General features: G+C 40.8%; 4 protein-coding genes across 5 annotated transcripts in view; 2 read left to right on the plus strand and 2 right to left on the minus strand.

Annotated features, from left to right (window-relative positions):
• Nucleotides 1-2,396, plus strand: part of LOC134002467 (phosphatidate phosphatase LPIN2-like) — a gene marked incomplete in the record, with an annotated part of 24,807 nt that extends 22,411 nt beyond the window's left edge. The window contains 3 exon segments of the mRNA XM_062441809.1: nucleotides 1,225-1,339; nucleotides 2,019-2,122; nucleotides 2,252-2,396. Coding sequence (XP_062297793.1) covers nucleotides 1,225-1,339; nucleotides 2,019-2,122; nucleotides 2,252-2,396 — 364 coding nt within the window.
• Nucleotides 2,397-5,392: 2,996 nt separating this feature from the next.
• emilin2b (elastin microfibril interfacer 2b) lies at nucleotides 5,393-26,346 on the minus strand. The gene is made up of 9 exons (XM_062441411.1): nucleotides 26,213-26,346; nucleotides 25,962-26,087; nucleotides 24,955-25,139; nucleotides 23,094-24,842; nucleotides 9,470-9,685; nucleotides 7,784-7,837; nucleotides 7,637-7,699; nucleotides 7,431-7,547; nucleotides 5,393-5,733 (listed from the first exon to the last, which is right to left on the minus strand). Exons 1-9 carry the CDS (start codon nucleotides 26,344-26,346, stop codon nucleotides 5,393-5,395), a joined length of 2,985 nt encoding a protein of 994 aa, XP_062297395.1.
• Nucleotides 26,347-26,892: 546 nt separating this feature from the next.
• On the minus strand, nucleotides 26,893-65,202 carry smchd1 (structural maintenance of chromosomes flexible hinge domain containing 1). The gene is made up of 47 exons (XM_062441412.1): nucleotides 65,035-65,202; nucleotides 61,945-62,020; nucleotides 59,739-59,897; nucleotides 59,559-59,641; nucleotides 58,745-58,878; nucleotides 58,502-58,616; nucleotides 56,520-56,639; nucleotides 56,254-56,420; nucleotides 55,421-55,514; nucleotides 54,451-54,667; nucleotides 53,803-53,923; nucleotides 53,233-53,416; nucleotides 51,301-51,498; nucleotides 51,089-51,202; nucleotides 50,072-50,178; nucleotides 48,866-48,948; nucleotides 48,639-48,752; nucleotides 47,519-47,602; nucleotides 47,286-47,414; nucleotides 45,913-46,057; nucleotides 45,164-45,266; nucleotides 44,825-44,897; nucleotides 42,756-42,895; nucleotides 41,437-41,565; nucleotides 41,107-41,331; nucleotides 40,848-40,996; nucleotides 39,231-39,316; nucleotides 39,022-39,140; nucleotides 37,584-37,745; nucleotides 37,121-37,249; nucleotides 36,583-36,662; nucleotides 35,814-35,971; nucleotides 35,588-35,703; nucleotides 34,885-34,946; nucleotides 34,693-34,780; nucleotides 33,113-33,244; nucleotides 32,867-33,022; nucleotides 32,634-32,751; nucleotides 32,022-32,141; nucleotides 31,829-31,911; nucleotides 31,625-31,741; nucleotides 31,042-31,223; nucleotides 29,637-29,746; nucleotides 27,693-27,763; nucleotides 27,445-27,613; nucleotides 27,184-27,342; nucleotides 26,893-27,075 (listed from the first exon to the last, which is right to left on the minus strand). The coding sequence occupies exons 1-47, from the start codon at nucleotides 65,200-65,202 to the stop codon at nucleotides 26,978-26,980; spliced, it is 5,946 nt and encodes a 1,981-aa protein (XP_062297396.1). The 3' UTR covers nucleotides 26,893-26,977.
• Nucleotides 65,203-67,238: 2,036 nt separating this feature from the next.
• On the plus strand, nucleotides 67,239-78,886 carry mettl4 (methyltransferase 4, N6-adenosine). 2 transcript variants are annotated; one of them, XM_062441729.1, is made up of 8 exons: nucleotides 67,239-67,536; nucleotides 69,258-69,323; nucleotides 69,556-69,952; nucleotides 70,141-70,210; nucleotides 71,884-72,058; nucleotides 72,147-72,253; nucleotides 72,435-72,526; nucleotides 78,662-78,886. In XM_062441729.1, the coding sequence occupies exons 1-8, from the start codon at nucleotides 67,306-67,308 to the stop codon at nucleotides 78,862-78,864; spliced, it is 1,341 nt and encodes a 446-aa protein (XP_062297713.1). In that variant the 5' UTR covers nucleotides 67,239-67,305; the 3' UTR covers nucleotides 78,865-78,886. The 2 variants fall into 2 exon arrangements, with proteins under 2 accessions (XP_062297713.1, XP_062297714.1); XM_062441730.1 differs by lacking the exon at nucleotides 69,258-69,323.
• The last annotated feature ends 65,293 nt before the right edge of the window (nucleotides 78,887-144,179 follow it).

Genomic DNA, 144,179 nt, shown 5'->3' on the forward strand with positions numbered 1-144,179 from the left:
AGGAAAGGAGGGAGGAAGGACAGAGGAAGAAGGGAAGGAAGGAAAGGAAGGAGGGAAGGGCGGAGGAAATAAGGAAGGAAGGAAGGTAGGAGGGGAGGGAGGGAGAAAGGAAAAGAGGAAGGAAGGACAGAGGAAAGAACGAAGGGAGGAAGGTACGGGGAGGAAAGAAAGAGAGAAGGAAGGAGGGAGGAAAGAAGGAAGGAAGGAAGGGATGGAGGGAGGAAAGAAGGGAAGGAAGAAGGAAGGAAAGGAGGGAGGAAGGACAGAGGAAGGAAGGGAGGAAAGGAAGGAGGGAAGGACGGAGGAAATAAGGAAGGAAGGTAGGAGGGAGGGAGGGAGGGAGGGAGAAAGGAAAAGAGGAAGGAAGGAAAGAAGGACAGAGGAAAGAACGAAGGGAGGAAGGTAGGGGGGGAGGAATGAAAGAGAGAAGGAAGGGTGGAAGGAAAGGAAGGAAGAAAGGAAGGTAGAAAGGAAGGACAGAAGGAAGGAAAGAAGGAGGGATGAAGGAAGGACAGAAGGAAGGAAGAAAGGGGGATGGAGGAAGGAAAGAAGGATGGGAGGAAAGAGAGAGGAAGGAAAGAAAGAAGAAAAGGAGGGAGGGAGGAAGGACAGAGGAAGAAGGGAAGGAAGGGAGGAAAGGAAAGAAGGAAGGATGGAGGAAAGAAGGAAGGAAGGGAGGAGGGAGGAAGGAAGGACAGAATGAAGGAAGAAAGGGGGATGGAAGAAGGAAGGGAGGAAAGAAAGAGAGAAGGAGGGAGGGAGGAAGGACAGATGGAAGGAAAGAAGGAACAGTCAAAACAGGACGACAGGAGGGTTAAAGCTGCTTTTTTTAACAGTTAGTATCATTATTCAGGTGTTGACGGCTCTTTGGCTCCAGTTGTAACATTTTTAGTTAGTTGAGATGAAGCAGAAACGTCTAAAGGTGATTTATCACAATGCAGATTACTGTAATCCGCCTTTTGCTTGTCTGGCTTGTCACATCATCTGCTGCTAAACACTGAAACCAAACCTTTTTGTTTTTTTGGTAGTTGTAGAGCAGAGTTGAAGCCAGAACACCCTTTTGAGTCACGCTAATAAAAACCCACATCAGAGACCTGCATCAGAGCTCATTTAAAACCAAAACTAACTCATTTAAACCACTCTGAGCTTGTTTTTAAAGGCAGTTCTTAGCAACAGCAGAAGGTCAGAGGTTAAGTCTTTAATCCTTCTTTTTTCTCTTGTTAGAGAGGTCATAGAAAAAAAGCCTGAGAAGTTCAAGATCGAATGCCTCACGGACATTAAGAACCTGTTCCTCCCAAACAAACATCCTTTCTACGCCGCCTTTGGAAACAGAGCAAGTGTAAGTGGGTCAATGTTTTTATGTGGTTTAGTCAAATTTAAAGGGGTTAAAATGTTGAAAATAAACGTATGAATAACTTGCACACATTCTTTTTTTGTGGACCCAGCATCACATTTCTGCTTTTAATCCATTTAGAGAGAATATATTAGAGGATTATGGCAAAAATGTCTAAGTGGTGTAACCATAAAAACTTTGTACCAAATAATTCAACTTGCTTAAAAACAGTAAATTCTAAATAAAACACCATATCAACTAGTTTGGCATGATCTTACATTATAACTTTTATATTAAATAAAGGTAATGGAATACAATTGTTCTAAATATTACATTTAATCTGGGTAACCATGGAGATCAGGAAACATTTACATTATTTAAATGAAGTAATTATTAGTATAAGTCCACTTAAATACACTGTAGGTGGTTAAAATATGTAATATTTATCATTCTTTTGTGGTTACACCATTTGACATTTTCAGGAGCATTCAGTCTTACTTTTGGTTAAAAATGGTGCAAATGTCATTTCAAATGATATAAAACCAACAAAAATACAAAAAGCACATTTTAACAAACCTGATGCTGCTTTTAAAACTATTTTTAAAGATATTTTTTTTATTGCTTTAACGTTTCTGTTACATACTGCAACACATTAAATGCATTTTTCTCTTTCCCGTGTTTTAAGGACGTGTTTGCCTATAAGCAGGTGGGTGTGCCTGTGTGTCGGATATTCACCGTGAACCCAAAGGGCGAGTTAATCCTCGAGCAAGCCAAAGGCAATAAAACATCGTGAGTATTAAACCCGTCAGTTGGAGTCTCTCAGCTGTTTCTGTCCAACAAATGTTTTACTGTCGCTCGGTTTCGGTTTGATTTGGGGCTTTTTTTTAATTCTTTTTTTTCTTTCTCATTTTTCTGCAGATACAGCCGACTGAGCGAGCTGGTGGAGCATGTTTTTCCTTTACGGAGCTCCCAACACAACGCTACCTTCAGCTGCCCGGAGTTCAGCTCCTTCTGTTACTGGAGACAACCGATCCCTGAGGTTTGCTTTGAGGAGCTGCTTTAACACAAGAAAGTACTTGAAATCAACACAATCTTCATAAATGACTATATGCACTGACTTAATACTGATAATAATAATAATAATAATAATTCATTGTTAATTTTGTAAGCTACTGGTGTTCCACTTTAAAGAAATATTTAGCATTATACCGTGCTGCTTATATATATATTAATTGCACATCTTTTTTTTTTTCATTTTGGGTTTATTCCCTTCATGCACTCATAGTATTTTTGCTGTTTTATCTGCACATAACAGGTGTATATGAAGGCCGTCAGAGCACTTTTTTTTTTTTAAAGATGTTTGGTGCATAAACTGACCAATATTTAGTGTGATTAAAAGATATACTGACTTTATCATTATCAAACAGTACAAAGTGATATATAGTGCAGTTATGTAGTTATGTCTCTTTTTAAGGCCTTATTCACTGTATGGTCTTATTTATTGTATGAAAGCGTAAAGATTTTTTTTGCACTATTTGGCTTTGGGAAATAAATGTGAACTGATTTATTTTGCTGAATGCAATGTAAAAAAAAAAAAAAAAGTTTAAAAAATGCACTTTCTGTAGATGCTGCTACTTATACGTGCACCAGACATTAAGTATTTTTTCAACATTTAGTTCGACTTATACTATTTTTGACGTGTTTTTGAATCTTTGCTGATGTTTTTTTTTTTTTTTTTTTGCCAATTGTGAAACTACAGTATCTTTAATCTGTTTTTGCCTCGTTTTAGCTTCTTTCTGCTTAAACTCGTTAACAGCTGCTAGTGGGGGGAAAAAAAAAGAAAATGTATACATTCTTTCTATGAAAGTGATATATACTGTGTGAAGAGATCACACATCCAAATCTAGTGTTGTGCCGTATCTTCCTAGTTTTGCATAGTTTAAATTTCACTTTTCAATGAAGAACCTTTTGCTGCTGATTCACTTGTTTCCTGCAGACTGTAAATACTGTTTTATATATAAACAGTATAAAGCACAAACATGTTCCAGATGTTTGTTAAACTGTGTGAGCAGTGGGCTCAAAAGCACTTATTTATCATTTTATAGTGTTTAAAAAAAATTGTAGATCTACTGTAAATGAACTGTAGTATATTTACAATAAGTATTGTATTAAAATAAACTGTCCAATCAAAACAATGTCTTTTGTTGGATGATGCTTTAATAAAAGCATGAAAGTACAATCAGTTATCGTTCTGTATGTTATTGACACTTTTGGCACCTGTGTGTTTGTGTGTGTGTGTGTGTGTGTGTGTGTGTGTGTGTGTGTGTGTGTGTGTGTGTGTGTGTGCATAGCAAAATATGTAACAAAACTTTACAATAAAAAACATACAATAATTATAATGTAAACAGACTATTAGTACAGATGATAGAAATACTCTCACTTATTGTTTGGAGGCGATGGCTGTGTTCGAAACCGCATACTACACACTACACACTACACACTAAACGACCAGATAGTAAGCAGACCGTTTACACTGTAGTAAACTACACGATAACCCACAATGCATTGCGTCCCTACCCCGAGCTGAAATCAGCTGATTTTCATTTTAGCTCTAACTCTATAAATAAACCACTTTACCGACATTTCTAACATTTTTAGGCGAGAAAGTAAAGTAGCCCTTTAGATCCACAATGTGACGCTAATTTGTCCAAATAACACCTGTTTAAAGTTTTGGAAAGAATGAAGGGAGGAAGGTATGGGGGAGGAAAGAAAGAGAGAAGAAAGGAGGGAGGAAAGAAGGAAGGGAGGGAGAAAGGAAAAGAGGAAGGAAGGAAAGAGGAAATAACGAAGGGAGGAAGGTAGGGGGAGGAAAGAAAGAGAGAAGGAAGGAGGGAGGAAAGAACAAAGGGTCGAAGGAAAAGAGGAAGGAAGGAAAGAAGGACAGAGGAAATAACGAAGGGAGGAAGGTAGGGGGAGGAAAGAAAGAGAAGGAAGAGGGGAGGAAAGAACAAAGGGTGGAAGGAAAAGAGGAAGGAAGGAAAGAAGGACAGAGGAAATAACGAAGGGAGGAAGGTAGGGGGGAGGAAAGAACGAAGGGTGGAAGGAAGGGAAGAAGGATAGAAAGGGTGGAAGGAAGGAAGGAAGGAAGGAAAGAAGGAAGGAAGAAAGGGGGATGGAGGAAGGAAAGAAGGATGGGAGGAAAGAGAGAGGAAGGAAAGAAAGAGAGAAGGAGGGAGGGGGGAAAGAAGGAACAGTCAAAACAGACGGGGTCAATTTGACCCGGGAGGACGACAGGAAGGAAGGAAGGAAGGAAGGAAGGTAGGAGGGAGAGAGGGAGAAAGGAAAAGAGGAAGGAAGGAAAGAAGGACAGAGGAAAGAACGAAGGGAGGAAGGTACGGGGGAGGAAAGAAAGAGAAGAAAGGAGGGAGGAAAGAAGGAAGGGAGGGAGAAAGGAAAAGAGGAAGGAAGGAAAGAAGGACAGAGGAAATAACGAAGGGAAGAAGGTAGGGGGGAGGAAAGAAAGAGAGAAGGAAGGAGGGAGGAAAGAACAAAGGGTCGAAGGAAAAGAGGAAGGAAGGAAAGAAGGACAGAGGAAATAACGAAGGGAGGAAGGTAGGGGGGAGGAAAGAAAGAGAGAAGGAAGGAGGGAGGAAAGAACGAAGGGTGGAAGGAAGGAAGGAAGGAAGGAAGGAAGGAAGGAAGGAAGGAAGGAAGGAAGGAAAGAAAGAAGGAAGAAGGGGATGGAGGAAGGAAAGAAGGATGGGAGGAAAGAAAGAGGAAGGAAAGAAAGAGAGAAGGAGGGAGGGGGGAAGGACAGATGGAAGGAAGGAAGGGAGGAAAGGAAAGAAGGAACAGTCAAAACAGACGGGGTCAATTTGACCAACTCTCGTAGTAGGAAAGTATGCGGTTTGGAACACAGCCATTATGTTTTCTCTCTTTTTTCTTCTTCTCTGATAACATTAAAACAACTTTTGCACCTCAGCAAAGCCCGGCTGAGGCTCACCGTACTTCCTCTTATGGCTTTATATGAGATCTCCGTTGTCTCTGGAAGCAGCCGCGCTACCGTTTGGACGGGCTGGAGTAAAGAAGGACGACGCTGAAAGACGACAGGACCTCAGAGGAGGAGGAGGTGGTGGTGGCGAGCTGTCCGGCGGTCAGAACCAGTCCGGCTCGGTCGCCTCGCTTCAGTGACAGAACCAGACTGAGCGACGTCGAGCTGCTGCAGTTACATTGTTGCTGTGACGTCGCCGCTGCTGCTGCTCCAGACAGGAAGCCGGTGGAGTCCAACCTCTGCACGCTGCGGTTTGACACGGAGAGGATCGCCTCCAGCTTCTCACCTCGCTGCGCTGCCAGCACGGCCGTCACCAGGTAGCGGCCGTCCGTCGGAGCTGTGAAGATACCTGAGAACACAGAGAGAGACACAGACTCACATTTCTGTTCATTCATTCACAGTTATTTCATTATCAGTTGGTTTTTGTGCTACTTGGGTGAAATAAGAGCCTCCATATTGGTGGAAATTCATATTAATACCTTCAGATCGGCCATTTTTGTAGAGATTAGTGAGAGATGTTTGGGTTTCTGTTCCTTTCATTTCATTTAAAAGGAAATTTAACCTTTGTGTCGTCCTCCCGGGTCAAATTGACCCCGTCTGTTTTGACTGTTCCTTCTTTCCTCCCTCCCTCTTTCCTTTCCTTCCCTTCCTCTCTCCCTCCCTCCTTCTTTCCTTCCCTCCTTCCTTCCCTTCCTCCCTCCCTCCCTCCTTCTCTCTTTCTTTCCTCTCCCCTACCTTCCTCCCTTCCTCTTTCCCTTTCTCCCTCCCTCCTTCTTTCTTCCCTCCTTTCCTTCCTCTTTTCCTTCCTCCCTCCCTCCCTCCTTCTTTCTTTCCTCCCTCCTTTCTTCCTTCCTCTCTCCCTCCCTCCTTCCTTCCTTCCTTCCTCCTCCCTCTTTTCCTTCCTTCTTCCTCCCTTCCTTCCTTCCTTCCTCCCTTCCTTCCTTCCCCCTCCCTCTTTTCCTTCCTTCTTCCTCCTTTCCTTCCTTCCTCCCTTCCTCCCTCTTTTCCTTCCTTCTTCCTCCTTTCCTTCCTCCTTCCTCCCTTGATTCCTTCCTTCCTCCCTCTTTTCCTTCCTTCTTCCTCCCTTCCTTCCTTCCTTCCTTCCTTCCTTCCTTCCTTCCTTCCTCCCTCTTTTCCTTCCTTCTTTCTTTCTTTCCTTCTTTCCTTCTTTCCTCTTTTCCTTCCTTCTTCCTTCCTTCCTTCCTCCCTCTTTTCCTTCCTTCCTTCCTTCCTTCCTTCCTCCCTTCCTTCCTTGACTCGAGGACAACAGGAGGGTTAAATCAACAGTCAGAAGCCCAAATGGACACTGAATGTCTACAGGCCTCATTTTGAGCAAAATGTATTTAAAGGTTCATCTAAAGGGCGGCTGTGGCTCAGGAGGTGAAGCGGGTCGTCTGCTAATCACAAGATCAGCGGTTTAATTCCCAGCTCCTCCAGTCTGCATGTCGATGTGTGTTTGGGCAAAATACTGAACCCTTCCTTCCTTCCCCCCTCGCTTCCTTCCTCCTTCCTCCCTTCCATCCTTCTTCCCTCCCTTCCTTCCTCCCTTCCTCTTTTCCTTTCTCCCTGACTCTCTCCTTCCTTCGTTCCCCCCTCGCTTCCTTCCTCCTTCCTCCCTTCCTTCCTTCCTCCCTTCCTCTTTTCCTTTCTCCCTCACTCTCTCCTTCCTTCCTTCTTTCCTCTCCTCCCTTCCTTCCTTCCTTCCCTCCTCCCTTCCCTCCTCCCTCCCTCCTTCCTCCCTTCCTTGACTCGAGGACAACAGGAGGGTTAAAACATGATTCATATTCAAAGTTAACCCTGAGGTGAGTCTAAAGCTGAAAAACTAGCCTGTAGGGATGAGGTTTCCATGGTAACGGTTAGAGTTAGACTTATTTAAACCTACTATATTAAACAAAACCTGAAAATAAACCCAATTTACTGAAATAAAACTGGTTTAACTGGTTATCTGCCTTTATAAAACGCTCCCTAGAGAATGATTGGCCAGTCAGGTTTAAGTATTAAACATTATTTTTATACGGCAGCCACAGATTGTGAGTTTTTAGTTACCTGTGTTGGGATCATAGTGTCCTCCGTCATTTACCAGCAACTTGTTGAATCGAATGATCCCGACCTCTCCGTGAAACGGCGTCAGAGTCAGACCAGCTGAGAATGATACTCTCTCACCTAAACACAGGAAATGCAACAATAAACTCAAACATGACAGATGTGACAGTGACAAACGGAGCAGGCTGGAAAATAAATAAACACCGGACCTGAAGCCGAAGCCGAAGCCGTGTCGGGTTTCTGTGGTGATGGTTTCTGTAGCACGGTCACATCTGCTGAGCAAAAGGAAAATGGTTTTATTTGACTCTTTAAAAAGACTTTGTTGTTATATTTAATTAAAAAAAAGAAGCATTTACCAGGAAGGAGAGGCATCCGGGTTTTCAGAGATTCAGTTGGTTTTATTGGATAAGCTGAAATACAATAAAATAAGATGTTAAAATGTGAAAATAAACGTATGAATAACTTGCACACATTCTTTTTTTGTGGACTCAGCATCAAATTTCTGCTTTTAATCCATTTTGAGAGAATATATTAGAGGATTATGGTAAAAATGTCTAAGTGGTGTAACCATAAAAACTTTGTACCAAATAATTCAACTTGCTTAAAAACAGTAAATTCTCAATAAAACACCATATCAACTAGTTTGGCATGATCTTACATTATAACTTTATATTAAATAAAGGTAATGGAATACAATTGTTCTAAATATTACATTTACTCTGGGGAATCTTTTTTTCTTTCTTTCTTTTACCTCCTACTTCTTGTTCTTTCTTTCTCTTCTTCCTATATCTTTCTTATTCTTTCCTCCTTTATTTCTTTCTTTCTTTCTCCTTTCTTTCTCTCTCCTCTTTCCTCCTTTTTTCTTTCTCCTCTTCCTCCTTAATCTTTCTTTCTCTTCTTCCTCCTTAATCTTTCTTTCTTTCTCTCTCCTCCTCTTTCCTCCTTTATTTCTTTCTCCTCTTCCTCCTTAATCTTTGTTTCTCTTCTTCCTCCTTAATCTTTCTTTCTTTCTCTCTCCTCCTCTTTCCTCCTTTCTTTCTTTCTCCTCTTCCCCCTTAATCTTTCTTTCTTTCTCTCTCCTCCTCTTTCCGCCTTTCTTTCTTTCTCTCTCCTCCTTTTTTTCTTTCTCCTCTTCCTCCTTAATCTTTCTTTCTCTTCTTCCTCCTTAATCTTTCTTTCTTTCTCTCTCCTCCTCTTTCCTCCTTTTTTTCTTTCTCTTCTTCCTCATTAATCTTTCTTTTTCTCGTCTTTCCTCCTTTCTTTCTTTATTTCTCTTCTTCCTCCTTAATCTTTCTTTCTTTCTCTCTCCTCCTCTTCCTCCTTTCTTTCTTTCTCCTCTTCCTCCTTAATCTTTCTTTCTCTTCTTCCTTTCTTTCTTTCTCCTCTTCCTCCTTAATCTTTCTTTCTCTTCTTCCTTTCTTTCTTTCTCTTCTTCCTCATTAATCTTTCTTTCTCTTCTTCCTCCTTAATATTTCTTTCTCCTCTTCCTCCTTTCTTTCTTTCTTTCTTTCTTTCTTTTTTTCTTTCTTTCTTTCTTTCTTTCTAGGTGGATAAAATATGTAATATTTATCATTCTTCTGTGGTTACACCATTTGACATTTTCAGGAGCATTCAATCTTACTTTTGGTTTTAAAAAATGGTGCAAATGTCATTTTAAATTATATATAACCAACAAAAATACTAAATGTACATCTTGCCAACCCTTATTTATCACTGACCCAGCTTCAAAACTCATAAAAACATGATTTATGTAGATATTAAAGGCTCAAAAAAGGCAACAAAAACACACCAATTCTTATTTTCATGTGATTTTACGGTAATTAAAACATACTTATGAATATTATCTTCCATCTCTGCCAAGTTTGTTCCACTCGATGCAACTAAATTCTACAAACTGCACCTTTAAATAGGCATTAATGAGGTTTGTTTACCATAAAAAGCTCCATATTTACATCTACAGTTCAGCTCACCGATGCATTAAAGATAAAAAATTGAAGATATTGTTGAATTGCTCATCTTGCCAACCCTTAGGCGTCTCTCACCTGGAGCTCCAGCAAATCCCAGAACGGGCATTATGCTGCCGTCCATCCCTTTGGGCAACTTGGACGAGGTCATCTTCCCCGGAGGACCCGCCTCGCCGGTCTCCATCACAGGTGGCGGCTGTAGTAGAGAGGTTTCCTCGGGGCCGACCGGCACTACTGCAGGGCCGTTATTTGAACTGTGAGGATGCCTCGTGTCCTCCGCAGCGACCTGAACACCTGAAAAAGGAAGACAGGGGAGTGAGTGATGAGGGTGCGGCTGCAGGTCAGAGAGAGACAGATGCAGCGGGGACAGATGTTCTGGGGTCAGATGTGTTAACAAACCAGCTGGTTACGCAAACTGTTAAACTTGACCCCGATCAATCTGTAAAAATACCTCACACATAAACAAACCTTAAATCTTTAAAGAGGAAAGCCATGATAAGACCAGTTTTCATCAAGATAACGCTCTTTTTCTACTCTAATTATATAGTTATTTCCCCCAATAACAGATGTTTCACAGAGCAGATTAAACATGTTAACACACGTATAAAGTTTATGATTCACAATGACTGCTTTCCATTATTAATGTTATTAGTACCACCTGTGTTTTTACTGCTATGACAAGTGAAAGCGTCAAAAGTCTGTTGAATTATTTTCAACTTATAATAGAAACCTTATATTTTAATTATCCTGAGAAAATGAGGATCTATAAGTCGCTCAAGAGAGAATTTGGAAACTATTTTGATAATTGAGTAATTGTTTCTGTCATTAAAAATACCAAAATAGTGGAAAAAGTCAGAATTAAATCACATTTTCATGCTTTCCAATGTGAAGATTTGCTTATATTATTTTAAACTGAATATATTTGGGTTCTGGACTATTGGTTGGACAAAATAAGACATTTAAAGACCTCATTAACTTATTTTTCCACTATTTTTTGACATTTCACAGATTAAACAATTAAATAACAATCATCAAATGAACCAATAATGAAAACACTTGTTGACTAGCAAACCAGAGAAAGAAAAAAGGGGAGTAAATCTTAAAATAAAACCTCAACGGAAGCAGAAACTGAACTCTAACCATCACAGCAGCAGCATTTATTTATCTTAAAATTAAACTCTAACTCAGCTGCTACTGGTTTTTCTTCCTTCCTTCTTTTATTTCCCATGACGCTGCACCGCACTGTCATTTTTCTTTAACATCCCAAATTGACGTCTTCACTCAGCAAGTTGCACAAAGTCTCAACCCCGACTTGTTTAACGCCACCAAATCCTGACAAACCTCAATTATACTCTACTGTATGCTGCAGTTTCACTTTAAAATGACCAATTAGGAAAACGTGTAATTGAGGTTAACAGCCGAGCAGCGACTGATCCTCTGAGGCTCGTGATTAAAGGACGTAAAAATGAGAAAATGACAGGCTGCTTCCCACTTTCCCATCATAAGCAGACCAGCTCTGAACTACATGTGCACATGAGAGCTGCATTCCTGAGACTAAACTCTGGAGTTTATCAACAAATCAACAACCCTCTCTCCTGGCTGGGGGGCAAATAGCCGGCGTTACTCTCCGGTCTGCACGGAGACAAAAAGGCTCAATCGACTCTGCTGCTGCTCCAAAAAGTTAAAAAAAGGAAAAAGCAGCAACATTTAAAAGGCATACCAGCATACCAAAAGAAAGGGCCACATGTTCAATCACCAGACAGCTTGTCCCCCCCCCCCCGACCCCCCCTTACCCCCCCGGGGGGAAAAGGGGTCATTTACTACTGACAGAGAAAACATGTGGCATTGAGGAGGGAGGGGTGGAGGGTTGGAGACTGGTGTATAACAGTAAAAGAACACAGGGGGGGGTTGAGGGGGGGAGGGGGGGGTATGTCTGCGTATATATCCGCACATGTGCTGATGTTTTACTGGTCTGCGTTTGTTAGTCGTGTCGCTCCTCGTATACAGCGAGGTATTTGGGTTATATGTGAGTCTGATTCAAGACTGAGCTCAGAGCGAGTGCTATGACGATGCATGTATGCATGTATGCACAGTGTTGGAGAGTAACTAGTTACATTATTTATCATTTAATTACAGTTACTTATGAAAATGTTGATGATTATAAAGGAGGTTACATCTGAAGTCAGACCTTTAAGATTTTACTCAGGAGGGTTTTTTTCCTCATTTTTTAATATTTAACATGTTACTGAATACATATATTGCTGTTTTTAATTCTTTGAAATCAATATTTTTTTATATTTAGTAAATAAATCATGATGTGGGCTTATTTGGAGCACCACATGAGCTTAAATGGAGTCACAGTACCATTAAACCCTCTTTATTCATCAGATATCTTTATTTTATATTCCAAAATCTACATGAACTAATGAATACATTTTCAAATGAGAGATAAATGTTGCTTTATAAGAAATGATCTCCCTTATAAATCATGTCAGTATCCATGAAAAACAGCTGGACTTAGATTTTGGTGTTTAATGGGAACATTTACCCTAACAGCTGATCTTAGATGTTAGGGAGGGAAGGAAGGAAGGAAGGAAGGAAGGAAGGAAGGAAGGAAGGAAGGAAGGGATGAAGGAGGGAAGGAAGGAAGGATGGAAGGAAGGGAGGAGAGAGGAAGGAAGGAAGAAAGAAGGAAAGGAGGGAGGAAGAAGGAAAGGAGGAAGGAAGGAAGGAAAGTAGGAAGGTATGGAGGAAGGAAGGAAAGTAGGAAGGAAGGTGGGAAAGACAGAAGGAAGGAAGGTAGGAAAGTAGGAAAGAAGGACAGAAGGAAGGAAGGTGGGAAAGAAGGAAGGAAGGGGGGAAGGAAGGATGGAAGGAAGGTGGAAGGAAGGAAGGTGGGAAGGAAGGAAGGAAGGTGGGAAGGAAGGAAGGAAGGAAGGAAGGAAGGAAGGAAGGAAGGAAGGAAGGAAGGAAGGGAAGGAAGGAAGGAATAAAGGAATGATGGACAGAAGGTAGGAAGGAAGGAAGGAAGGTAGGACAGAAGGAAGGAAGTACAGATGGAGGGAACACTTACCCTAACAGCTGATCTTAGGTCTTAGGAAGGAGGGAAGGAAGGAAGGAAGGAAGGAAGGAAGAAAAAATAAGGGAGGGAGGAATGAAGAAAGGAAGGAAAGAAGAAAGGAAAGAAGGAAGGAAGGAAAGAACTAAGAAAGGAATAAAAATAAGGGAGGAAGGAAAGAAGAAAGGAAGAAAGGAAAGAAGGGAGGAAGGAAGGAAGGACAGAAGGAGGGAACATTTACCCTAACAGCTGATCTTAGATCTTAGGAAGGAAGGAAGGAAAATAGGAAGGAAAGTTGGAAGGACAGATGGAAGGAAGGAATAAAAGGACAGAAGGAAAGAAGGAAGAAAGGAAGGTAGGGAAGGAAGGAAGGAAGGAATAAAGGACAGAAGGAAGAAAGGAAGAAAGGATAGAAGGAAGGAAGGAAGGAAGGAAGGAATAAAAGGACAGAAGGAAAGAAGGAAGAAAGGAAGGTAGGGAAGGAAGGAAGGAATAAAGGACAGAAGGAAGAAAGGAAGAAAGGATAGAAGGAAGGAAGGAAGGACGGAAGGAAGGGCAGATGGAGGGAACATTTACCCTAACAGCTGATCTTAGATCTAAGGAAGGAAGGAAGGAAGGAAGGAAGGAAGGAAGGAAGGAAGGTGGGAAGGTGGGAAGGAGGGAAGGAAGGAAAGATGAAGGGAACATTTACTCTAACAGCTGAAAACATTAGTTAGAAAATTAGAAAAGTCATCAAATGTAATAAGTTACATTACTTTGATGAAGTAATTGAAATAGTTACATTACTTATTACATTTTAAATAGAGTAACTAGTAATCTGTAACCTATTACATCTCCATAGTAACCTTCACAACTCTGTGCATGCATGAGATGAAAAAATGTTGAACTGTAAACAAATGCATCTGGATCTGCTGCCACAAATTTACATTGTTTGAATCAAAGGCATCATGGGAAGCTGCCCCCCCTTCTCTCAACCCCCCCCCCCCCCTTCTCTCAACCCCCCCCCCCCCCCCCCTCCTCATAGTTCCAGGTCACCACACTCCTGTGTCACCAGCACACATTACAAACCACATCATAATGACTGCACAACGATGCGTGTTGACTTTATGAGCCACCGCAGACCCCCCCAAAAAAACCTACTGGGCTCCTTCAGACTGTTGCTGTGTCTCAAATCACACACTTCTGTTAGTACTCCTTTGTGAAGCACATCGTATACTTACTTGTGTAGTGCACAAATTTGGACAGGTTGGTGTTGTCTCAAATCAAACTAATCATTACAGACTGTTAAATTAGCCCAATAAACCTACTGATGGCTTATATATAACAACAGTATAGTGGAGCTTAGTGTTAAAAATACATGTAGAATTTATACTTGTATAACACACCGATGTTCACTGTAGTTACAACGTCCTCAATCGCCATTTCTTGTTTTAAAAGCAGTCCCTCCCCTTCTGCTACAGAGCCAAGATGGCGACCGTTGAGGGTGAGAAATGTCCATAGTTACACACTCAACTCTTTGACTGTTTGGAGTGAAACCATCCAGGTTCTCATAGTGCAATCTGCATTTTTTTCATACTTCTCAGTGAGTGTCAAAATACAGAAGTACGAGACTTGAGACACATCATTTGTTTTTAGGAGTTAATAAATCTCAGCCTCTGAATTTTAGTGCTCATAAGAGAAAATATTGGCTGTGTCCGAAATCCCTCCCTATTTACTGTATAGTGCACTACATTTACCCTACGTCATTTTATTAGAGTGTCCAAATGCTGATGTGTAAATATCTCCACTGTATAACATTAGTGCCTTCAAATATTCCACTATTGAACGAATAAAGTAGTGTCCATGGCATCGACTTCTGCATTTTTTCATACTTCTCAGCGTGTCTCAAAATATTAAGTGTAAGTACAGAAGTGCACGATTTGAGACACAGCATTTAATTTTGGAGTCGATGAATCTATGAATTTCACTGCTCATATAAAGATAGATAAAAAAATATTGATTGCAAACAACGAGAATAACAACATACAGTGCAACACTAATTGATAATATATTTACTAATGTAATCAATATGAAATTAAATGACTCAAGTGACCATTTGCCAGTCATTCAGAGCTGCACAGGGACTAATAAAGATGTTACCACCTACAAAATAACAGGACAAAAGCACAGAAGGAACAATAAACTCTTTTAGAAAGGATCTCATGATGCAAGATTGGAACAAAGTCTATGTCGAAGATGAATGTAAATTAAGCATATGACTCATTTCTGCGGTTCATTTCGACAAAACCTGTCCTCTAGAAAGAGAAGTAGTAAGGGAGAAATCTGCTGAAAAGGCTAACTAAGGGAATGCTTGAATAAATAAATCAACTATCTAACTAACTAATCATGTGACACCTACTCTGTCAAAGGACTACAGGTAATAAAATGTGCAGCCACAGTTGCAGCTTTAGAGAAAAACACCACCGGCTTCGTTCTTCTCGAGGGGCTTTTCTGTCAAGTCCGGTCTTGTTTTTGGTTCACAGGGGTTATCAACGTTTGACCGCTGACCACAAAGTGTCAGTAAGTGGCCCTTTATCTCTCTCTCAGGAGGTCAGCGACCCGCCATTTTAAAAACCACGGAGCAATGTCAGAAGCAGGAAAGCTTTCTTATCTCGCAGCGTTCCCATAATAGAGCGTCTGCGATGCTATTTGAAGTACGCTGAGTAGAGTCAGAGTAGTCGTGTTTCAACCAAACACACGTCTTGATTTCTAAAAGATGTTTCTTATTATTTGCCCGAGGAAACACTTGTTGGTCCTTGTAATGTCTTAAGTACGTTGATACTATCTTGTCGAACAAAGTGATGATGTGCTTAAGGGATTAGGAGGAATACACATTTTACATTTGCACTCTAACAAACTTAAGTAACTTAAAACTGCATTCTATCAAAAGGCCACCAGGGGGCGACCGTTTTGGTGTCAAAAGGACTTCCGTCTCTATACAAGTCAATGGAGAATTCACCAACTTCTCACTTGATTTCTAACCTCAGTAAACGTTTTCAAAATGTGTTTATGGTCTCAATCGCTAGTTTAAAGCCTTCTTCAATGCAGTATGATGTTCATTTGGGACATTTTGGCCTCCCTGATTTTATATGTGACGATAAAGCAGGGTATGCATTAGGGCGTGGCTACGTCGTGATTGACAGGTTGATTGGTTCACAGGTTCAGGAGGGCGCCTCATGCTCCTCCTGATGCCCATATAAGTAGAATCCGTGTTTTTATTTTTCCTGGCATGCATCGGAAATTTTCAAGATGGCGCTGCCCAGATCCGAAACTATTGGCTTCCGAGCAGCAGTCCACAAACCAATGGATGACGTCACGGATGTTACGTCCATTATATATACAGTATATGGATTGCCCCCTAAAATCCGGATTATTTGGCTAGTGTGAGTGCAAGTGTACCGTGCTTGAGTATGGTACACTTCCCTGGTACGGTACGCTTGGAAGAGGTATTAGTGTATGTCTGTTCTGTACTCCCCACCTGGACACCAACAACTGCTTGTAATTATCAGTTAAAGGAGCCATATGGAGTGTTTCTCATAATAAAGCATTGTGTCTATCCCTGAGGTCTAACAAATGTGCTGGATGTGTTTCCTTCCACATAAAAAAAATGAGTAAATCTGATTTTTTTGGGGTATATTTTAGACTGCACATTGTTGTCATCCATGCTTGCTAGCTTGTAGTCTCATTCTTCTTCTTTACTGCCTTTTAGGGAGCATTGTTACATTTGCAGCTGTCAATCAGTGAAGTATCATGAAACCTGCAGCAAGAATTTGTATCACGTCGTTTCTTGGCCTTGCACGTGTGTCCTTATTTTGCACAATACAAGGGTCAATGACGTTATTTTTATTGTGTCCATGTGGTTTTAGTTAAATTTAAAGGGTTAAAATGTGAAAATAAACGTATGAATAACTTGCACACATTCTTTTTTTGTGGACCCAGCATCAAATTTCTGCTTTTAATCCATTTTGAGAGAATATATTAGAGTATTATGGTAAAAAATGTCTAAGTGGTGTAACCATAAAAACTTTGTAACAAATAATTCAACTTGCTTAAAAACAGTAAATTCTCAATAAAACACCATATCAACTAGTTTGGCATGATCTTACATTATAACTTTTATATTAAATAAAGGTAATGGAATACAATTGTTCTAAATATTACATTTCATCTGGTAACCATGGAGATCAGGAAACATTTACATTGTTTTAAATGAAGTAATTATTAGTATAAGTCCACTTAAATACACTGTAGGTGATAAAATATGTAATATGAATCATTCTTTTGTGGTGACACCATTTGACATTTTCAGGAGCATTCAGTCTTACTTTTGGTAAACAATGGTGCAAATGTCATTTCAAATGATATAAAACCAACAAAAATACTAAATGTACATTTTAACAAACCTGATGCTGCTTTTAAAACTATTTTTAAAGATATTTTTGAATTGACCCACCAACAAACTGGGGACCTAATGGGAAAAAACATGGATCCATAGTGATACTAGTGGTCAAAAGTACCTTTAATTTTTTGGGAAATTGCTTCACTTAGACTAAAAACATGTTTTAGCCAAGTTTGACATAAAACATCCAAACATTGAGCTTTCAACAGCACCTCATGGTCATCATCGGCTCAGATTGCTCTGTTTCATGGATGGTTGAAGGTTCGGAGATAAAGCCAGTAAATGGACCTCCTGTTAAGAGTGTCTCGCTGCCAAAGTCAAGAAAATAACTTTCACGCAGCTGTTTCTCAACATTCAACGGTTGAGCACAGCTGTAATGTACATCCACTGAAAATATGCAGCAAAGTACGGATGAAGTAAATAGTTTTAAGGCAAAATGAAGGCGTGGTGTTTGCACTTCCTCCATGACTTGTCAACGAGTTATAATAAATGTGAAAATCATGCCAGAGTGTCATTGTTAGTGTGTTTTAAAAAAAAGCAGTGAATATCCTTTAGTGTATGATAAATCACGGCCCTCTACCGACTCACTCATTTAAGGTTAACAACTGGGATGACATCATGGCAAACACGTTGACAAATGGGCTTTGGGACCCTCGGAGCATTTCACACTGTTTATTTCAACGGGAGAGGAGCTCAGCCGTGGAAGCTCAAACATGTGAGAGAGAATCATGATTTGGTTTTGGAGAGCAGAGGAGTGAAATAGTTAGGGGAGAACGGGGCTGGTTGTCACATCGATTAGATGTCGGCCACTAGAGGGCGCTGTTGGTACTGACAGTTTCGGAATTGTGAAAATGTAAATATCCAGCTCTTCAGTGTTTCTCTTCTAGGCTTTTACCCAATGAGTTTATAATAAAACAACCATTATTATTAAAAACTATGAAGCACGAGCAATAGTTAGGTAGGTGTTTTTCTTAGCTACGCCAAAACATGTGTTTGTTAGCTTTGCTGGTAGCAAAAAATCCTAGTTAGGGATGTTTGTCACAGTCTCTTCAGGGTTGGCTGTCACAAGTTTGATAGTGTTGTATTTAAGACCGCACCAACTGAGACAAAGACATTACCGAGACCAGAGAGTACCGAGGCCGAGACAAAAGAACCAAGACTTTTAGAGGTCGATACCGAGACAAGACCAAGACCATATATATCAAAGGAAAATCATAACAAAACATCAAAATGTGAGCCGGAGCGTGCCAGTCACTCTCACACTGACATCGGGCAGGTAGCAGCTGCAGCTTGGGGGAAATCTTTACACTACCAATGATTTGAAGTTATTAGCTGTTTTTGAGAGGGTCCTTTTTCACTCTTATCAGTAAGGCATGGACAAAAAGCCTATCAGCGGTGGTCTTGACCGGTCTCGTTAAAAAAAAACCAGAGTCTGCGCAGTCCGAGACAAGACCGAGTAAAAATGGTCTCGAGACCAAGACCGATCTCGAGTACTACAACACTACATGTTGGCATTATAAACATATATGGTGTGATATATCTAGTCCTTTCTTTTTCCTTTTAAGAGAGCAAAATGAGCAGGAATTTAGTCAGATAGACAAACAAGAGCCAAACTCCTCTAGATGTGAAGTTCAGAGAAGTCAGAGAGGTGAAAATGCACAATAGTGTTATCCTATATAAGGATTAGAAAATGCACTTATAGTCGTTTTTTTACGTGTTTATGTTTTTCTTGGTTCAGGAGATGTGTTCGGTTGTTTTATTTCAATGAAACTAACCATTTAAAATTCATTTCTAAGATTGTCTACGTTTCAGATGTTTCCTTATTAAAATAACACAGGGACAACCAACCCCAAAGTGTGTGACGGCCAACCTCACGATGGGGATGGTTGTCACAAATGCTCATATTTGATGGTCTACATCAGCTTAAAGAGACAAAGACGACTACCCATTACCTACCTGACACTTTAGGCTAACATTACCAATTAACCCTCCTGTTGTCCTCAGGTCGAGGAAGGACAGGAGGAAGGAAGGAAGGAAGGAAGGAAGGGAGGAAGGAAAGAAGGGAGGAAAGAAGGAAGGAAGGAAGGAAGGAAGGAAGGGAGGAAAGAAGGAATGAGGAAGGACAGGAGTGAGGAGGGAGGGAGGGAGGAAAAGAGGAAGGAAGTAAGGAGAGAAGGAAGGGAGGAAGGAAATGAGGAAGGAAGGTAAGAAGGAAGTGAGGAAAGACGGAAGGAAAGGTGGAAGGAGGGACAGGAGGAAGGAAAGAAGGAAGTAGGGAGGGAGGAAAAGAGGAAGGAAGTAAGGAGAGAAGGAAGGAAGGAAGTGAGGAAGTGAGGAAAGACATATGAAAGGAGGAGGGAGCAAAGAAAGAGGGAAGGAGGGGAAGAACGAAGGAAAAATTAAAGAAAGAGGGAGGAAGGAAAGAAGGAACAGTCAAAAGAGATGGGGTCAATTTGACCCGGGAGGACGACAGGAGGGTTAAAAGGGAATCTATTCAGGATACAGTTAAAGGGGAATTCCAAAGGAAAGTAAAGAAGTGTGACCATCAACCCCGTTCTCCCCTACTACTGCTGCTGCAGAGGGCTGAAAGAGAGAGACGGGAAAACAAAGAGTGATATAAAAATAAACGTTGATCCAGTAGCACCTAATCTGCACTCGCTGGAGGTCTTGGCTCTGAAATGAAAGACGCCCTATGAGTGGTCCCCATGTGATCGTTGATAAGCTGGGTGCAGATCATTTTTTCCGGTCTCTTCAAGATAAGCGTGGATGGAGGGAGACAATCGGATGAGACAAGCTGGCAGCGTGAAAGACGAACACGGAGCCAAGTACGCATCATAAGTGGTCAAACATTGTTCCTAAAAAAAACCCTAAAAAAACATCACTGAGCAAGAGTGGAAATCATGAATAAGTGAACTCCCACTCGTTAAACTTACCAAATGACAGGGTGATGAATTATTTGCCATGGGTGGGATGGGTGGGCACTATTTTTCCAATCGTCGCTGACATACATATTTGGCATAAATGAGACGACCGACACCTCAGAAGTGGACGCATGAATCAACAGAACTTAGAAAAGTGTCCGATGTCACCGTGAAAGCAGCGGAGCGGATCATATTCTGCATCACCTGGTCCTCATAAACCGGTGACTGCAGCCACAAGAGGAAGAGACCCGGCTTGTAAACATCATGGGCGTGCTTCTAAAAGTTCACATTTACAACTTCGAGAGAGTCGGTGAAGTCCAGCTGGGTCTCACAGGCGTCGTTAAAAAGGGCAAAACTGTGCACTGACATGAAATGAATCCGTATACTCCTCAGATATACTTACAAGCAGAAAAGTGAAATCACAGTAACACGCCGAATTAACCCTCCTGTTGTCCTCGAGTCAAGGAAGGAAGGGAGGAAGGAGGGAGGAAAGGAAGGAGGAAGGAAGAAAGGAAAGATGGAAGGAAGGAAGGAAAGAGGGAAGGAAGGAGGGAAGGAAGGAAGGAAGGTAGGAGGGAGGGAGGACAGAAGGAAGGAGGGAGGGAGGGAGAAAGGAAAAGAGGAAGGGAGGAAGGAAGGAAAGAAGGACAGAGGAAAGAAGGAAGGGAGGAAGGAAGGAAGGAAGGAAGGAAGGAAAGGAGGGAGGAAGGGAAGAAAGGAAAAAAGGAAAGGAGGAAGGAAAGGAAAGGAAAGAAGGAAGGAAGGAAGAAAGGAAGGAAGGAAGGAAGAAAGGGGGATGGAGGAAGAAAAGAAGGAAGGGAGGAACGAGAGAGGAAGGAAAGAAAGAGAGAAGGAGGGAGGAAGGACAGACGGAAGGAAGGAAAGAAGGAAGGAAGGGAGGAAAGAAGGAAGGAAAGGAGGAAGGAAAGGAAGGAAGGAAGGAAGAAAGGGGGATGGAGGAAGAAAAGAAGGAAGGGAGGAACGAGAGAGGAAGGAAAGAAAGAGAGAAGGAGGGAGGAAGGACAGAAGGAAGGAAGGAATGAAGGAAGGAAGGAAGGAAGGAAGGAAGGAGGAAAGAAAGAACAGTCAAAACAGACGGAGTCAATTTGACCCGGGAGGACGATACGAAGGTTAATGATAAACCGCAACAGATCCACATGTGTACATCCAAGAAACCCAAAATATACACTTCATGTATTTGGACACTTGGATGCACACACACACACACACACACACACACACACACACACACACACACACACACACACACACACACACACACACACACACACACACACATTAAAAAAAAAACGCCTGATGAGCAATACTCCTTTAAAGCCAAAAAGCATTGCTCATCATAAACGGGGGTCTATAAAATTCTAACATGTGTCTTCAATTACCTTTCCCCTCCTTTAATTGAGTGCATGGTAAAATAAAAGTCCAAAAATCCTCTCATCACTCTGACACTGAAAAACAATCAAATATTGACATATCTCATACACAGCCAGAATTTGAGCAACAAACGGGATCATGTCCAGCTGATGATCTAAATGGGGAATATTTACATGTTATTTCATGGCAACCTCGAGCTTCTAACTGGTGCGGACTATAAATCAAGTTTCTACCTGATATACAGAGCTGTGCAAAAGTCTCAAGCCACCACTTGCTTTTTTGTTTTGGTAACATTTTAATGACCATCCATGTTTATTTAGGAATGTGTACACAAAATCTAAAAAAGAGTCAGTATTTAGTCTCACCTCTCTTGGCGCTAAGCACATCTTGAGCTCTTTTAAGGAGACTATACTGAAGTTTTCTGAAGTAATCTTCGGGTATATTATCGGGTGGGAACGTGCAATATGTGTACTTATGTATTTATTGATGCAACAGGTAGCATTGCATCATTTATTATTGTGCAAATGTGCAACTTTACTTTTACTATCTTTGTTCTTTTTAACTATGGCGGCAGCTGTCTCAGCACTCAGACTCCAAGACAAATTTCCCTTCAGGGACAATAAAGTATCTATCTATCTATCTATCTATCTATCTATCTATCTATCTATCTATCTATCTATCTATCTATCTATCTATCCATCTATCCATCTATCTATCCATCCATCCATCTATCCATCCATCCATCCATCCATCCATCCATCCATCCATCCATCTATCTATCCATCTATCTATCTATCTATCTATCTATCTATCTATCTATCTATCTATCTATCTATCTATCTATCTATCTATCTATACCAGGCTTCTTTCAGCACCTCTCAGAGTTCTTCTTTAGATTTAGGGTGTCTTTTATTTATTTCTCTGTCCAGGTGACGCCATACTGCCTTTATAATATTCAGGTCTGGACTCTGTGGAGGCCATTGTAAGTGTAAGGGGAGGTCACACTATATATACACTTGCCACTTTAGCCAATAGAAGCTGTTTTTTTTAATAATGCATACACATTTCCTGTATTTTCTGGTTGTATTCTAATAAAGACACTCAGAAATGATTATATATGTTCATTATATCATTGCTGAAACATCAAGTCTAATGGTAGACTTTTGCACGGTGCTGTAAATCTGGGGGGAGATGGTTTAACCTTTGTGTCGTCCTCCCGGGTCAAATAGACCCCGTCTGTTTTGACTGTTCCTTCTTTCCTCCCTCCCTCCTTATTTCTTTCTTTCCTTCCTCTCTCTTTCCTCCCTTCCTTCTTTTCTTCCTCCATCCCCCTTTCTTCCTTCCTTCTGTCCTTCCTTACTCCCTCTCTCCTTCTCTCATTCCCTCCTTCCTTCTCTCTTTCTTTCTTCCCCCCTATCTTCCTCCCTTCCTTCTTTCCTTTCCTCCTTCTTCCTGTCCCTCCTTCCTTCCCTCCTTCCTTGCTCCCTCCTTTCCTTCCTTCTTCCTCCCTTCCTTCCTTCCTCCCTCTCTCCTTCTTTCATTCCCTCCTTCCTTCTCTCTTTCTTTCCTCCCCCTATCTTCCTCCCTTCCTTCTTTCCTTTCCTCCTTCCCTCCTCCTTCCTTCTTCCTCCTTTCCTTCCTTCCTCCCTCCCTCCTTTTTCTTCCTTCTTCCTCCCTTCCTTCCTTCCTTCTTCCCTCCTTTCCTTCCTTCTTCCTCCTTTCCTTCCTTCCTCCCTCCCTCCTTTTTCTTCCTTCTTCCTCCCTTCTTTTCATCTTCCTCCCTTCCTTCCTTGACTCGAGGACAACAGGAGGGTTAAATCACTCTATCATGGGATCAAGAACTCATTCACACCTTAAAAAGACATAAAAGGGTCTTTAACTCTCCTACATTACCTTTCTTCCCAGGAGAGCTTTCCGTTAGCACCTCGAGGTCTTTGGTGACGTCAGAAATATGGTTCTGGAGCTTCTGACATGTTCCCTTCAGTCCGCCGATATCTCGCGCATGAGCTCTCACCGTGCCGTTCAGCTGGTTGACGCAAGTCCACAACCCGCTCACGTGTTTGTTCAGACCTTCTTTGATCCTCTGGAGGCTTCCCGAGATGGGATCCAGCTTGCCGCACAAACTTTCGACACTGACAATGCGGCTGTCGATGTGGGCGATCTCCTTCTCCACGTCCTGCGTTTTCTCCCTGCAGTGGTCGGCCTCTCGTTTCACCTCGCGGCCCAGCTCGTCCAGCCGTCGTCTCAGCTCCTCCTGATGAGTCCTGTGAAGCTCCGAAAGGTCCTTGGCCTCCTGCTCGGCTCCTGCGTTGACTTGAGCCTCGGTGGAGTTGAGGCTCTGGTGGAGTACGTCTGATATCGAGTCCTCTAACGTGCCAACACGCCCTTCCAAGAAGCTCAAATCACCATGTACGCTCTCAATGCGGGCGCTATAATTGAGGAGTTGACCCTCCATTGCTCCGAGGTTATCTAACTGGGATTTTAGACCAGTCTCCATAGCGTCTACAGCAGTTTTGCAGCTCTGGAAGTCCTGTTGGAGGTTTTCTACAACAGTCAAATTGGCCTTACACTCCTTTGAGCACAGCTGATCCAGGGCTTTGAATCTATCCTCCAGAGTTTTAAAAGAGTCTTTAACAGATGTCACTTCACTCTGCAGAGTTTGCTGGCTCTCAGATGCAGAGTTGGTGCTTGTATCTACTAGCAAGGTGGTGAATTTGTCTTCGATTAAGGCCAGCTTGTCCTCTAGAGTCTCCTTCAGGTTTTTGATGGCCTCTGCCCGCTCTCTATTCAGCCTTTCCTCCATTGAGAGGCACTGCCCTGCCACTGTCCCCTCAGATAAGTTCATGCGGCTCTCTAAATTCTCCACACGAACCAGAACCGAGGCAAACTTTTCTGTATTAACCAGCTTGGTCTTGAGGTTCTGGATCTCGTTGCGGAGGTCACTTTCTTTAGAGTCCATGAGCTCGGCCAGGCTGAGGTAGTTGGCTTCTTGACCCTCACATTGCTCCCGAACAGACAGGATTTTATAATCACATGAGCTCTTCAGATCTGCCAGTTTGATATCCATACCCTCCATCATCTCTTCCCTCACAGCGCGGATCTGCTGGTCCACGTAGGCGCGTAGGTCCGGATCGCTGGCTGGGGGAAGAGGAGCCTCCGTGGCCATCGGGGTCTGAGCAGCCTCCATTAACAGATGAATTTGTCCATCGTGACTGTTGACACGACCCAGCAGGTCCTTCAGGGTGTTGCCCTTGGCCTCCAGATCGTCTGTGACCTGGCTGATCTTGTTGATGACCTCGTCTATCTGCGTTCTCTCATGATCCAGAGACAGGTCCTGCAGCTGGATGGTTTCAGGCTCTGCGCCCCGAGCACTGACCGGCTGTCTGACGGTATTCAGGAGCGTAACCAGCATTTTACTGGCATCCTCCTGGAAATCTAGTCTCAGATTTGAAGACATGTCTGTCATTCTTGCCTGCATGTCAAGGACCATCTGGGAGAGTCGTTGCACCTCCTCCTCCAGGTGTTGTCCACTTTGAGATCCTCTGTGACCCCCGTGTGGTCTGTGACCTGTGTGACCACCAAATTGCCCTCCTCCTCCTCTCCATGGATGGTGTCTTTGGTTGTCTGTCCGCTCCTCTGGACCTACAGCAAAGAACAGCAGAAACAGGAACCAGGACACCTTTTTCAATTACATTTCCCAGCAGTCAAATAATCGTTAAATCTACATCCACACAGTTTTAATCATCTCTTTCACCTTGTTGGACTGGAATACGTCCAGAAACAGGAAAAGGTGCTTGGGGCAAACGGTCCACTTGGATTATTCTCATGTCTTTCACCTCCATGCAGTTGTAGCCCTGGTAACCCGGGCAACACTTCCACTGCAGCTCTGTCACAGTCTTGTAGGCAATCTTGTATGTCGGCTTAAAGTGTGTGCGGTATCTGGAAACATTCACCACATAAGAACACGAATAAACTCAGATTTGTTATTGTGTTTATTAGATGCTAGATCTAGTTATATTTTTCTCAGGAATACAACACAAACGTGGACTCACAGCTCAATAAAATCTGTTTGTTGACAATTAAAGTCTAGATAAACAAGCACACATTTGCAATTCATTAATTAATCATGCAGTTGGCGGGAAACGGCTCCAGATATTTCCACCGCTTCCATTCATGAGCACACAGTTGGCCCACAGACCCCCCCGCCCCGCCACACAGTGATTAACTGCATGTCACAAGTGTGTTTGTTGCTCAATGCAAACTGAAGCAAAAACAAAGACAAATGCTAATGTCTGTCCATGTTTGCTGTTCATGAAGATTCAACACAGATGTCTGAATAATCCCACCCCAGTGCTCAGAAGTCATGCTTTTAAGTAGTTTCGAGTTTTATTTGTAGTTCCCATTAAGAGCTATTCATCACAACAACATGACAAAGCAAAGTAAATAACAGCATTGAAATATGGCACATTCACTAATGCCACATGTTCATCCTGAAAGTTGTTTTTGTCTTAAGAGAAACCAAATATAGGATCTGTATAATGATAGTAAACTAAGAGCAGAACACAGAACACATCATTATAAAAATATAACAATAAAAACTAAATCATACATGTGACGCAAACCTTCCCCAGGCCAAGAAAAATTACACATCACAACTGTGCCAATGCAAACTGTATGCCAATATTTATTGCTTCACATGGTTAAAAATACTTAAAGAATAGCCGTCCTCCACCCAGTTCCCCGGACTCCTGGGAAACTTACATCACTTGTTGCGCACAGTTTGGCAGCTCCGGTGGACACGGTGAAGACTCCGGCTGCACAAAACTCTCAGTGCCTCCCACGACGGCACAGCTCACGTTCTTGTGCACAACGTAGGCGCACCAGTTCCTGCAGGAAACCACCGGTTAATCACTCCAGATGTGTGCTTACAGTCTATTAAATCATTGCTTACTTTACTCAGAAATTAAACAATTTTACGCACAGGAGATGAGGAGAAATGACAGCTTACTCACTTATTTCTTTGCCGTGTTTCGGGGCCAGAATACGCGTTGCCCTGAAACATGTTATACTGGAAGGGTGACGCACTGATGAGAGGAAAAGTTGTAATAAAAATGAGAAATGATAATCCGCAGTGTACGCTCTCCATGGCTGAAATAATAATAATAATGATGATAATAAAAAATAAGTTTTTAATGAGTAGTCCAGTCCTGTGGTCCAGTGATCAGTGAAGGCACCGCCAGCTCTCTCTCTATCTCTCTCTCTGGTGCGCAGACCTCAACAAGCTCCTTGCAGCGTCCTTGGATGTGACGTTTCGGGACCCCCTCCAATACTGACAGATGCTTTTTTTTTTCTCCCCCTCCCGTTTGCTCAGATGTAACACACACACACAAAGCTTTAATGCACCTCATTTCCAGGCAGCATACCAAAACATAACGTCGTTGTCCTACATAATTTCCGAACGCCTACATTTGGATAATGATTGTTTCGAAAAGGCACCGTAATTATCGCGTGCGTAAAATGCGCGCTCCAGTTCTTGACTATGGTTTTATATTTTCACGTGTATATAGAAATAAAGACACAATCAAACGTAAAAACTTGGCAAAAATGTATTTCATACATGAATATATACATATTTTTTTGTGATGTACCATCCTATTACAAGCGTGTTAAAATAAGTCTGCACATAAAACAATGATTGCAACAACCCGAATATTCCTGAAGTAAAAAAAATAATAATAGTAAAATAAAATTTGAACTTTGTACTCAAACAATCAATTTCATTTATTGTTCATCTGCCTTGTTCTCTTTGGAGTAATGCCAGATGGCTCAGCAGCACTCTCAGCACCCCTCTTCGCTGGTTTCGTGTGCATTGATGCTGGAAGGAGAAAACACACCAGTAAGAAATCAACAATACTACAATAAAAAAATTTAAAAAACAATAAAAAAGTGGGCTCTTTCCTGAGTCTCAGGACAACAAACTTACCAAGTTGTCTCTCAATCTGCTCTAGATGCTTCTCTTTCTCCTTCATTTCTCGTTGCTTGTTCTGCATGTCAGGAGATGTCAGTGCTTTCCTGTGTTCCTCACGGTCCATGTGTGCATCCTCTTTGCTCTTCAGAACCGACTTGTACTTATTGAGCATTTCTGAAAAACAACAACAACAACAACAAAAAAAGAGAGAAATTAACACACAAACTCACTCAGATTACAAAAAAATAACTTTAAAAAAAGTATGAGAGATGTCACCTATTTGTTTATTCAGGTCGTGGTACTCCTGTGGGAGAGGAGCTGCAAACACTTGTAAATCTCGAATTGGTGGAGCTTTGTTCTGTGCGCCTCCGAACATGCCCTGGCCACTGATCATGTCCCCCTGTCTGGTCAGGATGGTGGGACACGGCATTTTGTTCTGTACCACCTGGAAGCACACAGCACATTTAAGCACAATAAAGGACCAGTTAATTCATTGCACGGCTCCGACAGCGAGCATCACTCACCGCCCTTCTGTAGTGGTTTGCAGAGTCCAGGTCATCAATGAGGATGGTATCTCTGAGGATGTTTTTAAACACTGCAAAGAGAACATAACCAGGAAACTTTCAGACTTTTGTAAAACTTTCATATCTAATCTTTTTCTACGTCTAAAATCATGCAAAAGAGATTTAACCCTCCTGTAGTCCTAGAGTCAAGGAAGGAAGGGAGGAAGAAGGAAGGAAAGGAGGGAGGAAGGAAGGGAGGAAGGAAAGGAAGAAGGATGGAAGGAATGGAGGAAGAAGGAAGGAAAGGAGGGAGGAAGGAAGGAGGAAGGGAGGAGGGAAGGAAAGAAGGATCGAGGAAAGAAAGAAGGAAGGGAGGAAGGAAGAAAGAGAGAAGGTGGGAGGGAGGAAAGGAAAGAAGGAAGGGAGGAAGGAAAGGAAGAAGGATGGAGGGAAGGGAGGAAGAAGGAAGGAAAGGAGGGAGGGAGGGAGGAAGGAAGGAGGAAGGAAAGGAAGGAGGAAGGAAGGAGGGAAGGAAGGAAAGGAGGGAGGGAGAAAGGAAAAGAGGAAGGAAGGAGGGAAGGAAAGAAGGATAAAGGAAAGAAAGAAGGAAGGGAGGATGGAAGAAAGGGGGATGGCGGAAGGAAAGGGGGAAAGAGAGAGGAAGGAAAGAAAGAGAGAAGGAAGGAGGAAGGACAGACGGAAGGAAGGAAGGGAGGAAAGAAGGAACAGTCAAAACAGACGGGGTCAATTTGACCCGGGAGGACGACACGAAGGTTAAGAGCTTATTTTTAGGTAACAATTAATGTACTTTATAAATTCATGTTTCACTATGTAAGAGTTGGACAAAGGAAGATTAGCAGCCTAAATCAAAAAATAATATAGAAGGAACCAAGTTTTACCCCATAAAGTTGCAGAAAAGCCACTTTAAATATATTTTCTATTGTTTTCTTATCGTCAACCAACAGTGATTTGATTTACTCACATGTACTGTTTGCATCCAGAGCTTTATGTGTTATATTCCTCTGTGGCGTAGATCGTTTTTGAACTTTTAGACTTCAAAAAACTCTAAAACACTGACTCAACAAAAGCACCAAAGCTGTACCCATGACTAAATCTACATCTTCTATGTTCATCACAGTCAGACTGTCTTGTGGGCATTTTATTTACTCACTTTTCTAAGTTCTAAATACATGTTTATTTTCTTTCTTTCTCTTCTTTTTATTGTGCTTTGCTAAGTTGTCGACCAGCCTGGGAACTACAGATGAAAACGAGCTTCTTGGATAACTCTGACACATTAACATAGTGAATTAAAATGTTGATTGATGTTTACAGTCCCTGCCAAATAAATCTCACATAAAATAAAACTCTGTTGTTATTCAAAAACTGTTAAAAGTACGTCAGTGAGCCACACAGATAAAGACAAGCATGTGCAGTCTTACACAGAACTACTCTCTGGAGACTCAAAATGTGATCAGTTATTGGTCTTTGGAGCCGTTTTTAAACAAACTAACCTACCCAAACGTACCCAAACTCAGTTATAAGATGTATCAGACTTTAGATAAACACAAAACTTGTAAGTTAAGACACATTCTCATTGTTGGTTTGATTCTGCAAGAGTATGTTGACAATAAGAAAAATACAGGAAATCACCAGCCGTGTCTTTAATATGGTGAAAGAGGTCTAATTTCTGCTCCAGTGGCATTGCCTCCGCAGAGGAACCCCCCCTCAAACCCCCTCCTACCCCTGTGAGCCTGGATTCCAGGTGGAACCATTTACCCAAAATCCCGACAGGAGCGGCGGGGGCACGAAATAAAGACCCGAAACAACAGTAAACACAAAGAGCTGGGAAGCCTCCGGGAGGAAAAAAACCACAGACGTTTTTTGGACTTCTCCAATAAATTTGCAATAAACCATCAAATCATCAACGTTACACTGAGAACAGGAAATGAACCGAAGGAAGCTCACCGATTTCACAGCTTTCCTTTTCTTGGGGGTAAATCAGGAGGTCTTTGGCGAACATCGGGTTCCCAGGAGGATTAAAGACCATGCGGCCATTTTTCATGTGTGGCAGCGGCCTGCAAGCAATTCAAATCATAGCAGAGAGACTGTAGAGATGCTGTAAAGTCCTTCTACACCTTTAATGTCAATGACTATATATCAGTGTTTTTGGAAGATTTAGCTAATCTAAAAGTAACATATACTTGACATCTTTTCATGCATTCATTTCTGCACAGTAACCCCTTTGACTCCACCGGGAGCGTGACAGCAGTGGAGCGGAGCATAGTCTGGGAAAGCAATCCGCCTTTTAAATTAAGTTGCACTGTTGATACAGTAATTACAGCAGCCCAATCAAAATCTGAAGGAATGCCTTGAGGCTACCGTAATTGATGTAGTAGCAGCCCGATCTAGTTGACTTGCTTCAATTTAGTTGATCTGGTCATTTTCTCTGTTTTTTATGCTTTTATTGTAGGTCAGTAGTCTACGTAGATATTTGGTGTCTTTGTTTTATTCGTGTTTGTTCCTGAAATACGATCAGGAGTCTGCACAGTTATGGCTAAAAAGGTCTAACCAGGCGGGGAGTTCCGGTCCTCTGCAATGAGGCCAACGCAGAAGTAACTTAAAACTGCATTCTATCAAAAGGCCACCAGGGGGCGACCGTTTTGGTGTCAAAAGGACTTCCGTCTCTATACAAGTCAATGGAGAATTCACCAACTTCTCACTTGATTTCTAACCTCAGTAAACGTTTTCAAAATGTGTTTATGGTCTCAATCGCTAGTTTAAAGCCTTCTTCAATGCAGTATGATGTTCATTTGGGACATTTTGGCCTCCCTGATTTTATATGTGACGATAAAGCAGGGTATGCATTAGGGCGTGGCTACGTCGTGATTGACAGGTTGATTGGTTCACAGGTTCAGGAGGGAGCCTCATGCTCCTCCTGATGCCCATATAAGTAGAATCCATGTTTTTCTTTTACCCAGCATGCACCGGAAATTTTCAAGATGGCGCTGCCCAGATCCGAAACTATTGGCTTCCAAGCAGCAGTCCACAAACCAATGGGTGACGTCACGGATGTTACGTCCATTTTATATACAGTCTATGGGTCTAACACAGAATTGGGTTAATTTATATTTAACCTTAGGTCTGTAGACAGTCAAACGAGACGGGGTTAGTTATACCATCTTGTGTAAGAAGGAGCTGCTCCATGATCTTTAAATCACTGTTGCTGCTTAGTTTTAGAAGGATTTAAACACATAGGAAACTAATCAGGTACCAACAATGAAAGATAAGAACGAGTTATTTGACTTGTTGAATGTAACTACAGCTTTGAACAGTTTTTAACACTTCTCACTGACACAGGAGACGTACGTACCTGTTGCCTGAATTCACAAACACGCTGTCGAGTGGCATGACTTTCTGCCTGCCCTGCGTTTCTCTGTAGATTATCTGCGCTGCTTCTGTCGTTCTGGTAATGACGCAATCAATGTAACCCCTGATGTGCCAGGAAATTACCCGAGCGGCATCGTCATCCTGCACAAAGGCCAGGTGGCCAACCTGCATTAAAAAAAGGTAAAGAGTCAAACACACAGCAGTCTCTTCTGGTTTAAACTGTTTGAGACGCAGTTTGCAAGGATACGTTTGTTCCTTAAACTTCAAATTCAAACTCGACATCTGTTTATTGTCATATTTTAACAGTAGGTTTCTGCAAGGCCTAATGAAAGAATGTTTCTCAGGGATCAAAGTGAAAAAAGAAAGAAAGAAATGGAGCTACTGTTCAGCAGCCTCATAGTTTCCTTTCCCCACTTAAATCTATCACACATTAGCCTGAAACACTGATGACATCACTGATGACATCACTGATGACATCAGCGTGTAGAATGTTCTTTCCTGAAATGACACATCTGCTTTTTAAGGCAATAAACCAACAGAAAAGCCCCACTTATCTAAGACATTACCTTTCCCAGTACATCCTTCCCCTTGAACTGGTTGGGAATGGAGCAGATTCTTCTGTTCGTATGACTCCTTTTCATTTCAGGTGTCTTCTCGTTTATCAGTCTGTCGATACTTTGCATCTGCGAGGAATTATAAATATGCAAATAAGATCCCCCAAATATATAAATATATATATAGACTGGATTGTAATTTCTACTTAAACTTACATTTACAGGCTGTGGTATGTTCATGTTCAGGATCAGCTGATTTCTGAGGTCAGCCTCTTTACTGCTTGCATCCTGGAGTTGAGCTGGACGGGAGGAATAGATTTCCAATCAGAGATCATTTCCAACAATCAAAAAAACAAAACAAAATGATGGCATGCATGTATTGTTTTTTAAAAAGCAGATGAAATCCTACCGGTCAGTTCCTGAAGGAGTTCTCTGTATGTGTTGTAGTATTCTCTCTGGGAAGCCAGTTCTTCAGTGAGTGCATGCTTCTTGATGGACAGCTCAGCCATTATCCGCTGGTTTGATGAGTCTAAAAAGGAAAACGTTTTTTTTTTTTTTAAAGAAAGAAAGAAAAAAAGACAGTTACCAGGCAGAAGTTATGTCACACAAATTGGAAACAAACACATTTTCTGATTTATCTACTCGACCACTGCAAACTGTTTTGATTTTAGTTGCTCAATTTGAGACATTTCAGCCACCAACCCCATAAAATGTCTGTATTTTGTTAAAAGAATGACATAAGAAAATGTAACAGGAATAAAACCAAGACTATCTGCATGGCCGGGAAGCTCTAAGAGTAAGTGAGAATATACTATTTAGTAATTCTGGCAAACGGACTCTTTAAATAGTGATGTAATCAAAGATAAAATATAAAATACTTTCAACTCTTGCACAATGAAAACATCTCAACACTTAGTTAAATACTGTATTATGGAGATTATGTCTCAAATTAATGCACTAACTTTAGCGGAGCAACTGTGTGAATGAAAAAAAAGAAAAGTTATATTTATATATATCCTACCATTGTAAAAATGGAAAGGGAGCTTAAAAGGAGCGAGGGCCGTTGAGACTTCGGGTGTGAAGAGCAGGATGTATAAACTGTTGTCCTCGCCGGGGCTTTCCTGCATGATGGCCAGCCTCTGTGGACGATAAATACACAATCATCACGATACGATGATGTACGATATGAATGGAAACCTTTCAACGCCTAAATAAGGGTGTATGATGTGTGCTGTAGATGTAATGGTGACTCACAGGGATGTTGATCTTTCCTTTCTTCAGGCAGAATTGAACTTTGTTGGTTTTGCCCTCAAACAAAGGGAGACTTTTGTTCCTGTCGTCATCAGGACTCTTTATAAAAATCACCACCTTCCCCTCCAGGTCCTGCCCCGCTGTGTTACCATATGAATCCTGGAATCAAGTCCGTCAGGTTATATATCAGTCCATAAACAGCCACCCTTCACATTTAAAATGAACTTACGGCTGTTTCTGCTCTCTCACCGTTATCCTCAGAGTCATGTTCTCCACTAAGGTTCGGTTGGCTATGTCTTTAGTGTAGGAAACAACCGGGGCTGGAAGCTCGAAGTCAGGTCCCAGTTTGACAGGTTGATTGGCCCCAACATGTATAGTGATCTAAAGTGACAGGAAACGGAGCGGTAGTGGTTAGTGAGTCGGGATTCAGACCCACATGAAAAACTACTTTCTACTAAAACAGAAATAAAGGACAGCCATGTGAAAACCATCTCCATGTATATATATATATATATATTTGTTTTCTTTCAAATTCAAATTCAAATTCAAATTCAAATTCAAAAACACTTTATTTGTCCCCGAGGGGCAATTTAAAGACATGAGGAGCAGCATCATTAAAAAAGGACGAACAACATCAACAACATAAAATCATATAAAGTGCTATAGTCAGTATTTTCAGTGGCCGTCACTTCTTCTTAACATCCATTGGTCAGTGTATCTGCAAACTTCTTTTATGTACAAATGTAATGACTTTTAAGACCTTTGTAATACCTCTTTATGTTAAAAAATAATACAATTGCTGCTGCAAAACAATACAATAAATGTACACAGTTATGATTTCTATTGAAATTGAGAAAGAGGCGAGAAAAATAGGCAATGCAATAACAAATATTAATATTGCTTGTCAAACACATAGTGGAGGAAGTATTTAGAGCAGCACACAGCATAAAAACACTAATGGCACTTCAGTAATAGTATGCATTAACATGTTGTAAGAACTCATGTGCAACAGTCATATATATAATATATAATGAGACATATAATAATGCAAAAGCAGGATTTTACTGCTGTGGTGGACTGAAATGGAGCTAATTTTCAAGTCATTTATATATATATGACTGCAACTAATGATTAGTTTCATTATAGTTCCAACTGTTGGTTATTTTTTACTTTAATTAATAAGTTGATTGTTTGGTTTATATAAAATAATCAGAAAATTTAGCAAAACTGAGCAAATATAATTACGCTCAAATCAAAGTTAATGCCTTAACTCCTACAGTTCAAGACATTTCAACACATTTTTAAAACCTCATAATCTCATAAACTGAATTTAATACATTTTAAGACTTTTTAACCCTTTCATGCATGGAGGTCACTACAGTGTATAGCTGTTTAAAAGTTGGTTTTCTCTATATAAGCCTGCAATTTTGGGCAATGCTGCATATAGTCCACTCTAATGGAAGCTATTGCATCATCCCATACAAAAAATGTTTGTTTTACATCCCTAAGAATGTAAAAAAACACTTGACTGAGTTTATCATAATTCATGCATGAAAGGGTTAAGGATCCGAGGGGAACCTGATTGGTTTTATTTATTTATCCTACTGACTTTGGAGCTCCCTCTACCTTTCCTCTAGCGCCACCATGAGGTTCAAATTTGCAGTTTTGAGTGAAATGTTATTAGATGGATTGCCATGAAGTTTGGCTCGTGCATTCATGATGAGTTGTTCCATTATGTCTTATTCCAATATCACAAAACTAATAGCATGGCTTAAGTCTTAAGTTTAAAAAGTGAAGGTGTCTGGATGTAACTTTATTTTTAAACCAACCTGATCACTGTACAGGACGTTTTCTGTGTCAACAAGCAGAGAGAACTGCATGACGTAGTCTCCAGCTTTCTCTGGGATTTCTTTATCTCTGCAATGTTACACAAAAAACAACAATATTTACAATATTTTATTGCAGCAACTCAGACAGAACAGAATATAAATAGGATGTGAAAGTTTTTTTTTTTTTTTTACCTGAAGTGAAAACGGTCCTTCTTTTCATTCGCTCTCGGTTTACTCGGTTTCAGTTCAGGAACCTAGAAAAGAAAATAGCAGAAAACTAAAAGTAACTAAGAACTTTTTTCAGTTTTTAGACAAACGTTTAACCTTCGTGTCGTCCTCCCGGGTCAAATTGACCCCGTCTGATTTGACTGTTCCTTCTTTCCTCCCTTACTTCCTTCCGTCTGTCCTTCCTCCCTCCCTCCTTCTCTCTTTCTTTCCTTCCTGTCTCTTTCCTCCCTTCCTTCCTCCATCCCCCTTTCTTCCTTCCTTCCTTTCCTTCTTCCCTTCCTTCTTTCCTCCCTCCCTCCAACCTTCTCTCTTTCTTTCCTCCCCCCTACCTTCCTCCCTTCCCCTGTCCTTCTTTCCTTCCTTCCTCCGTTCCTCTTTTCCTTTCTCCCTCCCTCCTTTCCTTCCTTCTTCCTCCTTTCTTTCCTTCTTCCTCCCTTCTTTCCTTCCTTCCTCATTTCTTTCCTTCTTCCTCCATTCCTTCCTTCATCCATCCTTTCCTTCCGTCTTCCTTCCTTCCTCCCTCCTTTCCTTCCTTCTTCCTCCCTTCCTTCCTTCCTCCCTCCTTTCTTTCCTTATTCCTCCCTTCCTTCCTTGACTCGAGGACAACAGGAGGGTTAACAAAAAAACCCCTCATTACTTTCTTTCTGTCTATTATCTCTAAACTCACCGTTATTGGAGGCATTCCTCCTGATGGCGTTCCCATCCACAGGAACATGGAGGCGGCGGCCGGGTTAAAAGTCGTAATCGGGCTTCCTTCATCAGACACCACGGTCACAGAGAACACTGCACAGACACAAAGACACAGATGACACGGAGACAAGAGAGAGAAGAAGAAGAAGAAGAAGAAGAGAAGAACAAAGAATTTAAACAAAAACAAAACAAGATATACAAACCAGGGAAAACGCCTGCAGCAGGAAACGTAGCGTTGGTGTTGTACTCCACTGACAGGCTGACAGGTTTGTTGGGGTTTGGGATGACTGTGAGATTCACTGCAGGACTATTGATGGGCCTCTTGTTGAAGGAAGCTATAAACTCCAGCTGATAGTACCCCCTAGTGGAACAACAAGGTATCAACATTCAAGATTCAAGATTCAAGAACTTTATTAACCATTTGTGCATGCACACATAGGAAGAGTCAAGTTAAAAAGTCACACAAGAAAGACACATAAATCTATAAAACACATGATAAAAAGTGCATAAAACCCTATATAAAAGGGAAAGTGAGAGCAGTGTATATTGCACAGGCCCAGGAGACAATATAATATAAAATAATATGATATGATATGATATGAGGTAGATCAGGACATCAGTTTATTTAGTTTTGGCCAAGAGTCTCACTGTGGCAGGGAATAAGCTGTTCTGTTGGTGGTGATGCTGTCGGCTCGTCTGTATCTGAGGTTGTATGTGCAGTGTTTGTGTTTGAGCAGGGAGTGAGCTGGATTTAATGTGTCTCTGATAATCCTCTCTGCAGTCTTTATGACTCTTTGCAGAGCCTTCCTCAGTGATGTCTGTGGTGAGGATGCTCTCTATCTACACTCCCATTTGACCCGACTCATAAATCATAGATAAACTCACTCATTTGGGATGCAGCTATTCTTGGATTGCAGTATTATGAAATGTATTATTTATTAATGTAAAAAAAAAAGAAAAAGGAACACTCACTTTGGTCCACTCACACTCTCAACAACGAAAGACACTTTTCCCTCTGCGTTCACAGGTTGTGAAGTAACAGATGTCCGCACCTAAAAAACAACAAGATTTACATTATATTTCTCCCACAATTCCAGACTATTAACACGATTAATTGAACTATTAACCTTGATTAAGATTAATGAACGATTATCTCCACCCTTGATGAACGATTATGTATTTTCACAGTTTCTTTTGTTTAGTATTTTCCACTGCTGCGAGTGAAAATAATGATGTTTTAAGGTGTGACACTGTGGTTAATGTCTAGTTTAATTTGATCACTGAAGTTTTCAAATTTCTTAAAGATATGCAACCTTTGCTGTCATGGCAACAGTGAACACCTGATTAATTGACATGAGCAAGATTAGAGTTTCTAAATGTCTGTTTCGATTATTTTTTGATTAATTGCCCAGCCCTATAAAGGCATTTTATCTTTTCCAAGATGAGTAGGTATTTTCAATTCCTGACTATTTCAGACTTTGTGTTTCTGTTCCTTGTATTCCGGTCTTACCTTCAGCGCTGGAGGTGAAGGCCTCAACTCCACCACAACCCTCTGGTCTGGGGAGACGTTTCCCCACTGGTCACACAGCTGGATGACGAACGCTGTGGGGATGCCTTGGTCGTTCAACACCTGCAAAGGCTAAAACATAGAAGAGAATAAACTTTATTGTCATTGCACAAAAGTACAACAAAATGTGCCTGAATATTAAAAAAATAGACAGTAATAAATACACAAACACACACACACGTGCACTATCATCCCAAATCAATATAGGAGGTTGAAAGCAGTATTGCACAAGTTGTCCCATTATTGCACATTGAGTAAAGGTTGTAATAAAAGCTTAATCAGCTAGTCTGACCTTCTTAACATTAAATATATAACAGTTAAAAGCATCTCAAGTGTGCAGGAGAAGAGAAGTGAGAGTAGAAATCATTTGCAACAGAAGTCCAGCACTGTAAAAACACTTTCTCACCATCTCTGGTCCACTGATGAGTTTAAACTGCGTAGGAACTCCGGCCGTCACTTCCACGATGACGCGCTCCACGTAGTTCTTGTAGCTGAAGATCATCTCTCTGGAGCCGGGGGTCCCGGACTGGAACCGGACCCCCGTCAATACGACAGAACTGCTGCTCCCCTGATTACAACACACAGAGTAAGAACGTTTACACCAAATATCAGTGTGTTGTGTTACAGGTGCTCAAAAAGAAAGGAAGAAAGAAAAGAAAGCAGATTATACAGTTTATCAGACAAGCACTATATTAACCTGATTACTGTAAATGTACTTATACATACTGCAGCTCCCTCACCACAGACTTTACTTTGCATTATTATCATTACTTATTTTAACCCTCCTGTTGTCCTCGAGTCAAGGAAAGAAGGGAGGAAGATATTACACTCCTAATGATAATTATATTCATCATTAATGGCTATATACTAGAGATTAAGATGAAGGGGTACGGATGAAGTATGTTTATTCCACACCTGCTGATTTAAAGTGCACTTACTGATTGAGTTTCCTGTATTGTTACCCACAGATGTAAGTGCATGGAGCCGAGTATACATCACTTTTGCAATATTTTTTTTAGAAATGCAGTGAGAGAAAGACAGAAAGCATGATGGTGTATTTTGAAGAGGGAGCTTGTATGAAAAGGGACCAGCATCGAGCTCAGGCACAGATTGGAGGCCTGAATGAGGCTTTGAACTAGAGCCAGGAAAGAAGTGAGCTATTACAAGAGTGAGACAAGGGGAAAAAGTCGAAAAGAGGCAGATAAAACAAGTGTGTCTTGTATGAGAGAAATAAAAAAACAGGATGGACATATCAGGGCAAGTGTGGGTGTTGTTTAAGAAATACTAGTGTCGGAGGAGGTCTTAACACTTTTTAGCAAACATCAGCAAGTTTGTGAATATAAAGGAAGGGTACCAAAGTTTATAGCTGCTCTCTGGCTTGATGCATGCTGTGATTGGCTAAATGCATGCTGTGATTGGCTTAATGCACGCTGTGATTGGCTGAATGCACGCTGTGATTGGCTTGATGCATGCTGTGATTGGCTTAATGCATGCTGTGATTGGCTTGATGCATTCTGTGATTGGCTTGATGCATGCTGTGATTGGCTAAATGCATGCTGTGATTGGCTGAATGCACGCTGTGATTGGCTTAATGCATGCTGTGATTGGCTTGATGCATGCTGTGATTGGCTTGATGCATGCTTTGATTGGCTTAATGCATGCTTTGATTGGCTTGATGCATGCTGTGATTGGCCGAGCGGAGGAGGATAAAGAAGAGGTGAAGTGGAGGAAGTCAGGGTATTATATGCAGTAATGTGCAAGAGAAATGAGACAAACAATGCTTGAGCTATTTAGAAATCACTCTCACTCTCTAAATGTTAAAGTTTGTGTATCTTTGTTCTCACCTGCCATGTGAAGATGAGGGCTGATTTGTCCAGACCTTCAGCCTCCACAGAGAAGAGTTTCACGCAGGCGGAAGTCAGCGTCTTCGTTACATTATCGTACTGATCCACAAGCTCCAAGTCTGAAGATGGAAACATTGAGTTTAATCTTTTACGTGCAATCATTCACCTAAAGAGTAAGATTATTTTGGGAAGATGAGGTTCATACTCACTGATGTTTCCAGGTAGAGTTTCTCCCAGCTTCATCGTGTTTTGGGGCACCGTTGCTTTTAGCCGTGTTGGTTCATCTGGACGAGGCCTGCAGGAAAAACGGGGATACACAAAGGAAACATCTATCTGGCACTTTTGGAAAATCTTGATAGATGTCACTCTCATGTCTGTACCATGAATCCTAAACTACATTTTATCTTTTTACTACTTACACTTATCTTATCTTATCTTAAATCCTGCAGCAGACTGGCCCTCGTCTAGATTAGCATTAAGATTGGAAACTGTTGCTCCTTGCCAAACATTACTCGAATGCTGTTGCTTTCGCTTCCTTGATCTCAAGACGCATCATACTTATGAAATGAAAACAGGAGACTTCTCTCCCCGACATGTTCTGGGTTGGTAAACTAAAATAAGATATATACTAGGTGGCTTTGTAGATGAATTTTATAAGGCATGGCAGCTGTTTCTGACTTACTGTAGATGGAAAACCTAAAAACTTTGGTCTCTCATAACTGAATTCAAATCACAATATAAAGAGTTATGGACAACCATGATTAACATATGATCTACCTTACCATGTATTATATGTTTTAGATGTGTGGGTCTATTAGTCACTGCTTAATCTGTATTGTGTTTTGTTTTTGTTAGTTTTTTTGTTAGTTTGGTTGTTTTTCTTTTTGGTGTTTTTTGTTTAGTTTCTTTCCTTACTTTCTTATTCATTTGCTTATCATATAATATTAAATTTGCACTGTTCATGTGTGACTCTGTGGGTGGGTGAATGGGGGCGTTATATAAATTGACAACATGCAATCTTCTGTATTTTGGTATTTCATACTGACTGTATTACAAAGCAACCATCACCTCTAAAGCTCACCCATTAACATGTTGTGTCTCATTTAATTTGCACAAACGCCACAGTGGAAAAATGCTTGATTGTGTGTTAGTTGTTACCAGGTGGGGAGTTCCGGTCCTCTGAAATGATGCCAACGCGGAAGTAACTTAAAACTGCATTCTATCAAAAGGCCACCAGGGGGCGACCGTTTTGGTGTCAAAAGGACTTCCGTCTCTATACAAGTCAATGGAGAATTCACCAACTTCTCACTTGATTTATAACCTCAGTAAACGTCTTCAAATTGTGTTTATGGTCTCAATCGCTAGTTTAAAGCCTTCTTCAATGCAGTATGATGTTCATTTGGGACATTTTGGCCTCCCTGATTTTATATGTGACGATAAAGCAGGGTATGCATTAGGGCGTGGCTACGTCGTGATTGACAGGTTGATTGGTTCACAGGTTCAGGAGGGCGCCTCATGCCCCTCCTGATGCCCATATAAGTAGAATATGTGTTTTTATTTTTCCCGGCATGCACCGGAAATTTTCAAGATGGCGCTGCTCAGATCCGAAACTATTCGCTTCCAAGCAGCAGTCCACAAACCAATGGGTGACGTCACGGATGTTACGTCCATTTTATATACAGTCTATGGTTGTTACCCTAGTTTTTAAATCTGTGTACTAAACTAATTGAGCATCAATCTAACTGACATCATTTCCAAAACGTTGAACTGTTCCTTTGAGCTTTACGAGCAGTGAATCCCAGCTTTGACTTGGCTTTGAGACTCACGTAATAGTAAAGGAGGCGGACACACTCTGGTCTTTGTAGGACACTTGGTAGAAGCCCGTCTTCTTCAGCTGCACCTGAGAAGGCACCTGTATGTCCGGCAGCTTCCCCTGGATCAGATCTTCAAGATTTACATCAGCTGTCCAGTTGACCTTTAATAAAGTTAAAGAGAACAATAAAAATAGTGCTTTAAAATCTTTCTACATGATTAAACTACAGCTCTCATAGTCACATACGTAATAACGAGGATGCATTAACACACCTTGATCGTAGCGGCTATTTCAGCAGTGAGCGAGACTTCTCTGCCAGCTTCATCATACAGCTTATAGAACAGGTTCTCCAGCACGCCTCCAGCCAACCATTCAATCTTTTCCTTGTTCCTCAGGATCAGATTCTCATCATTCTGGCAGCAGAGCTCCATCCGGGCCACTCTGGTGCTGGGCAGCACGTTCAGCTCTCTCTCCACCGGCGATACATTCTTCCAACCCTTGTAGGAAAATTGAGAAAAAAGACAAAAGCCATTATGACTGAAAGCTTTGAGCGCAGAGGCTTTAATGTAAAGAGGAAGCAGTCGGTCGTTTGTTTTACTTACCAGCAGGTCAAATTTGACTTTGACTTGTTGTGGTTCTCCCTTGATTATTAGGAGGTTCATGGGCTTTGTGACAAGCTGTCCAGCTCCAGTGCTGCTGCAGTCAATGTTCACTGCTGCAAGTGACGGCACCTGCATAAACCAACCAGAACAGTCTGTGTTATTCATTCACAAACATATACTGACAAATCATTACAAAATAAAAACAGAGAGGAGTTTGGAGGTTTGTGCATAAACTTAAATCAGTTTCTAACAATTTTAGTTCAGTAAAACCAAATGTGTTGTTGTGGGTTTCAAATAAACTGACAAAGCTTCAAAACTTTGATTAACAAATCAGATTAACTTTGATTAACAAATCAGATTAACTTTGATTAACAAATCTGTGTCAGTCTGCAGAGTCTTGCTGCTTATCATCTTCTTTAATACACTTCTATATCATCATTCATGATATGTGTACTTTAATTAAAGTCCTTCTTAATGCCACTATAGAGTATGTGGAAGGCAGCAGGTGCATATGAATTAAGTAGTTTTGACACAATTAAACAAACAATCCTAACATGAAAGTGTCAAAGTTCCCCTTTATAATTAAGTTAATACAACACAAAGAATTATAGAGCTGTAAGAGCATTTCTATCATTACTACACACATCAGATTATTTAATATAATATAATATAATATAATATAATATATATAGTCCTAAAAGGGCAGCAGAGAGAGTATTATCGGCTGGAAGGAGACGAATAGAGCAATCTAACAAAGGGTCATTTACCAAATTAAAATCCCCACTGAGCAGCACAGGCTCCTAAGAACCTTTATTTAAAAAAGAGTAAAGTTTGGTAAGAACTCCACATGCACACAGAGTAATTTTTTATGATGAATGCAATTAAGTCTGTGAGCTGAAAAGATATTTTACCTCCCTGGCCGACCCAAATTTCCTCTAATTTTAGCAATTTTAATTCATTTAAGTGGATCTACTGCAGCATGGCACTATCACATGCAAGAGCCTTTAAATGTGAAATCATTTTATATGTTTATATATTTTAAATACCTAATAAATCCCAAAATACTAAAAAGTCTTACTTGCAAAAACAAGGTGCAGCACAGTGTCGATATGATTTTTAAACGGTTCCCACTGTGATAGTTTCATGCTGGTAAACATGTACGATAATCTGTAGCAACTCAAGACGAATGTTCCTCTCATGAGACACTCTCCTGTCAACTAGTCTTGAAATACTGCTGTGAAATCGGACACACGCATTCCTGTGGATAGACGCCATAGATGTGTGTCGGTGTGTGTTAAGAGTTAGAGTTAGAGTCCAACCTGGCAGCGAACAGTCAGTTTAGGGTGAGCGGTGATGTTTCCGGCCTCGTCGTGAATTTCAACGTTGAAAGTGACGGAGTTTCCGTTCTCTACTGTGATTGGCTCGTCTCCCTGGGTTACGTGGATGGAATGTGGCTTACCTGGAAAACAAGCAGTATCACACAGTTGAGATGCTGAGATAAATATTAGTAGCCAACAGATTAACATGTCAACCACAGCTGCGTGACATCTGTTACTATGGAGGAAAATAATCATTTATCATATATTTAGTTATTATCCATAATCTCTCTTGTTGTGAATCATGAGTCAGCTTTGTTCCTTTGCTTTTAACCACACATGAAATCAGTCACTGAGTCTGCCTTCATGACTCCAGGCATCTTAATAGGACGGCCCACTAAAGCCCTGGACAGTTTCCAGTATGTCCAGTATGTCCAGTATGTCCATTTGACCCTGGCAAAACATCACCCCCACCCTACAGCACCCATCTAAACTTCAAGTCCCACATAAATAAGGTGAGGAAAACACAATTCTTCCACCTTAGAAACACAGTGAAAGTACGACCCAGTCATGCTCGGTACTGAGACTTCAGCTCAGCGAGGAGACGGAGCACATTAGTCCAGTTGTAGCTACTCTGCACTGGCTTCCTGTAACATTTTAAATATCCTCTAATATACAAAGCTCCCATTAAGGGTTAGAACCAAGCTACATTACTAATTATCTCGTTACATTTTTTTTGCACTCTTCTTTGCATCTAATGTGCTTCTTTTAAAATGTATTTTACTTGATTTAATGCATTCTATCTATTCTGTTTTTTAATTTTTAATTTTATTATTATTATTAATGTTATTATCATGAAGTGGGTTTCATTTTCCATCTTATGTTAAGATTTTTCACGTCTATTTTTTGTGTAATTTTCAGGTGATTTCTTTGCTGTGAAGCTGCATTATTTGTATGAAAGATGCTATACAAATAAAGTTTATTATTTTATTTTTTTGTGTGTATTTGTGTGTGATATTCTCTTCATTTTATTTAGCTTAAATTGTGTTTATTGTATTATGTGAAGCACTTTGTAATTTCAGTTAGGAAAGGTGCTACATAAGTAAAGTTTATTATTATAACTATTATTATTGTTACTGTTATTATAGCATCTCCTATGGTTCCCCGTCAAGCTTTTCCTCACGTTTCCACATCTTCTCTCTCTCTCTCTCTCTCTCTCTCTCTCTCTCTCTCTCTCTCTCTCTCTCTCTCTGACTTGCTCCTCCTAGATAACGGACTCCTTATCACACGTCTGGAAGGTGTGTGTGGGGGTTGGAGGTTGGGGGAAGAGCCTTCACTGCACTCAGACGCTCTTCCTGTCTCAAACCACAACACTAAATCCAAATTAGGTTTTAACCTCGACTTGAGAACTGTGTGTAAAGTGTCCTTGAGTTACAAGACTAGCGGCTTCAAATTGAATGTATTGTTATTGTAACTGTTATGAAGCAAACTCCCACACTCTGCTCTGTCCTTTCACCCACATCCATCCCTTTAAACCCACAGTAAAGAACCCCCCCCCCTCCTCCCCCCACATGACATAAATCTTGTTAATGCGATGCAGGTTTCCTTTTATCACATCCGTCGTGTGTTTCCTACATATTCTGCTTGAAGCTGTCGTTGGTGAAATCCTCCCCATCGTACTACGTTTTGTTTTACGGAGTCACTTTAAAGAAACAATGGGTGAGGAATAAGCTGAGTTTTAACCAAAATAGCATGTAAAACAAGTATAACTGCTGCTTTTCTTTTAAATTAATCAATTTATCTTTTATTCTATACAATGAAAAATTTGATAATTCAAACAGAATAGTCCCAAATCTGAAGATATTTAATCTACAATGCAAAAAAAACCTTTATATTTGAAAAGCTGCAACCATTAAATGTTTGGAAAAATATGCAAAAACTGCATGAGCAATCAGTATTATTGATTTGTGCAAAAGAAATGTGTGTCTATGAATTTATATTATTTCTATTATAAAAACCAATCACTCACACAGGTTACTGAATATCACATCTCCATTATTGTTGAGTCTTACCGGGCAAAAGGCTGATTTTTATAGTCTGTGAGTCCTTTTTCAGGCCAGGTACGGTCACCTTCAGGTCATATGGCTATGCAAATTAAATATGGAAAACAAAGGAAAAAACAATGCAAATTAGTAACAACGTTCTTCTGCTTGTCCTGAGAAGTGATATTCCTGTTTTGGTAAGAGTAGTGATTGTAGTGCAGAAGTGAAATTTAACATTTTGTGCAAAACAAGCTGCAAAATTCTTCATTTAAACTTTATTTTATTGCTATAATTAACACATTTCCATCACCCTCTCTAGTTAAAAGGTAAACTTATGTCATCTAAGAGGGAGAGGATATTTTCTCTGACCTTTGATTGTTGGTAATTCTGGACTTTTCCTCTTGCTTTGACACCTCTGATGGTGAAAGTCTTCTCAGTGCAGTCCACTGCCTCGTAGCTCAGCTCCAGGCCACTAAAGAATGATAATAACAACAATAACAATAAGGTAATTATCTACATCATCATATCTCTTATCGTATGATACATGGGCATGACCTTTGACCTCAGTATTGCCACACTTCACATTAGCAGCTAAGAGGCTATTCATGTCACATTGGCTAAGTGAGTAGTGTCCTCCGTTCCTCACTGTGTTCGTCCTGAGTGGAGACTGCAGAAGAGTTAAAGGTAAATAACTCTGTCCTCAAACATAATGGCAGTCCGAGTAGCACCCACTCTCCAATCCCCCCCTTTACATTATTATACTATTATATTATCATTATATCAGTGGTTATAAAATGATCTTCAAATGACAATAATATCGTTTATAGTGATTATTTCTGAGACAATATATCATCCAATAAAAGGAGTTATCCTACTTATCATTTAAAATAAAAATAGTTATTCTGCCAAGATAATCAAATTAAAATTATTATCAATGATTTCTGTTGTCGGATTAAAAAAACCCCAAAAAACAACACATCCAACCAGCATTTCAAGCAATGTGAAAAGAAGCTCGTCTTCCACACAACACAATAAAACTGAAGTAACATTAAAGTGAAGTAGTGTTAATTAAATAAGAGTAAACTCTCAACTTCAAACAGAGACCTTAAGTGACCCACCTGCATTTGAGTTCAGGTCTGAGACCCTGAGGAGGCTTTGTTGGGTGATCATAGCCGTCTTTTATCTCCAGAGGAATGTCGAACGGCACTCCTACATTCAGAGTGGTTCTCACTGCTCCCACCGAGAAGCTCTCAGCTTTACCCGCTGAAATAACAGCAGGGAAAGTGTTTTAATTCAGGGTTAGGGTTAAACTCAGTTTCATTCAAGGGCCACATACATTTGATCTAATGTGGGCCCGGACCATTAAGAAGATGGAAGGAAGGTAGGAAGGAAGGAAGGAAGGAAGGAAGGAAGGAAGGAAGGAAGGAAGGAAGGAAAGATGGAAGGAAGGAAGGAAAAGAACACAGGAAGGAGAGATGGAAAAAGGGAGGAAGGAAGGAAGAAAGGGAGGAAGGACAGATGGAAGAAAGGAAAGAAGGAAGGAAAGAACGACAGGCAAATGGAAGGAAGAAAGGAAAAAGGAATAAAGGAAGGAAGGAAGAAAGGGAAGAAGGACAGATGGAAGAAAGGAAAGAAGGAAGGAAGGAAAATAAGACAAGAAGGAAGGAAGGAAGGAAGGGAGGGAGGAAGGAAGGAAGAAGGGAGGAAGGACAGATGGAAGAAAGGAAAGAAGGAAGGAAGGAAGGAAGGATGGAAGGAAGGAACGACAGGCAAATGGAAGGAAAAAAGGAAAATAAGACAAGAAGGAAAGAAAGGAAGGAAGGAAGGAAGGAAGGAAGGACGGATGGAAGAAAGGAAAGAAGGAAGGAAGGAAAGATGGAAGGAAGGAACGACAGGCAAATGGAAGGAAGGAAGGAAAAAAGGAAGGAAGGAAGGAAGGACGGATGGAAGAAAGGAAAGAAGGAAGGAAGGAAAGATGGAAGGAAGGAACGACAGGCAAATGGAAGGAAGGAAGGTAAAAAGGAAGAAAGGAAAATAAAACAAGAAGGTAGGAAGGAAGGAAGGACAGATGGAAGAAAGGAAAGAAGGAAGAAAGGAAAGATGGAAGAAAGGAACACCAGCAAATGAAAGGAAGGAAGGAAAAAAGGAAGGAAGGAAGGAAGGACGGATGGAAGAAAGGAAGGAAAGATGGAAGGAAGGAAAGAGGAAGGAAGGAAAGATGGAAGGAAGGAAGGAAAACTGAAAGAAAGGAAAATAAGACAAGAAGGAAGGAAGGATGGAAAGAAGGAAAGATGGAAGGAAAGAAAGGAAAAGAAGGCAGGAAAGAAAGATGGAAGAAAGGGAGGGAGGAAGCAAGTAACAAAGTGAGGAAGGAAAAGAAGACAGGAAGAAAAGTGGGCCGGATTGTACCCCTCGGCGGGCCTGTTCTGGCCCACGGACCACATGTTTGACATCCCTGGTTTAATTGGATATATTAAGAGCTTCTTCTTACCTGTGATGGTGAAATTGAGTTTGAAGCTTGGGAGCGGTTTCCCTCCAACGACCTTAGCTTTACTCTCTTTACTCTCATTTACCACAGTGTTCAGACACAGGCTGTACTTCCCCAGGATTTTCAGATTATCTGCCAAAGCGGACATATTTAAAAAAAAATGTTAAATTCACTGGATCAAAAATCAAGGCAACCGAACAAATAGCAGATACAGAAATATAAATATATATATGTACCAATTGTTTTAAACCAGAAGTAGTGAGTCTTGTGTGGGTCTGGGGCAAAAAGAGATATCAGTGTCGTCTGACTTCCTTTAGGATCTGCGTATGAAGGATTAACACAGTTTAATACAACAAACATCAGACAAACACCGAGGAATGACGAGTCGAACCTGAAGGGAACAGTTAAATATGTCACTACTACTTTAATAAGAAAACTGTGAGTAAGTAATTATTACATTATTCATCTAATTTCCCTGTTATTCCCCAGTTATCTGATGACTTATCTTGAAACATTAATTTAACCCTCCTGTTGTCCTCGAGTCAAGGAAGGAAGGGAGGAAGAAGGAAGGAAAGGAGGGAGGAAGGAAGGGAGGAAGAAGGAAGGAAATGAGGGAGGGAGGAAAGGAGGGAGGGAGGGAGGGAGGGAGGAAGGAAGGGAGGGAGGGAGGGAGGGAGGGAGGAAGGAAGGAAGGAAAGGAGGGAGGGAGGGAGGGAAGGAGGAAGGAAGGAACAAAGGAAGGAAGAAGGGAGGAAAGGAAAGAAGGAAGGAAGGAGGGAGGGAGGGAGGAAGAAAGGAAGGAGGAAGGAAGGGAGGAAGAAGGAAGGAGGAAGGGAAGAAGAAGGAAGGAAAGGAGGGAGGGAGGGAGGGAGGGAGGGAGGGAGGAAGGAAGGAAATGAGGGAGGGAGGAAAGGAGGGAGGGAGGGAGGGAGGAAAGGAAAGGAAAGAAGGAAGGAGGGAGGGAGGAAAGGAAAGAAGGAAGGAAGGAGGGAGGGAGGGAGGGAGAAAGGAAAAGAGGAAGGGAGGAAGGAAGAAAAAGAAGGAAGGTAATGGGGAGGAAAGAAAGAGAGAAGGAGGGAGGGAGGAAAGGAGGAAGGAAGGAAGGAGGGAAGGAAAGGAGGAGGGAGGGAGGAAGGAAGGACAGAAGGAAGGAAGAAAGGGGGATGGAGGAAGGAAAGAAGGAAGGGTGAGAAGAGAGGAAGGAAAGAAAGAGAGAAGGAGGGAGGAAGGACAAACGGAAGGAAGTAAGGAAGGGAGGAAAGAAGGAAAAGTCAAAACAGACTGGAGGACGACACGGAGGTTAAAAGCATTTCTCTTCTATAAATCAAACCTTTGGGGTTATTTTGTTGTTCTCACCATGTTGGATGAGTCTGAGTTCGATGCCGAGCTTTCTCACCGTCCCCTGAGTCACTGACGGCATCCTGGATAACGACTCCCCGTTCTTGTTCTGGATCTCAACTTTGATCGGTCCTGAAATTTAACACGAAGGAGGAAACACAAAACAAGCAGCGTAACATTTTACACATTCTTTAAAATTATCACATTTTGATGCAAAAAAAAAAAAGAAACTGCAAAAAAACTACCTAACGGAGTCCCAGCTGGACGCACAGCGTTCTGGGGCCAAGGGACACCCTGAGGCCAGTCCACTTTCAGCACCTCTGGGAGTCTGCAGCAAAGAAAAAGAGGAATTTACTTAACCTGGTAAAGTCTCATAGAGCTGAGAGGAGACATATCCTGCTCATTTGCAGCTCTACATTTATATTCTGGGGCTCTACTGGAATATCTTTGCATGATTTCCATTTAAAAACTCCTTATTTATCTTCTACTGGTCCTTTATGCAGCCGCTCAGTTCAGCCTCTGTCTGAAACAGGCTGTTTAAGCTCCTGTCTCTTTAAGGCCGCCCTCTGATGAGAACATTCAAATAGAAATACATCATTCAAGCCCAAATCTGATCCAAGATATGCGAGTGGACAGTGTCATCACAAGGAGGAAGTCCATTGTAAATGAAGCGTTTTGAACGGTGAAGCCCTGGCTTTTGGAAGTTTTGGACCTTTGACCAACTTTAACAAAGACATGCAACATTTAACCTTCGTGTCGTCCACCCGGGTCAAATTGACCCCGTCTGTTTTAACTGTTCCTTCTTTCCTCCCTTCCTTCCTTCCGTCTGTCCTTCCTCCCTCCCTCCTTCTCTCTTTCTTTCCTCCCCCCTACCTTCCTCCCTTCCCGTCCTTCTTTCCTTCCTTCCTCTTTTCCTTTCTCCCTCCCTCCCACCTTCCCTCCTTTCCTTCTTTCCTTTCCTCCCTCCTTTCCTTCCGTCTTCCTTCCTCCCTCCTTTCCTTCCTTCTTCCTTCCCTCATTTCCTTCTGTCTTCCTTCCTCCCTCCTTTCTTTCCTTCTTCCTCCCTTCCTTCTTCCCTCCTTTCCTTCCTTATTCCTCCCTTCCTCATTTCTTTCCTTCTTCCTCCCTCCTTTCCTTCCGTCTTCCTTCCTCCCTTCCTTCCTCCCTCCCTCTTTTCTTTCCTTTTTCCTCCCTTCCTTCCTTGACTCGAGGACAACATTGTACATTCTGGGTCACATTAGGGGAAGATAGTATTTTTACAGCTCTCAGATGTGAAAAAACAAAACATGTCCCCTTTAAACTGACACGATAAGAAGAAAGTAATTGTGGAAAGAAAAAGAAACAACATTATTTCACACAAACTCATAACCAAATGAAATGTAAAGAAGTGGAATATTGGAGATTATTGAAGATATATATAAGAGTCTGACTGATAATAACTTCTCACTCACTTGACCCGATCCTTGTCGATGTTTTCGTTGATGGCCTCAACGGTGGCGTTCCTGTCAATCTTGGATATGGGTATGATCTTGGTTGTGTCGTAAAGCTCTTTGGGTTCCTAAAAGAACATTTGTGTATCAGTATCATGCTACATTCAAGTCCATTAAAAAAAACCCGGAAAAGTCTGCAAAAGTCTTCACTACGTCTCATTTTTTGCAATGTAAAAACCTTTAACTTGTTTTTCCCAGGCGGGGAGTTCCGGTCCTCTGAAATGAGGCTAACACGGAAATAACTTAAAACTGCATTCTATCAAAAGGCCACCAGGGGGCGACCGTTTTATATACAAATCAATGGAGAATTCACCAACTTCTCACTTGATTTCTAACCTCAGTAAACGTTTTCAAAATGTGTTTATGGTCTCAATCGCTAGTTTAAAGCCTTCTTCAATGCAGTATGATGTTCATTTGGGACATTTTGGCCTCCCTGATTTTATATGTGACGATAAAGCAGGGTATGCATTAGGGCGTGGCTACGTCGTGATTGACAGGTTGAGTGATTCACAGGTTCAGGAGCGCTGACAGATAGACTGCAGGAAATAGCCGTGAACTTAGAGTTTCACAACAAAACTCTGGAGTTTTGTGGTTATAGTCGTAACAGCTAACTTGGTTAGCATCACCAGGTTGCCGGTGTAGACTGTGGTAGATCCAACCCTCGCAACCTCCCCTGCTCCGTCCTCTTGCTCCTCCTGATGCCCATATAAGTAGAATCCGTATTTTTATTTTTCCCGGCATGCATCTGAAATTTTCAGATCCGAAACTATTGGCCTCCGAGCAGCAGTCCACAAACCAATGGGTGACGTCACGGATGTTACGTCCATTTCTTATATACAGTCTATGGTTTTTCCTTGATTAAGTTTTTGCCTTTATTATTGATCTAAATTTGGCCTTAACTACAGACACTGATGGGGGGATGGGGGGATGAAAGCACCACAGGCTCCTGAGTCACACTTTCACATCTCATTTCCTTACCAGAGTCACTTCAACGTCTCCTCCTGTGGCAAACACGTCTCTATCGTGATTTCCAAACAGCAGAAACCGAGTCACCGTCCCATTAAAGATGGGCTGAGTTTTCTGAGACTTCACCTGTATGAGAAAAAGTGCAGAATATGTAGTCAAACATATGAAGTCAGGAGAGTTGGGACACTCGCCGATCAGATCAAAGAATAAACAAATAATCTTACAAGTTGGCCTGTTTGGTATTTTTTGCCGCCAAATTGGATGGAGGAGAACGTCGCCCAGGGGAACTGCATTTTCTTAGTAGGAACGTCTGGTCGTGTTATTATTTCCTTGAAGCGCAGGAACTTGGTTTGCTTGTCCAGCTTATCGTGACAGTTTTGGAGCCACTTGTTAAACTCCAACTTAATGTTGACCCTTTGTCTCTGCGGGCATTGAAAAAAAACAAGTTCAGCAACATAAAAGTTTAGCTGTTATACTTTTAAGATATTTTTTTGACCACTAGGAGACAGGAAACCTAAAAAAAAACTGACTAGACTATTGCTGGTTTATCAAATTGTTATGGCAAACTTCAGATAAGTCAATATCTGGCAGCGATCCTTACCTTGTTTAACCATTCGGACTTTCCTGACGCCAAGTCAGTTGATTAAATGCAAGTACTGAAAATATTGCTCAATACAGATTTTATTCATCCATAATTCATCTTTTTTTTTAACATATGCTGATTTTTCTTCTCTTAGCTTGTTTAAGCACCTCATCTGCAGACAGAAGTAGAAGCGGACCTGCTGTCTTTGCCTGATCTTTGCTCCCTGTCACACTCTTCCTCACTGTGGAAGAAGGTCAATGACAAGCTCACTACTCACAGTATGGACTCCAAAAAAAAACACAAACACTTATGGCGCTTTTTCACTATACAGTTCTAGCACTACTCGACTCGACTCGTCACAGTTCCAGGAACGACCTTTTCCATTACAAAAAAGTACTTCCGCAACGTGAGCGGGGTCGTCATAGCACGGCTCCGCCAAACTGCCGTAACTTCGTTTTATACGCGACACAAAACACATAAACAATGGAGGACTTGGAGGCGATGGTGTACTTGCTGCTGTATGAGGCTTTCTGTCTCACACAAAGCAAGAGAAGAGAAACTAATCTCTGTAACTATGGTAACGCTGTTGTTGGTATTTAAAAATGCCGGGTTTGATTCTTGTGTTTCTTTCTTTCTTTCTTTCATTCTTTCGTTCTTTTTTCCAACTTCTTGTTCTTTCGTTCATTCTTTCTTTTTTCCAACTTCTTGTTCTTTCTTTGTTTCCTTCATTCTTTCTTTCTTTCTTCCAACTTCTTCTTTCTTTCTTTCCATTATTCATTCTTTCTTCCAACTTCTTATTCTTTCTTTCTTTCCATTATTCATTCTTTCTTTCTTTCTTCCAACTTCTTGTTCTTTCTTTCTTTCCATTATTCATTCATTCTTTCTTTCTTCCAACTTCTTGTTCTTTCTTTCCTTCGTTTGTTCTTTCTTTCTTTCTTTCCTTCTTTCTTTCTTTCCTGAAAAAGACTAACACTGTTGTTGGTATTTAAAAATGCCGGGTTTGATTCTTGTGTGGGACGGCTCATCACTCTTCCAGTGACTCTCTGACCAATCAGCGGCCGGCAGTCTGTTGACGTCACATTTAGTATCGGCTCGGCTCGCTTGGAACCTCACCAGAGCACGTACTAAAAAAGTACCAGGTACCAGGTATTATCACTATGGAAACGCAAAAAGAACCGAGTCGAGTCGTGCTGAAACTGTGTAGTGGAAAAGCGCCATTACTCAACTTACTCAGCTTTTAATTTCATGTCATTTGAACTTATTTTTACTGAATGTACTGTTGCTTTTTTGTATCTGTTTTATCTGTTAAGCACTTTGAGCTACATGCCTCGTATGAAATGTGCTCTATGAAGTTTATTATTATTATTATTATAACATTCTGTCTCGTGATTTTTGCTATAGTTAGGCACCTTGATCAGAAAGTGAGGGACTTACTGAACTGCTCTTTCCTTGTGAACACTTCCTATAATAAATATGAACGACAGCAGTAAAATAATCATCATCTTCATCTTAAAGCGATTCAAAGATTCCTCTTATAAACATGTACGAGGGGCTGTAATCTGTGTCTGATCACCTGTCCGTTCACAACACGTGTGAAGATGGATTCACTGCTCTTCAGTTTGAGCTCCAGGTCCATGAAGGTGAGCTTGTTGGTGCTGACTTTATACGTGTCGTTGGTGAAAAGCACGCCCGAAAAGCGACTGTAACACTCGGCAGGCACCTTTGCGTTTCCTTTGGGCCAAGCGCACCACTCAAACCTGTGAAAAACAAAACAAACACAACAATAAACTGTGAAAACTGTTCAATGAATTGTGCTAAAAGAATGGTAAACACAGTTAAAACATCATAGCTCATTCATTTAACCTTCTTGTCGTCCTCCCGGGTCAAATTGACCCCGTCTGTTTTGACTGTTCCTTCTTTCCTCCCTTCCTTTCTCCCTCCTCCCCTCCCTCCTTCTATCTTTCCTCCCTTCCTCTCTCTTTCCTCCCTTCCTTCTTTCCTTCCTTCCTTCTTTCCTTCCTTCCTCCTTTCCTTCTTTCTTCCTCCCTTCCATCCTCCTTTCCTTCCTTCTTCCTTCTTTCCTCCCTCCTTTTAAGGGTTTAAGAGGTAAAATAGATGCATAATAATGAGTTAAAAGTATTACTCTGGAACTGTGGTGTAAGGTATAAGTCGTCCGTTCCAGAAACATTCAAACACAGGCCTCTTCCCTCTCGCTTGCTGCAGGTCTCCGGACTCGTTATCGTCACTCTCGTCATCAACGGGCGCTGATGAAAATACGAGAACAGTTATCACAGATATCACACAACATTGTGTGTGTGTGTAGGAAAGGAGGAAGGAAGAAGGAAGGAAAGGAGGATGGAAGGGAGGAGTAAGGAAGGGAGGAAGAAGGAAGTAAAGGAGGGAGGAAGGAAGGAAGGGAGGAAGAAGGAAGGAAGGAAGGAAAGAAGGATGGAAAGGAGGAAGGAAGGGAGGAAGAAGGAAGGAAAGGAGGAAGGAAGAAGGAAGGAAAGGAGGATGGAAGGGAGGAGGAAGGAAGGGAGGAGGAAGGAAGGGAGGAAGAAGGAAGGGAGGAAGAAGGAAGGAAAGGAGGGAGGAAGGAAGAAGGAAGGAAAGGAGGATGGAAGGGAGGAAGAAGTAAGGAAAGAAATAAGGGAGGAAAGAGAGGAAGGAAAGAAAGATAGAAGGAAGGAAGGGAGGAAGGAAGGAAGGGAGGATGAAGGAAGGAAAGGAGGATGAAAGGGAGGAAGAAAGAAGGAAAGGAGGAAGGAAGGAAAGAAGGAAGTTACAATACCAAGCATAGTGTCTGGCTCTTCAGGGTAAGTCTCCCTGTCGTAGAGGAAAGGGTGATACCGAATGAGTCCCTCCACTCTGCCACTGCCGACTGCGGACGAGACGTGAAACTCGAACGTGTCCGCGGTGGCGTTGATGTACAGAGTCTGCATGTCGTCCTCGACTTCCCTCAGATTCAACACACGAGGCAACTTGTTGGGCTTCTCCCGCAGAGTCACCTGACGACAGAGATTACAAACAGCTGTTAAATGGTTTTGTTATTAACAGATTTAAACTCGAAGCTTTATTACTGCTTCAATTCGATTGTAACATACACATAACTGGGAGATAATTTAAATAGTCTGCAGCCTTTTTTACTTCAAATTTTAATCTTTCATTTGCACTGTTTTGCTTTGTTCTTTTAATCATTTTAAAGCAAATCATTATTTTATGCTGCACTCTCATATTTTAAGCTCTATTTTCTTTTCTTTCCCTCTTTTTATTTGTCTGTTTTTATTATAATTAGGTTTTTTAAATTGTATTATTATTGTATGTTTTTATGCTTCCAACTCTTACTGTTAAATGTTTTTTTTTATGTAAAGTGTTTTATGTAATTTGACCCAGTTTTACATTTGAGAGAAGAAAAAAAAACACCTTAAAAACTTTTCTTTTAGCCTTAAATTTGACGACTTATCTTCCACTATTCAAAAATACTGTTTATATTTAATATAATTAAGTGAAATCATTATGTCCTCCTGTGGTATGTAACATTGGACTGATATATATAAAGTGTGATGGCAAATGATTTTTTCATCCGTCAACAAAAAGCATAAAAACTGAAGAAACGTCTCATTCTGCTCTCTGAAAGCTTCATTAAGGATTAATCACCAATTAATTAATGACTGATGAGGTTATTCATGAATGATTTGTGGGAATATTCTGAAATACCAGAATATGAACAGTATGTAAGGGGTTAAGACCAGCAGCCTCACCTGAATGTCAATTTTAGAGGATTGATCCGAGTTCGTGGAGCTTCTTCTCGGGTCATTTCCATTGACTCCATGAATGTAATAGTGATAAATGTGACTGAAATACAGACAGAACAGAGCTTTTAATTTAGGACCTGTTAACCCTCCTGTTGTCCTCGAGTCAAGGATGGAAGGGAGGAAGGAAGAAGGGAAGGTAGGGAGGAAGGAAGGATGGAAGGAGGAAGGAAGGGAGGGAGGAAGGAAGGATGGAAGGGAGGAAGGAAGGAAAGGAGGAAGGATGGAGGAAAGGAGGGAGGAAAGAAGGAAGGAAGGAAAGGAGGGAGTAAAAAAAGGAGGGAAGGGAGGGAGGAAGGAAGGAAAGGAGGAAGGATGGAGGAAAGGAGGAAGGAAGGAAAGGAGGGAGGGAGGAAGGAAAGAAAGGAGGGAGGGAGGAAGGAAGGAAAGGAGGAAGGAAGAAGGAAAGGAGGGAGGAAGGGAGGCAAGAAAAGAAGGAAGGAAAGGAGGGAGGAAGTAAGGAAGGAAAGGAGGAAGGATGGAGGAAAGGAGGGAGGAAAGAAGGAAGGAAGGAAAGGAGGGAGGAAAAAAGGAGGGAAGGGAGGGAGGGAGGAAGGAAGGAGGGAAGGAAAGGAGGAAGAAGGAAGGAAAGGAGGAAGGAAGGAAGAAGGAAAGGAGGGAGGAAGGAAGGGAGGAGAAAAAAGAAGGAAGGAAGGGAGGAAGTAAAGGAAGGAAGGAAGGAAGGAAGGAAGGAAGGAAGGAAGGAAGGAAGGAAGGAAGGAAGGACAAAGGAAAGAAGGAAGGTAGGAAGGTAGGGGGGAGGAAAGAAAGAGTGAACTCACGTGAGCTCTCGGGTCCAAACGCTAAAGTCCTCTTTGAGGAAAGCGATGTGATCGGGCAGAACTCCTGTCATGACGACGGCGGTGAAGCTGTCCTTCCCAGATTCCTCAGCTATAAGATCACGTAGGAAACTCTCCCCATTTTTTTTCACATGTGAAGAATCACCGGGCTGCAGTAACACGACGACGGCACAGGTGTTAAATCACAATCAGCTCGTTTTGAAGTTACTAAAAGTTGCATTTAGTCTTTTTAGAAATGAAGCGTTTACCTTTCTGTTCTTTATCGTCCCTTTGTAGATATCCTCGTTGTTCCTCTCTTTTTCCTCAAAGTCCGCTTTTGACATCACCATCTCATGAACATCTGGGGAGCCTACTGGCTTGGTGATCATCTAAATAAAAAACACACATATGGATATATTTAGGGTGACAGCTAATGAGTCATTTTGTCAATAAAATGACTAAAATAAATATGCCTGTTTTATTTTCTTGACCCCTGAAGTGATGTCTCCAAATGTCTTTTTAGTTTAGCATAATTTACTATAATACATGACCCAGAAAAGCGTCAAATCTTCACATTTTAGAGACACCAACCAGTGAATATCTGATAGTTTTGGTTAAAATGACTATTAAGTTCTGCCCATCGACAGCTGCACTTATCTTTTTACCTTGTATGTTTTTTTTTGCATGCTGTAAAACCACATCCACACAGACTTAGATTGTATGTTAATGCTTCCAATTATTCCTGTTAAATGATTGTTTTCATGTAAAGCACAGTGAGTTGGCCCTGTGAATGAAATGTGCTTTAAATAAATAACGCTGCCTTGCCCTCGCCTTACAGCAAAAAAGCTGAAACTGGCTTCCTTATATCATGTTTTTTAAATCAAAACAATAAGAAACACAACAGATAAAAGACAGTGTAGAACAGACAATACAGAGTAAGGTGAGGTAGTTCATGTTAAGTGGGGTATGCAAGTCTGAATAGGTGAGTTTTAAAGATTTAAAGAGAGGGAGAGAGTCCGGGTTGGAAGTGGCAGAGAGATTGATGGAGGAAGCAGAAGTGAGGGAACAGGAAGAGGTGGCGATGTGGAGGAGCTCAGACAGATAAGTAGGGAAAAGGTTGTGGACCGGAAGCCATGGAGTAATATCAGCAATCAGCATTTAATCAGAATTAAGTCCAATATTCACTCTCCCTTTAGCTCTTTTTTAACACCAACTCCTGAGCTGCTGAATCCTCCACTGTGTTCACCAACTATAGTCTTTGAATTTAAATCCAGGTTAAAAACACTTCTCTTCTCCTGTGCTTACGATTGAGCTCTTATTTTAAAGCACTTTAAATTTGAATCTTTCATTTGCACTGTATGTCCCTTTTAATGATTTTAAAGCAAATCATTATTTTATGCTGCAACCTTATATTTAATGCTCTATTCTAGTATTGTATTTCTCTCTCTTTCTATTTTTTTATTTATTTATTTATTTTTTAAATTATTATTAGTGGGGTGGGGGGTTTAATTGCATGTCTTAAAGTTTGGGTTTTATTTTTATTTTCTATTTATTTTTCTATTTATTTTTATTTTTATTTATCTATTTTTATTATTATTAGTGGGGTGTGGGGGTTTAATTGTATGTCTTAAAGTTTGGGTTTTATTTTTATTTTTTATTTATTTTTATTTTTATTTATCTATTTTTATTATTATTAGTGGGGTGTGGGGGTTTAATTGTATGTCTTAATGTTTGGGTTGCATTTTTATTTTCTATTTATTTTTATTTAATTTTAATTTTAATTTTAATTTTAATTTTATTTTTATTTTATTTTTATTTTTATTTTTATTTTTATTTTTATTTTTATTTTTATTTTATTTTTATTTTTATTTTATTTTTATTTTATTTTTATTTTATTTATTTATTTGTAATATGATTAGTGGGGGGGGGGGGGTTAATTGTATGTCTTAATATTTTTATTTTTTTAAATGTATCTTTATTATTATTAGTGGGGTGGGAGTGTAGGGGGTTTAATTGTTTTTTTATTATTATTGGGTTTTATTTTTATTTTCTCAAATTAGATGTTTTTATGTTTTTTTGTTTCCAATTCTTACTGTTAAATGTTTGTTGTATGTTAAGCACATTGAGTTGAACAAGCTGAAAGCTGCTATGAAGCTCCACACAGCTGAGGAGAAACTGCAGCGTCTGTTAGTTTCTGTCAGTACGAGCGACACCTTTTCCAAAAAGCAGTCATGTGAATCTGAAGACTTACCCTGACTGAGTTTCCGATGTAGAAAATCGCCTGTTTTCCTCCAACTCCAAAGTAGGATATGTCACTGTTGAGACTACGAGGGACATGATCAGGCCGTACGTACTTCTCATCCTTGCTGCAGTAAGAAGAGAGAAAAAAAAAAAACAACCCAAAAGAGATAACAGATAACATAACACTGCTTATAACACACCTCAGATAAAAACACATGTGATCTGACGCTGCTTCGACGTAAAGCACACCAACCTTGCAGATTTGCTGTCATCCCTGAGAAATTTAGAGAGTCTGTAAACTGCCCAGTTATTGAGCTGCTTAGATGTCATCCCGCACCCGTTATCTAACACGATCACTGCAGGTTTCCCAAGAGTTTCATCGAACAGCTGAGCAGCAAACAAGAGAGAATGAGAAGAGAAATAATATAAGTTACTATTACAGAGACTAAAACTAATTCACAGACATCACTAACGACACTGAAGTTAAATCATTGTGTAAAAGTCGGGCGGGGAGTTCCGGTCCTCTGAAATGAGGCCAACGCAGAAGTAACTTAAAACAGCATTCTATCAAAAGGCCACCAGGGGGCGACCATTTTGGTGTCAAAAGGACTTCCGTCTCTATACAAGTCAATGGAGAATTCACCAACTTCTCACTTGATTTCTAACCTCAGTAAACGTTTTCAAAATGTGTTTATGGTCTCAATCGCTAGTTTAAAGCCTTCTTCAATGCAGTATGATGTTCATTTGTGAAATGTTGGCCTCCCTGATTTTATATGTGACGATAAAGCAGGGTATGCATTAGGGCGTGGCTACGTCGTGATTGACAGGTTGATTGGTTCACAGGTTCAGGAGGGCGCCTCATGCTCCTCCTGATGCCCATATAAGTAGAATCCGTGTTTTTATTTTTCCCAGCATGCACCTGAAATTTTCAAGATGGCGCTGCTCAGATCCGATACAATTGGCTTCCGAGCAGCAGTCCACAAACCAATGGGTGACGTTACGGATGTTACGTCCATTTCTTATATACAGTCTATGGTTAAAGTACAAAAAGAAGCTACAGGACTTACCATTCGGATCTCTATTGTCCTCACACCCGGGTTTTTAGCTGTGGCTGAAAGGGAATTGTCAATCAACTCAGCAAGTGCATAGGCTGGAGAAGAAAAAAAAACACATTTCAGAGGTTAATGATTTAATGTACTGCTTTGACTAGTTGTGTTTAAACTTTAGATCTCAGTGTGAGCGCTTACGAAATGAGTTCTTGTCATTGCTAGCGTAGTACTCGTACGTGCCGCTCTGAATCAGCGTATCGTAATGAGGCTGAAACGTGATGGTCTCCTCCCGGGCCGCCGGCAGAGCTTGATCCTCCCGCCGAAACAAGTAGAGGGTGCTGCCATCCTCGAGTGCAGCTGCAACCAGAAGCACGGACACAAACACAGACTCATGATTGTTATGATATGTGACTTATGACTTATGCTATTCAGGGTATTACGGTTGACTTATTGTACAATAACGTAATTATCAGCATCGTCATGTCTATATATGGACTTATCGTTTGATGCATGGACATGACCTTTGACCTCAGTATTGCCACACTTCACATTAGCAGCTAAGAGGCTATTCATGTCACATTGGCTAAGTGAGCAGTGTCCTCCATTCCTCACTGTGTTCGTCCTAAGTGGAGACTGAAGAAGAGTTAAAGGTAAATAATGGCGCTTTTCCACTATACAGCTCTAGCACGACTCGACTCGACTCGGTTTATTTGCGTTTCCATCAGGGATAGTACCTGGTACCTGGTACTTTTCTAGTACCTGCTCTGGTGAGGTTCCAAGCGAGCCGAGCCGATACTAAATGTGATGTCACCAGACTGCCAGCCACTGATTGGTCAGAGAGTCGTCGCTGGAAGAGTCATGAGCCGTCCCACACAAGAATCAAACCAGGCATTTTTAAATACCAACCACAGCGTTACAGTGATTAATTTCTCTTCTCTTGCTTTGTGTGAGACAGAAAGCCTCATACAGCAGCAAGTACACCATCGCCTCCATGTCCTCCATTGTTTATGTGTTTTGTGTCTCATATAAAACGAAGTCACGGCAGTTTCGCGGAGCCGTGCTATGACGACCCCGCTCACGTTCAGTAGGTACTTTTTTGTAATGGAAAAGGTCTGTTCTGGACCCGTACCGAGTCGAGTCAAGCTGAGTCGAACCAAGCAGTGCTAGAACTATATAGTGGAAAAGCACCATAACTCTGTCCCCAACCATAATGGCAGTCTGTGTTTTTATAGAAGAGTAGCGCCTATTCTCCAACCCCCCCCCCCCTTTACATTATTATGCTATTATATTATCATTATATCAGTGGTATGAAATGATCTTCAAATGACAATAATATTGTTTAAATCGCGATTGTTTCTGAGACAATATATCGTCCAATGAAAGTAGTTATAGTGACAGGCCTATCAGCACCCAACCACAGATACTTTGAGTGCAGTTTGACAATCAGCTGGACTGGAAGTTCCACATATACGTTTTAAAGAAGGCTGAAATACTTTAATACCTGCAGGCTCCTACTGTGCACAGTCTATCAGACAGTTGTGCACGGTCTCTGTTCTTTGGTGTGTTGTACTTGTGGGACTATTAGGACTGAATTAAACATGATTCAGCAGTTGGCAGAGAGGTGAATGCATCTCAAAGCTGAAGTGTATCATTAACAATGTGACTCACCCGCTCTCCCGCTCATCATCACCCCGGATGTGGTGCAGCAGAGCACCTACAGTCACAGGCCGATCACACCGAGGTGCAGGACTGAGCGTGCATCCGACGGTTTAATGTGCCAAAGTAATGTCTGTGGTTTTATGCTTTTTTAACCCTTTACATACTGATCATATCCTGACTCATAATTAGTCTCCATACCAATTCACACTCATAAATTCCCCATTAGTCATTAACACATGTTTGATTAATACTTCTGTTTGATTAAATGACATTCACAATCACTATTTTATGGTCCAGGAGAACATTTTAGATTTTTTTTTAAATAAACACAGGTCAAATTTGTACATTTGCATATATAAAAATGTGTATCAGCTGCTCAAGTCAGGTTAAAAGAAATGTGTATACGGTGTTTTTACAGCTCTCAAATGTAAAAAATTGGTCAAATCTGATCCTGAACAGTATGTAAGGGTTAAGCTGTTATATGTTTTAAATAGTTTTTAGATACTACAGGGCACACAGAGTATTTTACTATTCATTAAATATACATATATTTGTTTTATTAGAACAATTTGGGGGTATTTTTGGTAATTACTTTAGTTTTTTTTCTCTCTACTGGATAGTTAGAAAAGTGTTTTTATGTGGATGTAGCTGCAAGAAATTTCCTTTGAAAGATCAATAAAGTATCTATCTATTATTTATTATAGGTAAGTATCATTGCTGCACCGACAAGGATTGATAGGCTCACCAAATGTGTCATAATCCAGGACCGCTCTGTCTGTCGTGGACACCACAAATGTTTCATGTGACTCGATGGAAAATTCCTGTAAAAGAGAAAAAAAATAACCAGAGTGAGTTTTCAGCTCTTTATTAATGATGATGATCAAATGTTAACATACACAGACTTTACTGTGACTTTCAATGAAGTGAGATATTACTTTATAGATGTATCATTAAATATTCAACCATTACTTGCAACTCTTCTTTAAAGGCATTATTATATTTTCCCCCTACAGCATAAACAATCATTTCCAAACAAGATATTCCTGTTAATCTCTTATCAGGTGTGAGGTTTCAGAGATGCATCAACGTGCCATCTTATCGAGGTAAATACTGGTGTTGTGTAACAAGAAGCTGCATATTAATACTCAGTCAATGCACTCGTGCATTGGCACAAAGTAGATATTGGCTGCCGTCATATTTTAAAAATCTGCACTACACTACTACTAATACTTGTACTTTCTATAAGTGTTACTTAAGATGAATTTTGAAGTATTAATCACATTAAAAGGGACAGATATTTATATGTGTTTGTCTGTAAATAACAGTGCCAGATTGAAAATAAAAGGTGTGGTCCACTATGACTCTAATGTGTGATTTGCCCCGAACGGCTTCTTCGATCTTGCGAGTTTTCTTTTCCTCCAGGCAAATATAAGGAAACCTAAATTAAATTGTCTCAGGTAGCAGGAATGAAGATGCACCTTGAGGATGAGTCATCTTATTACAAAAGAACTTCAATTTAATCTGTCAGTGTGAAAGTTATCAGTGTGTATCAGTTTCATTTCACAGGTATCTCAATAAGTATATGTTATTATCTTAAGTGTGTAAAAGAATAAATGACCTGTTTCTGTTTCAGTTCTTTTAGTTTCATTTCACAGATATCTCAACAAGGAAAGTTTAAATATTACGACACCAATTTCAATAAAAACTGGATCATTTTAACTTTAGTGAGGCACATTTTATTGCAGTGATGTCGCAATAATAACGTGACATTTAGGTGTATGTCATTACTTTAGCTAAGGCCTAAGAAGCTGAGTGTTAATGAATAAATGTGTATAGTCTTACAGTCTAAAGACCTAAAGTTAGTCTCGACCACACATGTCAAAACTAAACTTATAATTTATGCAAAATATGTCTTCGATTTCTTTAATGTTACGTTTTTAAACAGGAAACAACCACAAACTGCTGCCTCCCAATGTGGCAATAAGTTGAGTCGACACCAATCGAAAACCCCACAGTTATTTTAGGTGGATTATTTTCTCAATTAATTAGTTGTTTGGTCTTTAAAACATCAGAAAATGGTGAGAAATGTCAATATGATGCCCTCAGATGTCTTGTTTTAAGCCGACAAAGAGCCAAAACTAAGCTTAAGTTGGAAAAATTTGAATTTTGAGCATTTGTTTCTTTAAAAAAATGACTGTAGACGATAAATCAAATATCACACTAGTTAGGAATTACATTTAATAGATGGCAGCTGATTGATTAATGAAGGTTTTTTTTGCTGAATTAATGACACTTTGGCACTGTGCAGCATTGAGACAAAAAAATAAATGAATAAATAAAATTTTAATAAAAGTTGAAACCGCCCTCACCAACACCAACACCTTCCTTTCACTGTCAAAACTTAAAAGCTAAGTTAGAACACTGTGTATTAAATATCAGACAATGGTGAGAAATGTCAATCATTGTCTCCAAAAGCCCAAAAATAAAGTCCTTAAACGTCTTGTTTTATGTCGACTAGCAGCCACAATTAAACTTAAAGTGGAAACAAGTGAAATTTGAGCATTCCTTTCTTTAAAAAAAAAGACTGTAGACGATAATTAAATTAGTACACTAGTTGGGGATTAAATTTAATAGATGGTAACCGATCGATTAATGAACTAATGATACTTGAATTTTCTAAACTTTTCCATAATATTTTACCAAATTTCCGTGACTTAATTTAAGTAGTTTAGCAAAGGTAGGTAGGTGGGGGTCCTTTAACAGAGATGATGTCATTTCCTGTATTCCGGAGCCTTTTAACAGCTGTTTTGACACTTTGATCTCACTAAATGATGGGGCCAACTTCATGCAGCCTGTCTTATATCCGTTATCTTTGATATCAGAGCAGGTCATCCCTAATTCAAAACTTTTCCAAAACATTCATCTCATTCCAAAACATTCCCAGGCCTGGAAAACAGTTTTTCTAATTTCAGAACTTTTCCAGGAATTTCATGACCGTGGGAACCCTGATAATAACTAAAATGTGATTATTTGTAATGTTAAAGGTTGAAACCACCAATCCCACCTTCCTTCATCACCTTCTTTGATTGTTTGATTGGAATGTTTATTAACTGGTAAAATGTATTTCTTGTGCTTTGTGGGTGTGTCATCACCAGTTCAACCAGTAGTTCAACCAGTAGTTAAATTACTAAAAGCACAAAACTAAATGTAGACATAACTTCTCTCTTAATGTTGCTGTCAGAGTGAAACCACAATGATGCATCTGGATCATCCGCCCTAGAGAGTGGCACTGAGACCTCACCACCATATGTGGGAAACACTCCCACCACTCCCACTCCCACCATCACTCCCACCACTCCCATCTTCCTCCAACACCTCCACTCCCATCACCTTCCTCCACCACCACCACCACCTCATCCACTACTTTCCTCCACCACCTTTTTGCACCACTCCCACCACCACCACTACCTTCCTCCACTACTCCCACTCCCACCTTCTTGCACCACTCCCACCACCACCACCACCACTCCCACTCCCACCACCTTCTTGCACCACTCCCACCACTACCTTCCTCCACTACTCCCACTCTCACCACCACCTTCTTGCACCACTCCCACTCCCACCACCACTACCTTCCTCCACTACTCCCACTCCCACCACCACCACTACCTTCCTCCACTACTCCCACTACCACCAATACTCCCACTCCCACTACTCCCACTCCCATCACCTCCACCACTTCCACCACCACCACTACCACCACCACTCCCACCACTAACTTCCTCCATCTCCTCCTTCCTCCTCTTAAACCAAAGTAAACTTAGTGGATACTGACCTTGTGCAGCTCATTGAGAAAGTCATTAAAGTCCGGACCACTTTTGAGCAGTTTCTCTTGAACTCCGGCGTTTTCGTGGCGACAGTCGCAAACTTTGACCGACTTGCAGTGTCCTCCTCTTCCTCCTCTTCCTCCTCCTCGCTTGAGAGATGCGCTATGGTTCAACATCTTCTGGGCTTGGCTGCATGTATTGTCTCTCCGTCCGTCGCAACCTGCAAGTTAAGCAGCATTTCAACCACCCTCCTCCTCCTGTACCACCTTCTTCTCCTCCTTCTTCGCAGCCTTGCGTGGGATGTCTATGCTGCGTTCAATGTACCTCGGAATTTTAAAACACAGAGCTTTGATTCATTCCAGTTAAAAGTCAGGAAAACCAATTCTAGCGATGTTAGTAATTTACAAACAATACCAAGTTGATAAAAGTGCTTTTCGCTGTATTTTTGCTCATAAAACAGTGTAGTAACATATCCACAGATAGAAGTTGTACAATGAGATGTGTGTATAACTGATTTACTGAGACACAAATGAGACAAAACTGCTGATAAACAGGATATTAATACATATTTGACACTTTTGATACAGGGGGGCTAATATATTGGATTTTGAGGCCGGGCCTGGTGGAAAAATCCGACTTCAGAGGGCGTTCCTGTTGAAATTTCCGTCTGGGAAATTGGAATTCCCGATTTTGGAGTAAAACATGAACGCACCATAGCTGTGTTGTTTGGTTTTCCTGTATCTATCATGTCCCTGTTGTCTCGCGAGATTTGTACTGGTTTGTGTGTTTTATACAAAATGATTATGTTTTATGATGTGAAAACGCCGTGATTAAGTACTGTATATGTTAAGGTACAAAAAAAACTGTGGTTTTGGTTAAAGTTATCACTCTCGCGAGATCTTTCGCAGGGTTACCAGGCTGCAGCCCTCGACGGAAGCTCATTACAGACAAACATCAACGCTGAAGTCAGCTTCTGATTCGTAGTTACAGAGAAATAAAAGTGAAACATAAATAGTGATCCATTTATAAGGATATTCTGGCAAAAACCTTTGTGCTTTTATTATTAGAAATATTGGAAGAATGTTTTGTTTTGTTTTCATGGAAAATAACACAGGAAAAGAATCGTATTTGTACATGATACATCTTAATATTATTATAATGGCAAAATTCCATATCCATAAATGTAAATTTACAGGTAAGAAACCATGCTGCTTTATTGCATTTAGCAATGAGCTCGAACAATACATTCATTCAATTCAATCCTCCTTAAAACCAAAAGCAATTAAAACTTTAACAGCTAGTGTTATGTTAAAAATCTTTATATACTGTAGATACTCATCCCCCTAGTGTTAAGTTATAGCTGTAATTTGTAGCTTTTTTTTGCATGTGCATGTGCATTTGCTTTTCTTTGTATTTGTTGTGTGTACCCAGATTGTATGCGGTTTTGTACATTGTGTATACATAAACAGTTTTCCCCTTTTTTGTCAATAAAAAATCACAGTAATAGTGATTTTTAGTAGCTGATGCTTCGTTTTTTCACCACTTACACTTGTGAAAACGTGTTAGACATTGCAGCAAAAGACATCATGCTCTTTAAACACAGATGCAGATGTGCAAAACCTTTGTTTTTTTGTCATTGTTTTGAGTTGTAGCGTCTGGTGCGGAGGATTTGTACCCAAAAATATTAAATAAAATACATTTCAGTAGATAAACTTGTCAAATCTTAATTTCAATCTAGTCCAGATTCAACAAATATAATTATAGTGATTTTTGATATGGTTTTGATTTTTGATATGACAGTCAGAAATAGATAAAAGAGGGAAATTTAAACCTACTTTAACTGAGATTTGTGAAACCTTCATCTACTTATAAAAACTGAGTGGAAAAAGGCTGATAACAGGAAAAAAACCTATTTGTCAAATCTTTACTAGAATATTGCTCTTAAGATTTGACAATTTACATTTATTGATCTGGTTTGGGACATTGACTAATGTGGGACAACTAAGTATTGGATTCATGTGTAAATGGGGTAAACAAATCACAATTGCAAAAATTGTCCCACATTACCTAATCCACCCTAAAATTACTTACCTTTCGCTTTACGTTTCCATGGAAGACGAATCAGAAACTAACTTCAGCGTTGTGTTTTCTTTACTTTCGGTATCGTTTCCCTGCTGTTTGGAAACTTTGGAGCTGTTGGGCGGGACATGGCTGCTTCATTGAAACCAGCATCATTTTAACCCTTGCTATGATAATATAATAGCCTATTACACTATATAATGTCCGTGGTGGCTCAGAGCACGCGGGGATGGGTTTTGGACGCACGCTCTCTCATCGATGAGGGATATTCACCATGCACGCGACGGAAAGGAGAAACAAACACACATCTCACGTGTTGTTTCAAAAAGCAATGTTTCCACATTTCAAAGAGTCATTACAGAGAAACTGTGAGTGCTGCTGCAGAGGGAGGAGACACAGAGCAGCTGCAGAAAGATGACAAACCTACAAAGGTAAACACTGCTGCAGAGGCTCCATGTACTACACAGTCATCTATCTGCTGACCCTTTGGAGGGGCCCCACCCCTAGGTTGGGAACCACTGGACTAAACTAGCTAACTGTATATAAAGTAGTGTAAACTAGCTCCACCTCCAGCAGCTACAACAGTAACATGCTGCTCTAACACTGATGCTTCACTATTAATAATCTAATGATGTCATAATAATAATATATCAGTCAGAGGGACCAAACCACTACTTTTACTGTAATACTGCATACTACATCACTCAAAAACTGCAGTACTTTTACTGTAATACTGCATACTACATCACTCATAATACTGCAGTACTTTTACTGTAATACTGCAAACTACATCGCTCATAATACTGCAGTACTTTTACTGTAATACTGCAAACTACATCGCTCATAATACTGCAGTACTTTTACTGTAATACCGCATACTACATCACTCATAATACTGCAGTACTTTTACTGTAATACCGCATACTACATCGCTCATAATACTGCAGTACTTTTACTGTAATACCGCATACTACATCGCTCATAATACTGCAGTACTTTTACTGTAATACCGCATACTACATCGCTCATAATACTGCAGTACTTTTACTGTAATACCGCATACTACATCGCTCATAATACTGCAGTACTTTTACTGTAATACCGCATACTACATCGCTCATAATACTGCAGTACTTTTACTGTAATACCGCATACTACATCACTCATAATACTGCAGTACTTTTACTGTAATACTGCATACTACATCGCTCATAATACTGCAGTACTTTACTGTAATACTGCATACTACATCACTATAATACTGCAGTACTTTTACTGTAATACAGCATACTACATCACTCATAATACTGCAGTACTTTTACTGTAATACCGCATACTACATCGCTCATAATACTGCAGTACTTTTACTGTAATACCGCATACTACATCACTCATAATACTGCAGTACTTTTACTGTAATACTGCATACTACATCGCTCATAATACTGCAGTACTTTTACTGTAATACTGCATACTACATCACTATAATACTGCAGTACTTTTACTGTAATACTGCATACTACATCACTCATAATACTGCATACTACATCGCTCATAATACTGCAGTACTTTTACTGTAATACTGCATACTACATCACTCATAATACCGCAGTACTTTTACTGTAATACTGCATACTACATCACTATAATACTGCAGTACTTTTACTGTAATACTGCATACTACATCACTCATAATACTGCAGTACTTTTACTGTAATACTGCATACTACATCGCTCATAATACTGCAGTACTTTTAGTTAAATAGGGTTTTACATGCAGGACTTTTACTTATATTGGAGTATTTTTACATTACTGTATTGGTACCTTAACTTCAGTATCTGAATTCTTCCTCTACTACTAACTGGGCAATTGTTTGTGCATGACACACAAACTAACTGACTGACTGGCTAATTTATTTACATTATTTAAATCCATGTTATGTTATATATAAATGCACTATAAGATAAAATAATAAAACATAATATTAAATTCAAGTTGATGGGATACATTTCAGCAACAGTTCAGCTTAATGCAGATACATTTTAATCAGTCAGTAGTACGGCAGCCCTGCAGAACAACCTTTGTTTTGAATAGTTTCTCTTTGTTTGTGCTCACCTCTCAACTATATTCTATATCTATTTGACTTTTTAGAAAAGGAAACGAAAACGCAGCGAGCTCAACCAGGGAGAAATCGACTCACTGGCCTTTCATGAGAAGGTAGGTGAAGAAATCTGCTGTGATATGTGTGATGCTCTTAAATATGAGAGTCATAAAACCCAGTGTTTTTCTATTATTCAATGTGTGACAGACAGCACGGTCAAACTTAACACTTCAATTACAATTTATGGTCTAATTCCACATTTATCACAATCAATTTCCTGTCTTCACGTTTTATATAAAGCTCTGTTTTGACATAATGATATAATCTATGCAACGTGTGTCGATGCAGATCAGATCTGTTGTTCTGGAGGGAACAAAGTCCTTGGTGGATTCTGCCAGATCCCTCGGATATCTGAAGGGAGAAACACTCACAGAGGAGGAGAAGAAAGAGGAGGAGGAGCTACTTCCCTCCCAGGACTGCAGCCTCGCCGCTCTCTGTGAAATGGCTAAAGAGCTTCCTCTAGTGGACGACGAGGAGCAGGAGGACGAGGAGCAGGAGGAGCGTGCTCAGTCACTTGTGGGGGAGGACGGCGGCTGTACGTCACACCTCGACTTGTTCTCTCTGGTGACGGAGAACAGGGCCGACGGGGCCGCGGTGGTCACGCTGATGGGAGAGGAGTACGTCATCCCACCACGCTCCGCCTTCCTGCTGTCTGATTTCACAAGAATACAACCTCTAGTCCACTGTGAGTCAGAGAGGAGCTTCTGCTTGAGGACAAAAGCTGTAAAACTGTCTGAAAATGGTCCCATTATTGCATAAACATGACCGGCTGTAAATCACTGTAGCGTCTCGCCCTATTAACTGAGACTACAGTAGTTGTTTTCCAGGCCTGACATCCCTTTTATAATAAAGCTGCTTGTTTTTCCCCCCCAGATGGAAGGAGGTTTGAGCTAATAGTTATGGACCCGCCGTGGGAAAACAAGTCTGTGAAGAGGAGTCGCAGGTAATTTGTCGCGCAGACCTTTAGGAGGTGTTAAAAACAACGAGACAACGTGAGACTTAATTGTTCTCTGGGGGAAATTCACACGTTATAACATCATAAAAAACAACAGGCTAACGAACGAGGCTTTAAAAAGATCAAAGAACTGAATGAAATGCATATCAGTGGTGGAAAGTAGCTGAGGATATTTAATTAAGTGTAATTTTGAGGCACTTAATTTGACTTCATTACTGAGGGAAACACTTTACTTTTACTCCACTGTATTTATTTAACTGCTGGAAAGGTTAAAACCTCTTAAAGTAAAGTAGCATCTACCTGAGAAACCCTTGATCACAGGTTACAGCCTTTTAATTTGATAATGAAGGACAGAGAGATGTTTGGGTCAGTGATAAATAAAGGTTGGCAAGATGAGCAATTCAAACATATCTTTAAAAAATAGTTTTAAAAGCAGCATCAGGTTTGTTAAAATGTACATTTAGTATTTTTGTTGGTTTTATATCATTTGAAATGACATTTGCACCATTTTTTAACCAAAAGTAAGACTGAATGCTCCTGAAAATGTCAAATGGTGTAACCACAAAAACATGATAAATATTACATATTTTATCCACCTACAGTGTAGGTAAGTGGACTTATACTAATAATTACTTCATGTTTTAAACATCAAATGAAAAGAAATTGTTTGGGGGTATTTATACATTTACATTTTTAAGCATTTTGTCAATATTGAGCAGAACATATCCTAAAAACAATAATTTTTTTCTAAAATCATTTTGACAAATTGAAGAACAAAACAGTGTTGTGTTGCAAAAGTGGATTATATATTTATTCCACATTTTAATTCACATTTATTTTCCTGTCCATCAGATTTTTATGAAAAAATAGCGGTTACACCAATTGACACTGAGTTGCATCACGTCATTGACCCATTTCCATTTCAAATTTAAAGACTTAGAGATGCATATGGAGGTAAAAAGAGAAAAGTTACATTTAGAGAAGTTTGAAAATTTTGGAACAGCATGTTTGTTTCTTATCTTTTAATCACCTGCTGATCCCTCAGATTTATTAACCCTCCTGTTGTCCTCGAGTCAAGGGAGGAAGAAGGAAGGATGGAAGTATGGAAGGGAGGAAGAAAGTATGGAAGGGAGGAAAGGAAGGATGGAAGGGAGAAAGAAGGAAGGAAAGGAGGAAGAAGGAAGGAAAGGAGGAAAGAAGGAAGGAAAGGAGGAAGAAGGAAGGAAAGTAGGGAGGAAGGAAGGAAGGAAGGAAGAAGGGAGGAAAGCAGGGAGGAAGGAAGGAAGGAAGGAAAGGAGGAAGAAGGAAGGAAGGGAGGAAAGAAGGAAGGAAAGGAGGAAGAAGGAAGGAAAGTAGGGAGGAAGGAAGGAAAGGAGGGAGGAAGGAAGGTAGGAGGGAGGAAGGAAGGAAGTAAGGAAAGAAGGACAGAGGAAAGAAGGAAGGGAGGAAGGTAGTGGGGAGGAAAGTAAGAGAGAAGGAGGGAGGGGGAAGGAAGGAAGGGAGGAAAGAAGGAACAGTCAAAACAGAGGGGGTCAATTTGACCCGGGAGGACGACACAAAGGTTAAGAAAACCCTTGGAAACCTCATATCATACACATTAACTTTACAGTCAGTAATATGGTGGTTGCACTTTAACACTTTAATGTATTTTCTCCACACAGATACAGCTCTTTACCTTCATCCCAGCTGAAACGGCTCCCCATTCCCCTCCTGGCATCCCCGAACTGTTTAGTGGTTACCTGGGTTACAAACCGGCCGAGCCATCTGCGTTACATCCGTGACGAGCTGTATCCTCACTGGGGGGTCGAGGTGGTGGCTGAGTGGTTCTGGGTTAAGGTAGGAACACTTTGACCAAGTTGGAAGTCTAACTTATTGGAGTTATTCCAGATGTTTTAAAGGTTTGTGGGTTTTTTTTCTCCTTCAGGTCACCACATCTGGACAGTTTGTGTTTCCACTGGACTCGCAGCACAAGAAGCCGTATGAGGTGCTGGTCATCGGCCGATATCGCTCCTCTACGACTGACTCCTCCAGGTTAAAAACACTCCACTTCTCTATGTTTCGGATTTCATAAAGTTTTATTTTCTGTATATTATATTATAGGCGAAGCATAATTTCGTTTTCTTATGCAAGTTCATAAGAAATGACACATAAAGGAAATCTGAATCTGAATCTGTGTTTTATTTAATTCTCTAACTTTTCATACCACTTCCAGCCTTTCAGAGACGTCCGCGGTCCCTGTGGAGGATCAGCGTTTGATTGTCAGCGTCCCATCAGCTCTGCACTCCCAGAAGCCTTCACTCTCAGGTAAATACTGTCAATAGGGGAGTACTGAATACATATACTGCTGTTTTTAATTCTTTTAAATAAATCATGATGTGAGCTTATTTGGAGCACACATGGGCTTAAATGGAGTCACAGTACCAATTAAACCCACTTTATTCATCAAATATCTTTATTTTATATTCCAACATCTACATGAACTGATGAATACATTTTCAAATGAGAGATAAATGTTGCTTTATAAGAAATGATCTCCCTTATAAATCATGTCAGTATCCATGAAAACCAGCTGGACTTAGATTTTGGTGCTTAATGGGAACATTTACCCTAACAGCTGATCTTAGGTCTTAGGAAGGAAGGAAGGAAGGAAGGAAGGAAGAAATTATGGACAGAAGGAAGGAAGGAATGAAGAAAGGGAGGGAGGAAGGAAAGATGGAGGGAAGGAGGGAAAGAAGGAAGGGAGGAAGGAAGGAAAGAAGGAAAGATGGAGGGAATGAAGGATGGAAGGAAGGGAGGGAGGAAAGATGGGGGGAAGGAAGGAAAGAAGGAAGGATGGAAGGAAGGAAGGACAGATGGAGGGAACATTTACCCTAACAGCTGAAAACATTGGTTAGAAAACTAGAAAAGTCATCAAATGTAATAAGTTACATTACTTTGATGAAGTCATTGAAATAGTTACATTACTTATTACATTTTAAATAGAGTAACTAGTAATCTGTAACCTATTACATCTCCATAGTAACCTTCCCAACGCTGATCGTAAACAACAGCCTGGCAACATGTTTTACTGAACCACCAGAGGGCAGTGCAGGAACATCTATGATTATTATCCTGCTATGCAGCTTCAGCAATATGCTCACACACACACACACACACACACACACACACACACACACACACACACACACACACACACACACACACACACACACACACACAACAGTGAAGATTATAAGTGTGACTCAGTTATGGTTTGCATGGCAAAAATTTAAAATGCATCTTTTTAATGTACTTACATGTCAGAAGCATCATGCAAAATAACATCTAATTAATTGTGAAAAATAAGCACAATTAATTAATAAATGATTGATTTTTTGTGCAGGTTATAAGTAGTAGAATGATGCTCTTGTTTCCACACTGCAGAAAGCTGCTATGTTCTGTTTGAAGGAGGCTATCAGTGGTTGCAGATGGTCATGTTGGAGGAGAGTCAACTGCACAAACATGACTTTTATGGCCTTTATTGTAGTTATAATAAACGGCAGTGCTTGAATCAGCTCGACTCATCACGACACCTCTTGATTTGTCACACAGTGCAAACTTCTGCTGCTCGGGATCCAATCTTTTGTCTTTTGCATCGATTGTTTTGACTTCAACGTGCGCCCTGATACTTAGAATCAATGTGAGACCTTGACAATGAATATGCAGAAGCTATGAATAAGAGAGGCTTGACGTCATTTCCCTCTCTCTCAGGGGGAATGCGATTTATTGTGCAGTATGGAGAGCGAAACACGGCCGGTGTGTTTGCAGGCGAAGAAAAGCTTCCACCTCTCGGATACTGTTAAAATACATTATAGAGCTGTGATACCATAGAGATTAAGTAGATTAGGATACAGACTGGGTGATTCTTTGTTCATGGTAAAGCCTCATTTGTTTGTCTGCTTTGTTTTTAAGTCTTTTTCATAGCTTGTAACACACACAACATCTTTATTTAGATGGCTTGATTCCAGTATTTAATAGAAAAAAAGGAAAGAAATAGAAAAATGGCCCCTTTTCACTTCATTTTAAATCATATTAATGCCATTAAACAGCCAGAGAGAGCAGCGTTCCTAGTTGTGATGCTGTGTTTTCAACCCCAGTTACCTTTGTGCTGTTTTTGCAAGAGGTGAGAAAGCTCTGCTGGCTCAGATGTGGGTGCGGCTCAGATCTGCGAGGGGTGTACTAGTTGTTAAATTACAGTGTGTCATGACATCTAAGAAAGGTTTGACTCAACTCTTGCAGAGAACCGTTTATTTATTTAACAAATTGGAGAATAAAGAGACACTCGAGGAGGAGGCAAAATGTCTCTTTCTTTTGTTCACACCTTTTTGCAACTACTAGAAATCTTCTTTTTTAGGTTTGTAGCAACCCTGAGGCTTTTCTTTTTTTTCTTCTTCTCCTCTCTTCTCATCGCTGTAAGTCTGCAGCACTCACTGCGTTCATGTGGAGCGTGTCAGGTCTACCAGAGCCAGTTGGGCAGCCTCGACGGTGTGAAGCCACAACCCTCGAGCCTGCAGTGTTGAGAAACCCTGACCCATTTCTCCTCCTCCTCCTCCTCCTCCTCCTCCTCCTCCCCCTATCTCAGATGGGGCTCCTGTCACTGACATTCTTGGTTGCCATGGAGAGATAAGGGACACCATTACTCCATTGCGGCTATACAACACATCCTTGCCAGATGGTCAAGCTGCAGAAAAAAGAAAGAAAAAAGAAGTGTTTGCGCTTCTCTGAATACGAATGACAAGACGTGTGGTTTTTTATTAATTAAGGCGACCCCCCCCCCCCCCCCCCCCCCCTTCTCTCTCTCCCCTTCCTCCACATACAACTTTCAGAAATGGTGAATTATAATTAGTGGTTAAGCGGCTGTTTCTAATGCTCTTCTCATTCAGAGGAACACTGCCAATTATGCGGGTTGCATTAGTGATGATCTGTGACAGTGACCTCTGCACCAATATGCTTCTTTGGCAACTTCGAAAGAAAGTCTAGATTTATGGAGCTGTTCATGGTGGTTGTCTCAGCGTCTCTAGATAACCTTCTCCCTTTTACCTCTGGATGTCTCTCGGGGCTGCTTGTAGAGCATTTTGAACTCTCAATCATATCGTTGTTGGGATCGTCTGAGATTAAAAAGGAAGATGTAATTAGTGCTCGTCTCTCATGTGTCCCAAAAGGTATCAATACAATCTCTAAAAAGGAAATTCTGAATGTTGTGAAACAGCTAAACAGTGTAATGGAGCTCTAATTGTAAAACTTGGAGTCACTGCAACAAGCTTTAAACACAACATCAGCATATTACCTTTGCAAACAGTTGGATTTTTTACACATCCAGCAACTTTTACTACAATACTCCCTCTCCTTTTAGCTCTACTTCACCCTCCTTTAAGACATTATTTGTCTCTTTAGCTGCAAACATTCTCCGATACTTTCACCAACTAGTTTCTAACTTTGTCTGCTTTTTGGTGCTGGTTGAAAACAGCTACCTGCTGCAGCTGTTTTTAAGTTGTTAAGCTGTAAGACAAAGAAATGAAAGACACTAAAATGATCCACAGAGCTTGATGGGAACTGCAGAGTAAGGAACGGCTTTCATGTGATTTGATACGTAGTTGTTTCGTCCATTTAAAACATAGAAATATTGATTATAGCAGCTTTAAAGAATAGAAGGAAAGTGTTGCTACTGTTGCCATCTCTTGTTGGTTTCTGCGTAGTCTGCCACACGTCACAATGGACTATTATGCAGAATAGAATAGAATAAAACGCCTTTATTATTGCATGTTAACATACAACTAAATTGTGCTGCCTCTCTTAAAAGGAAAACCGACTCTATTCTCTTACATGTACACACATTAAAAGAAGCTGTCAGCTGAATGAGTAAATAGCTATAAAAAATAGAATAAGATAAAATAAAGCATTACATCACCGTTTAGTGGTAAAACGTTTACTTTAACTTGAGCTGGAGATCAGAAGGGTTTTTTTTATATTAACTACTTCTGTCCAAAGAATAAAAAACTAGGAGAAAAAAGTAACTTTAACACAAGAAAAAACAAGACTAAGCAACTCTCATAATCATCCTGCTGCTGGCTTTATATACAGTAAATATGATGCCTATGTAATTGGGAATATGTATAATGGAGTTTGGTATGCTAGTAAAACATTTAGTGAAGCTTCTTATAAGAAAAGAGAACAATGGTTAATGTAATCTAGTGTTGACAGCATATATATAATAAGTGTATAGCTGTTGCATGATATCTATGAGGTAAAGTGTGGAGATTTAAGTGATGCCTAAAACCAGACCAGGTGGGACTCCAGAATGAAAGTGAGTGAAAGTATTTAAAAGACTGAAATCTTAAAGAAATTAAAACTATCAAAAAGCTAAAAATCAAAGCTTGTTATAATGATTCAGACTATGTTTAATCCAAAATTAATACAGCAAATAAAAAGGTGCATAAATTAGATGAGAAGTCAATCAAGAATCAAAGAAAAACACTGTAAAACTTGGATTATGTATAATTAATGGAGCGGGACTTTTACGGCATAATTAGTTTGCTCTTTACTCGTCTAATCCTGGATGAACCCTACGAGGACACCGAGGCAGCGATATCCCAGACTGAATATGTTACTTGTCGAGGGAATAGTTAAGTAACACCTTCCTTTTGCCTCCGGCTTTCCTCTTCAGAAGTTTCATACGTTGTCCCATTGTCTCGGAGTTAAGAGGACAATTAGACCTTTTATTCTCCGTTCAACTTTGAGAGCTGAGTCACCGGTCGGGGGCTGAATTAGTCGAGAGGTGCATGTTTGGCCTTTTCCACTCTGTGCCTCTGTCTCTCTCTGACGTGCATAGGAAGAGAAAACGGGGAGGCAGGACACCACATTGTGCAGGTTGGATCGGTTTGGGGATCAGGCTTTTGAGCTCATTAACTCTCTGAGTTATGGCCGAGGCGAGTGTCAGGGAGGTTTTTTTGCACAGGGGCAGAGGGAAGTGAAACGTATCTGTCAGGTGTGTCGTTCCTAGAATATCATCACTTATATAGACTCAAGGTCACTGCCAGTCTACACGTAGGAGAAAAAAAAAAAGTGTGCTGTGGTGAGGAGGAGCTGGGCAGCTGCCAACGGCCGTCCTCTCACTGTGACGGAGTAACAACAAAGTGCCCCCCGTCAGAAATGGATGTGGCTCAATAACCTAACAACCTGACTTTAAGCAGCAAAGCAGATTATTTTTTCTTGTGACTAACTTTCACACCGTTCACACATATGACTGATGTGTAAAAGCAAGGTGATAGAATTAAGTTAGGAGATAAAAAATGAGGAGTAGTTGTTAAAAAGGGCAAAAATTAAATTTGTCATCTCAGGGAAACTGCACAAATCCTCTTAATTTGTAGTAAATACAATAATGTGGTAATATCAACTAAAAAACAATATTAACTGGCATGCAGAGTGCTGCTATAAGCTTTAAAATGATGGTTGCAAGTCCTGCTTTCCTTTGTGTGTATCCTCAGAAACTAATTAAACAGCGGACTCTGAGCACAGAGCAAAGGTGGAAAAGTTTAGAGAGAAAAAGAGAAAATAGGGGATTTTTCTGCTGTGATTTTAATATTAAGAAATATATTTAGATTTGCCCCTTATTTCTCCTCATGGACACTTTTTAATCCTGCAAGATATGCACGCAGTTTACAGGCAAGCACATATATCACAAGTCTTAAAACAAGCACATTACATCATCCTGAGGCCTTGTCATGTTTTAAGAAGCTTGGGTCAAAATCTAGTTTTTTGGATGGCACGAAGTTATGAGAGAAAGAGAAAATATGTGTTTCTCTGCTGTGATCTTAATATGAACTATATGGTATGTTTCTCAGTAAAGGTATTTAGATTTACACCTTTTTATTCTCCTTGTGGACACTTTTTAATCATCAATATACACACACAAGTTCACAGGCAAGTTGAATAAGAAATTGTACTTGCAGCTTCTTGGCTACACTTAAGCTTAATATATTTATATCACAAGTCTTAAAAACAAGCCCATTACATCATCCAGAGGCCTCGTCTTGTTTTAGGGGAGCTTGGGTCAAAATCTAGTTTCCTGGAGCTTTAATTTTTAAGTTTATATTATGCTTACATGGTGCATATTCTTCATTAAAAATAGTTTTTGTCTGACCTCCTGTGGTTTAGTCACGCCTTCAGCCAGAGAGGGCAGTAAAACACTGCTTTTTAACTTATTAAGTAACACAAAACTAATAGAAACAGCAGTCTTATATACAGCCAGTACTGATTGTTTACTGGGTAAAATTTAATACTGGTGTGTTTAGTGTGCACGTTTGCAACATAAAGAGGAAGTCAAAAGGAGCCAACAGAACAGATTATAAGTCTTTAATAGGTTAATCTCTCATTCATTCCTCCTTTTCCCCTTTCTCACAGAGGTGTTGAAGCCGTACGTAGGAGCCGAAGCAAACTGCCTGGAGTTATTCGCCAGGAATCTGCAGCCTGGATGGACCAGCTGGGGCAACGAGGTGCTCAAATTCCAACATACAAACTATTTCACTTTGACGCCTGCGGACGACGGAGCAGCCGTTCCTAAAGACGAAGCTGCAGACACACCAACGCCCAGCTCACCTGAGTAACCCCACCGCTGCCCCTCCCCCCTCCTCCACTGACACACCAGCGTCCAGCTCACCTGAGAAACCCCACCGCTGCCCCCCCCCCCCTCCTCCACAGTCACACCAGCGTCCAGCTCACCTGAGAAACCCCCCCGCTGCCCCCCCTCCCTCCTCCACAGTCACACCAGCATCCAGCTCACCTGAGAAACCCCACCGCTGCTGGCCCCCCCCCTCCTCCAAAGACACACCAGCGTCCAGCTCACCTTAGAAACCCCACCGCTGCCCCCCCCCCACTCCTCCACTGACACACCAGCGTCCAGCTCACCTGAGAAACCCCACCGCTGCCCCTCCCCCTCTTCCACTGACACACCAGCATCCAGCTCACCTGAGTAACCCCACCGCTGCCCCCCCCCCTCCACTGACACGCCAGCGTCCAGCTCACCTGAGAAACCCCACCGCTGCCCCCCCTCCTCCTCCACAGACACACCAGCGTCCAGCTCACCTGAGAAACCCCACCGCTGCCCCCCCCCTCCTCCACAGACACACCAGCGTCCAGCTCACCTGAGAAACCCCACCGCTGCCCCCCACCCCTCCACTGCGGACTGACTTAACCCCAACATATTAGTTTTTTTAATGTAGTTTTTTAATAAAGATTCAACATCAATACATTTCTAAAACCCGTCTTTTGATCCATACTTCTGATGCATGTGAGACCTTTGATTACTTATTTTTTTAGGGGGGTTTAGGTGCTTCTTTTTTTTTTTTTTAAGGTAGTGCATCACAGGCCTGATGATGCAGTTGGAGAGATGAAAGTGCATTTCTGTGGAGCTATGACTGCAATCAGATAAACAAGCCTCAAGGTTTTACTTTATTTCATTTTATTTTTGAGTAATCTTTGGCACAATATGTGTCTTGACGATGATCAAAGTGTTGCTATTTTTACTCACTTTATGAGGTTTTGAACTGAGTTTCGAAACATTTCACAAAGAGAAGAGGTTTCATATTGGATGCATACTGGTTTGCTTTTAACAATCCTTTATTAGAAATAGTTTTGCTTAAAGGTTTGTAGTTTGAAGGACACCCAGCTCTATCCTCGGGTAATTTTCCTCGCCTCCATTGAATCTCTTCCCTGTGTCACACCTATAACCATCAGCATAACTCTTAACCTGCTTTTTCCTATTGGCGGGGCCTGTCTTAATGAGTCGGTGGTCTCCAGAGAGGGGGGGAGGTGGGGGGTGTGATGCTGTGTGGCGTTGTGGGATGAGCCCGGCTGTCTTTAGGCAGATGAGGATGAGATACGGACACTGCAGCAGAGCACATACACATCAGAGCTAATGAAGCCAGAGTGTGACTCCAGCAGGATCATTTATACATTACCTTGTCATGCTCTCTTTATCTCACACACACACACACACACACACACACACACACACACACACACACACACACACACAGAGTCATGTTTCCATCACTTCAGAGGACATTACATTGACTTGCATTCATTCCTGGAGACTTTAACATACCTAAACCAAGTCTTCACCCTAAAATTAATGATTTATGTAAAAGGAGCGAGTCCACACAAACAGATTTATATCCACACACACACACACACACACACACACACACACACACACACACACACACACACCAGCCCATCTACCTCTTTATCTGACCTCTCTGAGGTTAGGATGTGAAGCAGATAGGACGAATGTGTCTGCATGATATATATTCAAAGAGATATTTAAGTTAAAAACAGATGTGCAACAAGTAATTCAAACCAAAAAAAGAGACTTTAGGTCATTTAAGCCCTCTCCAAAATCTTGAGGGTCAGTTAAACAGCTTTTTAAAAAATCCTTTATTCTCCTTACATGTCATTTTTTTTAAAGCATTTATTAATATTGAGGTTTCACAAAATAGGATAAAATAGGACACCCATCAAAGCTATATGATATGCAGTTATAAAAAAAACACATCAAATTAATAACTTAACTTAAACTTAACCTAGTTTATGTATACAGCAACATGATAGGCAATTATGCTGCTCTAATTACCCTGTTTATTCTATGCAATGTACATACCTTTTGGATTTTAAGGAACCTTTTCTTTGCATTCAGCGTTTCACACCAAAACCCATTGTGTGTCTTTAAAGTTGCAGTTTGTAGAAGTTATTGTCATCTAGCAGACCAGACTTATTCTGCCTTTTTTCTCTCTTAAAAAAACATTGTTATGAATGTTTTTCACACCTGCAGTTTCTCAACAATTATAATGGCACAATGCAACCTGTTACAGCACGTTACTGCAGTTCAACAGGTGGCAGTAAAGCGTCGTCAGGGTTACCTCTGTTCTCATGGTGTTTATGGTCATCCTTGATCCTTGTGCATGAGCTGAAAAGGCTGTAGTCTACTCTGCAGCACCAGTACAGGTCAAAAACTCCACCTGCTGCCTTTATTGATATGCTGTGAATGAGGTAAAGAAATTAGGTCTTTGAAAAGTGCAATAATGAAGGACTTTACAATCATGTGAAGCCCTTTGAGGTCTTTTCTGATTTCTGATACTAGACTATATACACTGAAAATATATACTTTTTTAATCAATGACGTAGAAAACTTTATACTTGAGTTTGTACTGTTGGCTGTGTCTTACTAAATCTAATCAACTCACCCCTCCATACTGTTGCTGTGCTCTTATATAATGTTATAATAATATTCTAACATACCACTCTTAACCTTTCAAACTTTCAAACAGAACAATGTGCATTAAATACAGTAATCTTACAGGGTTATGATTATGTTTACAGTTATAATAGAAAAGGAGAAGTACTCAACAGTGCTAGTCAGGTCGCCAAGGATTTGTCGTTATTGTCTGTGTTCCCATGGAAACGATAGGCGAAATCATAAGAAACATTCATCACTTATCCTTGAATTTCTCAGAAACCCTCCCTCCCTTTGTGAAATCCGCCATAAATGAATACATTCAGACGTATGACACGTATACAAACACGTGCGCATTATGCATTTTGTTTCCACTGCAGCAAAACTTTTCATTGACGTTTTTTCTCCTTCTGCTCTCTCAAACCTTATTTATTTATTTATTTATTTATTTATGCGTGGAGCTAGTTGATCAAGGCTCACCAGCTTTTGTCTTTGAATGTGTTTCAATGCAGTTTTGTCTTGCTGTCTTAATTGCAACAGTTACAGTATGTCGTGTTAACAGTGTTGGGGAAGCTACTTTGTGAGCGTAGCTTGTAAAACTACATGTAGTTCAGCCTGGAAGTAGTTTGAACAAACTACATTTCTAACCCCTGGAGAAATGTAGTTTGTTAAACTACAGCAAAAAAAGTAGCTTTAGCAACTACTTATACTCATTATACTGATTTAACTCAGCGTTAAATAAATCAACATGTGGTGTATATGAAACTAAATATAATAGCCTTTCCAAAAATTCACATGCCAGCAAAAATATTCCTCAACTCAGTTTTATTTTTTTTTAAGAAAAAAAGCTGGTCAACATACTGTAGGTTCACCATAGACATGTTGGGTAATCTAGACACATGTTGGGTAATCTATAGACAGGTTAGGTAATATAAAGAGAAAATGAAAATCCTACCCCAATACTCACTTGTAAATCAAAAATGTAAATCAGTCAACAAAAAATGTACTAAAAAACCCAAAGAGGCAGACATATTGTAGATCGAATTCTAGAATGTTGGCATGTCATGACATTGATTCATGCCTTTTTTCAAAGAGAGTTCCGGAACACAATAATGGTAAAATAGAATGTATATTTCATGCTATTGGCCAAAATTGTAGTTTGTAAATTGAACTACAAAAAATGACCCAAAAAGTAGTTGAAATACTTGACGCAGCACAAAATATGAAATGTAATTTACTACCAGCAAGTTACAGCAAATTGTAGTTAAGCTATGTAGTTCAACTTTAAGTTTCCCCAACACTGCGTGTTAAAAGTCTGGAACAGCTCTTGTCACGCTGTCTCTCTGTTGGTCATATTTCTTCCTCCTTTTGTTTCCCCCTTCCTTCTTCATCACTGCATTTCTTTTTCTTTTCCTCAGTAATCATCTCTGACCACTCAACCACCCTCTAAAAGCCTACGATGCTCTGCAGAATGATGTCACCGCGGTCATCAAGGCCATTCTTCCAGGCGCCAGCAGATGAAGCGTGTCCTGTCAAACTCAGATGAAGTACCAGAGTGAAGACCCCGATCACCTTTTCCTCTAACAATCTCCCCCCCTATACTTCTACTCTGTTAAAAAAAGGGTGTGTAAGTTGCCTTAGTGTTTAAATCTTAATTAAGCACACAGGTGTTTTGGGGGTCAATTATTTTTTGTGTGTCCGTGTGGTTTAGTCAAATGTGAAAATAAACGTATGAATAACTTGCACACATTCTTTTTTGTGGACCCAGCATCACATTTCTGCTTTTAATCCATTTTGAGAGAATATATTAGAGGATTATGGCAAAAATGTCTAAGTGGTGTAACCATAAAACTTTGGACCAAATAATTCAACTTGCTTAAAAACAGTAAATTCTCAATAAAACACCATATCAACTAGTTTGGCATGATCTTACATTATAACTTTTATATTAAATAAAGGTAATGGAATACAATTGTTCTAAATGTTACATTTCATCTGGTAACCATGGAGATCAGGAAACATTTACATTGTTTTAAATGAAGTAATTATTAGTATAAGTCCACTTAAATACACTGTAGGTGATACAATATTTAATATTTATCATTCTTTTGTGGTTACACCATTTGACATTTTCAGGAGCATTCAGTCTTACTTTTGGTTAAAAAATGGTGCAAATATCATTTCAAATGATATAAAACCAACAAAAATACAAAAAGGACATTTTAACAAACCTGATGCTGCTTTTAAAACTATTTTTAAAGATATTTATATCTTACCAACCCTTATTTGTCACTGACCCATTGATAGCTGATTAGCTGTATTGCCAATATCGAGCCACACACCAGCATCAGGTCAGCTTCACCTCGAGCTGTCAATAATCAATCAGCTGAGCACTGATTGATGTTGGTTTCGTAGCGGTTGGAGGAGATGGCGGACTAAGAGCATCCATACATGTGGTTTCCATCAAGTGTGCCGACCACAGCTTCACCAGATGTACTTTATGAATTAACTGAACCACAGAGCATCCGCAGCACTCTGACAGCCTTTAATTGGCACAACCACTAAAATAAATGATCATAACCGACACTGAGGTTGACTAATGAGTGCAGAGCTCCAACAGCATCAACATCTGGTGAGGTGACATGGCATTATGCAAAAAATGAGTCATAATTCTGCTTTATAATTTCCTTTTTAGTCAATGAGCTGAGAGGAATTGGAGAGATTCGTTGGCACTTTAACAGTAACAGCTGCAGTTCAGGACTTTTGGCTCCCCCTTCTGGCAGTGGCAGTAATTACAAAAACACTTCAACACTTGCTTACATTATAATCACCACCATAGCCCGCTCCATTGCTACTGTTGCAGCTCTAAAACTGTGTATAAATTGTTTTTTAATGTCACAAAACCCCCACGAAATACCTCGTTTCACTATCAGAATTTGATGCATTCAGTCCAATAACATTTGAAAAGTCTAGAGCTGCATGATTAGATCATTTTATATATATATATATCGTCATTCTCCCTCATAAAAAATCCAGAATTAATAAGTAAGCAGATATTTTTCATCTAAAAGTCCATTCTCAATGTGTGAACTGGGAGGTTTGTTTAAGTTGCATCCTGTAACATGATTTGCTCCCAAATTGTTTGCAAGTCCGCACCTTAACCTTCGTGTCGTCCCCCCGAGTCAAATTGAACCCGTCTGTTTTGACCGTTCCTTCTTTCCTCCCTCCGTCCTTCTTCCTTTCCTTCCTTCTTCCTTCCCTCCTTTCCTTCCTTCTTCCTTCCTTCCACCCTCCCTCCTTTCCTTCTTCCTTCCTTCATTCTCCTTCCTTCCTCCCTCCTTCCTTCCTTCCTCCCTCCTTCCTTCCTTCCTTCCTCCTTTCCTTCCTTCCTTCCTTCATTCTCCTTCCTTCCTCCCTCCTTCCTTCCTTCCTCCCTCCTTCCTTCCTTCCTCCTTTCCTTCCTTCCTTCCTTCCTTCTTCCTTCCTTCCTCCCTCCTTTCCTTCCTTCCTTCCTTCCTCCCTCCTTCCTTCCTCCTTTCCTTCCTTCTTCCTTCTATCCTCCCTCCTTTCCTACCTCCTTCCTTCCTTCCTCCCCCCTTTCCTTCCTTCCTTCTTCCTTCCTTCCTCCTCCTTTCCTTCCTTGCTTCCTCCATCCTTCCTTCCTCTTTTCCTTCCTTGACTCGAGGACAACAGGAGGGTTAAACTCAGATTTTCAAAGAGCACAGAGAGAAACTTTCCTCCCTCAGTAGATGAATTTTTAACACATTTTCAAAGAAGAAGCACATCATCAATCCTTGACATCACACTCTCCTCTTACAATCACTGGCTCACTAATTATGTTTTTCACTTCAGTTTTCATTCAACATGGGATGAAAACCATTTATGCAATGAATGTCTTATTTGACTGAAAAGTGTCTAGATGAATTCTGGCCTTCACAAAGAACAGATCTTTTATCTGCTCTGAAAAATTCTCAAACATTCAGAATATTACTTTAACATTTGTGTCGTTTCCCGGGTCAAATTGACCCCGTCTGTTTTGACTGAAGGTTTTTGACCTTCTTTCCTCCCTTCCTTCCTTCTCTCTTTCTTTTCTTCCTTCTGTCCTTCCTCCCTTCCTTCTTTCCTCTGTCCTTCCTTCCTTTCCTTCCTCCCTTCCTTCTTTCCTTCCTTCCCTCTTCCTCCCTCTCTCCCTCCTTCCTTCTTTCCTCCCTCCCTCCTACCTTCCTTCCTTCTTTCCTCTGTCCTTCCTCCCTCCTTTCCTTCCTTCCTCCCTTCATCTCCTTCCTTCTTCCTCCCTCCCTCCCTCCCTCCCCCCTCCCTCCCTCCCTTCCTTCCTTCTTCCTCCCTTCCTTCCTCCTTCCTTCCTTCCTCCTTTCCTTCCTTCCTTCCTCCGTCCTTCCTTCCTCCTTTCCTTCCTCCTTCCTTCCTTCCTCCCCCCTCTCCTCCCTCCCTTCCTTCCTTCTTCCTCCCTTCCTTCCTTGACTCGAGGACAACAGGAGGGTTAATCAAGCATAAAAACACGTAAACATTAGTATTAAACTTTCATGAAGTTAGGGGATTTTTGGGAGTTTTAAAAGTCTAAAAACCTTTTGATCAGATCAGACACTTTGCTAATTGTATTCTAAATGTGTTAATAGATTATTTCTTTGCTCCAGTGTGTAAAACTATCACCAGGGAATATCTCATATTGCCGAAGATGAACTGTCAGGCACATTTCTCACGTAATCCTGAGTATGTGAGAGTTGGGAGAAAATGTTGCTGTAAATAGTCAGAAGCTTTGTCAACAACTCTGCTCACAGAGGGGAGAAACAAAGAGTTTTTTTTTAGAGACAGCCGTGCAGCAAACTGGCAATCGCCACAGTTCAGATCTCCCACAGGAGGCTGCGGAGGGAGAGAGGGAGGGGAGGAGGGTTGGAAGGGATGAGAGAGATAATTATTTCCTAAGAGGAGCCGCATTTCCTCATCGGCTTCAATCCCAAGGCCCCGTTCTCTATGCACGCACTCGCAGCTCAAAAAACAAACTTCCAAAAAAGTTGAAACTGCAACAAACAGGAAGCAGTAAGTAGTTTCAGTCAGAGAGAATGTAAAAATTAAAGTGCAGTTTGCAGACGTAGAAACTGCAACAATCTTATTCATTAGCTCTGTTTCCACTGCAGGAACTTCGGGGTAATTTCACGGGACCAATTAAGCCTGAGCAGGACAAGCTTATAAGGTGGCTTGATTACAGGTGAGTTGCAGCATGTGCCTGACTGGCAGGAGTGGACTAGAGTTTGGGTAAGTGGAAATTTACCAGTGGCAGGTAATAGGAAGAGCAGAACTGTGACACATTCTGGTTTCTGCAGTGTATAATTATTTACATTGTTTTTTTGCACTTTGCTATCGCTGTTTGTTACTATATTACACAATAGTATTGTCTAACAATCACAAAACTGCAACCCTGCAAAGTTGTAAACCTCACAGGTTATTAAGGTGGCGAACGTGTTGCCACATCTGTTTCAAGCAGGTGGGGAGTTCCGGTCCTCTGAAATGAGGCCAACGCGGAAGTAACTTAAAACTGCATTCTATCAAAAGGCCACCAGGGGGCGACCGTTTTGGTGTCAAAAGGACTTCCGTCTCTATATACAAGTCAATGGAGAATTCACCAACTTCTCACTTGATTTCTAACCTCAGTAAACGTTTTCAAAATATGTTTATGGTCTCAATCGCTAGTTTAAAGCCTTCTTCAATGCAGTATGATGTTCATTTGGGACATTTTGGCCTCCCTGATTTTATATGTGACGATAAAGCAGGGTATGCATTAGGGCGTGGCTACGTGGTGATTGACAGGTTGATTGGTTCACAGGTTCAGGAGGGCGCCTCATGCCCCTCCTGATGCCCATATAAGTAGAATCTGTGTTTTTATTTTTTCCCGGCATGCACCTGAAATTTTCAAGATGGCGCTGCTCAAATCCGAAACTATTGGCTTCCAGGCAGCAGTCCACAAACCAATGGGTGACATCACGGATGTTACGTCCATTTTATATACAGTCTATGGGTTCAAGACCATCTGGCAGCTGTGCATCACGCTGGTGGAGGTGAACAGGATTAGCTCATTCCTCTCTAAAGTCCTCGCCATTGCTCTCGCACAGATTGTGGAGTAAACAGCATGTTGCAACCATTGACTTAACCAAGTCTGTCGCTCAAACATGTTCTCCACCACCACCCTAGCTCTGCTGAGGTTGACGTTGTAGTTGGTCTGCTCTTCAGTTAGGCGGCCATTGTCCACAAAAGGTTTCTTGAGCCAGCTCATCTGGGGATACGCGGCATCACCCAAGATGTAATAGCCCATGTCATGGATGAACCTGCCTTCACCATCAACCATATTACAGAGTCTGGATCTATGCAGAAGTCTGGTGTTGTGCATGCTGCCCTGTGAACACATTCCAGAAAGTACTAAAATAATTATGTCTAGAGTGTTTTTACAGCTCTCAAATGTAAAAAATGTGTCAAATCTGACCCTGAACAGTATGTAAGAGTTAACTGAGTTGGCTCCTTTTTCTCTTCTATAAGTTTAGACAGCAAAGCAAAACAGGCAGAAGCTATAAAACATTAAAATCCTGATTTCTTCTTCATATTGTTTAGTCCTTCACAGACACTTACCACATACATTGTTCTGTATGAATCAGCAAAATAAAAAATCTCTATCATAAAGTATGCAAGTCATTTTTTTAAACATGTGGTTCCTTATTCAGGCAGTGTGGGTTTGTACTTTGATTTCCTTTCTGACACGCATTCAAATGATGATTTCATCTCCTCGCAGGATTCATTTACCTCTAAATTTGAGATGAGAAGGAATCAAAGCAAAAAGCTTCCCTGAATATCTTAAAGGTATTTATGAGCGTGTAGACACTGGTAATATAATCTGATTTAACGTGGTGCCGTACACTTTATGAAATGTTTCAAAGTCACCCACGAGGGACGAGATATATCTGGCTGTCATTAAATATACATATGAAGACAAGGCGAGAAGGAGTGTGTTTCAGGAGAGCTCACACATCTGACACACACTCAACCTGAACACAGCAGGATTCTTCTCGGGATTTATGAGTAAAACAAACACAATGAAAACTTTACTTTAGTGGTTCTACTAAAAAAATTATTACACTCCATAAAAACACTTGGATTAACCTTTGTGTCGTCCTCTCGGGTCAAATTGACCCCGTCTGTTTTGACTGTTCCTTCTTTCCTCCCTTCCTTCCTTCCTTCCGTCTGTCCTTCTCTCTTTCTTTCCTTCCTCTCTCTTTCCTCCCTTCCTTCTTTCCTTCTGTCTGTCCTTCCTCCCTCCCTACTTCTCTCTTTCTTTCCTCCCTTCCTTCCTTCCTTCCTTCTTCTCTTTCCACCTTCCATCCCCCTTTCTTCCTTCCTTCTGTCCTTCCTTCTTCCCTTCTTCCTTCTTTCATTCCCTCCTTCCTTCCTTCCTTCCTTCTCTTTTTTCCCTCCCCCCTACCTTCCTCCCTTCCTTCTTTCCTTCTTTCCTTCCTTCCTCTTTTCCTTTATCCCTCCTACCTTCCTCCTTTCCTTTCCTTTCCTCCCTTCCTTCCTCCCTCCCTCCTTTCCTTCCTTCCTTCCTTCCTTCCTTCCTTCCTCCTTTCCTTCCTTCCTTCTTCCTCCCTTCCTTCCTTGACTCGAGGACAACAGGAGGGTTAAAGTTGTATTTCTTACTTGTTTACCATCATATTATTTTAAAAGTAAGTGTTTATAGAGTAAACACTCCAATCCTTCAGTAAATGACTCAACGCATGCCTCAAACGCCAAATTAGAAACATCCATGCGTGGCTGCTTGTTGATGACTGTCTCCTGGTATCAGTGACCGCGCATTTAATATTCTTATCACACAGAAAAACATAATTTTGTCCAGGAAACATTATCTCAATATTGCCTGATTTGCTTCTCAGTGAGGTCACAGTTTGGAGGTTCACTATAGTAATAAAGTAAAGTTAATATTAAGATGCATGTCAATATGGATCAGGTAGAAAAGATTTTCCAGCTCAGTTGCAGTGGAAGGATCATCATAAAAATGAGGATTTGGTACTAAAAAGAGAGTAATTTTGAAATGTATTGACTTAATTTGACTAATTTGGGCCACTGAAGCTTCAAATAAACTTTTAAATAAATGTTTGCACAGAAGGAGGACTGTGGATGTTGTCCCCAGTCAGTTACATTGAAAGTGCAATATGCAGGGATCCTCTAATGGTCAGTATGAATAAGAGGAATGATTACAGTAAAATTTTGGCACATTCTATTGTTTTAACCCTCCTGTCGTCCTCCCGGGTCAAATTGAACCCATCTCTTTTGACTGTTCCTTCTTTCCTTCCTTCCTCCCTTCATTCCTCCTTTCCTTCCTCCCTCCCTCCTTACTCCTTCCTTCCTCCTTTCCTTCCTCCCTACCTCATTACTCCTTTCCTTCCTCCCTCCCTCCCTCCTTCCTTCCTTCCTTCCTTCCTTCCTTCCTTCCTTCCTTCCTTCCTTCCTTCCTTCCTTCCTTCCTTCCTTCCTTCCTTCCTCCCTCCTTACTCCTTCCTTCCTTCCTTCCTTCCTTCCTCCCTCCTTTCCTTCCTTCCTTCCTTACTCCTTCCTTCCTTATTTCCTTCCTCCCTTCTTACTCCTTTCCTTCCTTCCTTCTTTCCTTCCTCCCTCCTTACTCCTTTCCTTCCTTCCTTCCTCCCTCCTTACTCCTTTCCTTCCTTCCTTCCTTCCTTCCTTGACCAGAGGACAACAGGAGGGTTAAGACAGACTTTTGAAAAACTCTTTAAAATGCTGCACTTTTGCTTTTTGAATTAAGATGAATTAACAGGGAGCAAGTCCAACAGACAAAAACTAAAGTTACGTGATTGGAGATTGTTGCTAACCTGACCAGAGGATGTGATCCCAGCTGGAGAACCTGAGCTTACTGACAACTGAAAAACCTCTGCAGCAAACCACAACATCCACATGCTGAGAAACAAACAAACACTGAACCCTGCTCTGTGGTTTTATATTCTGTCATTGCCGGCCTTCATTTTCTTCCCTCAAGAACTAAACACACTATATCACAATTATTTATTTACATCCTAAGTTGTCTGTTTTAATTAGATTCTCGTTAATTAGTCCTTATTGTCACCGTGTGGGTTTTAGCTTCACGCTGTTCCTCTCTCGCCACACGGCTAACGACATCCATGTCAGATGGAGAGGAGACTCCTAATTGCCCATCGGTCTGAATATTAGCGTTTGCACATCTTGTCGTCTAACTGGCAACCTACTATCCTGCCCTCTGTCCAATGCATGCTGGGATGTGTTTACTTCTGTATTCCACCTTCTCGGCACACACAATGAACCCCTTCCTCATCTGTCATCTGTACATTTTTAAAATAAGTTGCATTGACAGGAAGCTCAAAACCAACATTTTAAACTACTAGAAAATATTAGATCCCCATTCAATTCACAGCGAGCTCATTTTCAGATTCTTTCCAACCTCTCGCTGAGCTCTGTCAGCAGTGTCAGTGAAGCCCTAATGGCAGATGGACAGATGGATGCCCCCCCCCCCCCTCTCCGCCATCCATATTCATTCACAGGATACCTCGTGTCTCTCATGTAAAGATCTGTCTGTCAGCAAGCAGCGTGAGTCAGTGAGTCAATGAAAAAGGTGTCAGAGAGAAGAAGAAGAAGAAAAGAAGAAAGACTGTTTAAACATCCGAACATGAGCAGCCAATCCAAAATAGTCGCTGAAGGAGATAAATTGAGGGATATTAGCAGCTAAGGTGTCAAAATGGCTGACAGGTGGATGGCAGCAGGCAGGAAATCACTGTGTGCCAGATTTACAAATCTTTAAGCGTTGTTAAACAGAAAGATTCATGACAGCTCTCTCTCTCTCCCTCCCTCTCTCTCTTTCTCTCTCTCTCTCTCTTTCTCTTTCTTTGACTTCTCTTACTCTGCCTGCTGTTCTTGTCTGTTGCAAAGCATGGTATAGTAGCAGATTAGCAGTATAGCACATAGTAGTAGTAGGGTACTTTTTTTGTGAATGGGCAACTTTTAAAAACAGGATATGCAGTTATTAAAGATTCCTTATAAAAACCCCTTTCCTTGCTCACTTTGCATGGGAGACGCCTAATTATTTTTTCTGAGGAAGCTCTTTTAAATATTACTTCTGTGTCAGCGACCGGTCATGTTGCATCACGGCGCCGCGGGGTATTCCGCTGTGAGAGGAGTAAACAAAAATCGTGGAAGTTTTTAATTCTGTGGGAGGAAAATTAATTTATGCAAATGAATAAAATGCCAAAGGCTGCTGTGATAATGATTATAATAATACTACTAATAATACAGACTGCATTCAAGGATCTGCACGGTTAAAATGATAAAATAATTGTATTCATGTTGGACTGTCGGTCTGAAATTGTTCCACAGAGTCTGTCAACAATAATATCATGATGTTGTTAAACAGTGGCGCATCTGCCGGTGGGAATGAGTTGATTAAAATATATTTTGAGACTTCTGTGGTTTAATCTACTGATCAACAGTGGCAGCATTCAAATGTACTGTATACTTTTGATCTGGGGTTGTTTTCGTGGCTTTTTTAAAAGCTTTATATCTCAGTTCCAGTGAATAGAATGACACAAAGCTAGGTCCATAAAGAAAAAGGTTTTAGTTTGAAAGAACTTGAGCGCCTTGACCTCAACCCCCATCTAACACCTTTGGGATGAACTGGACCGCCAACGAGCTCGGCATTATCAGTGGTCGACCTCGTGGGATTAAATCTCTGCAGCCAGGTTTCAAAATCTCATAAAAAACCTTGCAAGAAGAGAGGAGGCTGTTATAGCAACGTGTTAATACCATGAGAATGATCATAAAAGTGTTCAAATCTTATTAGAAGCACAATAATTTCCTAAATGACCAACAGTGAACTTATTACAAGGTCTAAATTCAGCAAATGAGACCATGATAAGTCGTTAAAAGAAATTGATTTTTGAGTGGGAGTCTATTGGAGCCAGGGATTGCACTTTAAAAAAAAAAGAAAAAAAAAGGTACACCCGCATTAGCTTCAGCCGGGAGAGTGTCTATGTTCCCCCAGTTTAATAATAAAATAAAGAATTTCACCTGTTCATTCAAGCATTTTCATAGATGGAAAAACAACAAGATGTTATGTGCATTAGGGAATGGTCATACCTGTGCTGTGGGAATGTAGGCCTGAGGAAACATAGGGCATCATTATGATGGGGGGAACATTTCTTAGAAATGGTGGAACATGGACTGACCCCCTTCAGCCTCAAGCTGTGGTGGTTGAGGCTTGATTAATGTCCGTGGTTTTGCAAGAAGAGGCCGAACAATCACACATGAGTAACATTCAGGCACCCACATACTTTTGGCTATATAGTACAGGAACAAGCTCTCATATTGATTTAAGTTTTTATTATTTCTATGTAGTGAATGTGTGTGAAAAGAGGTATTTTTTAAACAAGCAGTGTAACCCTGGTCAATGGAGCATGTGTATTGATTCTTGAGGATGATTTGTCACTGTTTATTGTATGTTTTATTGCAAATCTATTGCCTATTATTTCGTGACAGTAGCTGTTTTTTTATTATTAATTTCTCCATATCCTGTAGTGACACTGAACTGCTTTCATTCATTGCATGCTTTTCCTCACCTCATTAGGTTTATTGTATTTACCAGACCTCAGCTGTGCCATCGCACCGCAAATACAGTCACAAACTGAATTGTCCTCCCTTTTCTTAGTACATACACACACACACACACAATCAGTTTTGCTAAATTGGCAACTGAAAAACGTAGAAGCCACAATAGTCTCACTCAGGGACGGCCCAGGATTTGTGCAGCTAGAGCTCCATGCCTGCTCGGGTTGTGAATCATCATTGGTCTCTGGAACAAGAGCAGCACGTTGTCAGGTTCAGCCCGCATGTCTACTGAGCAAAGGTCAGCGATGCTCCAAACAAAGCTCAGTATGACACTGGGAACAATATGACAGTGGGTCATCCTCCTCTCAACTTGACACAGTGTAATAGCCTCCTACTTTCAGCAGTGTTTCTGTAAAAATGGAAGAAACGACCCAAAACAAACCGGTCGATCAGTCTGTGCAAGCAAACGCTGTGCAGCCAAACTTTGCTCAAACCAATAAAAAACACACAAAACTTTATTTTACAGTTTAGTAAAGATCCAAAACAAAATGTTTAAAGGCTAAATTTTGTGGAAATGTAGTATTATGCACAATGTATGATGCATAAGAAATCTATGATTTCCTTCATTAGGAGAAACAGTGATGCCATAAAATAAAGGTTTTGATTACTTCTGCAATACTGTTTAATACACTACAGCTTGTACCAATTGTCTCAAGGTGGACTAAATAGGTGGAACAAACTGTGACTTGGACTACTGTCTATTCATAATAAAGAAAAAGACACCTAGCCTTATGCATTTGGGATTTTGTATTGTTTTTTCCCCTCTGTTATACCAAACTTATACCAAACCCCAAAGCTGAGGTATGTACCGAACTTTCTTTCCCAAAAGAAAAAGTACAGAGCTGAACTGAACAAACTTGAAGAAGCAGTGATGGAAACTAGACAAAGAATCCAGCAAAGACTGAAGAGAAAACCAAGACTTAAATACTAACAGAGCTAACAAGGGAATTGGGGACAAGTGACAAGGCTGGGAGTTGATTTGCTGGGAGGACACTGGGGACAGAGGCAGACTGTAATACATGACAGGTGTGAAGGCTGGGGAGAAACACTGAGGGCAAGGCAGGACTAATGAACCTGATGCAGGGCAGGTGTGGAGGGAGCACAGGAGCACAGGGAGGGGGTGGGGAAGAAAAACACTTACACAACCTATAAACAAGCAACACCAAATGAACAAAAGGATTAAACAGAAACACAACACAAAAAGTCCAAAGTGCATGAAAGAGTGAGCTCCTTAAAGAGACTGGAGCTAAAATGGCCTGTTTAATACAGGCTGAACTGAGAGGCTGAATCAGGCGGGGAGTTCCGGTCCTCTGAAATGATGCCAACGCAGAAGTAACTTAAAACTGCATTCTATCAAAAGGCCACCAGGGGGCGACCGTTTTGGTGTCAAAAGGACTTCCGTCTCTATACAAGTCAATGGAGAATTCACCAACTTCTCACTTGATTTCTAACCTCAGTAAACGTTTTCAAAATGTGTTTATGGTCTCAATCGCTAGTTTAAAGCCTTCTTCAATGCAGTATGATGTTCATTTGGGACATTTTGGCCTCCCTGATTTTATATTTGACGATAAAGCAGGGTATGCATTAGGGCGTGGCTACGTCGTGATTGACAGGTTGATTGGTTCACAGGTTCAGGAGGGCGCCTCATGCTCCTCCTGATGCCCATATAAGTAGAATCCATGTTTTTATTTTTCCCAGCATGCACCTGAAATTTTCAAGATGGTGCTGCTCAGATCCGATACTATTGTCTTCCGAGCAGCAGTCCACAAACCTATCAGGTCCTACTAATCCCAAATATCATATGAGAACATATTTTTATGAACTAATATGTCTTTTGTACCATATGAAAGTTAAATATGGAGGTTTTTGAATTGTTAATCATGTAAAGATATTCCAGTAGAGCCCCAGAATATAAATATAGGCCTATAAATGATAAAAAATCATAATACGCCCCCATTAATCCGACTAATACCGTCTGTGGTGAAGTAGTTATGAACTGATAAATCTTTTGTACCATATGAAACAATTCAATAAGTTTCTATCATCATATACTTCTCTCTCTCTCTCTCTCTCTCTCTCTCTCTCTCTCTCTCTCTCTCTCTCTCTCTCTCTCTCTCTCTCTCTCTCTCTCTCTCTCTCTCTCTCTCTCTCTCTCCTGTATGTAACAGAAGTGTTGCTGAACAGCCCATCTTCCACTCTGAGTGTCAGTGAATCACACGGCGAGCTCTGACCGCTGACGATGGGTGCTACCCCTGCGTGTTACAGCATGCCCTCTGTCGTCACACGCGGCAACAACCAGATGCCCGTTCATGCAGCAGAAGACAGATGTGGACTCTTCTTCTTTATGAGGGTTAAAAATGGGAGTGGAAGTAGATGAGTGAAAATTTAGATTTAGCTCTTAACCTTCGTGTCGTCCTCCCGGGTCAAATTGACCCCGTCTGTTTTGACTGTTCCTTCTTTCCTCCCTTCCTTCCTTCCGTCTGTCCTTCCTCCCTCCCTCCTTCTCTCTTTCTTTCCTTCCTCTCTCTTTCCTCCCTTCCTTGTTTCCTTCCTCTATCCCCCTTCCTCCCTCCCTTCTTCTTTCCTTCCCTCCTTCCTTCCTTTCCTTCCTCCCTCCTTCTCTCTTTCTTTCCTCCCCCCTACCTTCCTCCCTTCCTTCTTTCCTCCCTTCCTTCTTTCCTCTGTCCTTCTTTCCTTCCTTCTTCCCTTCCTCTTTTCCTTTCTCCCTCCCTCCTTCCTTCTTTCCTCCCTCCCACCTACCTTCCTTCGTTCCTTCCTTCTTCCTCCCATCTACCTTCCTTCCTTCCTTCCTTCGTTCCTTCCTTCTTCCTCCCTCCCTTCCTTCCTCCCTCCTTCCTTCCTTCCTTCCTCCCTCCTTTCCTTCCTTCCTCCTTCCTCCTTCCTCCTCCCTCCCTCCCTCCCTTCCTTCCTTGACTCGAGGACAACAGGAGGGTTAATGCAGTTCCGTATTAACAGGATATCAGAGTATCGAGCGTGGCTGTCACTGTGGCACTGGGAGTATGTGATGTGATATGGTGAGTGTAGGATGTGGGTTTGTGTTGATGAGGCTGCAGCACTGGCTGGCAGATTGCTCCCAGTAAGAGCCGCAGCTAACCAGTCATTCAAAGGGGTCTCCATCAATCACAGTCCCAGTGGTGTGTCCACGCCTGCCTAACCTCCCACCTCTGCAGTACAGCAACAACAACCTCGATTTTCTCTTTCCCATGACCTTAAAGGAATACGTGGAAGCATGTTTAAGATAAATTACATATATGCTTTATTAAACCTTACATACTGTTCATATTCTGACTCATAATTAGTCTCTACACCTGTTCACATTCATAAATTCCCCCATCAGTCATTAATAAATGTTTGATTAATCCTTAATTGAGTATATTCTATTTGTTTATAGGGGAAAAAAGACATTCACAATCACTATTTTATGGTCAAGGAGAACATTTTATAGAATATGATGAATGCAACATGTTTGAATGCTGCACAAAAATAAGAAATAGGCATTTAATTTCAATTTGTGTATACTGTGGGTCACATGTAGGGAGAAATCCAACTAAAAGAAGGTTAAAGTCGTGTTGAATTAGTAGTCTGACTCAAATATAATCATATATTTTCACAAACTGAGCCTCCAAACACACGCAGGGAGCCATCACTGTCAGCCTTTTGTAGCAAAACAGAGGGGATACATTTTAGAGTAATAAAAATAGCTTAAATTCAATAAACTGCTGCGTAAACAAAGCCAGCAGTAGGGCGACTGTTTAAACAAGCCGCTCGTACAGCAGTATGGATCCGAGCTTTATGGAAAGAATCCAGTGGGTAACCTTTGTCGAGTATCGACTCAGACTCAGACAGGGTTAGTATTCTGATATTGAGCCGATGGCAGGAGCAGTGATAAAACTCTGAATTTTATCTATTCAAAAGGAATTTCAGAGTAAATTGCACAAAAATCTGTTGAATTAAAAAATGAAAAATAAAAACCCACTGAGGGGTTTTTGCAGTTTTTGAACATTAAATGATATTGCAGTTCTAGTATTACAGTATTCCTTGTATTACTAGTAGTATTACACTATATGTTTTAGGATAATTTGCTTTCACCTTCTTTAAAAATGGTAGTAATTATAATATTTGTGGTTTTGAGCACCTGCAATCTAATTCAATACCATAGCAACAAATATGGCGTCCAGTGTTATGCACTATACAGTAAGATGGTGTTATTCTGCATGTCTTGATATTGATCTAATTTTAAAGTATAAGTAAGTGTACTGAATATTGAGCGGTCAAATTACTCCCCAGCACCACGGGGTAAACCCAATAATGTTACTAATCACAAATTTGCCTCAGGGGGCTTTACAATGAGTGTAGAGTGTACAACATCCATCTATCCTTAGACCCTTGATCATGGATGTATTACGAGAGCTGGATACTGGACCAAAGATGGGGGCCATTGGGTCTAATGAGAATTGCTCAGCTGGCTCATACCCCCCAGGTTTGCTTTTGTGTTACATGGCCTACTGCTTGCTGCTGGTCCTACCCACCAGTGCCCACCTGCTCAGCCCACAGACTTTACATTGTGATGATGTCACTGATTTTAAATGGCTTATCTCGACTCAAGGACAATTTTACAAATATACAAACCTCCATGGATCAAAAACTCATAATACAGAGAGTCATAATTGATATTGTTTGCTGTTCGAGGTGTCCTGTCAACAGTTGTACAGATGCCTCATTTACAATGGTGGTCTATGGGGACAATGCTTTTTGGGCCAAAGAGGGATTATTTTGCTGCAGTACCGGTACTGGCCACTAGGACCATCAAATATAATACATCCATGCATCTTGATTTAAATTAAAATGAAAAACTCCCCCCCAAAAATCCTTTAACGCAACATATCACATACCCCACTTCAGACTGATGCCATGAAGTTAATATTTAAAGAGGAATAGTCACGTAGACTTTTCCTACAATATACTATTCTATGTAAAAGAAACACCTAAAAACTGAATTTGAGGGTGAAGTTACCTTTATACAGGGTTCTTATTTTGATAGGAGTCAAATGAAATGATTAAAGTCATAACCAATTTCTCTTGTATCTCATAAACTTTACATTTTGGATCTGACAAGTGAAAACATCTGATATTTAACCACAATCTTCTCTATCAGATTCTCATGTTAATTTAATCAGATGTCTTTGAGCCTTTCTATATTTAACATTGCTTTGAAACTTTTGTTCTGTTTCCTTTCTGAAGAGGTTCAGGTCTACCTCTGTGGCATCTGGCGATCAGTCCTGTCCAAAACCCCTCTCCCAACAAGGTGGCAAGGTTCTCACAAAAGATTAATGAGTTTCACCTTTGATGCTGAGTGGTTGTGATGGAGAGCGAGCCTCCTACTGTATAATGGATTTCAGGCCAGATGAAGGAAACCTGCAGTGGTGGACTGAGGGGTTTCATACGAGCGTCTTTTCTAAATGTATATTCGTTACAGGGGTTTAATTGATCACAACAAGGCAATCTTCAAGCTCCAGGACTTTGTAATTTGGTCCCCTTTGTGACTTTATGCTGTGGGTCTGATTACTACAGACCAAAAAACACAAGGAAACATATAGCTACACTGTTTCATTGGCACTTAGATAAAGTTAAAGTTAAATTATTTATATGAAGGGCTTAAATCTACTTCCTATTTCTTCAGACGAGCCGTGAGGGATGCTCAATAAAACATCATCTCTCTGTATTTCATCATTAGAGATCAGCAACAAATGAAATACAGCCACCCACACCCTCACTTGCAGCTTTTTATTAACCCACAAATTACAATTTCAAATATTTTGATGTGTACTGGGAGACCGAGCGCCCTGCAGCAACTGTCACGCCACATAAAGCTTTTCATTGTTCGGTTTTAAGTTACATTTCTGCCCTATATCACTTCTCTCCTTATTTTCCTGACAGCTTGCAAATCTGGCGCTAACTAGATCTCCTTTTAGTGACATAACATAGTGTGTCCAGCAGTTTAGGGAAATCCATTTTCTCAGACATGTGTAATTACCCTTCCCTCTGGCACTGGGGGGGAAGACTGAAGCTGTAAACCATAATAACAAGCAGTCAAAATCATTCATGCCTGACAGTGAGACTAGCATGAAAGCCACATCATGTTTTTTTTACAGTGTCGCCTATTTGGTCTTATTTTATGATTTATGTTTAAGGGATGCTGCAGAGTGACACAAGGAGGAAAACGTGGATTTTCGAAGTGCTGCTTCCCGTGAAACTTTTCAATCGGGTTAAGGTGCAGTTGGGATTTTTTGAAGCTGGTGTTAAGGACGCAGAGGTGGTGAGGCGAAGTGCTGCCAACTGGCCCGACAAGAGAGAGCGACAGGCCAGTGACAGGCCGGGGCACACAGGCCTCAGTGAGTCACTGATATGGGACAGCGATGACATGCCGTCACTTCAGCATCCGCTCTCCAGGGCTCTCGGAGCTCTATTTTAGAGAGGAGGGACTTAACGTGGAAACTGGCTGCAACAGTGAGGAAAAAAGTGTGTGATAGAGAGAGGGCAAAAGGATAGAGAAGAAAATAAACCAAACAAAGCCTTTTACTCTCTTCAGACAGTTAGCTGTAGACAGAAAGATGACAAGAGAAAATGACGCTGCTGATACTGCGTCATTGATGACACCCAGTCTCTATATACTACTTATATACAGCATATTATAGACATTAAACACTCCTTGGCAGCATTTTTTTCTAGTGATGGAGGTGCTACTTGTGCAGAACTTTGTTTCTACACATCCCCAAAATCCTGTGTGTGGTTACGTTTATGCAATCAAAGTAATTCGGTTGAACTTGCATCATTTTGGCCACTTGGGGGCAGCAGAAACAAGTTGTGAACACAACACTGACACAAAAAAAAAGAAGCAGCTTGTTAGCAAACAGTTGCTTAATGACGCGTCCAGCAGTTATGGAGATACATCATCATTCATTTGGAGTTTTATTCACTCTCTTTTACTTCTGTATTTGCCCTCGACCAACTCCTACGAGAAATATCTAGCTCTCCACTACGTTCACCAGCTGATTGTTCACAGTGTCTGTTTGGTGCTGAGCAGGTAGTACATAGTGGGTTTTGTTTTTTTTAACATCTTTTTCTCTGAAACAATTATCTAAACAATGAGCTGAAACTAACTATAAAGTCCTGTAGCGCTAAGGGGAGCTACAGAGTCAGGTGATAATTCTCTAGGTTCTTCACGACAAACGATATTACACATTATCAATTCATACATTGTTAGTAAAATGTTGATTATATGTAATATTGATTATAGCCAGTTTAATGTTAGGAAAATATTGTGTTTTCTGTTAAATGTTTTTAAAAAAAGTAAAGATGCCATGTCATGCTTTAAGCTACTTTCAACTTTTCAGTATTGATTAAGACTATATCTTTACCCAACCTTAACTATGTGCTATAAGCCTATACATACATACATACATACATACATACATACATACATACATATACACACATACATAAAACCAAGTCCAAATTAATGGATAAAATGCCTGATTGAGCTATTCTCTCACATGGAAGCATTTTCTGATCTGACAAACTATCGGCAGTACTCATCATGATGACATAATTTGTCCAGTGTAACTTTTCCTCTCCATTAATTAATGATTAGTAAATTATCAGGTTATTCCTAATGTAGCCAATCTTAGCTGGCATTGTTTAAGAGGCAGGGAACATCCTGGCCAGTCAATCAAAGTGTTAAAACATGTAGAGAGTGATAACCATTAGCACCCACATTCACACCTGTGGGAAATTTAGAGTCACAAATTAACCAAACCTGCATGTTTGTTTTCCTTTTTTTGGTCTGTGGGAGGAAGCCAGAGTACCAACACAAGCACAAGGAGAACATGAAATCTCTTCTACACTCTGGCTGCTGAGTGAACCCAAAATGCTCTTATTGTGGAGTGACACTGCTAGTCACTGCATTAATTAGTGGTAAGAAAATGTAATCGTCTTGCCCAAACAGTAGCACCAAAACATGTGTCAAATGAGATAAAAATTAATAATGTGCACCACCAAATATAAACCACAATCTCTGTCGTGTTTAGTAATGAAGAACTTGAAAAATTGTACTAATAATACATATAAGAAAAATGTTTTCAAATGTAAACTCACTGACTTTACCTTCGTGTCGTCCTCCCGGGTCAAATTCACCCCGTCTGTTTTGACTGTTCCTTCTTTCCTCCCTTCCTCCCTCCCTCCTTCTCTCTTTCTTTCCTCCTCCCTCCTTCCTTCTTTCCTTCCTTCTTCCTTCCTTCCTCCCTCATTTCCTTCCTTCCTTCCTTCCTTCTTCCCCCCTTTCCTTCCCTCTTCCTTCCTTCCTCCCTCCTTTCCTTCCTCCCTCCTTTCCTTCCTTCTTCCTTCCTCCCTCCTTCCTTCCTTCCTCCCTCCCTCCTTCCTTCTTCCCTCCCTCCTTTCCTTCCTTCTTCCTTCCTTCCTTCCTCCCTCCTTTCCTTCCTTCTTCCTTCCTTCCTTCCTCCCTCCTTTCCTTCCTTCTTCCTCCCTCCTTCCTTTCCTCCCTCCTTCCTTCTTCCTCCCTCCTTCCTCCCTCTATTTCCATCCTTCTTCCTCCCTCCTTTCCTTCCTTGACTCAAGGACAACAGGAGGGTTAAACAGACTTTATGGACTTCTGTCTTGATTGAAATAATTGTCCTGTAATAGAAAATCATACATTGCTGCAATAAATCAAGAACAGAAGATATATGGTACTGTAAAAGTAATCTAGTAATCATTTTTATTAGTTTATATAAATTGCTTATTGTGATTAATATAACAACAGTAAACTCATTAATCTAGATGGTTGTCATTGTTGAACAGGCAATTTGAGTTATTAACATCATTCACATGATCATGAACAATCAAAGCTGATGGCGACCGCTGTAATGAATGGCTTGCTTTGTGCTAAATAGTTTACAGAAATGATTGGATGAGTCAGACAGGAGTTGGCGCAGAGCCAGGCTCGCATGAGTAAGCAGGATCTGAATTCACACAGTAGCAGAAGTCCTCGTTACACCAGAGCAGAGCATGTTTTATATCACCTGATCGAGTTCTTTTAAACTTTTAGACGCTAAGAAATTCTGTCTGGACTACAAAGAGATATATTTTCTTTTAACCCTCCTGCTGTCCTCGAGTCAAGGAAGGAAGGGAGGAAAAAGGAAGGGAGGGAGGAAGGGAGGAAAGGAGGAAGGAAGGGAGGTAGCAAGGGAGGAAAGGAAGGGAGGGAGAAAGGGAGGAAAGGAAAGAAGAAAGGGAGGAAGGAGGGAAGGAAGGAGGGAAGGAAAGAAGGAAGGAAGGAAGGAAGGGAAGGAGGAAGAAGGAAGGAAAGGAAGGAGGAAGGAAGGAATTGAAAGAGGAAGAAGGAACGAAGGAAAGGAGGGAGGGAAGGAAGGAAGGGAGGAAAGGAGAGAAGGAAGTGACGAAGGGAAGGAAGGAAGGACGGAGGAAAGAAGGAAGGAAGGAAGGTAGGTAGGAGGGAGGGAGGGAGGGAGGGAGGAAAAGAGGAAAGAAGGAAGGGAGGAATGAAAGGAAGGAGGGAAGGAAAGAAGTAGGGAGGGAGGAAGGAAGGTCAGAAGGAAGGAAGAAAAGGGGATGGAGGAAGGAAAGAAGGAGAGAAGGAAGGAGGGAGGAAGGACAGACGGAAGGAAGGAAGGAAGGAAGGGAGGAAAGATGGAACAGTCAAAACAGACGGGGTCAATTTGACCCGGGAGGACGACACGAAGGTTAAGGCAATGTGTAGTACATCCTACATTAGAAAAATTACACACGTACACACACACACACACACACATGCTCCAAACCACTCAGCCCAGCTTGACCCTGCATGATTTTTTGAAAAACAGGTTACAGGTTCAGCATCTCAGTTCGAACTCTTTTGATTTAGTATTCAGCTCCTTATTTTCTGATCTGACATTCCACGGAGGATTAATTGCTTGCCATCATTTTTGGAGAGCTTATTATACTTCCTTTGATGTGGTGATTCACGTAGCCAGTGGTGAATACAGAGGTGGGAGTCGAGGGTTGGGGGCCAGATCTGTTGCATGAAACTTCATCATACAGACACATTTGAAGGGTTTCATCAGTTTACTGACGGTTAGTGTCTAAATCTAGTACTGAAAACTTGGAAACATTAAAAAAAATAAAGAAAACATGTTCTGTAAGGTTAGTAATGTCCCTGAAATGTTTAAAAATGCCCTTTTTTATCTTATACTGGCTCTTTATACAGCCCCTCAGTTCAGCCTCTGTTTGAAACAGGGCGTTTTAGCTCCTGTCTCTTTAAGCCCAGCTGCATATAAAAACCATCATTAGTTGTGTTTCACTTCTTTTTCTTGTACTTTACTCAAAATAGAAACTTCTCAAATACATCCCAACATGTTTGAGCCTGAATTCGATATGAAATATGTGTGTAGACAACGGCAACAACCTTAGCGAACAGAAAGGGTTTTGTGGGCATGTGCGAGGAGGAAATAGAGGTAATTTTGCAAAAAAAGCCTTCAGAGCAAGCTAAGGTTCTTGCTTTGACTTTCAAAGAACATTTTTATATAACGTTTCACCTCAAGTTTTGGACCTTAGACCATGTTTAATATAAACATCCGACATTGTAACACTATGCAAATAACAGAAAATCACATAAAGAATCATGTGTCGCTTTTAAAATAGGGAGGTTAAAAAACACATGCAGGTGCCATGATGCTATAGAGTGAATTTAGGCTGTTTTAGCTACTGTCTTTTTAAGCCAATCTGCACATTTACTCAAAATGGAAACTTCTCAAATACATCTGATCATGTTTGAGCCTGAATCTGACATGAAATATGCGTGTAGACAACGCCAACAACCTGTGGAACAACCAGGGAGGGAGAAACTGCATTCTATCAAAAGGCCACCAGGGGGCGACCGTTTTGGTGTCAAAAGGACTTCCGTCTCTATACAAGTCAATGGAGAATTCACCAACTTCTCACTTGATTTCTAACCTCAGTAAACGTTTTCAAAATGTGTTTATGGTCTCAATCGCTAGTTTAAAGCCTTCTTCAATGCAGTATGATGTTCATTTGGGACATTTTGGCCTCCCTGATTTTATATGTGACGATAAAGCAGGGTATGCATTAGGGCGTGGCTACGTCGTGATTGACAGGTTGATTGATTCACAGGTTCAGGAGCGGACAGATAGACTGCAGGAAATAGCCGTGAACTTGTTTCATACCGACAGTTTTCTCCGGACTTTTGTGGTTATAGTTAGTCGTAACAGCTAACTTGGTTAGCATCACCAGGTTGCCGGTGTAGACTGTGGTAGATCCAGCCCTCGCAACCTCCCCCGCTCAGTCCTCTTGCTCCTCCTGATGCCCATATAAGTAGAATCCTTTTTTTTTTTTTTTCCGGCATGAACCGAAAATGTTCAAGATGGCGCTGCCCAGATCCGAAACTATTGGCTTCCAAGCAGCAGTCCACAAACCAATGGGTGACGTCACGGATGTTACGTCCATTTCTTATATACAGTCTATGGGAACAACCTTAGAAACACAGGTGAACAGACAGGGTTTTGTGTCTACGTGCAAACAATCTGGCATCATCATGTAAAATAGTTCAATAAGTTCATATGTTCACCTCAAGTTTTGGACCTTTGCCCATGTTTAACATAGACATCTGACATTATAACACTATGCAAATAATAGAAAATCACATAAAACATCATGTGTTCCCTTTAAAATAGAGCAGTAAACACACATGCAGGTACAATGATGATGCTGAATTTAGTCTGTGGAGGAATACGTGAGAAATAAACGAGTGACTCAACCTACGCACATGCTAATTTGCATCCATCTAAGCTAGAGGGAGACAGATAGGCATGACATATATCAGCTTCAGGTGGAGACTAAATGCATGTCTGGTGTAACAAACAGTGTCAGTTTCCTTCATTTTTTTTGACATCATTGGTTCAGTTTGATGCGGAGAGGAGAAGTGACAGGTACAGCATCACACAGACAGCCTTACATAGCGCCGACACTTTGGACAGCTTGTTATAAACTTAAAAATTCTGCTATTCCCCTCACATGCCGGAGCCTCCCGTCTTTTGGACAAACTCAGTCAATACATGATTGATGTTCATGCAAAAATCGCGGGAGGATTTCCTCAAGGACTCATCCATAACATTTCGTTAATGATTACAGGCCTGCTCCCTTGCCAAAGGAGGAGATGAAGTGAAAGACAAAGATATAATGGTTTGACCACTAAGCTCTCTTCACAGCCAGCGAATGGCTTAATTAGGCACCTTTTGGATCACTTTGGCATTTACTCTTGCCTTAAATAACTGACCCCAGAACCCAACACACACCTCCAACACCTGTCTCCTTTTATCCTCCAGACAATCAAGTCTAAGCCCACTTCGCCCCGATTATGCAAGCTGATGGGATGGAGCGCTCTTTTCACCTCAGACCAGTTAGGGATCTGGGTGTAGCGTCCCTGCATTAATGCTTAACTAATTCCTCCATCCGTCAGTGACTTTGTGCTGGTTGTCTGTGACCCTGAGCTAGTTATTATTACCTCCATGGCCTCCAAGTTTGGGATCAATCATGAATATTATATCTTTATCTGCAAATATTACCGAAATTTGTCCTGTTCTGAGTTTCTACAGCACCTTCAGGATTACTTTAATCTAATAAATGCATGTTTATAGCTTAAATGTAGCAGGAAATGATGGAAAATCAGTACATTTACTAATAAAATGAATTAACCTGTGTGCAAGATCTTCTCATTTTTATTGAAGCTATAGTAATTTTCTGTTTCTTAGTCCAGGTTAGCTCACTTTAATCAACAAAAATTAGTGAAGCTAATAAAGTCTGTGCCCCTAGTCATAAAAAAGTCTAAAAAATATAAAAATTGAAATGACAGAAGTATAATAAAGCAGTTTATGCAAACAGTTTTCATCCAACAGACGTCTTAACAAGACAAGAGCCTCGAGCATTAAATGATTAAATGATTAGCCAAGAGGAAACACCACAGCCCTGCGTGGGATTTCATAATATATTAAATTAGCACGAATCACAAAATGTGGCATTCAATAAGCAAACGTGCCAGACACGATCAGGGCAAGAAAAAAAGAAAGAAATGAAAAAACAAGCAGATTTGCAGACAAACCCAAAGTCCTCCATAAAAATGAGAGTCTACCAGGGGGAAAGTGGCCGTGACAACATGACTTATCGGCCTTTAAAGAAAAGTCTTCAAACAGATGTATCTGGTAATGTGAGTTAGCAGCGGGCTGGGACCTGCAGAGAGCCGCGTCTCGTGCCCTACTTAACCTGTCAAGGCGAGTCTGAGAACTACTCAATCAAGTCTCTTTATGGGCAACAAAAAAAAAAGAAGAAAAAAAAAGAGAAAGAAGAGAGTACAGAGGTGAATGAAACATTGAAGGGATCAAGGGAGCTTTGTGTGTATTTTTATCCCGAGGCATTTAGCAAGTCTTGTTAGAGGACACATAACTCGGGTGTAAGAAGAAAAAAATAAAAAAGGGTTTCATGTTGACTGTTTCTTCAGAGCTTTAACCCTTTGTAGGTCTGCTAGGTCACTTTGTGTCATGATATCTGGTCAAAAACTAAATCTATTGAACCCATTTAACTTTTTTAGGCAATCTTTACCACTTGCATGAGGTATGTAATGCACAGACAGACCATTAGATTGTTTTATGGTTGCTATAGATACAGGTTGTGTTCTATGGTTGCTATAGATACAGGTTGTGTTCTATGGTTGCTATAGATACAGGTTGTGCTAGTGTAGGGGGGGTCAAACTCATTTTCATTCAAGGGCCAGGAAGGAAGGAAGGAATGAAAAGAAGACAGGAAGGAAAGATGGAAGAAAGGGAGGAAGGAAGGAAAAGTTGGAAGGAGGGAGGGAGGGAGGGAAGAAAGAAAGGATGGACAGACAGAATGAAGGCTGGGAGGAAGGAAAGATGGAAGAAAGGGAGGAGGGATGGAAGGATGAAAGGAAGGAATGAACGAAAAGAAGTCAGGGAGGAAAGAAAGGGAGGAAGAACAGATGGAAGGACAGAAGGAAAGAAAAGAGTGAAGGAAGGATGAAAGGAAGGAAGGAACTAAACGAGACAGGAAGGAAAGAAAAGGAGGAAGGACAAAAGGAAAGAAAAGAGGGAAGAAAGGAAGGAAGGAAGGAAATATGGAAAGATGAAAGGACAGAAGGAAGAAAGGGAGAAAGGAAAGATGGAAGGAAGGAAGGGAGGAAAAGAACACAGGAAGTAAAGTGGGCAGGATTTGACCCCTTGGCGGGCCGGTTCTGGCCCACGGGCCTCATGTTTGACACCTCTGTGCTAGTGTATAAATGAAAACTGGAGACATTTTTGGAGTTGAGTTTCATTTTTTCATCTTGTACACGAACAGAATGAGTCTTTAACATATTTTTAATAAAAGGTTTGAACAAAAAAATCCATGTTTTATGTTGTCAAGACCACAAAAGAGGAAGGAAAAGATGATTTTTTTTAAAATAGCACTTTCTTGGTGTGACCTGCAAACAGTTAAGAGAAATGAGTTACCTGGAATAAATCTGATACTGGACCCAGTACTGTTGTAAAAACAGGAGAGAAAAAAAAGACAGAAAGGAAGGTTTCTAAGAATAGCTGCTCCTCTGGGAAGAGAGCATGTGGGTGATGTTTGTGCCTGAATGCTTTCCTGGTTATTTATGGAAAGATTTCCGTAATGTTTCGAGGGGGTACCCTAACCCCTTTTGATTGCAAAGAATCTCTTAAACTGCAACCTCAACCTGCGAGTCCAATAACCTCGTGACATTTTATTGAGAGAAAACTGCTCATTTCTTCTCACTTCTTCAGGTTAGAAAAGCGTGAGGAAGGAAATGAAACAACAGGAATGAGCACACAGTACAGAAGACGTACGGTACTTGATAAAGGAGTATTCCAGAAATTTAGTATTTTACTCAAAAACACAGCAAAAGGAAAAGATTCCTTTGCTGTATCCTAAAGTTCACCTACTGACAATCAATAACGTCTACGCCTCTTTTATTAGCTTTAAATTCCTCGGCCCAAACAAAAATAACCCCGACGACATCATTGAGGGACTTGACTGAGCTCCTGCAGATCCACAGAGGACATAATACAACCCCCCCCCCCCCACAGTCAAATATGTGTTTTGCTTATTGTTACATCAGTTGGATGTTTAAGCTTCACTGAGCAGAGTGACGTGCACAGTTTGTTCTTACGTTCATCTGGTGAAGGGGGAGTTTCTGCTGTTCTCATATCGAAAATATGAGTTTAAAGGTTCACGTTGGGACATTGCAACTAGTTTGGAGGCAGTCATGGTCCAGTGTGCACAAATGTGATGTACAGACATGAAGCTTTTAAGACTTTTGGGTGAAAGGAAACGTCTTGTGTCCAGCAGTTAAACTTCTGAAATGAAAAATATATATTCATTGATTCTGGATGTTTTATTAATGAGGGAGATAGGGAGGAGATGGGCTTATTTCTGTGGATAAACCATATCAAACATAGATGATTTAATTCAAGCAGAGTATTTTTACTGTATTGTATGATTACTGCAAACATTAGTATAAGTAGTAGTGATTTATTATAGTCCTTATCAACAATTTTCCAAAAACACAACATAAATAAATAACAATAAAAGGAATTAGATTAAAAGGAAAACACCAAATATTACATTTATATTATATTTAATATTAAATATTACATTTTTAAATTGTATTTCACTCTGTAACTCAACTTGGAAGCAATCCTTATGATACCATGAGTAAAAAATAAAGAAGGTGCTTATAAAAGAATAAAGTTAATGAGTAATTAGTACTAAAACTAAGTACGAAATTAACTAAAACACATAATACACACACACAGGACATTCCACTCGCTGCCATCAATATTTGCACGATTCCCTTTAATATTACACTCAAAGTTGTTGTTGCAGTGATTACAGGATCAGGTTTTTGGAGCATTTAGAAACGTTATTGCTTCAGAATAAAAACTTTTTTTTTAAAAACCTGCTTCTCCATGTTTTAACTGTCCTGTAACGTTTGCCTGAGGACAGTCAGCAGCAAGTTGAAGTCTCTGTTCAGAAAAAAGTGACTTTAAGCAGATTTTTTTAATTAAAAAAAAAAAAAAAAAATTGATTTGGGGCCCCAAAGGCAAACCCCTAACTCCACCCCTGGTCTGGAGGGTCACTCATCATAACTACTGGAGACATCTTGATATGTAAAACTTTGCTCAATCTGAATACTTGTTGGAGACAAGAAGCGCCAAAAATATCAAATGTTTCAAAAGTAAGAAGAATTTAAATTTCGTGCACCAAACCTTTTGTTTTCTTTCCATTAATCAACTCGTTACCCATTGGAGCCAGTTTCAAAACCTCTGCTCTCTACTGCTCTGTTTTATGCATGACAATAAAGTGAAGAGAGGACGGTGGTGTGTGTGTCTGTGTGTGTGTGTGTGTGTGTGTGTGTGTGTGTGTAGCCAGGTTTAGTGTTATGTAATATCCACCTGCCAATGAAATCATAAGACATCTGTTGCCTATAAATGTGCAATCAGGGTGATGATGAGCAGTTATCACTCTAGACAAAGACGATGATTGTAAATTTCCCCCTTTTGAGATTTTGGCCTATTCGTGATATTAATGCTCAAATACATAAATACACATCTTACCATTGAGTCTTTTGTTCCACCACTCTTAAAAATCATGATAACCTGTTTAACCGTTATATAACAATTCTTTGAAGGGGCTGGAGAGAAACCCACGGGCATCACAGTGGGCAGCGACACAAGAATGACACTCAAATGCTTCAACGTCTGGTGGTGTAACCCAACAACAGGGCTGGCATCGCTCCGTGGGGGGTTCTGGTTGACATTTGACTACAGCTCCAGGAGGCCCAGATGTGCCGGTTTGATGGAAAAGAGACGTGTCAGCTCAGAATACCAGCGTGACAGAGACGGCACATACAGTACAGTGACCAGGAAGACCAGTCCTAGCATTGGGATGTGCCAGTATCCTTCCTTTTCCCTAAATAAACCTGGTGGGGAGCGCTTGATATACTTACAAGAGGGCTCGAGGGATGCAGATTTAATGCTCTGATCAATCTGCAATGGAGAATCCTCGACTGTAGGAGACAAAATAAAAAGGAGGGAATAAATAAAGCCGGGTTTATCTCTCGCCTGCTGTCAATTAAAGCGAGTTCTTATCAAAGCCCTTCAGTTTTATTAAAATGCAGAGCACTGACAGGCCAATAACCTCTGACAAATTAATTGAATTTTGACAGACGGCTCATAGCCAGAAGAGAGCTGTGGAGAGATCATTAAACAGGCCTCTGTGGAGATCGCCAAACAGACATCGATAAGCTTGATTGTTTGGCAATAAAACATCTTATATGAATTTATTATACAGGAAAATATGTTTGCTCACACGCCTTGTTCATTATAAAGTCATCCAACAATAGACTTTTGTGATTTAAAGATGTGTTAGAGTCATGTTTTAAGTGTCTTTTTATTACAGAAAGAGAACCTGTGAATCAATCAACCTGTCAATCACGACGTAGCCACGCTCTAATGCATACCCTGCTTTATCGTCACATATAAAATCAGGGAGGCCAAAATGTCCCAAATGAACATCATACTGCATTGAAGAAGGCTTTAAACTAGCGATTGAGACCATAAACACATTTTGAAAACGTTTACTGAGGTTAGAAATCAAGTGAGAAGTTGGTGAATTCTCCATTGACTTGTATAGAGACGGAAGTCCTTTTGACACCAAAACAGTCGCCCCCTGGTGGCCTTTTGATAGAATGCAGTTTTAAGTTACTTCCGCGTTGGCCTCATTTCAGAGGAGCGGAACTCCCCGCCTGGCTGCTACAGACTCTGAGCAACGACCCACGTTAGCTTTCCTGCTAAAGTCTCCTTCTTATTAAGCTTAAAAACCTAAACACACATCTTTTCCTGTAGTTTAGCTAGTTGGTTGCATAGATTGTTCAAAAAATAATCGACGTAGCCTCAAGACATTAGACATTTTGACCGTCGCCGGCAGAGTTGATGCTTTAATGTTTGCTGTGCATTTCAGTCTAGTTAACTGTTCTGTTGCTAATGCTGATGCTAATTTTGGCTAAGGAAAAATAGGCTTAGAGCATCATGCGGTACTGTAGAAGAACTGGTGATTCGGACCATAAAAATATCAACAAAATGTTTACTTAAGTAACAAATCAAGTGAAAAATAGGGTAATTTTCTCATAGACTTCCATACAATCTTATTTCTTTTTGGAGCCAGTAGTGTCGCCCCCTGCTGTCCATTAGATAGAATGCAGGTTTATGGCACCAGAATAGTTAGTTGATTCGCTGCTCAGCTGCAACACATTAAACTGCATGTAGACAGACCTGAACATGTCATTTCGGACCCTTTAGATACTGATTTGAACACTGCTTTTCAAAGTTCCTGTTACCGACACTCTGTCTACACATGACAATTTCTTTACTTTGTCTCCTTTCTGTACTGTATAACACTGGTAGCCTTTAGAGCTAATATCAATAAAACAAACCTCTGACATGCCCCTCTAGTTAGTGGTGACAATAAAAGGGCCATCTCTGATATTTAACCTTTGTGTCGTCCTCCCGAGTCAGATTGACCTCGTCTGTTTTGACGGTTCCTTCTTTCCTCCCTTCCTTCCTTCCGTCTGTCCTTCCTCCCTCCCTCCTTCTCTCTTTTCCTTCCTCTCTCTTTCCTCCCGCCTTCCTTCTTTCCTTCCCACTTTCTTTCCTTCCCTCCTTCTTTCTTTCCTTCCTCTCTTTCATTCCTTCTTCCCTTCCTTCTTTCCTTCCCTCCTTCCTTTCCTTCCTCCCTCCTTCTCTCTTTCTTTCCTCACTCCCTCCTACCTTCCTTCCTTCCTTCTTTCGTTTCCTTTCCTCCCTTCCTTCCTCCCTCCTTTACTTCCTCCCTTCCTTCCTTCCTTCCTCCCTCCTTTCCTTCCTTCCTTCCTTCTTCCTCCCTTCCTTCCATCTTTCCTCCCTCCTTTCCTTCTTTCTTCCTCCCTTCATTACTTGACTTGAGGACAACAGGAGGGTTAAAGGCCCATTTAATAATTCTTTTTTTGACTTAAGAAGAGTGGATCTTTTTTGCCTTTCTTATATTTTAAATGATCACAAAACAGGATATGATAGTTGTTCTCTCCACATGGATAAACCAGGATACATACAACCACTGCTGCGTTCGGTATGTACCATCACAGCACCGAATATCTATATTCCAAAACTCTCCCCATGACTGCAGAGAGATTAAAATTTTTCGAGGTGTCTCATTTTCTCCGGCTCTTATCGCCTCTGCCCTTCTCTCTCTCTCTGTCTATCGTGAGAGGGTCCGCAAATTAAACCTCTCATGCCATTTCCTAGGGGAGAGCGAGCGGTATCGATATCCTCGACAGCACCAGACTCATCTCATCTGCGTCTCATAGCGTCACCCTGCTGCCCCTTCTGTCCACAGATCATTTTACCACCTCGCTCTCTCTCAATCTCCATGCTCTCACACACACTCTCCCCTCTCTCAGAGACCTCGGGGATTAAAGTGTGATAGTTCATCATTAAAAACACCTTCTCACCTTTTTAATTTCCTTCGCCAGTGATCCTACCTCTATATTTAATGTAAATCTAATCTACCTCATTATTTAGCTTTTATGTAAATGAGGGTTTGTATCACGTCTCTTATGAATTGAGCATATTTCATTTTTATAGAAGCAGAGTTGTTGAGATATTTCAATCAAGAGAGACGAGTGAAAGAACCAGAGGGAATTTATTATACAGATGATATTGATGATTAAGTGTTATCAAAAGTCTTTGGACCCTATAGGGAGATTTTGAATCGAGGGATTTCAGTCCTGAGCAGCAGGAGTCCAGACACTGGTGGTGGTGCTGATGACTTCTGCTGAGACGAGGTTGATGAAATGATGAGCTGATGAATCTGTGAAGACCGGGTGGCGATGGGGAGATAAAGGGAGGGAGGGGGGTGCACTAAGGAAGAGAGGGAGAAAACATATTCAACCCTCCTGTTGTCCTCGAGTCAAGGAAGGAAAGGAGGAAGAAGGAAAAAAGAAGGAAGGAAGGAATAATGGAAGGGAGGAAGAAGGAAGGAAAGGAGGAAGGAAGGAAGGGAAGGAAGGAGGGAGGAAAGAAGGAAGGAAGGTAGGAGTGAGGGAGGAAAGAAGGAACGGGGAGGGGGGGAGAAAGGAAAAGAGGAAGTGAGAAAGGAAGGAAATAAGGACAGAGGAAAGAAGGAAGGGAGGAAGGTAGGGGTGAAGAAAGAAAGAGAAGGGAGGAAGGAAGGAAAGAAGGAAGGAAGGAGGGAGGAAGGAAGGAAGTAAAGATGGAAGGAAGGAAGGAATGAAGGAAGGAGGGAAGAAGGAAGGAAAGGAAGGAGGGAGGGAGGAAGGAAAGAAGGAAGGGAGGAAAGAGAGAGGAAGGAAAGAAAGAGAGAAGGAGGGAGGGAGGAAGGACGGACAGAATTAAGGAAGGAAGGAAGGAAGAAGGGAGGAAGGAAAGGAAAGAGAGTGGAAGGAAAAAAAGAGAGAAGGAGGTAGGAAGGACAGACGGAAGGAAGGAAGGGAGGAAGGACAGACGGAAGGGAGGAAGGAAGGAAAGTAGGAACAGTCAAAACAGATGGGGTGAATTTGACCCGGGAGGACGACACAAAGGTTAAAAAAGGACAGCTTCAATATGATTGGCCGACAATAAAGGTGTGTCACCGTGCTATTGGTTAGATGAGACCAGGTGACGTGAATAGCTAAAGGTCTTAATTGCTGCCCAGGGAAATGTGAGCTATAATGAGAGATCAGAATAATAAATGAAGGTTTGAGAAATAAATCTGCAGACCTGAGCATGAAAAAAAAAGGTCTGAACTTTGGCTAAGCTTTATTACTTTAAATATCACATTAGCTGCTTGACCTTTTGTCCAAAACTTAGCAATCTTAGAAGTCATTAAACCTATAAATCTCTGTGGTGTTTTTGTTCAAAATATTCACATAAATCACTTAAATGAGTAAAAGCCAGATATGTGAGAAAATATGTTTCCTACCACACACTGGCTATATTACCTATTACCTTAATGATATTACTAGACAGTGTTGTATTATCATGCCTGCACTTCACCTTAAAACATTGAGATTTCTCTTTTTTTGCAGTTTCATTTAACCCTCCTGTTGTCCTCGAGTCAAGGAAGGAAGGGAGGAAGAAGGAAATAAAAGAGGGAGGAAGGCAGGGAGGAAAGGATGGATGGAGGAAGGAAAGAAAGAAGGAGGGAAGAAGGAAGGAAGGACGGAAGATGGAAGGAAAGGAGGGGGTAAGGGAGGAAGAAGGAAAAAAATGAGGAAGGGAGGAAGAAGGAAGGAAAGGAGGGAGGAAGGAAGAAGGAAGGAAAGGAGGCAGGAAGGAAAACGGAAGGAAAGGAGGGAGGAAAGGAAAGAAGGACAGGGGAAGGGAGCAAGGTAGGGGGAGGAAAGAAAGAGAGAAGGAGGGAGGGAGGAAAGAAGGAAGGGAGGAAGGGGAATGGAGGAAGGAAACAAGGACGGGAGGAAAGAGAGAAGAAGGAAAGATAGAGAGAAGGAGGGAGGGAGGAAGGTCAGACGGAAGGAAGGAAGGGAGGAAAGAAGGAACAGTCAAAACGACACGAAGGTTAATAAACCCGACATAGCGTTCTCATATCATGAGCTGAGTTTAATTTAAAACTCTCTTCACATGCTGTAAAGTCTTATTGTTCTCTGGGTTGTTGTAGTTCTGGTGTCAAAGTGCTTAACTTAACATTTCTTTTGTTATCAAAGAGGGCGAAGGTAAGAAAAAAAGACCCTGTAACTCATCTCTTTTAACAATAGAACCGACATTCAGAAGTGGATTAAAAGCATGAGCAGCTTCTTAATCGCTGCAACAATGGTGCTATTAACTCTGATTAGGAGGACATTAACGTCACACTGAACGACAAAAGAGCGGAATTACAAATGATTACAGTCCATCAGGGGAACAGATAGAGACAAAGTGAGCTGATTTTAGGGAAGAAAAAAACTGTAATATCTCCTTTCACGTGAGTATAATGGGATAAAAAACAAAAAAATAGAAGAATTTTTCAACCTTATAAACAGGTTCTTATTTGAAAGATGCCTTATGACAATCATCATTTTCTATTGGATCAAATCTTTCTTCCAAAAAAGGGCTGAATGCTGTAAGTGCTCCTCTGTTTGCCCCCAGCTCTCACCTGTTTACCTCAACTTTGCATGATAAGGTGAGGAGGAGTTCAGCAGTTTGAAAGGTGCTTAATGTCCAAGCATCTGTTAGGATTTCCGGTGTCTCTCCTGTTGAGGCATGACAAACAAGGTGAGATGACGTTAAAACGGTCCCAGGACACACCACATTATCTTCCAGCTGTCCTGGAGGCTCCCTGATATCCCCCGACAGGAGCTGGACAGAGCTGCAGAAGAAAAGAGGCGTTCAGCTGCAGAAACTCTGACACAGGTAAGTGTCTAAAAGATGTTTGGATAGATGCAAGTTCATAAGTAACTCTGCAATCGTGACTTATTCTCAATTAATATGTTCAATGCAAAGTGAAAAGAGGAAGATGGAGATCAGTGTGGACATGTGAACAATAAACTTGATCATTATTCTTCTCAAACTTACTCCATTCAGAATAATTTACTGTATATGCAAAGTTGGATTGTTTCTCTATGTCTTGTCTTCTTGCCTTAAATCTGAGTTGAAGGTGTATATACGGGCATGATTTGTGACATCACAACTAGTTTGGAGCCAATCAGGGTCCAGTATTAAACTTACACAAGTGTGATATGTTAAGGTGAAGTTCCCAGTGTACATACATTGAGAGTGGGATTTTCAGTGAAGATGGAGAATCTTTTTTTACATATGAAAACATGTCTAAAGTGGATCTTTAAATGAATTGAAAAATTATGGAAATGACTGTAATAATTTAAAGTCGAGACCATTTCAAATATTAAAATTGTGTCAGATACATTAAAATAAAACATAATAATAAATTTACAGTACCCCAAAATATACTTTCTTGTGTAAAATAGTTGCTTATGAATATAATTAGATAAAGAAGATGTAGCATGAATGTAATAGGAGCATCAAACTGTTAAATAAATGCTAAAAATATCTTTAAAAAGCATCCGAAAACCACCACTGCTGCATGCTTTCAGGTGGGATTTATTTACTTTGGAGAATCTGCATCACTTTCTCTCTTTCTCTCTTTCTCTGCTGAATTACACACGAGCTTCCTGCTGCCTTTAAAGGAATTCCATCTAAAGAAACGTCAGCACTGCAGCATCCGGCTCCGTTTTGAAGGCGTGGCCTCGTGCACGGGGAAAGGAGAGTGGGGCGTATAGTGTTGCAGCAGCCATGTTTGTTTGGGAAAGGTACAAATAATCGTGAGTTTACCTGCCCCAGCGAGCTGTGATGTTACCTGGATTGACCTTTTCCCCTACAGGTGACAGGATGCAGATCAGCAGGAGAGCGCGGCGGTCGGTCCATGATTAGACTAGATCAGAACTGCAGGGTGTGGTGTTCTCGGTACCGCTGTCACACACATCAAACAGTCAGGCGTCCCCATCAGGTACGAAGGAGCAGCAGGACGCAGCGAGACTGGAGGTGGAGAGTGAGTCAAAGCTTCACTCCTCCATTTCTCCTGCGTCTTCACTGCCCCTCTGACCTCTGGGCTTGTTTACATCCTATACTCTGTGTGTGTGTGTGGGTGGGTGTGTCGGCGTGCAGGCAGATGCAGGTGTGTGTGCGCATTTATGATAACAAGATGGGAGGTGGTGGTGAAAAATGAATGAGTGTAAATGAATTAACCCTGAGCAGCTCTCACACTCGCAGGAAAAACAAATTTACACCTCTTTCACGCTGACCCGGTTGCATAATTCATGAACTTCTCACGTCAAAAAGAATAAGGAAATAAAAAAAAGGCACAAAGATGGTGGAACGTGGAGACATTTCAACGCCTCTTTTTTTATTGCAGCAATTTAAATAACTCCAGATTTCTCCTTTCTACAGAAAGTACTATTAATATTACAGGCGAGATTCATGAGGTGTAATTGAATTGTGAGCAGCAGGCTTTTACATGTTTCATTAGATACTGTAAAGGACAGATTTATCTGTTATACAATGGGGAAAATCCTATTTAAAAATAGCAGCACACCACTTCATTCTGAGGTTTCAGCCAATGCAAAGTCATTGGAGCAAATGTAAGAGAAATGTATAATATAGTGTGGAAGTGCAGTGGTATGCAGTAAAGTAGGAAGCACCCTGTAGACAAACCTGGCAGCTTATTTATGAGTTCATGAGTTCATGGTGGGACTTAACACATTTACACTGACAGTGGAAGCAAAAATAATTGGGTTAATCGTGGTCAGTAGTCGCCCCCGCCAACAGATTAAGGTAGTCTGTGTGAAGTTATTAAGTCTCTAAACACTAGTCTGAACCAGGCAAAACAAAAAAACGTGGCTCATTTTGAGCAGGCGGGGAGTTCCGGTCCTCTGAAATGAGGACAACGCGGAAGTAACTTAAAACTGCATTCTATCAAAAGGATACTTCCGTCTCTATACAAGTCAATGGAGAATTCACCAACTTCTCACTTGATTTCTAACCTCAGTAAACGTTTTCAAAATGTGTTTATGGTCTCAATCGCTAGTTTAAAGCCTTCTTCAATGCAGTATGATGTTCATTTGTGACATTTTGGCCTCCCTGATTTTATATTTGACGATAAAGCAGGGTATGCATTAGGGCGTGGCTACGTCGTGATTGACAGGTTGATTGGTTCACAGGTTCAGGAGGGCGTCTCATGCTCCTCCTGATGCCCATATAAGTAGAATCCATGTTTTTATTTTTCCCAGCATGCACCGGAAATTTTCAAGATGGCGCTGCTCAGATCCGATACTATTGGCCTCCGAGCAGCAATCCACACACCAATGGGTGACATAACGGATATTACGTCCATTTCTTATATACAGTCTATGGTCTGAACTTAATTAAGACTAGGGTTGCAACATTCCAGGAACTTTCAAAGCTGGAAACTTAGCTGGGAATTAACAGGAATATATGGGAAATTTACAAAATTGCATGTTAGCCTACAACAAGGAACTTAAATGTAGTCAGAAAAAAAACCCATTTTGTAGAATAATCTTGGTTAAAACAACCAGATTGAATACAAATACAGTTGAATATCTCCCCTATTCCTCAATCACATGCACATAACACATTACTTGCTGCAGGGCCAAACCTCCTACATGCACTGTGTATTCCTCCATCACATGCACACATGATCTCTACAACCCTGGACTATTGAAGCCACACATTATAGGGAATATTTTACTCAACATTCATGTTTTTGTTGTTCAATGAAATAACTGATTAAAGTTCTAATCACAAATAAATCAGTCAAAAAAAACATGCATGACAAAACGAAATGTTTATATTTTGTATACAGTTGATACAGTTTGTATAAATTACCCCAAATCCTGTTATTTCCCATAATTCCCGTTATTTCCCATAATTCCCAAACATTTTCCACCCCTTTGCATCCCTAATTATGACATATAAAATAACATAAATGCACATATTCTGTTTAATATCCACAGTCTGGATGTTTAAGGTGATGTGTGGAGCAGACTAGTTTAAACCCAGCAGGAATTATTTTGCTAATTTATCATTTAAATAATCAAACTCAGCAATTTCTTAGATTTAAATGAAAAGAAAAGAATTGGAAACACATAATAATGGTAAATAAAGGAGACCATGTGAAGGAAGATCTCTACGATTTAACGGAGGAAAAATAATTAAAATTGACTTGATGGAGTTAAATCTGGTTGTATTAATGCACCACAAAACTGCTGAATCTTATATTATGACTCTTTAAATGCCCCCCTCTTTCTCTCTTTCTCTCCTTCTCTCTTTCATTGCTTATGTACGGTATGATGTCACATTATTGAGCCAATCCTGCGGGTGTGATGACGCAACGCTCGAGCCAATGAAACAAAGCAGTTCAATAAATTATTAGCCGGGAAGTCTGCGCTATAGATTACATAATGACATAATTACTGCACATGTATGTATGAATGGATGGATATCAGATGAGATGGTGGCGGAGATGTTTCGTGTGAGCTCGAGCAAATTAACACACTCAAATCCTGATTTCACACACACACACTTTTTTCTTAGTGAAATAATATCCTGCAAGAAATCTCAGTGCCACGCTGACCTGAGTCTATTTTCATGTCTGAATCGATATTCTAATGATAGTCTGAGAAGCATCTCATCTCCCAGCGCTCGGATTTTAGTCTGCCCTCAAGGAACGAGCCGGGGTGGTGGTGGTGGTGGTGGTGGTTTCCTGGCCTATTCTAGCTTTTTGTTTAATGTGATTACGAGAAAAGGGGGAAAAAAGCAATCAAGCAAACACATGCAAACATGAATGAGGAGCAGAACTAGAAGGAGATATTGAAAAAGGCTGACACTAATCATGCAGAGGGTGACATGAAATGAATGAAATCTCGTCAAGAATGTATTATTGTTGAGCATTCAGGAGGCGTACAAGAGGAACACGCTTTCATTCACACATGCAGATACAAGCACATTGTGTTCTGCAGAGAGGAGTGAAGGGAATTTCATTTTCAGACAGTGAGAGAGACCATCAGGACATTTCCTCTATGCTCATATATGTGTGTGTGTGTGTGTGTGTGGGTGAGTCCCCGAGTGTGTCTCAGCATCGTCTGGCCAGCGAGAGAGTGCGATGCCAGAGCTCATCTGTTACACCGCCAAAAAGGAGAGGCGGTCACTGTAACATCTGGTCGCGCTGTTAAGTCGTGAAAATGTGAAGCTCTCTCCGGGTCCGTCGCTGGATCACGGCGCTCCGAGGAAACTGTGCCAGACGACGAGAGGAGAGGAGAGGTGTCGGAGAGTGTTTGTTTTAAACGGGTCGAAATGAATGACTTAGTGGCTCGGTCTGACTAAAGAATAAAGAACATTTGTCAGAGCTCCGCAGGCCGGTGGAGGGAGGGGGGTAAAGAAACACGTCATCAGGGAGGGGCGAAACACAAATCGTGGTGGCCTCTTAGTCACAACTCAGACGGTGTTTACAGAAAGGCTCGTCCAAGCTCCTCTCAGGGGAGGAACAATGGACTGATTCTCTATTACAGAGAAAAAAAAATGACAACACTTACAGAGAAGTGAAAGTGACATCTCGCTCTGATTCATTGGCTCCGAGTGAGTGGATGAAAATAACAAAAAATAAACATATTCAAAAGCCGCTACATCCCTCTACGAGATTGAATTAAGTTTTTCAATTTAATTATTTCAAGCTGTGCTCTCTGGCCTCGCTGCATTCGTGTCTGTGAATTATTAGAAGTGAAAGAAAGGAAGAAAAAAAAACATACAGTAATGAAAATGAGCTACAAGATATGCCAACTGTTTATTCTGGCTATCAAACTATAATTGGGGATTGTCGTTATCTTTATTAAATGTTTAAATGCTCAAACAGGAGATTTGTTGTTAGGATTTGAAAGTTGAGCAGACAGATGGAGATGAATAGGCCTGTGTGTTTCTTTGTTGTCAAATTAAAGGGTCATTTCACCAAAACTACAACAAGATAAAACATTAAAAAAAATAAGTTTTTTTACCTGCTTTAATCGAAACTTTTGGACCATCTTGTTCTTTGTGTTTCTCATCTAACAGCTTTTGAAAGTGAGTGTCTGCTGCTCTTTATTGGAGATGAGAACATTAACCAGACTTTTGCCATGATTAGTCTTAATATCTTGTCATACTGTTTGCTTCTGATAAAGCATAAGTCTCACATTTACGTGAATATAGTGCAATAAAGTCTTTTGTTTAACTACTGAAATATCTTAAACTAATGGTGTTAGTTAGTTAGTTGGCAGTCGGAGCTGGGAATCACGTCACACCCAAGTTTGTGTCGTTCCAGTTTAGAAGTAAGAAAAACAGTTCTAGCCACTGATAGAAATACCAGTTGATAAAGATGCATTTCGCTGTATTTTTGCTCATACAATCACCGTAGCAACATGTCCACAGATAGAAGTTGGACAGTGTTTGGTGTACGACTGATTTAATGAGACACAAATACGACAAAACTGCTAATAAACAGGATGTTAATACAACGTTAACACTGTTGATGCTCAAGGGGGGGGACATCTTGGATCTTGAGGTCGGGGTTGGTGGGGTACGTACAACTTTTCGAGTTGGAGATCCGAATTCAGGGGGCGTCACGGTCTAAATTTCCGACTTCCGAGTACAACTTGAATGCACCATACAGCACCTATGTTAAGATGCTGGCAGCACTTGGTTAATGTTAGAAGAAGATCGTCATCTTGGTTTAATACAGAAGAAAGTTTGCAACAACTTGAAGCAAAACAGACTGATTTATCTTTCACTAACTTTGACTAAACTTCTTTTGTTGCCTGCAATCTCTTAGTGTTGATCTCTGTCTTGAGTCCTGCATATTGTACTGTGAACACTTTCCATGCAAAGATTTAGTTTGTCAATGCAACGTATAAGGGAAAAACATATAAATGTCATTTCTAGGCTGCCACTATGGCTTGGTGCATCAGAATGAGGAGAAGTACTCAAATCCTTCATGGACTCAGAAGTGAAATTTGTGCACTACTGGGAGTGTTTTCAAGCAGCATTTTCCCAGTTTTGCATGTAAAAAACTTCCCGTTAACTATTTAAAGAAGCATTGCACAACCGCCTCCTTTAGCTAATCAATTGTTTCCCATGCAGACGATCACACAGTCTCAAACCTGGCTGTAAAAGGTTATACCAAGTCCTGCAGGTGTTGGTTTTTTTGTGCAGAAGCTTTGAGATATCCGTCTCTGCTCCAGCTCCATTACAATGGAGGTGAATGTAAAGTCATTTTCGGTGCTCTTAACATTGAAAAATGCATCAAGTCATCCAACCAGCAAAAGATTCGGAGCTCACTTTCTTTCCAAAGTGACCCATATGAGTGTTTTTCTGGTCTGTTACCCCTGTATCAGCAGGATGGGATTGTTAGGGCCCGACCATTTAAGTGCACCGTGATTGAAGAGCAAGCATTTCGGCCATTATCAGCCATCGCCATCAGCAGCGTCACAGCCCTGAAAGAAACATATGTCAAAAAAAGCTAATCTTGCATTTGAAGTATGTCCCAGCCGGTTTCTCTGATCACATGCGACCAGCTGAGGCCCCGAGTCTACGTGGCAGAGGTGAAGGGGGACGAGACGTGACGAGGCAGGAGCTCAGACACACACACGCGCTGCCCCGGTGATGAGCGGCGCACCCTCTCCCTGTTCTCATTATCCTCTCTCTGGGTGTTAAGGAGGAGTGGAGGAGGGAAAAGGAGGGAGGGTGGTGCTGCCGGTGGTGGAGACTAGCTGGCTAAACCCAACGTCCCCCGTGGACAGGGAACAGATGGGACCCGACTCCCTCCACGCAGATCACTGCCAAGGAGGTTTCGGCCCGCTCACGTGACCGCTCCGAAATGACAACGACTGTTTACTCAAACAAGAGGAGAGTCCAGGGACGACGGAGTGGAGGGAATATAGAGAGACATAATCCAGAAGTGAGGGAATACATTTAAAGTTGACATTAGCCAAACAATATTGAACTAAACTCCGACTGTCTCCTTTCTTTTTGTGTAAGAAGATATAATGATAATGCAGCTATTGTGCACATTTTTCCACCTTTTCCACCTTTAAAAACATATTTGCATAAAGTGTGTCTAAGCTTCAGGCCTCTAGGTGAGCATCTATCAAGGCAGAGGTTGACTGACATTTAAGAGCCCGCATTGCTCCAAAATAATTCAATTTCTACGTTACACTATTGATTCCAATCCAACTTTATTTGTTAAGCACTTTAAAACAACCACAGTGCTGTACAGAAGAATAAATAAAAGATATAACAGCTCACATGAGGCATAAAATAAATTAAAAGACATACAATATGAGTAAAAATAATAGCCATACAATAAAAACAATCAAATCGAATCAATTATTTATTTATTACCCTATTTCAGTCTATCAGCTGTTACCAATTTAAACCATCTATCCCTTTACAACATTTGGGAGGACACGTCATTCTTTTTAAGTCTGTATTTGACTCGTTAAGTAGAAACTAGTTAGCTTAGCGAGAGGTTTCGGAATAGAGGTTTCGGACACTCTCATTGACTCTCTTTGACTGTCAGGGTCATTTTGTGGTAATATTAACATTTTTGAGGCATTGTAGTGGATGCGAAAATGGTAAATGGACTCTACACTAGACTTTTCTAGTCTTTTAACCACTCAAAGCGCTTTTACACTACATGTCAAATTCACTCATTCACACATATTCACACACTAATGTCAGGAGCTACCATGCAGGAGGGAAACTAACCATTCACAAACATTCGTACACAGTCGGTGCAGCCATCGGGAGCAATTTGGGGTTAAGTATCTTGCCCAAGGAGACATCGACGTGCAGACTGGAGGAGCCGGGAATCGAACCACTCCATCGAACCCGCTCCATCTCCTGAGTCACAGCCGCCCTCCCAAACATTTACATACATTTACACACACATAGAATTCAAATAATCAAATAAAATGGCAAGAGGATGAACACTACTTAGTAAATTAGATTTCGGACGCAGCCCCAGCCCTGTTTTCCTACGTTATTATCCAGTATAAAGGAAATGGTCTAGCTAGTGTTAGCAGGCTCTGTTTATTAGTACAATTATGATGACGGCAAATAACCAGACAGTCAAAACTCACAGGAACAGATAGTCCTGAAGCTCTGCTGCTCCTCACGTACCTTAAAGGCTTCAATAATGACACTAAGTCATTTTTGTTCAGTTCTTAGGGCTTTCGCTCTCTTCTTTCTCCCTAATTTCAAAGTATTCTCTATATTTTTTTGCACAGTGTCAATATGTTAAAATGAATAGAAACTTAAATGACAAACAACGTAACATGTGTGGAGTCATGGAGTAATGTAGGAAGAGCTCAAATCTAACTAATGGAGGATTAATGGCTAACAACTATTTATGTGTCCGCCCACACAGATATTACACATATTAAATCAGCAGTACAGACATTATCATTATTATTCTGTCATTTTGGTGAGATAAATAAGATAAGTGAGTATGTAAGTACAACTTTTAGCCTTTTAGTATAAGGGTGAGCAATTCAAAAATATCTTAAAAATAGTTTTAAAAGCATCATCAGGTTTGTTAAAATGTACATTTTGTATTTTTGTTGGTTTTATATCATTTGAAATGACATTTGCACCATTTTTTACCAAAAGTAAGACTGAATGCTCCTGAAAATGTCAAATGGTGTAACCACAAAAGAATGATAAATATTACATATTTTATCTCCTACAGTGTATTTAAGTGGACTTATACTAATAATTACTTCATTTAAAACAATGTAAATGTTTCCTGATCTCCATGGTTACCAGATGGAATGTAATATTTAGAACAATTGTATTCCATTACCTTTATTTAATATAAAGTTATAATGTAAGATCATGCCAAATTAGTTGATATGGTGTTTTATTGAGAATTTACTGTTTTTAAGCAAGTTGAATTATTTGGTACAAAGTTTTTATGGTTACACCACTTAGACATTTTTACCATAATCCTCTAATATATTCTCTCAAAATGGATTAAAAGCAGAAATTTGATGCTGAGTCCACAAAAAAAGAATGTGTGCAAGTTATTCATACGTTTATTTTCACATTTTAACCCTTTAAATTTGACTAAACTACATGGACACAAAAAAAATAAACATTTCCTTTATTTTTTTAATGTCATCTCGAGTTAATTTATCTCCATAAAAAACAAAAGCCTGATTTCTTGAGACAATTTAACACAAAGCTTATTTTCTCAAGATAGCAAAATGATTTGATTTGTGATCTTTAGATAAAAAATAGCTGTTCTCGACTTCCATACCTTCCCTCCCATTTTCCTGGCAGAGAAGACAACAAATGCATCATCCTGATAAAGCAGAATAAAAAGAGCTACTGTAATTAATGATGACACAACAGTGGCCCACTCCCTTCCCTAATGGAATAACTGAGGAAATGATTCATTAGGATTGTCATTCATCGCAGTGATGGTCCATTTCTAATCCACCCACCCACCTGTCAGAGGCCTGGGGTACCTGGGTAATGTAGTCGTCCACTGGGGACATAATTAGAGAGCTGCCACCTGTACTTCCTCTCCTCTCTCCTCCTCCTCCAGAGCTCGACAGGCCTCATTAGAGGGACCGCAGATTGTCTCTGTGTGTGTGTGTGTGTGTGTGGGGAAAAAAAGAGTACATTAATCTACAGTGGAAATCTGACACTAATTAGTATTTTTGGCCAAAACGCTTTTAAAGGTCCGCAGAGACAATATAGTGTTGAATCACTGAATACATTTTAATTGTGCTCGTTAGATGGACCCGAAAACAAAAACACATCAAAACATGGCAATTGGATTTTAATGAACATCTATTAACAGAACAAAACTGTCAGAAGAGTGAAACACCGACGGTCTCCGGAGGTTTCGGTGGAAGATGAGGGGGTTGAGTGAAAGTGGATCTGCTCCGTCCATAAATAACATCTTATATGTACCAGTAAGTGTGTGGAGAGACTGGAGGGAGGAGGAGGAGGAGGAGGAGGAAGAGGAGGCGGATGTTTGTCTGACCTGGCTGAAAATAAAAGTCCTTTGAGACTTTTGTTTCAAAACATTTCAAATTGACTCCGACATTGTACCACTGTACGAAACGGTTGGTATAACAACACTAATACATGTGTCGGAGAGGGGGTTTAGTGTCCATGTGGTTTAGTTTAAATTTAAGGGGTTAAAATGTGAAAATAAACGTATGAATAACTTGCACACATTCTTTTTTTGTGGACACAGCATCAAATTTCTGCTTTTAATCCATTTAGAGAGAATATATTAGAGGATTATGGTAAAAATGTCTAAGTGGTGTAACCATAAAAACTTTGTACCAAATAATTCAACTTGCTTAAAAACAATAAATTCTCAATAAAACACCATATCAACTAGTTTGGCATGATCTTACATTATAACTTTATATTAAATAAAGGTAATGGAATACAATTGTTCTAAATATTACATTTCATCTGGTAACCATGGAGACCAGGAAACATTTACATGTTTTAAATGAAGTCATTATTAGTATAAGTACACTTAAATACACTGTATGTGATAAAATATGTAATATTTATCATTCTACTGTGGTTACACCATTTGACATTTTCAGGAGCATTCATCTTACTTTTGTTTTTTTAAATGGTGCAAATCTCATTTCAAATGATATAAAACCAACAAAAATACTAAATGCACATTTTAACAAACCTGATGCTGCTTTTATAAACTATTTTTTATCTTATTTTTGAATTGCTCATCTTGCCAACCCTTATTTGTCATTGAAGAAATTTGCCTCCACAGATGAGATACACTGCGTAAATCAATTAATCGAACCTAATCTCAGTGTTTTTAATCCATATAAGGCGCAGTATGTTCTTCTTTAGCATTGTAGTGGTGCATAAAACTACGTAACTGGTTTTCATTATTATTGAGGTACTTTATAAACAAACCATCTCCTGCTTCTTTCACTTCTGCACAAAAGACATAAAACCCTACCGGATACATGTGTTAAGTAAAAGTCATGAGTGGAATAAAACTAATCAAATTACATGAAATCATACTAGTATACAAAACCATAACTGTCAGTGGCATCATTTCCCATCTCTAAATTTAGCTCCGGTAACTTCTGGAAAGTAACATTTCACTTCCTACGCTGTCGAATCATCAAAGTTTAACAGTACCTTGTTTCATGTGTATATAACGTGCATGACAGGAGGTTTAAAGGGGCAGGAGGTTGGATGAGTGATCCCCCACAACGGCGCTGAGGGATAATAACAAGCACCTCTCGGGGGTTGCCGATTTGTCATCGATATTACACAGGCGAGAAAAAATCTGGTGACAGTTTGTTTATTCATCAACTAATAAACCAGCAGAGACGGAACAGATGCTGCAAACGTTCACGCTGGAGACGGGAAGGCAGACATCGCTCAATCGGGGGGCTCGGCGTCTCCTGGGAGGAGAAAAAAAAAAAGAGAAGAAGATCATGTAGTGACGAAGCACATCTTGAAACTCAGAGAAGAAAAGGAGATGGAAAGAGTTAATAGAGGAAGGATTAAACTGTGCATATAGCAAGGGTGTGACAGCGTTAATGTAATAGTAACAGAGTCGATGCATTGCCCGTCATATATAATGCATCTTTACTGTGTCCAGGGTTCAAATACCCGAAATTTCCACATTATTCCTCCAGTAAATGGGTAATATTGTGCTGTTGCATGATGGGAAATAAAACTGCGAAACTTCTACTGTGGCTACATGAAATACACGACTTAAGGAGCTTGATTTACTTCCAGTTACTGCAAACAGGCCGCCGCTATAAAACCCCCTATAGGCCAAAAGTTATCCCTCCTGTTGTCCTCGAGTCAAGGAAGGAAGGGAGGACGAAGGAAAGGAAGGGAGGGAGGAAGGAAGGAAAGGAAGAAGGTAGGAAGGAAGAAGGAAGGGAGGAAGAAGGAAGGGAAGGGAGGAGGAAGGAAGGGAGGAAGAAGGAAGGGAAGGGAGGAGGAAGGAAGGGAGGGAGGAAGGAAGGATGGAAGGGAGGAAGAAGGAATTGAGGAAGGTAGGGGGGAGGAAAGAAAGAGAGAAGGAGGGAGAAAAGAAGGAAAGAAGGAGGGAGGGAGGAAGGAAGGAAGGAAAGGAGGAAAGAGGAACGAAAGAGAGAGAAGGTGGGAGGAAGGACAGACGGAAGGAAGGAAAGGAGGGAGGAAGGAAGGAAGAGGGAGGGAGGGGGAAAGGAAAAGATGAAGGGAGGAGGGAAGGAAAGAAGGACATAGGAAAGAAAGAAGGGAGGGGGGAGGAAAGAGAGAGAAGGAGGGAGGGAGGAAAGAAGGGAGGAAGGAAGGAAGGAACGAAAGAAAGAGAGAAGGAGGGAGGAAGGACAGACGGAAGGAAGGAAAGGAGGAAAGAAGGAACAGTCAAAACAGACGGGGTTAATTTGACCCGGGAGGACGACACGAAGGTTATTTATTCTCTATATTTTACTGTTTTCTTTTTTAGGAGGATTAACAAACAGACATCAACATTCTCTATATGTGGTGTTCGTCTAAGTCCAATATTCACTCTCTTGCCCCGGTTTAGGCTCTCAACTCTGAAGGGAAATATGTTGCTCTTTAGTTTATCAGAGCTGCATCACTGCGTTCAATCAGGAAGGACAAGTGAACGAGAACTGAATAAAGTTTATTATATGAATAGGAACGATAGTTATAAAGTCCTTGGCGCTTGGACGTCATCGCAGAGCTGCCGAGACAATTTAATTGATCCAGACTTTGATGGGATATGAGACAAAATGTCAGCAGATGGCTGGGATGCAATGTTGCTAAGCAACAATTAATCAAAAACACCCACATACATAAGGTGGAAAAATAAACACACATAAAGGCACCGAGAAATTAAAAATGCCCTCCGGTTATGCTTTAAGATGTATAAAAAGACTCCACTTGGATTAATAACGTGTGTCAGACATTGTAGAGATGTAGGATGATCTCCGCAGAGTCGGAGTTGAAGGGATGAAGGCCCAATAAAAAATAGCCTACACTCACTTCAGCTCTATTATTGAGGGAGATGTTATTGAGGCAGCAGATCAGGGATTCAGTGCTACCAAAACTTACTTTTAACACAAAATTAGTGACAAGGCTCGGACAAGCATCTTCTGCCATGAAAGTAAACTTGCAGAAGTGTGATGTCACTATATAGACACTCAGGTAGCGGACTTTACAACATGTTTACCACAAAAAAAGGGAAATAAACTAATTAGAAAACAATCAATATGTATATTCTTTATTTCTCCTGCTTCACTGAAAAGTCCATTCCCAGTGTTTGTGCATTGATGACGTCCAGTTTCCGTATTACATCTGTGGAAGTTGAAACTAGTTGTGATGTCACAAATCTTGCTAATTACGAACACGCCTTAAAACCTTTGTGTCGTCCTCCCGGGTCAAATTGACCCCGTCTGTTTTGACTGTTCCTTCTTTCCTCCCTTCCTTCCTTCCGTCTGTCCTTCCTCCCTCCTTCTCTCTTTCTTTCCTTCCTCTCTCTTTCCTCCCTTCCTTCTTTCCTTCCTCCATCCCCCTTCCTTCCTTCCTTCCTTCCTCCTTCTTTCCTTACTCCCTTCCTCCCTCCTTCTCTCTTTCTTTCCTCCCCCCTACCTTCCTCCCTTCCTTCTTTCCTCTGTCCTTCTTTCCTTCCTTCCCCTTTCTCCCTCCCTCCCTCCTTCCTTCTTTCCTCCATCCTTCCTCCCTTCCTTCTTTCCTTTCCTCCCTTTCTTCCTTCCTTCCTTCCTTCCTTTCTTCCTTCCTTCCTTCCTTCATTCCTCCCTCCTTTCCTTCCTTCTTCCTCCCTTCCATCCTTCCTCCCTCCCTTCCTTCCTGCTTCCTCCGTTCCTTCCTTGACTTGAGGACAACAGGAGGGTCAAACTTTGATTTTCATTGAGGATGCAGAGGAACTTTCTCTCTCAAGCAGAGAGATAATTAATAATAATGTTAATGTTCAGAAGATAAAAGCAGAAGCGTTAGACTTTATGACACATCTATTTTAAATCTGATGAACATGTATTACGTTACAGATGTGCAGATATTTGCGTGTACAGGATCGCCTGCAAGAGCACGAGGGACGGATCAAACTGTAAAAACAACCGGAGCAGAAGTGAGAGCTCGATTAATTAACACTCTAAATTTAGCTTCAGCTCACACGATGCAGATGTCACCAACATTATGAATGCTCCGATGTGATGTGATGTGAACGAACCATAAAACTGAATGGAGAAGTATGCAAGAAAAAAAAGAGAACAAAAAAAAGGTGTGCCTGAAAAATGATGTCACTAAAACACTGCTACTTCCACAAAATGGCCTCGAGTCACTTTGCATCACATTCAGCTGGTTTTTAATCACTCGTACAAGCGAGAAACAGCTGTCTCTGTCTTGTTGTGGCATCTGGAGGTTTTTTGATGCCAAAGAGAGACGAAGGAGACGGCAGGGTGACGGTGCGAAAACTGAAGATGTAGGAGGAGAGAAAGGTGTTTGAAAGAAGTGATGAACATGTATTAATTTACCTGACAGCATGTTTAAAGAGAGACAGCAGATGTGAAAGAAGAGATCTGAGACAACGTCCACACTAAAGCAGCTGAATCTAAAAATATAATTTTTACAGGTAAAAATTACATATGTCCACATTTTCAGAAAAGCCAGATTTCTTCTTCTTCTGTTTTCTTTTTTGCAAACAAAATTTTGTGTCACAGGCAAGCGGAAATTATAACGGCTAGAGGATGAAGTACCTTAAACTGCAATACCACCAGCGACCACTAGGTGCTGTTTCCTTTGCACTTATCAATACACCAAATGTTCCACCTGCGTTTTCACTTCAGGGCTTTTTTGTTAGTTTTTTTAATGTGCAAATAGAAAAATGCGAATAAAAACAGGTGGATGAAAAAGCAACTAATCTCAAAAGTAGACAAAAGGGGAAAAGGTGGAAAAAGAGGAAAACTAATACAAACCTCAGGTGTTTTTGACTAATTCTTTTTCCTGCAGCTTTCACCCTACAAGTGCAGGGCTTCATTTCTCATTTCACATGTTTCTGAATGTGTAACCCTCTCTTGTAGCTTGACGTCAACCTCGGCACCTGAAGCCTTATTAATCCCGTCTCCTCTCGGCTGCCCCCCCAAAAAAAAAAAAAGGTGCATCCTTGTTTCCTATATGAGTTAACAGCCCGAGACTGGAGAAACCAGAGAAGAAATTGGCGAGGAAGGAAGAAGAAAGGAGAGGAGGAAGGAAGGAAGGAAGGAAGGAAGGGAGGAAGAAGGAAGGAAAGGAGGGAGGGAGGAAGGGAGGAAGAAGGAAAGGGGGAAGGAAGGGAGGAAGGGGGAAGGAAGGGAGGAAGAAGGAAGGAAAGGAGGGAGGAAGGAAGGAAGGAAGGAGATAGGAAGGGAGGAAGGAAAGGAAAGGAGGGAGGAAAGAAGGACAGAGGAAATAAGGAAGGGGGAAGGAAAGAAAGAGAGAAGGAGGGCGGAAAGAAGGAAGGGAGGAGGGAAAGAAAGAAGAAATGGCAGGTGAAAGGTGCTTTGAAAAGTGTATAGTCAAAATTGTGCCTATTATTTATTTGAATCTTTATCACATATTGTACTGTATAAGCCTCTCTTTGTGTGTGTGTGTGTGTGTGTATGTGTGTGTGTGTGTGTGTGTGTGTGTGTGTGTGTGTGTGTGTGTGTGTGTGTGTACAGTGTATAATCTGAGCTCCACCATATCGTCTGTGACATTTGCGTTTTCCACCTACTCGCCGCCACACGGAGAGAAAAACAAACAAAATGAACGCATGAGTGTGAACGTGATATCTGGTAATTAAACACATGTCAAGCTAACGAGGCAGAAACAAAAAAGCGTTGGTCGGCTTCTAAACATCAGAAAAAGGACGAGTGGGATGTAAAGTGTAGGTGCTCTCTCTCTTTCTCTCTGAAGTGTAGTTGTTTAAATTATTAAAAAAGGGAAGAATAGTGAGTATGTGAGGAAGTAAAGACGATATAATTCAACTTTTTAAGGGTGGAAATAAATGGAAGTTTGAATGAAAGATTAACGTTTGTGTCATCCTCCCGGGTCAAGTTGACCCCGTCTGTTTTGACTGTTCCTTCTTTCCTCCCTTCCTTCTCTCTTTCTTTCCTTCTTACCTTCTTTCCTTCCTTCCTTCCTTCCTTCCTTCCTTCCTTCCTTCCTTTCCTTCCATCTGTCCTTCCTCCTTCCCTCCTTCTCTCTTTCCTCCATCCCTGTTTCTTCCTTCCTTCCCTTTCCTTCCTCCCTTACTTCTTTCCTCTGTCCTTCTTTCCTTCCTTCCTCCCTTCCCCTTTTCATTTCTCCCTCCCTCCTTCTTTCCTCTGTCCTTCTTTCCTTCCTTCCCTCCTTTCCTTCCTTCTTCTTCCCTTCCATCCTCCCTTCCTCCCTCCTGTCCTTCCTTCTTCCTTCCTTCCTCCCTTCCTTCTTCCTCCTTTCCTTCCTTCTTCCTCCTTCCTCCCTTCCTTCCTTATTCCTCCCTTCCTCCCTCCTTTCCTTCCTTCCTCCCTCCCCTCCCTCCTTTCCTTCCTTCTTCCTCCCTTCCTCCCTCCTTTCCTTCCTTCTTCCTCCCTTCCTTCCTCCTTTCCTTCTTCCTCCCTCCCTTCCTTGACTCGAGGACAACTAATTATAAAAATATAAAAATATATATATTTTTTTTTATACATATATAAATATAAATATAAAAATCTTTTCTGAGCAACAGTATTTAACTTAATATTCTAGTTAACATCCTGACTGTATTATTAAATGATTACTGAGACATCTGCACATTTTCATTTGATGCTTCAGCCATAAAATGTCATCTTTAGGTGTGAAAATGACTTTCATATCATTCAGTGAAGCTTTAGAACAAGCAGATCTTTCTCTTTATTAAGCTCCTTTCAAAGAAGCGTTGGTACATGAGGTGATTTTAGAACATTTTTCACCTTCCCCCCCCCCCTCTGAATAGATTTTGGGGTATATCTCGGAGGAAAAAAACAGCCAAAAATAGAAGTAATATCCCGCTAACAACCCAGACTGGTTTACTTTCAGGTTCTTCTATAGTCTCACTGGACACAATCAGCGCTCGCTCAGGCTGCTCTGCGTGAACTCTTCTCCGTGTTTGTGTCGGACCAAAAAACAACAAACAAGTCGTTATCCGCTGCTAAATCTGGATGGTCGAATCTGAGACCCTGTACGTATCAAACCTGGAGCATGATCCAATTAAAAGCTACATTTTGCAGCGTTTTCGTAATATTTATCATATACTATTACATTTACTACTGCACTTCTTTTAATAGTTGCATTTTACTTGATTTTTTGTCGTTTTTATTCAGTTTTTAGCCACTATGTACTTTTTGTATTGTTATTGTATTCTTATATTCCATCTTATATTACATTAACGTTTTCTAAACTAAACTACACTTCAATTTTAGATGTTATTGTTTTCTTTTCTTTTTCATGAGATTGCCCTTTTTTCGCCCGTTTTTAAACCCCTGGTGCAAATATCAATGAATGCTATTTTCACCCAGTACAATTAGAAGTGTATGCTATTTGTACCCTGGTATATATAGCAAAGTGTTCTATTTGCACCCGTCTTGGTGCAAATATCAATGTATGCTATTTGCACCCCAGTACAGGAGTGCATGCTGTCGGAGGGGAGCGTCTGGAGATATGCGAAAGACTCCCGTATCCCACCGGGACAGCGGGATAAATATACGTCTCTGTTCTCTTCCGTATATCATATAATAACTTCTGTCCGGTGAGAGCTATCACTTCTCAACGTGAGAAATGTCAGGTGTGGCGTGTGAGCGTGAGAGCAGCTTGAAATGCGTGTCTCACGGCCAATGCCTGAGACTTCAGAGGTCTGAAAATGTATTTGGTAACCATGGCAGCCATAGATCCGTCAAAATTTGATTCCCATCATATAACAAACTGAAAGGTTGTGAATTCAGACATTTTAGGGTTGTATGCATTTACTTAACAAGTGAAAATGTAGCAGAATTTTTCCGCTGAAAACATCAATAGGTAACTGCTGCTGCAAAGACTCGAACCCGACAACCCAATGTGTTTGCTAATACAGAAGATAGATATTGGCGACAAATAATTTCTAACTGACAAACTGACGCTTGTATGCATTCACTGAGGAAAGATTATGAAAATATAACACAACTTTCCCGCCAGAAATGTCTTTAGAACAAACATTAGAGATGAAACCTTTCTAAATTCGCCCTTTTCTGTTGGCGTGGAAGATGAATGTCCGCCATGTTTTCACGTTGTTATACGTCTAGGGTGCAAATAGCTCAGCTGTGTGGCCGAGGCTATTTGTACCAGGGGTGCAAATAGACACTCCGATAAATAAATGAATACTGAAAAACTATTTCACATGACCATCTGCTGATCTGCTACCCCGATAGTTAAGCTACAGTGAGGTCAGTTGGTTAAAAAAGGAACTTAAAGGTCCAGTTTGTAAGATTAAGAGAGTTATTGGCAGAATAGTAATATAATCACCTAAAAGAATGAGCCTTTATATCTACTGAGGGAGTGGATCCTCTTCCTAGGAGGCCAGCATGTTTCTACAGTAGCTAAGAATGGATTTTCACAAGTTTTGCAGCCTCCACAGGTTCACCTACACACTTGAAAGAGGAGGGGAGGGTTGAGTTGGCTGCAATCTACAACCTCACCACTAGATGGCACTACATGGTACACACTGCTCCTTTAATGCCATGCTGAATAGTGGTTAGAAGTGTGCTCTGTTGCTCCTATAAGGATCATAAACAGTGATTTTACAATATACTGACGCACCCTGAAGTACACGTTTACATCACTGCAGCAAAGTGAGAAGTTAAACCACTGAAAGTCAGAAAAACTAGATTTTAAGCTGCTGTTAAGTCTAAAACTTTAGGTGCTTACCATTGTTTATGTTATATTATATACTGATGATACCAGTTGTTGGAAGTAAGATAGATAATGGTCTAACTCTGTATGTCTTCCCTTCTCTATTCTGTGTTTCTAAGTCAAATAATTTAGTCAAAACTATTGCAGGGGTCTTAAATCTTTGAGTTAAAGGTGCTACTATAGTTGTCATAATAATATAAAGCTCTGCACAATGGATCTTTAAGTCAGTCACATTTATTCTGCCAATGACCTTTCTCACTCTGTTCTGCTTTTCCTCTCCTCAAAGCAAATGATGAATCCTGTTAATAAAGACTTTAACATCTTTGTGTTAACTCTGCAACAAGTTCTTCTCTGTAAATCCACCAGAATGTCAAATACATGTCATACAAGCTTTAGTTTTGCATGTTATATGTGTGAAGAAGAAAAAGTGCATCCTAATCTGCAGCATGATGATCTAAAAGTCTTTCATGAATCATAATTCCATCCCCTACTAATCAAAACTTAATTTTCCTCATTTCTCAGCACACTTCATTCATCACGTTCCAGAGTATCGAAAAACCAAATTGCTTTTTCTTTCGAGAGACTCACGGAAAAAAAAAAAAAAAAAAAAATCAACTGGAGATCTGGCGAGCCCTGGCTCTCTGGTGCTTGGCCTTTGGGGGGCATGCTCATACATGCAAATAGTGGGATTATCAAATTTGTGATGGTCTCTGTCTGTGGAGAGCGCACAGTGGAGAGTTTCCACATGTGGCTGCTTGTGCATATGTGTGTGTGTGTGTGTGTGTGTGTGTGTGTGTGTGTGTGTGTGAGGGACGTTTAATGCACAGGCTGCAGGATACAGCACTAACATGAGTAGTAGTAACGCTGTAACTTGTTTCACCACGCGCTCCCATGGCTACAGCGTCTTAAACATGCATCGCTATTGTCCCAAACCTGAGGGATAACTAGGCCATTTAGTGTTTGTTTATATTCATGAGGCTAAGAAGAGAAGAGAAGAGAAGAGTACCCCAGGTTTTTATTTTAAACCACCCGAAAGGCATTAGCATATCTTTGAATCCAGTGCACCTTCCACTAAAACATAAAGAGGCACAATGAGCTTCACAGTAAAGTAATTAAAGCTTAACCGAGTTGGTGAGCGCAATTAAAAAACAACCAGGCTGAGTTGCATCCCTGGGTGGTTTCCTGACATGAAAAACAAACTAAAATAAAAAAACTCCCCCAGCCTCACAGCTACTATCAGAGATCCCCGAACAAAAAGGCGACGGAGAGGCTGCTTCATTTTCTTTGCAGGTTTCCTCTGCTATAAGGTCAGCGGCCATGTGATCGGACTGTATAGCTCGGCTTCTTATACTTTGGCCTCGACTCTGTCCCCTGTTTACACAACGCATCAGCAATCAATGTCCGATCGGATACTCTGCACACACACACACACACACACACACACACACACACACACACATTACAGCTGCAGCGTGCCTGGAGAATGGAAATCTTCCTCATTACAGAACACCGCCGGCGATATTTGAAATATCCATGAAATGATGATGATGATGATGTTTTTAGCTGAGAAGTGATGTTGCAGGAGTGATGCTGATCTAATAAACACATCAGATCATGCATGAAGCTGCAGAGAAGAGAAGAGAAGGAGAAGGAGAGTTGCACTTGTTTTAAAATCTACAGCTAATGATAGAAATAAATAAAAAAAGACTTTGATTTAACCCTCCTGTTGTCTTCGAGTCAAGGAAGGAAGGGAGGAAGAAGGAAGGAAGAGAGGAAGGGAGGAAGAAGGAAGGAAGGATGGAAGGGAGGAATAAGGAAGGAAGGGAGGAAGAAAGAAAGAAGGGAGGGAGGGAGGAAGGAAGGACGGAAAGGAGGAAGAAAGAAGGAAAGAAGGGAGGAAGAAAGAAGGAAAGGAGGGAGGAAGGATGGGAGGGAAGGAAGGAAAGGATGGAGGAAGGATGGGAGAAGGGAGGAAGAAAGAAGGAAAGGAGGGAGGAAGGATGGGAGGAAGGAAGGACGGAAAGGAGGAAGAAAGAAGGAAAGAAGGGAGGAAGAAAGAAGGAAAGGAGGGAGGAAGGATGGGAGAAGGGAGGAAGAAAGAAGGAAAGGAGGGAGGAAGGATGGGAGGAAAGGAGGGAGGAAGGAGGGAAGGAAGGAAGGAAGGAAAGGATGGAGGAAGGATGGGAGGAAGAAGGAAGGAAAGGAGGGAGGAAGGATGGGAGGAAAGGAGGGAGGAAGGAAGGAAAGGATGGAGGAAGGATGGGAGGAAGAAGGAAGGAAAGGAGGGAGGGAAGAAGGAAGGAAGGGAGGAGGGAAGAAAAAGAATGAAAGGAGGGAGGAAGGAAGGGAGGAAAGGAGGAACAGTCAAAACAGACGGGGTCAATTTGACCCGGGAGGACGACACGAGGGTTAAGTCACAATATATCAGTAGATTTAACTAAAGATGCTTTGAACTAAAGGAATAGTTCAGGGGGGAAACAGTCAGATATATTTTTTTAATCATTAAACTTCTCCAAATGAATCTTGAGTTGAGAGAATCCGCTGACAGATTTGGATAAAGACTTAAAAAAGAAACTTAAAAAACTTGTATTTCCAGCACTGACACTGTTTAAGTTAATGGCTCGTTCTCAGTGACACATCTGACAGTTATTATACACTTTAAAATCAAGTCGATATCTATTCAGTCCACGGCTTCTTATTTTCCGAGAGGTGTCGAATAAAACAATTACTGTTTTGACAGCGTCTGAACATCAGTCAGCCTACAAGACCATTAGGAATCAATACTGTGACGTTAATGTTTCATGACCCATGGTAAATAAGTCCCTCACCTCACTTATTAAGTATTTATAAAGCTTTCACTAAGTGACCGCACAGCATTATATTGAGCCGAGCCCAGTTGATAACTGTCTTTACTGACAGATATTAAATTCTCTATTGAGCGAACGTCTGAAGCGCACATTTGTTCATGTTGTAGTGAGTCGATGACGAGAATCGGTCATGATCAGCTCAGGGCAACATAAAGGTGGACAAGGTGTCAACAGCATGTCCTTCCTCTCTCTTTCCTCCCTTCCTTCTTTCCTTCCTCCAGCCCCCTTTCTTCCTTCCTTCCTTCCTTCCTTCCTCCCTCCTTCTTTCCTTCCTCTCTCCTTCTCTCTTTTTTTCCCTCTGTCCTTCTTTCCTCCCTCCCTCCGTCTGTCCTTCCTCCCTCCCTCCTTCTGTCCTTCCTTCCTTCCTTTCTTCCTTCCTCCTTCTCTCTTTCTTTCCTCCCTTCCTTCTGACCTTCCTCCCTCCTTCTTTCCTTCCTCTCTCCTTCTCTCTTTCTTTCCTCCCCCCTCCCTTCCTCCCTTCCTTCTTTCCTCTGTCCTTCTTTCCTCCCTCCCTCCTTCTGTCCTTCCTCCCTCGCTCCTTCTGTCCTTCCTTCCTTCCTTCCTTCCTTCCTCCTTCTCTCTTTCTTTCCTCCCTTCCTTCTGACCTTCCTCCCTCCCTCCCTCCTTTCCTTCCTTCCTTCCTGCCTTCCTGCCTTCTTTCCTTCCTCCCTCCTCAAGGATGGGAGAAAAAAAATGATGTCCAAAACTAAATATGTGACTTAAATGTGAGTTACAGTAAGAGTAAAAGATTAACACGGTTTACAAGGTTACCCGACAGCAGCGTTATCCAATCAGAATAAAATAAAAGTTTTTTGGGGGGGCCTGAGCTGCAGTTCCCAGGGGCCCTTTGGGGTATTAATGCAGCCTTGGTCAACAGAGAAGAAATCAAAGCAAAAGAGGACACACATTCTGCACATTTACAGCTCTATATTTATATTCTGGGGCTCTACTGGATTATCTTTACTTCATTTACAGTAAAAAGAAAACCACTAATTTATCTTTTTCTGGTTCTTTATGCAGCTCCTCAGTTCAGCCTCTGTGTTATGCCCAGCTCGTTAGACAGCACAACAAAGCAGGGAGGACCACACGGCAAGAGCTCAAATGAAAGTAATTCATTAAAGTTAACAAAATTGAATCAAACAATAGTTTTAACATCAACAATAACACGAACCAAGGTTACTTCTTAACACAATCAAACAAAACCAAAAATAAGGAGCCTGAAAGGCACCAGCCTTCCAGGAGGGCCAGAGAGTGAGAGAGAGACATCTTGGCACTCCAGAATTTAAAAAGGCTCCCAACAGGTGATCTCAATCACTGGATGAGGAGGGAGGGACCAGACCATCTAGGGCAGTGGTCTCCAACCCTGCTCCTGGAGAGCTACTGCCCTGCATGTTTTAGGTCTCTCCTCACTCTAACTCGTTATCAAGCAGCTGAGGTTCGTCAAAGGGCTTGATAACGAGTTGATTATTAGAATCAGGTGTGTTAGAGTGAGGAGATACCTAAAACATGCAGGGCAGTAGCTCTCCAGGAGCAGGGTTGGAGACCACTGATCTAGGGGAAGAGAGAAAAACAGGAGTAGAAGGCAAGGCAGACCATCCCCTCTACCATGGAGGCCCAGGGCCGTCACATCTGTTACAAACAACAGTAGGTCTGAGTATTATTTAAGAAGTTACGATACCAGTATCAATCCAAATACCCTTAAAGTGATACTGATACCAACTGAGTACTTCATTTGATACCCAACAGGTGAATAGAAGCATTAATAGTATAAAATGCCTCCACTCCTCCACGTCTACATGACTTGATTTTATACAGAAATTGCATTTTGAAGACTTTCAGACAATCACATGTTGCATCAAATCGAACAGCGCTTGCATTGATTGGCTGTGAGCAAATCCATACAAATAGCCATATTTTCTAGTTTTGGGTGCAAAAAGGTTTGATTGCAGGTATCGTTTGATGGGAGACGTTTCGATACTACTCAGTATCTTAAAGGTATTGAGTACTGATACCAAGCCTTAAACAACAGAAGTCAGATTTTCTTCTTTTTCTTTTTCTTGTTCTTTACTTGAACTCCTCAAATACACCCTTACATGTTTGAACCTGACTCTAATGCAAAATATGCAAATGGACGACGTGAACAACCTTAGCAACAAAGACTCAACAGATGACCATTTGCACAAGTGACCAACCTGACATCAAATACAGTTCAGAGCAGGATGAAGCCCTGAGTTTTGACTTTTGAACATTTTTACATCCATTCACCTAAAAGTTTTATGACTTTGACCATATTTAACATCAACATCCAACATCATAACATTATATGCATGACAAAAAAATCCCAAAAAGCAAGGCATGACCCCTTCACAAGTTTTCCTCCTAATTAACGCAACACCAAAACTCTATTACATGATAAGTGAAAGAGCATCTTGAGCATCTAATTCTCCCCCTAAACTCTCCCCCTTTTAAAAGAAAAAGCTGCAAACATCCTAAAGAGCTGGAAAGAGAGTGTGTGATCCCTGCTGCATTACATTTAATATAAAAATCTGTTTCATTGGCTTCCAAAGCACAGGTTTTACAGGATGTCACATGTTGGAGGTGAAGTGGCGACAACAGTTTTTTTAAAGTATCATCACAGCAAAATATCACACTGCATATCAGATTTTCCATTTCCCCCCCCCCCCCCCCCCCCCCCCCCCCGTACCGTTTCCGACCCCGCCCGACTCCCGAGCTGCAAAACTACAACAGCTTTTTGATATGGAAATGAAACTGCTAATTTGGTCATATACGTTTTACTTTGGAGAGATTACACCCGACCCGCTACATGACTATTCGCTGGTCACGTCATAACAGATGAAATATTTAGTAAACCCTCCTTCTCTCTTTCTTTCTTTCCTTCCTTCCTTCCTTCCTTCCTTCCTTCCTTCCTTCCTTCCTTCCTTCCTTCCTTCCTTCCTTCCTTCCTTCCTTCCTTCCTTCCTTCCTTCCTTCTTTCCTTCTTTCCTTCCTTCCTTCTGTCTGTCCTTCCCTCCTTCCTCCTTCCTTCCTTCCTTCCTCCCTTCCTCTTTTCCTTTCTCCCTCCCTCCCTCGTTCTTTCTTTCCTCCCTCCCTCCTACCTTCCTTCCTTCCATCTTTCCTCCATCCTTCCTTCCTTTCCTTCCTTCCTTCCTTCCCTCCTCATTTCCTTCCTTCTTCCTTCCTCCCTTCCTTACTCCTTTCCTTCCTTCTGTCTGTCCTTCCTTCCTTCCTCCCTTCCTTCCTTCCTTCCTTCCTCCCTCTTTTCCTTTCTCCCTCCCTCCTACCTTCCTTCCTTCCTTCTTTCCTGCATCCTTCCTTTCCTTCCTTTCCTTCCTTCTTTCCTTCCCCTCCTCCCTTCCTTCTTCCTTCCTCCCTTCCTTACTCCTTTCCTTCCTTCTTCCTCCCTTCCTTCCTTCCTCCTTTCCTTCCTTCTTCCTCCCTTCAATCATTCATTCCTTCCTTCCTTCCTCCCTTCCATCTTTCCTTCCTTCCTTCCTTCTTCCTCCCTTCCTTCTTTGACTCGATGTCTGATGGTTATCACACTGCATATCAGATTTTCCATTTTCCACACGCCCCCCCCCCCCCGTACCGTTTCCCGACCCCACCCGACTCCCGAGCTGCAAAACTATAACAGCTTTTGATATGGAAATGAAACTGCTAATTTGGTCATATACGTTTTACTCTGGAGATTACACACCCGACCCGCTACATGACTATTCGCTGGTCACGTCATAACAGATGAAATATTTAGTAAACATCGACATTTTTCTGCCATGCAGCGCTTTCATCTCTTTTGAAATGCCAGCGGCAACACTGACAGGATACTCTTTCTTTTTTATTATTTCTGAGTATTTGTGTAAACTATATTTGGATGTGAGTGACGCAATGTCTTTACACTTATATAGATCTGGGGGGAAAGTGTCTGAATTCAGAGAGAGAGACGGTGAGATTGAAGCAATAAAGATGCACCTGAACCTCTGATCTGTATTTATATTTCATTTTGACACTAATAGCAGCAATTACATTTATATTACAGCTCTTAATCTCACACTGTTTGCCTAATTTAGGTCAACAGAATATTAAAAGGGAACCTGAGAGCACTTTCAAATTTCCTGTTTGTAATAAATGCACAATGTACTTATTTGAGAATCATCGAAAACTCAATAAACTTTGATGATATGTTTGCTTATGTGATTGTGTGAATGAGCATACAACTTTATCAGTGGCTCACTCGTGTACTGGAGCCTAAATATAGTTTTAAAGGCACCTTTTTAAAATGCATAATTAAATATTTTTTATATTTCCAGGAGATTAAAAACGACTAATGATTGTGACAAACATTGAATTATCACCTGATGTTGTAGTTCCGCTCGGCTCTGTGCAGCATTTAATTATCTTTCAGCTCCTGTTCTGCTTTTTACAGCCCATTTTTCACAGTTTTGGTTCATTCCCCTTTACTTTATCTACCGTGCACTTCCTGCTCAGCACCAAAAACAGCACACAGTGGAGGATTTAGCAGCTAACGAGTCAGATACTTCTCTCGAGGGTTTTCAGAGACCAAAACAGAGGTAAAAGTGAGTTTCGGTGGGACTGAAACACGACTCCAAATGAATGATATATGATATTTGCTGCAACATGTTAATCATCAACTTCATATGTGTATAATACTGTATGTCAGTGTTGTGTTTACAGCTAGTTGCATGGCCAGGAAGTAGTAAAAAAAAGCATCTGTCAATGTTAGTTTTTATGTTTATTTATTGCACATAAAGAAGAAAAAAAAAACATAATACAAAAAAAGTAATGAGAAAAAACTGGGAAATGTGCAGAAGGAGGCAATTAAAACCCATCAGGGGCTTGTTAGGTGTCCCCTCTTATTGTGAGACATATAATATAAAAACTGCATAAAAAATATAAAATGCATAAAAAAAGGGAAAGTTTGAAAGTGTTGCAAGTGTAGAAAAAAAGGTGACAATTTATGGTTCATTTCAAATGTGCTATATTAAAAGTTTGTACTGCATTTATTTGACAGCATCATTCAGAAGTTACTTTGCAAGTTGGTTAACTGATGAATTATGTATGAACATTTATCAAAGATTAAATTAGTTGCACATAAAGTACTAAACTTATATATTTTGCAACATTTTGATGGAGTTTGGTTTAAATGATTAAAACAGAAAACCTTTAAAAAAGTTGGTTTATATGTGAAATCATAATGAGTTATAATAAATATACATCTATGATAAATATTAGTGACTCATTATTTTATGGATCCCTTTCTCTCCTACTAATCTTTTCAACAATTTTTCTAAAAGTTACGTTTTGTGTAATTGATCAAAAGCATCACATAATGTGCTAGTAAAGGAGAAATGTGCTCATGGTGGAATATTTCATTAAATAAGCTAATATGCAAATATCGAGTTTGTCACACCAAAACTACACAATGAAAACTGTCTATTTTGACTGTTCCTTCTTTCCTCCCTTCCTTCCTTGCTTCCTTCTCCTCCCTCCCTCCTTCCCTCCTTTCCTCCCTTCCTTCCTTTCCTTCCTCCCTTCCTTTTTTCCTTTCCTCCCTCCCTCCCTCCCTCCCTCCCTCCCTTGTTCCTTCTTTCCCTCCCTCCCTCCCTCCCTCCCTCCTACCTTCCTTACTTCCTTCTTTCCTCCGTCCCTTCCTTCCTTTCCTTCCTTCTTTCCATCTTTCCTTCCTTCCTTCCTTCCTTCCATCCTTCCTTTCCTTCCTCCGTTCCTTTCCTCCCTTCCTTCCTTTCCTCCCCCTCCTTCCTTCCTTGCTTCCTTCCTCCCTCCTTTTCTTCCTTCCTCCCTCCCTCCTTCTTTCCTTCCCTCCTACCTTCCTTCCTTCCTTCCTTTCCTTCCTTCCTTCCTCCCTTCCTTCTTCCTTCTTCCTCCTTTCCTTCCTGTTGAAAACTCGAGGACAACAGGAGGGTTAAGACTATACAAATTAACCTATTGTCACAAATTGCACCAGTCTAAGTGTTAAATACCTGCAAACCTCACAGGAAACTAGTATAAAATTAAAAATGCTGCTTCCCAGAAATAATGATCATCTATCGTAGTTATATAATACTTCCTTCCTTCCTTCCTTCCTTTACTTCCCTCCTACCTTCCTTCCTTCTTCCTCCTTTCCTTCCCTCCTTCCTTCCTTTTCTTCCTCCCTTCCTTCTTTCCTCTGTCCTTCTTTCCTTCCTTCCACCCTTCCTCTTTTCCTTTCTCCCTCCCTCCCTCGTTCCTTCTTTCCTCCCTCCCTCCCTCCCTCCTACCTTCCTTCCTTCCTTCCTTCTTTCCTCCGTCCTTCCTTCCTTTCCGTCCTCCCTTCCTTTTTTCCTTTCCTCCCTTCCTTCCTCCAACCTTCCTTCCTTCCTTCTTTCCCCTCCGTCCTTCCTTCCTTTCCTTCCTCCCTTCCTTTCCTCCCTTCCTTCCTTCCTTCCTTCCTTCCTTCCTTCCTCCCTCCTTTTCTTCTTTCC

The sequence above is a fragment of the Scomber scombrus genome, chromosome 20 (genome assembly GCF_963691925.1).
Source record: "Scomber scombrus chromosome 20, fScoSco1.1, whole genome shotgun sequence".
Classification (NCBI taxonomy): domain Eukaryota; kingdom Metazoa; phylum Chordata; class Actinopteri; order Scombriformes; family Scombridae; genus Scomber; species Scomber scombrus.

What these genes read in the sequence shown, in the direction of transcription:
- emilin2b (XM_062441411.1), bottom strand. Translation starts at nt 26,346, where the DNA reads ATGGAGAGCGTACACTGCGGATTATCATTTCTCATTTTTATTACAACT. An exon ending in GGGATTTGCTGGAGCTCCAG is followed by an intron (nt 7,838 to 9,469) that starts GTGAGAGACGCC and finishes ATTGTATTTCAG; the next exon opens with CTTATCCAATAAAACCAACT. An exon ending in GGCTTCGGCTTCGGCTTCAG is followed by an intron (nt 7,548 to 7,636) that starts GTCCGGTGTTTA and finishes TCCTGTGTTTAG; the next exon opens with GTGAGAGAGTATCATTCTCA.
- smchd1 (XM_062441412.1), bottom strand. Translation starts at nt 65,202, where the DNA reads ATGTTGAACCATAGCGCATCTCTCAAGCGAGGAGGAGGAAGAGGAGGA. An exon ending in AACTGACTGTTCGCTGCCAG is followed by an intron (nt 41,566 to 42,755) that starts GTTGGACTCTAA and finishes TGGTTTATGCAG; the next exon opens with GTGCCGTCACTTGCAGCAGT. An exon ending in TCCGCCTCCTTTACTATTAC is followed by an intron (nt 39,317 to 40,847) that starts GTGAGTCTCAAA and finishes TTTTTCCTGCAG; the next exon opens with GCCTCGTCCAGATGAACCAA.
- mettl4 (XM_062441729.1), top strand. Translation starts at nt 67,306, where the DNA reads ATGTCCGTGGTGGCTCAGAGCACGCGGGGATGGGTTTTGGACGCACGC. An exon ending in CACTGGCCTTTCATGAGAAG is followed by an intron (nt 69,324 to 69,555) that starts GTAGGTGAAGAA and finishes GTGTCGATGCAG; the next exon opens with ATCAGATCTGTTGTTCTGGA. An exon ending in CTGAGTGGTTCTGGGTTAAG is followed by an intron (nt 72,059 to 72,146) that starts GTAGGAACACTT and finishes TTTCTCCTTCAG; the next exon opens with GTCACCACATCTGGACAGTT.